Source organism: Myotis daubentonii, chromosome 3 (assembly GCF_963259705.1).
Source record: "Myotis daubentonii chromosome 3, mMyoDau2.1, whole genome shotgun sequence".
Taxonomy (NCBI): domain Eukaryota; kingdom Metazoa; phylum Chordata; class Mammalia; order Chiroptera; family Vespertilionidae; genus Myotis; species Myotis daubentonii.
In genome coordinates, this window is record NC_081842.1 from 170,428,498 (window position 1) to 170,556,779 (window position 128,282).

Sequence of the window (128,282 nt, forward strand, 5' to 3'; positions counted from 1 at the left end):
TATTGGGCAGGGAGAAAAGCGTCTTCTGGGAAAACAGCAACAACCCTGGTGAAGCAGGACTGCCTTCTCAACACACCACCACCCCATTTGACAAGGTGTTAAAGAAATTTATTTCCTCCACTAAACCTGTTTATTGTAAAATTTGCTATTAATAGGAACTGTACTTCTGGGAACGGGGCAACCAAAAATCCTAGATATCAGAATATTTCAGTAAATCCACAATGGTCATGAGGAAAATAGAGAATTTCTTCTGACATGTTAAATCCAAATCTCTCAAAGTACAAAATGTAGCTTGTTATATTCTTTGGTGTTTTGTGTGTGGTGTGTTTTTTTTTAATCTGTGGGACAGATTGTGACTGACTACAGTATGCATCAAACTGCATTTCATAATTTTATCCTATGACTCATTCTCTCAACAAAATGGTTGCCTTCAGACAAATGAAATGGTTTTGAATTTGAGTGAACAGAAGCTTCCCAGCTTCCAGGCAACCATAACAGCAAACCAATTCCTTTTCTAGGGGTCCTGCAATGAATAGCGGCTGCCTTGAAGGACATCCTTAGAGACACTTGAGAAACTGCATGGCCATCTGTTCTGGATGATGCAGAAGAAATTACTGCATGCAAATAGAAGGTCACTCTAGACAATTTCCAAGTTGACGTCTAATTCTAAACGTGCTATAAAAGATTATGTAGAATACAATCAGTATGAGTACCATTTAAAATTTCTCTTCTTGTTGATATATATATATATATATATATATATATATATATATATATCTCAACTTACAAAATAACAAATTATGTTGGTCAATCCAATCAAAAGGGGCAGTAATTTGAAAGACAATGCCTCAAACAAGATTCCCTTATGAAGAGAGATGATGAGAATGTTCCTGATATGCAAAATAAAACTGTTTCCTAAAAAAGAAATGGCACTTCTCCTCAGGAAACACTGGCATTGATGTTTCCTGCTCTTTAAAAATAACATAAGTGTGTAAGAGTCTTTTTTCTTTATGAAACTAATGTTTTATTGTTAGGTCTCCTTGGAGAAATATAATTATTTTACGATTTTAACTGGCATCTGAAATCTATTTTTGTGGCTTAACAAGAGAAGCAACACTACCATCATGTGGCAAAGAGATTAAATTTATTTTTTAAAAAAAGTTCTAGTTAGAAATGAAATTTAAATACACAAATAAAAATTCTATCCAAATGCATCTTCATTCTTACAATATTTACATAAAATTTCTGTCTCTAATTAAATAATTTGCAATTATAATAAAGGCAAAATTTATATGAGTTAATGCCGGGAGCCGGTCCATCCTTGCTGTTTCAAGGGACCTGGCATATATGGCATACAGTTCTTAATATGTTTGCTCACCTTCTTGGCGCTGTGTTTTAACCAAGGTCACCTCTCCGAGAAAGGTTGAATCCCCAGGTAGGGATTTTCCCCTGAAGTTAGGGAGGGAATAAAACCCCTCAACTAAGTGCCAGGCGGGTAATTAATCCCTTTAACTACGAACAATCATGCTTAAACTACATAATCTTTTCTCCCTGGAATGGAGATAAGAAACGCCCTAACCTTTGTAATAGAGATTGATAGGATTGAATCAACTGGTATAAATACAGTTGTAACAAGACAGAAACACTCAGAACTTAGAACAGAATCAAGAAGACAGAGCCTACACGGAGCCTAGAGACAGAAGAACTTCGCTGGAGAGAGCATGCCGGAGGATCCTGGAGAGGGACTGGCCTCGGAGCCTAGAGACAGAGCCTAGCGGGAGAACATGGCAAGGGATCCTGGACTGAACCTGACTACAGAGATTGGCAGGAGAACCTGACTGGAACCTGGACACTGAACCTGACTGGAGAGCCTGGACAGAACCTGGCTGGAGAACCTAGCGAGGGAACATGGCTACAGAACCTCGCTGGAGATCCGAAGCAGAACCTCTCTGGAGATCCGGGCTAGAGATCCTGGCTAGGTTGCTGATCAACTGAACACTGTCCCCGTGTCATTCCTTCTTCGCCGACTCCGTCCACACCTTTGGGGACCCCTGGACCCGCTGGGGCTGGACCTCGGCAAGTTAAGAAACTGTAATTAGTTTTCTCATTTAAGTTACACTGTTAGTAGTGGCTTCCTGTTTCCTTGTGCATCATCAGAAAAACAAAGAAAAAATTGAAAGCCCAGAAAAGTATTGCTGATTTTACTGCAACATAGATGCTAAAACAAACAAGCAAGCAAAGAACTCTATAAACAAGCAAAGCTAGATTTCTTTTTTATATTATGAGGTATGTTCACATGTGTTATCTTAATTGCTCTTGACAACAACCCCTACTATAATTATTAATACCCCATTTTACTTACTTAGAGAAACTAAGATGCAAAGATAATAGTTTACTCCTTCTGGAACAACACCTATAACAGGGTAATGGTGTTCCAACAAAGGCCTCAACACATCTTACAAGGAACTCTGAGCCCTTCAGTGCTGAGATCAGAGACTCTGGATTCCCACATCAACCACTGAATACAGCCAGAGAGGGGTATAACCTTATGCAAGACAATTCCCTTCTGCAAAGGGTAATCCTAGAGAGGGACTGACCTGTGATCCATCAACAGCTGGAGGAAGGAGAGTTTTGGTCCAGTTAGGGGCTCATGTTTGGGATTGCTTTCAATACCTAAAAACTAAAGGAAAAAATGCAGAATTAGAGAAGACTAAACAAAAATTAAGCATTATAATGTTGGTGCTATTTACCCTGCTATGTCTTTTAAATTTGTCTTCATGTTTAGTTACCTCTTTTAAATCATAATTACCGGAGACATAAGAGGTTCATATAGGACATAAGGAATTGTGTCTCTGTAATTAGCAATCCTAGTCAGGACACTTCACTAATTTGTCATTTCAAAATATCATACTGAGCTTTCTTTATAATATTGAGTTTTCAATCCATAAACATGATGTCTTTTTATATATTTAGGTATAATCCTAAATAATAAAAGGCTAATATGCAAATTGACCCCTTGGGAGTTCTACGGACCAGGAGTTTGACTGCTTGCTATGACATTGCTGACCACCAGGGGATGGCGCAGAACAAAGGAAGAGTAGCTGGCAGCTGGGGGAAGGAAGGCCCCTGCTGGCAGCCAGAAGGCCCCAATTAGCCCTGATTGCTGGCCAGGCCTAGGGACCCTACCCGTGCATGATTTTCATGCACTGGGCCTCTAGTTTAATAATATCTTTCAATAAGATGTCTTAAACTTTTATGTTATATTCAAAAAACAGCCCGGCCGGCGTGGATCAGTGATTGAGCATCAACCTATGAACGAGGAGGTCATGGTTCCATTCCCAGTCAGGGTATATGCCCAGGTTGTGGGCTCAATCCCCAGTGTGGGGTTTGCAGGAGGCAGCCAATCAATGATCCTCTCTCATCATTGATGTTTCTATCTCTCTAGCCCTTTTCCTTCCTCTCTGAAATCAATAAAAACATATTAAAAAAAATACATTGTGTGGCTATTGCAAATGATATCTTCTTAAATTACATTTTCTAATTAGTTGTGATAGAATATAAAAATAAATTGATTTAAGTATCAATATTATATATTACTAGAAGCCTGGTACATGAAATTCATGCACCGGGAGGTGGGGGAGGTGTCCCTCAGCCCAGCCTGCACCCTCTCCAATCTGGGACTCCTCGGGGGATGTCCGACTGCCGGTGTAGGCCCAATCCCACAGGATCGGCAGTAGGACATCCCTCTCACAATCTGGGACTGCTGGCTCCCAACAGCTCATCTGCCTGCCTGCCTGATTGTCCCTAACTGCTTCTGCCTGCCAGCCTGATCACCCCCTAACCACTCCCCTGCCAGCTTGATTGACGCCTAACTGTTCCCTTGCCAGCCCGATTGCCCCCAACTGCCCTCCCCTGCTGAGCTGGTCCCTCTCTCCCCGCAACTGCCCTCCCCTGCTGGCCTGTTCGCCCCTAACTGCCCTCCCTTGCTGGCCTGATCACCCACAACACCCTCTCCTGCCAACCATCTTGTGGTAGCCAACTTGTGACTACATGGGGCGGACATCTTTTGCAAGGGCGTGATCATCAATTTGGATATTACCTCTTTAATATATAGGATAGCCTTGAAAAAACTCTCATTACTTTTAATAATTTCTCTGTAAATTCCTCTGAAATTCCTAAATTTCAAGTAGGCAATTATATTGGCTGAAAATAATAATTCAAATTTTTCCTATGTATTCCAAAGGTTGTTTTAATTGACTTATAAAAAAAGGCTGATATGAAAATGTTGAATTAAAGTGGTAATATCAGACACCTGAGTTTTGTTTCAAATTTAAGAAAATTCTCTAGGGAGCGATGTTTGGTGTGAATTTTTGTGGGTATCTTTGTCAGGCTAAGGAAGTTTTCTTCTATAATTTGTTTTCTAAGAGTTTTTATTTTAATACTAGAGGCCCGGTGCACAAAAATTTGTGCACTGGCAGGGGGGGGAGTCCCTCAGCCCAGCTTGCCCCCTATCACATACTGGGAGCCCTAGGGGATGTCCTACTACCTGCTCCCTGCTCCCCTTGGGGAGTGGGTCTAAGCCACAGTCTGGCCTCCCTTTGTGGGAGTCAACCAGGTTGATCAGGGGAAGGCCGCAGCCCCATCACCGCACTGTTGCAGCCACTGCCAGTCATGGCAGCCACCAAGATGTTTTCATCAACATGGACTCCAGTCCCTTTACCATGAAAAAATCCATCCATCCATCCTTCCATCCTTCCATCTTCCTTCCTTCCTTCCTTCCTTCCTTCCTTCCTTCCTTCCTTCCTTCCTTCCTCCCTCCCTTCCTTCCTTCCTTCCTTCCTTCCTTCCTTCCTTCCTTCCTTCCTTCCTTCCTTCCTTCCTTCCTTCCTTCTCCTCACCTGAGGATATGTTTCCATTGATTTTTAGAGAATGTGGAAGGGAAAGGGAAAGACAGAGAGAAACATCAAAGTGAGAGGAACACTTTGATTGGTTGCCTCCTGCATGAGCCCTGACCTGGGCCCGGGCCAGGGAGGAGCCTGCAACCTAGGTACATACCCTTGGTCAGAATTGAACCCAGAATCTGCGTTGGGCAGGCCGAGGCATTATCCACTGAGCCAAACCAGCTAGGGCAGGATATGACATTTCTTAACCCTCCAGCAGCAGACCTTCCTTTTTTTCTCCAGGAGTGTAGTAAAAAAAACCCTAGATCACCTATTTGGACTCTCATTACCCAAGTTACTAAGAATATTACCAGTGACACACAGGGAGCTTAGCCAATCAGCAGTCAGAAAAGGTGTTTCCTCTGTAGTTCACACCAATTGCCAGTATGGCCCCTGCCGGGCCTAAAGCCTCTGGAGAGTTATTAGCCCTGGGCCGGGTCACCCCCAGCTCCCCACCGCTGCCACCATCAACCATTGCTGGCTGGCTCCTCCTTGGCCCAAGCTTAAAGCCTCAGGCTGAGGTGTTAGGCCTGGGCCGCCATCAATGATCGCTGGCTCAATGATCGCTGGCTGGCTCCTCCCCGGCCCAAACCTAAAGCTTCAGGCCGAGGTTTTAGGCCTGGGCTAGGGCACCCCCAGCTCCCCACAGCCGCTGCCACCGCCATCAATGATCCCTGGCTGGCTCCTCCCCAGCCCAAGCCTAAAGCCTCTGGCTGAGGTGTTAGGCTTGGGCCGGGGCCCCTCCCCCCATGCTCCCCACCTTTGCTGCCATCAATGATCGCTGACTGGCTCCGCCCCGGCCTTGGCCTAAAGCCTCAGGCAGAGGGTTTAGGCCTAGGCTGAGGCACCCCAGGCTCCCTGCAGCCGCCTCGGCCATCAACAATGGCTGGCTCATGATCGCTGGCTGGCTCCTCCCCGGCCCAAGCCTAAAGCCTCAGGCCGAGGCTTTAGGCCTGGACCTGGGCACCACCAGCTCCCCGCCGCCAATCGCTGGCTGGCTCTGCCCCAGTCCAAGCCTAAAGCCTCTGGCTGAGGTGTTAGGCCTGGGCTGGACCCTCCCCATGCTCCCCGCCATCAACAATCGCTGGCTGGCTCCTCCCCGGCCCAAGCCTAAAGCCTCTGGCCAAGGCTTTAGGCCTGGAGTGGGGCACCCCCAGCTCCCCGCCCTCACCAATCGCTGGCTGGCTCCGCCCCGGTTCCCCGCCAAAGCCACCATCAATGATCACTGGCTGGCTCCGCCCCAGTCCAAGCCTAAAGCCTCTGGCTGAGGCGTTAGGCTTGGGCCAGACCCGCCCCCCCCCATGCTCCCCACCATCAACAATCTCTGGCTGGCTCCTCCCTGACCCAGGCCTAACGCCTCAGGCTGAGGGTTTAGGCCTGGGCCGGGGCACCCCCAGCTCCCTGCAGCCGCCACCATCAAGGATCGCTGGCTGGCTCCTCCCCGGCCCAAGCCTAAAGCCTCTGGCCAAGGCTTTAGGCCTGGACTGGGGCACCCCCAGGTCCCCGCCGCCACGGATGGCTGGCTGGCTCCACCCTGGTTCCCTGCTGCAACTGCCATCAAGGATCCCTGGCTGGCTGGACAGGCCCAAGCCTAAAGCCTCTGGCGGAGGCTTTAGGCTTGGGCCGGAGCACCCCCAGCTTCCTGCCGCTGCCGCCATCAAGCATAGGTGGCTGGCTCCGCCTGGTTCCCAGCCGCTGCCGCCATCAATGATTGCTGGATGGCTCCGCCCAGGCCCCAGCCTAAAACCTCAGTCTGAGGCTTGGGGCTGACATATGCAAATTAGCCGCCATCTTGGCTGTCGACTAATTTGCATATCTCGCTGATTAGCCAATGAAAAGGGTAGCGGTCGTACACCAATTACCATGTTTCTGTTTTATTAGATAGGATTGAATTAGTATTACATTTTTTCAATTATATTTTATATCTTGAGATGACAGTATTATTCTTGTCCTTGAAATTGTTATTAGAGTGAAAAACATTGATTTTCTAATTCTAAACCGATGTCATATTCCTAGAATAAATCTAATTTCATAATGATGCATTAGCTTTTGATGAATTCTGTTCTCTAATATTTATTTATTTATTTGTGTGTGTTTCTGTGTGAAACAAATCTATCATATTTTTTCTTATTCTTTTCTCATTTGGTTTTGTAGTAAAAGATTAGGTAAATGCAAGTTTACAATTTTATATTTTCATAGTGAACAGAAATTTTTATCAAGGTGTACTGTTTTTCACTAGTAATGCTTTGTATTACATTTAAGTAGCAGGCAGTTTATAGAAAAACCTTTTGGTGTGGTATTAACATACAATAGATATGAAATTCCACACCAAGTCTAAATTTTTCAATGACAGATCTGAGAACTGGTTTCACATATTTAAAAATCATTTGCTCACAAGCAGGATCAAACATATCAAAAGTGATAAATAGGTAGGATTTAATTAAAATAATTCTGATTAAGAGTCAACCCTTCAACTATCACCATAGGCAGAAAAACAATGTTAGAAATAATTCTCTCCATGTATATTTTCAGTTCTGCTCTCCAGTCAAAATAATTATGAGTAATTGGATCTCTTTTAGATCTCTTCCATGCCTATACATGTCTCTCTAGCCTTTTATTATTTTCCTATGGCTACTGTTATAAATTACCACAAACTTGGTTTAAAACAATACACACTTGTTCTCTTACAGTTCTAGAGGTCAAAGTCTGACATGGGTTTCACTGGGCCAAAACCAAGGTATGGGTGGGACTATGCTCCCTCTGGAAGTTCTAGGAGACAATATGTTCCATCTTCAGAGTCAACAACATATTATCTTTAAATCTACCTCTTCTTTGTCGTTACATCACCTTCTCCTTTTCTGTCTTTGTAGTCAAATCTCCCTCTGTCTTCTTTCTATAAGGACACTTTTGACAATCACAAGGATAATCTCCCCACTTCAAGATGCTTAACCACATCTGCAAAGCCACCTTTGCCATATGGGTAACATTCATAGGTTTCAAGGATTAGAATCTAGATCTCTTTGAGGCCATTATTTAGTAGTACAAATCCTCTTTAATTACTTATTCATTTCCGATTCATTTTGGTAGCTTCTCCCACTCTTACTGTGTTTTCAACAACAGTTTCTGTTCTCTGTTATTATTCACATGTGATCATCATTTCAGGGAACATTTTACTTTTCTCGGTGATTTCTTAAGATCTGAGCTCATGATTTTTTTAAAATTGTTATTTAATATTTAAGACCTTCAAAAACCACTATGATGATTTTAAAATATTTGAAAATTCTTTGATCCTATCCCATCAAAAGTTGGAGCCTAACTTCCCTCCCTTTTAATGTGGGTTGGACTGTTGACTCACTTCTAACAAATAGAATATGGCAGAAGAGGTAACATGAGCTTAGGAAGCTAGGTCATAAAAGGCACTGAATCACCAATCATGGAGATAGGAACCACGATGTTGTGAGGATACTCAAGCAGCCTGTGAGGATGCTCACATGGGGAGAAACTGAGGCTTCCCACCGAAAACTAGCACCAATTTTCCAGCCATTTGAGTAGACTACCTTCAGATGACTGTAGCTCTTACTGATCATTTATCTGCAACTTCGTGAGAGACCTCAAACTAACTAAATTGTTTCTGAATTCCTGACTTAGGAACTCTAAGGACAATATTTTTTTAAGTCACTCAGGTTTGGAATAATTTCTTATGCAGCAGTAGAATACTAATACATACATGTAACATATTGTAAGTTAGGAAATATAACAATAAAACAGAGAGCCATGAAGTAACCACCATCTGAAATCCAGAATATTGCCAATATCATTGCACCAGAGGTGTTGATAATACTGTCTCTCACTTTGCCTCATCTACTGTTTTCTTAAAACATCTGTATGATTCCTCTTTCAGCTCATGTGATTCTTCTCTGTGCTAACCTGAACCCAGAAAAGTTTCTTCAATTAGCCCAACAATCCCACTCCTCGTTTAAAGGGAATTATTGGTATATTTACTTTCATTTTCATGGCACCAATTTTGGAAAATGGTACTCTGTTTATTTTCTCTTCTTTTTTATTTCCCTGCTCTTAAAAGACCACGATTTCAGAGATGTTATATAAGAGATATGCTTTAAGGACTACATTAGTTTCTAATTTTTTATAAGATTCCTAAAATGTTATCCATGTATTAGGCAAAGCTTTATTAAAAGTAGCATTACTGAATCACTACATTCTCTAGTTTCATTTTACCCCACCCACTCAACAGCTACTAACCATTTCTGCATATACCTGTGCTTTCTCATTATTTCACTGACTTTCATTGAAGGCCACTATAAAGAAAAAAGTAGAGAAACACCATTGAACTCCCTTTAAAGTTGCTCTCAATTTCACTTTCTATTATGATATTTTTAATAAATTTATCTTAGGATTCACGGCCAAGGAGGGAAAAATGGTTTTATAATGAACTAGTATATAATTCCTTACTATTAAATGGGAGTTACATAGTTCAGAGTTTACAACAATGGGATTCATTTGCTTATATTTAGTGTGAGCATTACATTAATACCAAGTAGAAAGGAATATTTAATGGTCAGTGTAATAAAAGACAGGGGGAAAAAATGATGGAAGAATTGAATCTTACAGAATAGAAATTAGTAAAAGATTCCTCTGTTCAACTTAACACCAGAAAAAAAAAACCACCCAATTAAAAAGTGGACAGAACCCCTGAATAGACACTTCTCTAAGGAGGTCATACAAATGGCTAATAGATATATGAAAAGTTGCTCCACATCACTAATCATCAGAGAAATGCAAGTCAAAACCACAATGAGATATCACCTCACATTTGCTAGAATGACGATCATCAATAAATCAACAAACAAGTGTTGGTGATGATGTAGAGAAAAGGGAACCCTTGTGAACTGTTGGGATTGCAGATTTTGTACAGCCCACTGTGGAAAACAGGAGTTACCTAAAAAAAGTAAAATTTCTTTTAACCCAGTGATTCCATCTCTCAGAACGTATGCAAAGAAAATAAAAACACTAATTTGAAAAAATATATAAACAACTATGTTCATTATTTACAATTAAGCCAAGGTTTGGAAGCAACCCAAATGCCCATCAGTAGATGAGTGGATAAAAAAGCTGTGGGTATGAACCAGCAGGTCACGATTTGATTCCAGGTCAGGGCACACGCCCTCCTACTGCAGACTCAATCCCCAGTAGGAGGGCGTGCAGGAGACAGCTAATCAATGATTCTCTCTCATCACTGATGTTTCTATCTCTCTCTCCCTCTCCCTTCCTCTCTCTGAAATCAATAAAAAAATTTTTTTTTAAATAGTTAAATCATGGGTTGGAAAACTCACCCTGCAGCTTGTTTTTGAATGGCCCATGAGCTAAGAATAGGTTACAAAGAAGAAAGAGGACAAGGAGCAAAAGAAGTAGGAGAAGGGGAAAAAAGGAGGAGAAAGGGGAGGAGAGAGTGAGAAGGAGGAGGAAGAGGTGGAGATGTGACAGATTATATGAAGCCCATATGCCTAAAATATTTACTGTTGGCCCTTAAATGAAAATGTTTGCCAATTTCTAGACTATATCCTGAAGTCTTTATGACTGAAGACCTCTTCTTATATTATGGCATTGGGAATTCAGCATAATTAGCTGTACAGAAATAATAAATAAAAACCTGGACTTGGAAATAACTATGTTTATCAACAACAAAAAACAAAAGAAGATTGAAGGTATAACAAATCTGTGATTAGTTTTAGATATTAGAAAAAATAATTCTTAGTTACCTAGAGTCAAAATTAAATTCATTTGAATTGTTGCTTAAATTATTGGAGGGCTTCAAGTTTTGCAACCAAAAAGGCTCATTGCATCATATATTATTTAAATATTATGGTAGCGAAAGTTAAAGATGCTTAATTAAAATGCCTGAACAGTAATATTATTAGTTATTTATTAAGCTATTTTAGAGCTTTAGAGGAAATACAATTTATATCTTAAGCAGTCAATAAAAACCCCAGCATGAAAGTCAAACTTCCAATGACCTCTAAATCCAACAGAAATTTAAGTTTCTTGCCAAACCCAATTTATTTTCACATATTCAGGCATATAGAAATGAGCCTAGAATTTAATCAAAATACAAAAGAATCAAACTGTGGGCAAGGAATCTAATAAAAATTAGAAAGGTAACCCATGATATTACTGGTCTTCAGTCTATGAGTCCTGATATTCATCGTATAGATAGATATATGAGCCCCTTTTTTGTAAAATAGCAACACACAAGCCTGAGCCCCCTATAGCCCTGCTTGTCCCAAATGATCCTGTCAGTCTGGCCATCCAAAGTTAGATAATCAAATTTTTCTCCTAAAATTAGGCTCCCCAGTCATTAATAAGACTCTGTTAACTAAGTACTTGTAAAGCTAAGAAAGGGTTACTTGACTACTTATAGGGAAGTAGAAAGAAAAATATTTAAACAAGGAAAAATTCAGAAGATTCAGAGCAAGACCAAGACAGACCATGCCATTTACATTTAAAGTGATTAATGATAGAAACACATTTATTGCCATTTTATTCTTTTACCTATGTTCTCTGTTTTTTCTTCTTCTCCTCCTTCTTCTTGTTCAAGCAGGCCCTTTAACATTTTTTGTAATACTAGTTGGTGGTAATGAACTCCTTTAGCTTTTGCTTGTTGGGGAAGCTCTTTATTTCTCCTTCAATTTTAAATTATATCTTTGATGGGTAAAGTAGTCTTGCTCATAGGTCCTTGCTTTCATCACTTTGAATATTTCATGTCAATCCCTTCTGGTCTGAAATGTTTCTGTCGAGACATCAGCTGACAGTCCCATGGGAGCTCCCTTGTGGGTAACTATTTTTCTCTTATGGCTTTTAGGATTATCTCTGACTTTAACCTTTGCCATTTTAATTACGATGTGTCTTGGTGTGGGCCTCTTTGGCTTCATCTTATTTGAGACTGTGTTTCCAACAGTGCGTAAGTTCGGCAGGGGGTCAGCAGGGAGTCCAGAGAGCGGGGCTATTGCTTTCTCCCAGGCTGATGCCACATGGAGGGGAGCGCTCCACCCAAGGAAGATGGCATCTGTAGTGTGACAGAGTGACTTAGCACAGGGATCCTGGCAGCTGACCCTTTAGCTCCTTCCCCAGAGCCACAAACTACAGACTTCTCAGGAAACTCTAGTACACTCTGCCCTCCCTCTGCTGGAGCCCAGGGTGTGTGTCTGTGAGCAAAATTCTGTGTTGGCCCTTTAAGAGGGTGCCTGTGTCTCTACCAGATTTATGTCTCTCCCTGGTGGACAGAAACCCTGCTACTTTTCACAGCCAAAAGTTATGTGGGCACCTCTTCCCAGCTCTGATGATCTGGGCTGGGGAACCCAGCTCCATTGAGACCCCATGCTTCTCAGAGGGAACCCCCACAGTTGAAATAGCCCTCTGGAACCTCAGCATCCAGCCTGTGAGAGTGGGGCCAGCTCTTTTGGCATCAAGGTCTCAATGTGGCTTTTTATGTGAATCCTTGGTTATAAGACTTCACTTCAGCTAGTCTTCTGTTGGTTATTCTGGGTCAGTGGTCAGCAAATCGCGGCTTGCGAGCCACATGCGGCTCTTTGGCCCCTTGAGTGTGGCTCTTCCACAAAATACCATATGCGGGTGCCCGTGTACAGTGAGATTGAAACTTCGTAGCCTATGCGCAGAAGTCGGTTTTCGGCCTGAGTCTATTTTTTTTTAATATATTTTATTGATTTTTTACAGAGAGGAAGGGAGAGAGATAGAGAGTTAGAAACATCGATGAGGGAGAAACATGGATCAGCTGCCTCCTGCACACCTCCCACTGGGGATGTGCCCGCAACCAAGGTACATGCCCTCGGCCGGAATCAAACCCGGGACCCTTGAGTCCGCAGCCGACACTCCAACCACTGAGCAAAACCAGCCAGGGCTGGGTGATTCTATTTTGAAGAAGTGGCGTTAGAAGAAGTGGGGGGTGTCGGTCGGTCGGGCAACAGGAGACTCGGTGCAGGCGGGCTGCGGGATATGCAGCGCGGGGGAGGTGCGTGTGATTCATGCACGAGTTGAGTGAGACTGGCTACAAGACGTGTGTGTGGATGGGAGAGTTGGAAGGGGTCGGCCTCAGCGAACGTACCTCAATCAGATTGAGGACGTTTTTAGCAAAGGCCAGCTTAGGAGTACCCTAATTAAGTTAATAACAATCTACCTACCTATATAGTTTAAGTTTAAAAAATTTGGCTCTCAAAAGAAATTTCAATTGTTGTACTGTTGATATTTGGCTCTGTTGACTAATGAGTTTGCTGACCACTATGCTGGGTGATAATTCTATAATTTAATTGTAATTCCAATTTGGCCCAGGGAGGATGTGACTGTAGCTTCCACATACTCTGCCACCGTCTTGGATCTCCTCTCCTGATGGCTTTTCTGTTTCTGTTTCCTATCCCTCATGAGGCCCAAATGACCTTCCTGTTCCCAACTTATGTGAAATATGACCAATCCACATGCAGTACATATAAATTTGTTCTACAGCACTACTCCCTAGAGTTTCTGATTTGTAGGCCTGATAATTTATATTTCTAAAATGTTTACAGGTGATTCTGATATGTGAGAAGGGGACCACACTTTAAGAATTATTACTACCCTAGGATCATATATACATTGGGTTGGAGTGATGGGATTACATAGTTCAACAAATTAGAGAGTCTTCAATTCTAGATGTGATACGGATTATCCCTGTGATATCAATTGTCCAATCATCCAAGTATCCCTTTATAGTGTTTCTACCCCCTCTGTGATAACTTAGGACTACAGGAACTATTAATGTGTCTCAACCAATGACTTCTAGTGCCACAATCCACTCAGTATTACAGAAAAACCAAGACTTCCAAGAATTATGGGTATGATGAGAACAAGATGCTGGTTCCTATTACTCAACAACCTTCCACCATCAGTGACACCCATACTCAAGGACTCTAACTAACATTGTCTCTTCCAGGATGGATCACTTTCTTGGAATCCTTCTCAGCCCCAAACAATCAATTGCCAATACCCTGATGAGCCTAGATTTTTTAAAAACAAAGGTTTTATTTGATATCCTGTGAAGGCAAGAGGCTAAGTTGCTGGAGGAGGAGGATGAGTTAAAATCTCTGAATGAAGAATGCAGGTTGTTAATTTTTGGCAAGTACTGAAGTAGATATCTAATAAATCTGTACTAAGCACAAGCTTCATAAAGTATAGGGTCTATGTCCAAGCCTTGAAGAAAACAACATACCAACAAGTCCTTAAGGTCAGAATTTCAGAGTATCAAGTCACCTTGGCATCAAAATCGATTCCTGAAGGTATTTATTTATTCAACAAATATTCATTGGGCATTTATATCTCAGTGGTGGATCTCGCTTTATGACATCTTACTCTTATACAATTTTGGAGAAAAGGGTCATCTTTTCTAAAAATCATCTAGGAAAGTATTTATTTTGACTAAGAACATAAATCATTGCAAATTACAAATTTTATACAATACCTAAAACATAAAATCTAAAGATGGAACATTTCTATTAATTAACTTCCTTTACTAAATTAACTTTCAGTTTCACAATTAGTTACTGGTAGAACCTTGCAAAATATGTTGTCATATTTGTGAAAACTTCAGTTTGGAAGAGAAGTGTTTTTTATTAAGTCTTGATAGCATCCATTTTTCTACTTACATTTTACTAAAATTAGTTTCTGGATCTGAACATTTCCAACTTTGTTTCCTCTTTCTACATATTTTTCATACTGAGGCTGTAGAATGAATTCATAGCATAAACTATCTATGATGCACTTTTATGTCTCAACCCTTATAAAGTCAAAAGAGCAGATTACAGTAACATTCCTAGAACAGATTTTTGCAATAACATGGCTAGCAGTAATTTAACTATGCAGGGGAGTGACTGCCAATCACATAAATAAATTTCATTACGTCAAATATATTGCAAATCAATTCCTCTAAGCCAGATCCCAAAACTGCCCACAACTACCTGAATGCCACCTCAATACAAGGGGAAGTAAGAAGTATGCAGTGGAAACACTGATCATAGATGCAAAAAAATTTGCTTTTAAAAAAATATTGCCCAAATTTACAAAAATATATGAACAGTGTTAGGGCCTCTCCCAAGAATTTGGAACAAGCCCATGCAAAGTGAGGGATCCTGAAACTATGTTTTCTTTAATTCATGCTAAACCTACCTCTGCATCTTCTCACAAGCAAGAATAAGAATTATGATTATTTTAGAAAAATGGGTGATGCGTAAAGTGTAAATGCTCTGGAATCAAGGAAGCTGGGAACAACTTATAAGTTCCTACTTAAACCCTGTTGGCGACGGGCCATGTACTTCACTTTAGTTTCCTCATTTCCAATATGAGGGACATGACGATACTGTCTCCCAAAAGACTAACTTAAGTGGGTGCAGTTTTTAACTATAGAATGTTTTATAAATTTTATAATTATTTTTATTAATTGTATCAGTACTACTGTTAGCAATATTATTAGTATGAATACTAAACTTAAGGTTATAAAATTGCTTTTGCTCTTCTGTATTCCTAGCATCCAGTTTCTACAATGTTTGCTCTCTGTGGCTAACCTAGATGAAATGAAAGCATAGCAAGATTATAGCCTTGCTATGCATGGACTCACAGAACACAATTATTCTTTTCCAGTGAGGAAAAGGTTTCCCTGGTAACTTGTCTTACTAAGCCCACTTCTCATAGGTACCTGAAATAGCCAAGCAATTGGTTGAGAATACAAGTTATTTTTTAGCAATCTCTATAAATTCCAAGCCATTTTTTAAACAGATTTCTTCAAAAGATTATATCTTTTTCCCTTTTCTTAAATATTATTAAAATGCACTGGAACAGAACCTTATGATTATTCTTATTTGTATTTTTAATAAAGAAATGTAGGAATTTGCTCATAACAAGTGATCAAACTAATAGATCTCAAGATGACTCATGGCTTATCTCTAAGGAAAATTTACTTGGGAATCCAGTAATATTCTCAAAATTTCTAAGGAATAAAACATATCATTCAGTAATTTTAATCAAATGTCCTGGCACACTAAATTAAATTACAATTTAGATTTAAATTTTCTCTTAAATTCTTTGCTTAGAAATCAATTTTTCAGAAAAGAAAATTTTAAATCTAGGAAAATAATCAGCCATTTTAAACTAAGTATAGAACTCTTACAAAAGCACTTAAGTGCAAAAGGGACTGTTTTAATGTGATTTGAAAAAGCATGAACAAAAATAAAAAATATTTCTTGGACTGTACCTTTTAATAATCCTGAGTAGACCTGAGATCATTTCATGTCATTTTCTTATAGCAGAACTCTCTGCACAAACACAATAAAGATTTAAATTTATTCCTCCAGTTCTCATAAAGTAATTATTTAACCAATTTGTAGAAAGTGAAACCAAAGCACATGAAAATCTACACAATAAACACAATGGTATCAAAGGGACCAATTTAAGAACATTAGGTGTTATAAACTATTAAGATGATGATAGCAATTTCTCTGGGTACCTATTTCCAGGATTGTCTTCTCTATCTATTGTGTGCCATAAAGCTTAAGGTCAGCTTTTCCATGTATTGTAATTTGCTTTTCATTCATTCAACAAACATTTATTGAAAACCTATTCTTTTAAGATCATATATTCGACACTGTAATATAAAGTGAGAACAAAGACTAATGGCCCCATTTCTGTGGTATTGGCAATTTTGGTCAAGTGTAACAGATTCATATGAGATTTTGTCCTGTTTTCCAGGAATAACTGCAGAGGCTCAAAATTATACACAATACATGCAAAGTTCTTGCATTCTAAACTCAGAGATTCACCAGTAGTTGGAGCAACGCACTTTTATCTTCAAGGTCTAATGAGAGGCAAGAATCAAGAATCTTCTCCACCACACCCAATGCCCATCATCTCTGACAATCAAAACACATAGAAGACTGGAAGTAAGAGAGTGAATTGCCTTTTCAGATACATGGTATCCAAAGAGAAAGACTATTTTCTTTCTTTCTCAACACAAGTCTACAGGAATGCTTCTCTTTCTAAAATCAACTAGAAATAGGGAGCTTCATGAAAATCACTTATACAATAGTGGAATTTCTACAGGAAAAGGAGGAAAGCATTTTGTTCCCCAGTTATACACTTGTGTAACCAGCAGAGTCACTAATCTGCTCTCATGGGTCACCATGAGCTGGGAAGAGAGAAGGAAGATGGGGCTAAGAGAGGAAAGCAGTGAGACTACACCTTGACTGTGAGGGCTGGAGCAGTGAACACCTCGGAGGCAGCTGGATTTGAGCTATCTCTCAGGAGCTTCTCACAAAAGGAACCACAGCAGCAGGATGCTGTGAGACAAGCCAGGAGCTAACGGTGCAGGGGGTGGAAAACACAGAGCCAGATCTCCCTTATCTAGGAATCAGTAGGAAATCTGAACAGGGCCTTCCTGAGTCCCATGAAAAAACTAACCAATGTGAGCCAGAGACCGCTCCTCAATTCACAAGTAATTGCTTCTACTCACAGCTCAATAAAGACAGGTTTGCCTTTTTCCTCTCCTTTTCACCATGTTCTGAGATAGAAGCTAGCACCTAGCAGATGGAAAACTTTGCTCTAGCTGCTGAAGACAGATCATCTTAGCTATGCTTTGAAGAGAAAAGGTAGCTTTGAATAGAGTTTGAGACAGCCGTCTCAAAATATACGAGACTTGATGTTAAATGCTGAAATGGTACTGTTCTAACAACTGAAAGTACCTGGAATATTAAACAGACAGTTCACAATTCCATTAAGCAAAGTGAATGGCCTTGCTCTCCCCAGTGTTTGGCCTAAGTCATGAGCAAAGCTATCAGCAACAGAAATGGAGTTAAGTAGATGGGTTCCTGAAAGCTAGATGTGAGGTTTAATTTAAGCAGCCTGAATCCCAGAAAAGATACCTTAACTGAAGATACAAATTTGGAAGCCCTCAGTACTTTAAGATGATAGCACCGCCCAGCTGGTGTGTCTAAGGGGTCGAGCATCGACTTATGAACCAGGAGATCCCAGTTCAACTCCCAGTCAGGGGACGTGCCTAGGGATGCGGGCTTGACCCCCCAGTGTGGGGCATGCAGGAAACAGCTGGTCAATGATTCTCTCTCATCACTGATGCTTCTATCTATCTCTCCCTCTCCCTTCATCTCGGAAATCAATAAAAATATATCTAAAAATAAATAAATAAAATGACAGAACTGACAAATAATATTGACAAAAATATAATATTAACAATAACAATTAACATTTATTGACCTCTATTTTCCAGACACAGTACTAAGAGTTTTATATGGGTTATATAATTTAATACTTAGGACATCTTAATGTCCCAAGGATACCACTTTTTTGTCCATTTTATATAGAAGGAAAAAAGTTAGAGACTTTAATGAACTTGCCCCAGTTTCCCAGCTGGTAAACAATAGAACAGGTATCCAAACTAAAGTAGTTCTGACTCCAGTGGTCACTTGCTTAACTGAATTCATTAAACTGCCTTCTGAACATTTTCAACAGTATAAAAGTTGATGTTATCCTTTAGAGATACATAATGAAGGAGAATTCTGAAAAACACTAAATCTGACAAACCAGAAAAATATATTTAAAAAAGTAAGTGATTAATTTAGATATTTTGTAAGATGAGGACAGTGAGATGATTATAGAAATATAAGAGTTTCTTTTTGTGTTGTTGTTTTTTCTTATCCCCCAACCAGTATTGAAACCCAATTTAGGATGGAGAACATGAATTTATAATAGCACCTACTTTGCTGGTGATTGATATATCCTCACAGGTAAAATGCTTGTTTTCTTTAAGAAATAATACTTCATCTCTCAGTTCCAGTCTCTATTCATTGATAATAGCAGCACAAAATAAAATACATAATAACTTTGTAAACACACACCCCTTTATGGAAAAGATACAACAACTGAATGGGCATATATACCTTTTTAAAAATAAAAGTTTACTGTACAGATCACATTCTTTTAGCCTGATTAATTTCATGGGATACTTACAGCATATTCTAGATTTACAGTACCATGCAGGCAATTGAACAAAGACTGTAGTCCAAAACTATTGCATTCACTATCCCTTTTATTTTATATTGTCATACCTAACTTAACTGACACTGCTCAGGAATGAGGTGTGCAACATAAATCAATTTTCAGGTAGTTGAAGCTTACCCAGTGTTATATCGAACTGATTCTATTTTACTGAATTTAATAGAAACCTAAAATATATTACATACTTCCAGTCCTTCTTATAGAAGATACAAAATGTATCCTTTCCTAGATAGTCTAGAATCATCATTACAAACATCAGTATTTGTGCTATGCTATAAAGTGTCAATGCCCTAAGGAGCTATTCAGGTAGTTTTTCTTTTGACTAAGACCACTTCAGAGCTGGCATAATATTTTGAATAAAACAAAGCACAACAAAGAACACCATGTGCCTTGGATCTGGCCATTTACAGATTAAAATCTTGGCTGTCCCATTTAAGAGTTTGTTAGGTAAGCTTTTAACCACTTATGAGCCTTTGTTTTCCCATTAGCAAAATGGAGGTAAAATACAAGCTAACACTGAGCGTGTACTAAGTGCTGGCTGCAGTGCTATGGTTTTGACTCCAGAATGAGATGGAGTATATCTTGTACAGGTACTAAATACACAGATTCTGGAGCGGAACCATTTCTAGCTCTGCTCTAAGTAGTAAGCAAACTACTTAACCCCTCCATGCCTTAGTTTCCTTATAAGTAAAAATAAGAGCATGAAAAATAGTTTTTATAGAGTTATTGTCAAAGTTAATATATTCGGAATACTTAGAGTACCTGGATCCTAGGAAGCATTGAATAAATGATGATGGTGATGAGAACTCATTTAATCCTCATAGCAATCCTGAGAAGTACTTAATATGATGATTCCTTATTTTGAAAATGATGAAACTAAGGCTGAGAGACCTGCACCGCTCTGTAAAGCAGTCCTGCCACTAAGGCTGCCTCCTATCTCATGCAATATTTTTTGAAGGTTACATGAAAGTATGGAGGCACCCCACACAATTTTTTGCACACAACCTTTCACTAAATGATAACGTCTTGTCACCTCTCCATGCTTCAGTTTCTTTAGCCCTTTTTGGCTGCATCCAATACAGTATACCCTGAGCCTAATGAGAAATGAGACACTTGGTCAATTCAATAATTAATGCTAAGCCGCTTTCTGGCCTAAGTGATATGCTTTTACCTCTTCCTAGGAAAGGTTCATGGCTTGTTGACAGATATTTTAACCTGGGTGTGGCAGGCAGTTTCTAACATGGCCCCCAATGATCCATCCCCACCTCCTGCTATCTATGCCTTTGTACAATCTATTTCCCTTGAGAGGGGTTAATCTAGTGACTTGCTTCTAACAAATAGTGCCGGGGTCCAGCCCCAGCGGGTCCAGGGGTCCCCAAAGGTGTGGACGGAGTCGGCGAAGAAGGAATGACACGGAGATAGTGTTCAGTTGATCAGCAGCCTAGCCAGGATCTCTAGCCCGGATCTCCAGCCAAGTTCTGGTCTGGATCTCCAGAGAGGTTCTGCCTCGGATCTCCAGCGAGGTTCTGTAGCCATGTTCCCTCGCTAGGCTCTCCAGCCAGGCTCTGTCCAGGCTCTCCAGTCAGGTTCAGTGTCCAGGTTCCAGTCAGGTTCTCCTGCCAATCTCTGTAGTCAGGTTCAGTCCAGGATCCCTTGCCATGTTCTCCCGCTAGGCTCTGTCTCTAGGCTCTGAGGCCAGTCCCTCTCCAGGATCCTCCGGCATGCTCTCTCCAGCGAAGTTCTTCTGTCTCCAGGCTCCGTGTAGGTTCTGTCTTCTTGATTCTGTTCTAAGTTCTGAGTGTTTCTGTCTTGTTACAACTGTATTTATACCAGTTGATTCAATCCTATCAATCTCTATTACAAAGGTTAGGGCGTTTCTTATCTCCATTCCAGGGAGAAAAGATTATGTAGTTTAAGCATGATTGTTCGTAGTTAAAGGGATTAATTACCCGCCTGGCACTTAGTTGAGGGGTTTTATTCCCTCCCTAACTTCAGGGGAAAATCCCTACCTGGGGATTCAACCTTTCTCAGAGAGGTGACCTTGGTTAAAACACAGCGCCAAGAAGGTGAGCAAACATATTAAGAACCGTATGCCATATATGCCAGGTCCCTTGAAACAGCAAGGATGGACCGGCTCCCGGCAAATTCCCCCTTTTTTATTTTTTAAAAGCAGGCATTAAAAAGAAAAACCTCAAATGCTCTCTTATATCCATTTTAAGAGTAGGATTGGCGCTTTCTGCTATTACCTGAGTCCTGATCTATCACCCCAGGGAGAGCTTGCCAATCCTGCACTTTCCCGGGGTGGAAAGGCTGCAGTGGGGTTAAGGATAAGGCTCCTTGGGCCTACCTTCTCCCATGCCTCTACATTTACCTTTCCGGCACCTTTCCTTCCTCAGAAAAGCATGGACGTATTTCTTGTATAAAATGTTCTGTCTGACTGGGAGTAACCTTAATTCCTCTGCTAACAAGCATATATGTTAAAAGATCAATACGGAGTCTTTTTTCTTTAGACTCAGTATGGCACATCTTCTTAATCTAAAGATCAATACAGAGTCTTCTTTCTTTGGACTCAGTATGGCACATCTTCTCAATCTAAGAATCAATACAGAGTCTTCTTTCTTTGGACTCAGTATGGCACATCTTCTCAATCTAAGTTCTGTACTATCCACCTTCTTACCCTACTTATCCTCTATAGGGGGGTCTGTAGCACCCTGGTGGAGTCCTATCCGTCCCGAGTGTGGGGTTCTCAATGGGGGGGGCTTACCTAAGGGAATCCTGTTCCAGGGGTTCCCAAAGGTGTGGACGGAGTCGGCGAAGACTATCCACCCTCTTCCTACGGTGGAGTCTGATCCGTCCCGAGTGTGGAGGTTCTCAATGGGGCGGCTTACCTAAGGGAATCCTGTTCCAGGGGTTCCCAAAGGTGTGGACGGAGTCGGCGAAGACTATCCACCCTCTTCCTACGGTGGAGTCTGATCCGTCCCGAGTGTGGAGGTTCTCAATGGGGCGGCTTACCTAAGGGAATCCTGTTCCAGGGGTTCCCAAAGGTGTGGACGGAGTCGGTGAAGACTATCCACCCTCTTCCTATGGTGGAGTCCTATCCGTCCCGAGTGCGGGGCGATTACCTAGGGGTCCCTGTTCGGGCGCCAGATGCCGGGGTCCAACCCCAGCAGGCCCAGGGGCCCCCAAAGGCGTGGACGGAGTCGGCGAAGAAGGAATGACATGGAGACAATGTTCAGTTGATCAGCAACCTAGCCAGGATCTCTAGCCCGGATCTCCAGAGAGGTTCTGCTTCGGATCTCCAGCGAGGTTCTGTAGCCATGTTCCCTTGCTAGGTTCTCCAGCCAGGTTTGGTCCAGGTTTTCCAGTCAGGTTCAGTGTCCAAGTTCCAGTCAGGTTCTCCTGCCAATCTCTGTAGTCAGGTTCAGTCCAGGATCCCTTGCCATGTTCTCCCGCTAGGCTCTGTCTCTAGGCTCTGAGGCCAGTCCCTCTCCAGGATCCTCCGGCATGCTCTCTCCAGCGAAGTTCTTCTGTCTCCAGGCTCCGTGTAGGTTCTGTCTTCTTGATTCTGTTCTAAGTTCTGAGTGTTTCTGTCTTGTTACAACTGTATTTATACCAGTTGATTCAATCCTATCAATCTCTATTACAAAGGTTAGGGCGTTTCTTATCTCCATTCCAGGGAGAAAAGATTATGTAGTTTAAGCATGATTGTTCGTAGTTAAAGGGATTAATTACCCGCCTGGCACTTAGTTGAGGGGTTTTATTCCCTCCCTAACTTCAGGGGAAAATCCCTACCTGGGGATTCAACCTTTCTCAGAGAGGTGACCTTGGTTAAAACACAGCGCCAAGAAGGTGAGCAAACATATTAAGAACCGTATGCCATATATGCCAGGTCCCTTGAAACAGCAAGGATGGACCGGCTCCCGGCAAAATAGGACAGGGCAAAAGTGATGGATATCACTTCTGACATTACATTATAATTTAATGACTCCCATGTTGCTTGCACTCCCCTCTCACCCTCTCACTTGCTCACTTTAATAAAGCCAGTGGACATACTATGGGCTGCCCCATGGAGAGGTCCACCTGGTGAGAAACTGAAGGTGGCCTCCAGGCAATAGCAACAGAGAACTGAGGCCTCCCATGCAATAACTCACCAGGAACTGAATCCTGACAACAACCACAACAGTGTGCCTAACAGGGGTGGGCAAACTATTTGACTCGAGGGCCACAATGGGTTCTTAAACTGGACCGGAGGGCCGGAACAAAAGCATGGATGGAGTGTTTGTGTGAACTAATATAAATTCAAGGTAAACATCATTACATAAAAGGGTACGGTCTTTTTTTTTTTTTTTTTAGTTTTATTCATTTCAAATGGGCCGTAGTTTGCCCACGGCTGGCCTAGAAGCTGATCGACCCCAGACAAACCTGGTGATGACTAGAACTCAACATTGATTGGTTCTGAGTCAGAGAACCCACTAGGCCAGCCCCAGGCTACTGACCCACAGAAACTTCCACATAACAAGTATTTTGTTAAGCCAGTGGTCGGCAAATTGCGGCTCAGCAAACTGCGGCTCACAAACCACATGCGGCTCTTTGGCCCCTTGTGTGTGGCTCTCCAAAAAATACCGACTTCTGCGCATGGGCCACAAAGTTTCAATCGCACAGTACGTGCGCGCCCACATGTGGTATTTTGTGGAAGAGCCACACTCAAGGGGCCAAATTGCCACATGTGGCTCGGGAGCCGCGGTTTGCCGACCACAGTGTTAAGCCATTAGGTTCTGGGATAATTTGTTACATAGCAATAGAAAAGTGATATACTGGGACTTTTTCTATTTTGTCTCAAATCCTTGCTTATAGGAATGTGTTGGACCAAGACACACTACTAAAAATAAGCAATCTCTGACACAACTTTTGCCACATAGTACTCTCCTTATCCGATTCCTTTTTTGTCTTTCATACTAGACTATGAGCACCTTGAGAAATAAAACTGTATCTCTTGCCCTTACTTTTCCAAAAGCAGGGGCCTCATTATTTAATAAGTAAAATATCTGGACAAGGTTAAAAGCCAAATATGAAGTGCAAGTTCAGAAGCAATGATATTAGAGGGAAGAGGAGGCTATGATTAAAGAGAGATTTCAAAATTTTAAATCCTACCAAAAATTTTTTTGAAATGATGACAATGTGTGAAATGGTGGCAGTACTCTATTGGGCACACAATCCATTAATTAGCCCTTGAGTAGTAGCTTATCAAAGGCAACAGCCACATGAGAAAGAATTAGTGGGGAGCCAAGCTCCCTTGATTTTGAGAAAGCAATCTAGAGTTAATGCAGACAGCTCACTGCCTCTCTAATGTTTCTGGGACTCAGGGATGACAGCCCAGGACCAGCACATCACACCTAATTCCATTTCCAGACACAGCATGCCAAGAAGAACCTTGTCATGGGGGGCAAAAACCTTGACATATCACTTAGAACAGACTGATATAAAATAAAACAAAACTTTCTATATGAAGGCTCATGAGCAGAACTTTGAAAGGTTAATATTATGTTGAATTAAGAAAAATAAATTGGTTAGTGCACTTTACCTGCCCAAGTTGACCTGATTTGGGTGAGAACTGATTTTCCATAATTTTGGGGGACTAACTCAGAAATGTCATAATCAGTTTTTAATAACTATTCTACTCTTAATGGCTTAAGTTTCCTTAGTTTGCTGTCCCTGCATTTTTATACTTTTAATTAAAATGAGAAAAATAGCTGAAACCGGTTTGGCTCAGTGGATAGAGCGTCGGCCTGCGGACTGTAAGGTCCCAGGTTCGATTCCTGTCAAGGGCATGTACCTGGGTTGCGAGCACATCCCCAGTAGGGGGTGTGCAGGACGCAGCTAAATCGATGTTTCTCTCTCATCGATGTTTCTAACTCTCTATCTCTCTCCCTTCCTCTCTGTAAAAAATCAATAAAATATATTTTTAAAAAATGAGAAAAATATTAGAATATCCATGATTTTCTATACTATTATTTGTTATTTATATAATGAGGGATGAGATTAGAAAGAGATTATATCCTGTGAAAATAACACAGCTCAGAACTCTAGAGATTTGAGTTCAAGTCTCAGATATTCAGTCAACAAAATTTGCCCTAAGATAATACTTGACTTTGGTCTAGTTTCCTCATTAATTCAACTGGTATTATAAATGCTAATTTCTGTCTGGATAATGTGAGAGGATAAATGTTGAAAGCCTATTATAAGATTAAGTGAGCTGTTCAATACAAAGTAGAAAATAATCTGTATTTATGACCTCCTTTAAGAAACAATTAACTTACCTGCTTTAAGAAACTTTCTCTAACTCCAACTTCATCAGCAATCTCCTTGCCACTAGAGTTCTTGTATGGTTTATGTTATCATGAACTTATTTATAATTATAATAATTTTCACTCAAGTTAAAGATACAAATGTACAAAAAGGTTTTTAAGGTCAATATCAAAGTCAAGTTTATCTTCCCATTAGCTCCAAGCAAAATTAAATGTCTGCTCCCATGTAATTTGTTAATCTCTCCAATAACCTGTTACACATCTAGAATATTCCACCATATCATCTCTCACCACCAGCAACAATTGGTCAACTTTTCAGAATCTTATTTTCCAGGATGTACAATAGCATTATTTCCAGGAAATTGGAGTTTGTTTATGGCGAATTAAAACCTCCAAGTTTCAGGAAAATCCCTGCAAAAGACAAAATCTCATAATGAAGAAATGGAAAGGAATGTCTCCACTCTGGCCTTAAAAAGCCTGGGTTTCTCCATCCAACTTTACCTAATACCTGACTGGAGTTGGGCCATGGCACAAGCTTCCAACACACAAGTCCACCCTGCCTAGAACTCCAGGCCAGCTGTGAACACATCATATTGTATACTTTCGAGTGCCATCCCCAAACATTCCAGTGAGATCAACTCTGCAGGTTAAAGAGCCCAACATCAGCCTGCTTCTTCCTCTGCTACTGCGGCTGCAGCTCCTCTCACTGCTGTTTTCTGCAAAACTCTTTTCCCTTGTATCTAGGGAGTTAATCAGAGGGTATTCTTACTTGCTGCTTTACATTAATAATATACTAGGTGTACCAGTTAATAATGCAGATTTTGTAATCAAAGAAAACACAATAATGTCAAGAGAAACATCAAAAGTGTTTTATTCAAAGTAATATCCATCACTAACTACACATTTTCCCTATCTTTAGATAATTTGTGGATACCGTCCCAATAGAACTTTTCTTGTTTTGAGGCAAACCATTCAGAGACCCAATTTTCCAGTTCTCCGTACGTTTTGAAGTGCTGCTCAGAAAGTGCATGTGCCATCGATTAGAACCAGTAGTAATCTGAAGGAGCAAGTTCTGGTGAATGCAGTGGGTGGGTTAATACTTCCCAGGCAAGATCTTTTAATGTGTCTTTAACTGGTTTTGAAGTGTGTGATGGTGCGTTATCATGAAGCAAAATTACTTTGCTGTGTCTTCTGGAACATTTTGGTCGTTTTACCATCAAAGCATGGTTAAAATTGATTATTTGTTTCGGTAGCGATTAGTAGTAAGGTTTCGCCTGGTTTTAGAAGCTCATAATACACCACACCTTCCTGATCCCACCAAATACAGAGCATTGTCTTCTTTTCAAAGCGATTTGGCCTTGCAGTCCATGTTGATAGTTGACCTGGATCAACCCATGATTTTGTGCATTTGGGATTCTCAAAATAAATCCACTTTTCATCACAGTTCAATGCAAAAAAGACTTTTGTTTTTGGCACGACATTTGACATTTTTATGCGTAAAAATATCCATAATGTTAACACCTTCAGCAAATTTGACATATGAAGTTTTGAAGCTTGCTGTCAATACAACAAAATAGCATACATATCAAATCACATATATATCAACATATGTGTAACTCCATTTTTGAAAAAAATCCACATTATTAACTGGTATACCTAGTAAGTTCTCATAGTAATAAAAACAACATAAATTCAGCTCTATGTAGTGATTCCTGATGGCCCCCTGATTTCAGAGTAGACAAACCTTTTTAGATTATATTACATAAAACTGGCTATGTTCAGAGGGACCAAATGCTAGCCAAGTGTATTTCTCCCTCCAACACTGCTCCAAACTACCCACCCAACCACAAACACACATAAAGAACCTCCAGAGGTACTAATACCATTTTATTTCGCATGAGAGTTCAACCTAGCTCTCTCTATAGAGACAAACAAGGTTGCCTTTTGGGAACTATTGGGGTTTATGCTATGTTGCTTAAATCAGAACACAGGATGTTTTGAATAGCCACAGCATGTCAGCCAACTCCTTCAGAGAATCCAGTCCAATAAGCATATCCCAACATTTGAGCTCCATGCATCCTTCAGACTATGGCCAGTCAAGTACAACCTAAGCAACTTCCGTTATTCTCTAAGCCCATCTACTCATACATGTTGTAATACTCAGGTTCTCCATCCGTTCCTAAGTCTCCATGTGCTGTCACTCTTCTGGAGGTCTAAAGTTCCTCTGGAAATAAATTATCTTGACCTACAAAAGCTCTCTTGTCCATGAAGATAGAAATATTAATTTCCAACATCACCTTTCAGTCACTCTCTCTCCTGAAGGCTTTGGCCTGTATGGATTATTTTCCTCTCCTTTAATTCATGTTGTCCAGCCAAACAAGATTATTTATTTTTGTCTCTCTCTATGATGTGGAATGTATTGAAAAAACTTGAAGGCATAAACTCAGAAATAAAACTCCCAAGGACACGATGCTAAAAGGAATCAAAAGATATCTGAGAACAAGCCAGCAGAGACATAAAGTTATTACACCCTATATTTAAAAGTCATAGTGATTTGTCTGGAAAACTGAAGATAAAATTGGTGATGAATCTAACAAAAATGGAATTGACATTTCAAAGGACATTTTACAGCTGATATTTCTTATCCTCTATTTATAAAGGATAAGATAAATGGAAGCGCTCTGGAAATAACACTGCAAGACAAGCAAATAGATCCATGGATCTGCTACAAGATGAGAAGACAGTAAAGGAAACCTACCAGCAGATGCCATCAAGAATCATTATAATAAACTTGGTTTATTAGGATGTATACACATAAAGTGGTTAGTAATTGGTAATGATGCATTACCTGTAGGGAAACATTTATTCTAATGACTACATCCATCTCCTGGAGGCCAGAAGAAAATGGAACATTTATAAAATGCTGAAAGAAAATAATTATTAACCCAGAATTCCATATCCAGAGAAAGTATATTTTATAAATGAAGTAAAATATAAATATTCTCAGATGAAGGTAAATAAACTAAGAGAATTTCCTGCCAGCAGATTTGTTCCCAAAGAATTATTGAAGGAACTTCTTCAGACAGAGGGTAAATAATACCCAAAAGATGCCAACAGAAATGGTAAATATCTAGATAAATATAATTATTCATATCTTGTATTGTTTTTAAAATATGTTTAATATTTGAAAGCAATTATAACATATCTTATGGGGTTCCCAATGGATGTAGATATAAAACATGAGATAATTATAATATTAGGGGAGATAACAAAGGAAACTATGTAGTGGAAAGGTGACTGGGTACTTTATGAAGGACAAACTATAGGGAGACAATAGGATATGTAAATATCCAATTGCAATGTGACTGTCTTCAGGACAATGAATTTATTGGGGTGATGTTGATTAATAAAAGTATATATGTTTCAAATATACAATTGTATAATACTAATCACTCTTGCTTCTGATTTTAAAAGTTATTGAAGCAAGATTAATCAGGAATAGCTTGAGGAGTGGTGTAATGTGAAATCCTTTCACAGCATACAAGCATCCTCATGATCTGACACACGCTTACCTCTCCAGTTTCATCTCACCCTTCCTTTCCTTGCACCACATACATATACTAATCACATAAAAATTATTTGCAGTTCCCCAAATATTCCATACTCACATACATCCATGACTCTGTATAAGCTACTCCTGCTCAGGAGTGTTCCTTCTTTCAGGCATGCATGGTAGGAGCCAAAATCTATATATGTAAAAGCCTAATATGCTAATAGCCCCTCCAACTGTTCGACCGGTAGCTATGATGCACACTGACCACCAGGGGGCAGACACTCAATGCAGGAGTTTCCCCATGGTGGTCAGTGTGCTCCCACAGTAGGAGCACCACTCAGCTGACCGACAGGCACCAGAGGCAGAGCTCATGGCTTGGGAGCACTGCTGTGACAGCAGCCTCTCCTGTGGACACTCCCCCTGCACGCCCCTTCCCCATCTTGGTGGGGATCTGGACGGCATCCAGACTGACTGGGTGCAAGTGGGCGGCCACATATCAGTCATGGGCACACAGGTATTGCCCTAGGACAGCACACAGAGATGGCAGCAGAGCGGCAGCAGCAGGCACAGAGGGCCTGCAAGCATGACCAGAAGCAGTGCAGTTCCCACCCCAGGCTCAGGCTCCTCCCAGCTGCCTGCCACTTGGTGCACTACTACATCTCTTGGGGGATGTCAGACTGCCAGTTTCAGCCCGATCCCACAGGCCAGGCTGAGGGACCCCACCGGTGCACGTGCACCGGGCCTCTAGTAATAACATAAAGGGGCAGAGTCTAGCCTGGAAAACTTGGAAAAGGGAATCAGATGGGATAAGGGACACAGAACCCTGGGAGGTCCAGGTCTAGGGGCAAGGCCCAGCACAAGCCCTGGAAGGGTTAGGAATGAGACTGGCTAGTTTGAATGAAAGCTTGTTCTTGCCCAAGCCCAAGGTAATGCAATCAAAGGCCTGTCTGAGTAACACGCATTTGTTCCTTCTTTGCCCTTTCCTTTGTGCCCTCTCTCTGTAGCAGCTGCCCATGCCCAAGTATAGCACTGGTGATGGCCCAAGCACAGCTGTGCAGATGGGGAAATGAGACACCAAGAAGTTCTGCATTGCTGGGACCTGATCCTCCTGGGCTTGGGGAGGACAAGTGCAGGATAGCAGCCCCGGAGACTGGACTTACGCCACGGCAGGACAGAGCTGAGGTACGTGGTTGTAAATGAGACACAGGGCACCTAGGGAACAGTCTCTTGTTTTTGCTTCAATAAATCTTACCACTACACCTTATTCTCCTATGTCTGGGCCCCTGAAATGCCTTTCCCAGAACTCCATGGAAGAACCCTATTTCCACTGGCAGCATTTCCCAGAGCAGTGCGCTTTCTAACATACTGCCAAGCCTCTCATAGATAAAAGGAATTCTAAACCGATGAATGGATTTTGTTTGAAAAATATATTTATGAATCACTTGTGGTTAGAACTGGGAATTAATTTTTGCCCTAGAAATAATTTCAAAATTGGGTTGAATTATTAAATATAGGTATTCTGAGGAACGTATAGTCCTTCAATTTAACAGTCTACAAAATTGGGAAGAATAAAAGTTAAAGGAAGCGATATTTTCATGGATAAATCCTTGAATCTTACAGGTTAAGCTCCTGGAACATACCACTAATAATTCTTGTTATTATATTTTGGGATTATTGCCCCTCACTAATGGTATCTGCCAAATGTCTTGTAGTTGTTAGCTATCTCAGCTGTGCTAATTCCAAAACCTTCCTATAGGAGCTGTAAGGACTTTTATAAAATATGGAAGATTCAACATTTTCCTTGGTTTAAATCCAACCACACTAACTGCATCCAGCGCCAATTCATGTGCTTATTACCTTAAGGCAATCAGGTCTACCACCAGATCGGGCAGCAGTGTATTTCCCTAAACTTATGGATCATGCATGAATGAGGTGAAATGCCAAAAAAATTCTGGATGTTATATGGAAAGTGGATAAGGGAAACAATTTATAAATGTCCATACAATAGGAGATAATGTTCCTATGATCTATGAATTTCCTTCAGGGCAGAGTCATTTACAGACTTCATGCAGTCTTTTCTCACCAAAAAATTCAGAAACTGACCCCTCCTCTATAAATCCCCTTCTACTACTGTCATGGTCATACACTGAATTTACCAGATAGTTACAGAGCAGTTCACCAAATGATTTTTTTTCTGATTCGGTAATACATACATGCATATGTTAGGGTGGCGCAACAGTAGGTTTACAGTTGTGAGTACAAACAACAGAATGTATTCTTATATTCTTATTTATTAATTGTATTATTTTCATATGAACAACTGTAAGCCTATTTTGCCACACCCTGTACATACATACAAACATTCTTATGTCTTAGACATGTATAATTATATAGCTAAAATCCAACTGATTTTTAATGAATTATCTTTAATTGAAAAAACAACAACATAAAAATCACATTAAAAAGGGCAAACTCAGACATTCAATGGCACATATTACATTAGCATTTTCAACTTACACTGACTGATATTCATTAATAAACTTCACTCCCTGAGCGGTAGTATAAACCCTGACAAAACAGAGTTAAAAGAGGATAATGAATTGGCATTAAAGTTTAAAGAAAAGTAGAAGTCTATAAAATGGCACATATGATATGATAACTAGAATTTCCTACAACCTCCTCCCTTTCTGCCAGAAGAGTAAAAGATAAAGGGAAAAAGGTAAATACAGTGAAGTAAGACATAAGAGAAAACTATTTCCTGAATGGCTATAAGGAAAAAACTAAAGTTCTACATTAATGGCAAAATATAATTTATAAAACTGTATTAGCTTTATTATCATGCACTAAACACACACATACACACTAGAGTTCTCAGGAGGCCAAACTCACCTCTAAATACAAAAAGTTATAGGTGTCAAAAATAGCTTAGTTGTCAAACATCTGAGAAGCTCCTCGGAAAGGCCAGCACATGATCCTGAGCAATGCTGATACTCTCCCCAGTGTAGTTATAAGGCTTCTTGATTATCTATATGGGACTCCATAACATACTATAATGATAAAAACCTTACCAAGGAGTAAAATAGCATCCTCCCTGAGATATATCATTGTCATTAATAGTCTTAAAAAATCTCTTTTACTGGAGATCTTTGGATGGTAAGTGACAAAAATCTATACAAACTAAAAAATTATATATATAAATGTACATACAAATATATATTAAAATCTAGGGATCCTTAGAAAGACTAAAATTAGTTCTTTCTAACTCACATTTCTGTTTCTCTTAGGCACCAATGCATTTTACCAGCCCAGAAGTCTCCATTCAGCTGTAACTGTAGACACCACTGGCTGTGGTTCATATCCTCTCAATTTAATCACCAGAAAGAGAAGGCTCATTCCTCTTTCCCCAGTTTTGGGGGGCGGTGGGGGGAAGAGAGAGAGAAATCTCAAAGGACTCTGTTTGACACATCTTGGCCATGGGACCACCTCAGTGAGTCAGGGGAGCAGAATGCTATAATTCAGCAGTTGGATACTGTGCTCATTCCCGGGAACAAGGAAGATGGAAGAGTCTATTCAGAATACACGCTATAGTAGGAGAAGCAGTTTTCCAAATGAGGAGGTCTGTATTCCATAAAGAAATAAGCCAAATGCCAGACAAAACAATGAACGTAAACTACACTTCTAACTCTAAACTATAGCAGCCGTCTACATACTTAAGAAGGCAGGATCTGGGAAAAGTAAAAAGTAGTTATTTTAAAATATTTGCATGGACTCAGCCAGTCTTTACTGGGACTCAGTTCAGTTACTCATGGTAAAATTTTTCAGTTTCTTATAAGGATATATAAATTAAAGAAAATCGGTGCACACAATGAAAAAAAATCAGCAGTTCAAAGAAGAGGGTCCTTTTTGAGCACTTTGTAGTGAGTTTCTATAAAACATAAGAAATTAAAGGAAATCGGACCAGTGAGTTTAAAGCTAAGTTGAAATTTGAAAGAAAGAAAGAAAAAAAAAGAAAAGAATAGATAAGAAATAAAATTATAGAAGGACATTAGAAAATAAGATAGATCCAGGAGACCAAATAATCAATAAAGCTTCTAAAGAAGGGAGGAAAACATAAGACTGGAGAATTTAAAAGGAGTAATTTTTCTCAGGCCAAATATTAGTCAAGATTCATGAAATCAGACTTATAAATAGGTACAGCATGGTAGAATGACTGAACTTCAAGGATAAGTAAGTCTTACATACATGCAGAAAGACTATAAAAAGTTTCTGAGGAAGGAAAAATAATTGGATTGTATCATCCATATACAAGCTTTCTTTTAAGTGATTAGAAAAAAACATCAATTCACCAACTATTTATTAAATTCCTACCACATGCTGGTAAGCAGCTAGAGATATAACAGGGGACAAACATAGATACAGTCTCTGCCATGAAACTTACATTCTAGTGCAAATCCATGGGCAGAGAGGTGAAAGCTTCCTGGACAGACAATCTCTATCTAGGTGGAAAAAATTTGTTTCATGATATTTAAGAGTTGATGCATGCATTGCATTGCATTTTGTAACATTCATTCTGTCGATTAGGATTAGGCTCAACTGTAAGAGTAAATTAACAGGCTCATATTTTTCTCTTATAAAAGTCCACAGTAAGCAGTTTGTGGGCATTCTAGAAGCTCTACTCCACAAAGTCTTCAGAGACCCAACCTTCTCCATCCATAATATACTCTGTACACACGCTGCTATGTCCCTCCATACACACACATTCCCCCCAAATTGTTTGCAGAATCCAAGGAATCAACATTTTTAACAAGTATATCAGGTGACTCTAATGCAGGTGGTATATAACCCATCTGAGAAATCCTGATGTAGCAGAATGTGGAAAAAGATGATAAAGCGACTCCTAAAAACTTGCTGAGAGAAAGAAAATTACTTCTAAGAAACTGCTGACAGGATCCAAGGCTTTGGACAAGACTCTTTAACGCTTGGATCTTAGTTTTTTTCATTTGAGAAATGAGATTTACAGCAGATTTCTAAAATCCATAAGTGTATAATCATGATCTAAACATAACCAGGATTCTTTTTTATTATTGTTGTTTGAAATATTACAGATGCCCCCTTTTCCCCACCCACTGACCTACTCCTGCCACTCCCAGGCCTCCACCACACTATTGTCTTTATCCAGGGATTACGCATATATGCATATAAGTTCTTTGGTTGTCTCTTCTAGCCCCCTACCCCTTCCTTCTGAGAATCCTCAGTCTGTTGCATGCTTCCATGTAACTGGATCTATTTTGTTTGTGAGTTTATTTTGTTCATTAGATCCAAATGTGAGTGACATCATATGATACTTGTCTTTCTCTGACTGGCTTATTTCACTTAGCAGAATATTCTCCAGACCCCTCCAGGTTATCTCAAAGGTAAGAGATCCTACTTTTTACAGCTGCATAGTATTCCATTGTGTAAATGTACAACTCTCAGCAAAGTGAGAATAAAAGGGTCACACCTCAACATAATAAAGGCCATATCTGACAAACCAACAGCCAACATCATACTCAACGGTCAGAAACTAAAATCATTTCCCCTAAGAATAGGATAAGACAGGGTGGTCCACTTTCACCACTTTTATTCAACAAAGTACTAGAAGTTCTAGACACAGCCATCAGACATAAAGAAAACATAAAAGGCATCCAAATTCAATAGGAAGAAGTAAAATTGTCATTATTCCCAGATGACATGAAATTGTACATAGAAAACCCTAAAAGCTCCACCAAAAGAACTAGATTTAACAAATGAATTCGGCAATGTAGCAGAATACAAAATTAACACCCAGAAATCAATGGCATTTCCATACACCAATAATGAACTCTCAGAAAGAGAAACTTAAAAAGCAATTCCACTTACCACTGCAACAAAAAAATTAAGATACCTGGCAATAAACTTAACCAAGGAGGTAAAAAAATCTATAGTCAGAAAACTATAGGACATTGAAAAAAGAAATAGAGGAAGACACAAAAAAGTGGAAGTATATACCATGGTCATGGATTGGAAGAATTAATATCATTAAAATGTCCATACTACCCAAAGCAATCTATAGCTTGAGTGCAATCCCTATTAAAATACCAACAGTGTATTTCACAGATCTAGAACAAATACTCCAAATATGAATATGCAAAAAGACCCTGAACAGCCACAGCAATCCTGAGAAAGAAGAACAAACTTGGAGGGATCACAATACCAGATATCAAGCTATACTACAAAGTCGCTGTAATTAAAACAGCTTGGTCCTGGCACAAGAACAGACATATAGGTCAATGGAATAGAACCTAGACCCCAGAAATTAACCCAAGCCATTACGCTAAATTAATATTTGACAAATGAGGCAAGACCATACAATGGAGTCAAGACAGTCTCTTCAATAAATGGTGTTGGGATAATGCACAGGTACATACAAAGAAAATGAAACTAGACCACCAACTTACACCATACGGAAGAATAAGCTCAAAATGGATAAACGACTTAAATTTAAGTTGTGAAATCATAAAAGTCCTAGAAGAAAATGTAGGCAGCAAAATCTCAGACATCTCTTGTAGCAATATCTTTGCTGATACGTCTCCTAGGGCAAGGGAAACAAAAGAGAAAATAAACAAATGGGGCTACATCAAAATAAAAAGCTGCTGCACAGCAAAGAAATCAGCATCAAAATGAAAAGGAAACCCATTTTTTGGGAGAACATATTTGCCAATGATAAATATATAAAGTACTCAAAATATATAAACAAAATATATAAAGTACTCATACCACTCAAGAAAAGGAAGACAGAAATATCCAATTAAAAAATGGGCAGACAGGAACAGACACTTCTCCAAAGAGGACATTTCTCCATACAAATGGCCAAGAGACATATGGAAAAATGCTCAACATCACTAATCATCAGAGAGATGCAAATTAAAATGACAACTAAGTACCTCATACCTGTTAAAATGGCTACCATCAACAAATCACAAATGCTGGCGAGGATGTGGAGAAAAGGGAACCATAGTGCACTGTTGGTGGGAATGCAGACTGGAGCAACCATTATGGAAAACATTGTGGAGTTTCCTCAAAAATTTAAAAATGGAACTGCCACTTGACCCAGGGATCCCACTTCTAGGAATATATCCCAAGAAAGCTAAAATGCCAATCAGAAAGAATATATGTTCATAGCAACATTATTTACAATAGCCAATATCTGGAAACAGCTCAATTGCCCATCAGTAGATGAATGGATAACCTGGATTCTTATAAAGATACTAGTGGCCTGGTGCATGAATTCGTGCACATTGAAAGGAAATTAGAAAAAATATTTTAATATCATTATTCACCCTTTCTCTATAATAGAAGTGTCAACCAAATTCACTATCGACAATGACAGACTGAAACACACATGTGCGATTGGCGCTAGCAAGAGCTTTATATGTATCACACATGCGTGAATCAACTTAGCCTTTTATATATAGAGAAGAAACTTGCTTAATTAGACCTGCTTTCTGATTTAGCTAAACTTTTTCCAGCCCAGTGAAGCACCCCAACTTCTCTTTCAGGTAATTGTCAACAACACAGCAGTAAATATCAACACAAAGCACATTATGATTGTAGATCACACAAGGAGAACAAAGGGTAAAATATATTCTGCACAGTGAGAAAACCTGAAGTCATTTTCAAGGTCTACCATTTCTTACTTCTTTTCAGTCGGGTCAAGTTTCTAAGCTTTCTAAATCTCCATTTTCCAGCTAATGAAAAGAAAATAGGATTCCACCAAGTCTCCTACCTACCTACTCCAGGACTTCGGTGAGGATCAAATGAGATGAGGCATGGGAAAACACTTCACAAACATTTGGTTAAAGTGTAAAATGTTTGCACCTGGCTATAAAGCAAGCTGTGTTCCTGGGCTGAAGAAACTGCAATGAGGCTAGTCGTGGCTAGGGAGAAGAAGCAAGGTGTTGCTACTTGACGTCATTACCTGGTCAGAGGGAAGGACACTTAGCATATTAGCCTTTTATATAGATAGAATAGAGGCCCAATGCACAAAATTAATGCAAGAGTAGGCCTTCCTTCCCTCAGCACCCGGGACCCTGGGCTTTCCTCTGGCACCCGGGACCCAGGCTTTCCTCCAGCCCTGGTTTCATCTGGAAGGTCGTTTGGAAGGGCACCAGGTCTAATTAGCATATTACACTTTTATTTTTATAGACTAGAGGCCTGGTGCATGAAATTCATGCACAGGTGCTGGGGTCCCTTAGCCCAGCCTGCACCCTCTCCAATCTGGGACCCCTTAGGGAAGGTCCGACTGCCAGACATCCCTTTCCCAATCTAGGACTGCTGGCTCCTAACCGTTCACCTTCCTGCCTGATTGCCCCTAACCACTCTGCCTGCCAGCCTGATCACCCCTAACTGCTCTCCCCTGCTGGCCTGATTGCCCCTGACTGCTCTCCCCTGCCCCGCCACTATGGCTTTGTCTGGAAGGATGACAGGAAAGATGTCAGAAGATGTGCAGTCTAATTAGCATATTACGCTTTTATTATTATAGATGAGAGCAGTGGTTCTTAACCTTCCTAATGCCGTGACCCTTTAATACAGTTCCTCATGTTGTAGTGACCCCCAATTTCATTGCTACAAACTGAACATAAAGCATAGTGATTAATCACAAAAACAATATGTAATTATATATGTGTTTTCTGATGGTCTTAGGTGACCCATGTGAAAGGGTCGTTTGACCCCCAAAGGCGTCGTGACCCAGATTGAGAACCACTGGACTAGAGGCTCAGAGCATGAAATTCATGCATGTTTGGAGGGGGTTGCTTAGCCCAGCCTGCACCCTCTTCAATCTGGGACCCCTTGGGGGATGGCCGAACTGCTGGACATCCCTCTCCCAATCCAGGACTGCTGGCTCCTAACCGCTCACCTGCCTGCCTGATCACCCCTAACCACTCTGCCTGCCAGTCTGATTGCCCCTAACTGCCCTCTCCTGCTGGCCTGATCAACCCTGGCTGCTCTCCCCTGCCCACACCATGGTGGCTTTGTCCAGAAGGATGTTCAGAAGGATGTCTGGAAGATGTCAGGTATAAGTAGCATATTACCCTTTTATTATTATAGATGGTAAGTAGATGTTTTTAGGGGAAGCAATTTGGCAAGTTCCACATAACCTTCCCAAAGTCCTTACTGTGTGTACTTATGAAAATCGCCTCATGCACTGAATAAAGGGGGCAAGGGGGTAAACCTACATTTTTGCACTGGGGAGAACGGAATTATGGCACCTGCGTAAAGGTACCCGGCTGACAGTACTGCAACAAATACCACGGAAGATTTTTAGAAGCAAAACCAAGGGGTTTTTCGGGTGAAAGCTATGCCTCTGGGATGCGCTGTTTTGCATGCTAACCACAACTCAAGATCCTTGAATAGCCAAGGTTTGCTTTTTCTTTTCAATTTTCAAATTCCCTTAAACCAAAGGCTGGGCTTCAAACAATCTGGTCTGGGAAGAATCCCGCCTCACCCTTCCTGAGTGTGGGAACTTGACTCCGCCTCGCCCACGACCTGGAGAGGGAGAAAGGAACAGCTCCAAGGAAGGCGGGTGAGGCCGGGAAGCCGTCCCACCAGCCCGGCCCCAGCAGAGCGGTGAGTACCAGGCACCAGGCACCCGCGCCGTTCCTGGGTCCGAAACGCCTCCGCCGCCCACGCCCGCTGCGCCGGGGCGGCGCGTCACGTGACCGGAGGCGTAGCCAATCAGCGCAGCCACTGCGTTATTCAAATCGGCGGCGCGGCCGGCGGAAAGCCTGGCCACACAGTCGGCTGGACCCGGCCGTAGTGTCACCTTCCACCGCCATGCACCGCGCCCCGCGCTGACGGACCTCCGGGCCGGAGGGGGAAGGCATGGAGAATCGGAGTGTGCCCCCGGGTCCTTATCGGGCCACCAAGCTGGTAAGCAGAGCCCGCCGGCGTGATGGCCGCCACCATCTTTACGGGAGAGTGTTGGTAGTTTTACCTGGGCGGAGAGAGGGCGCCCAGAGCCACTGGGTGCGCTGGAAGGAGATGGAAACAGCATTAAGGGGGATCGCGGAACCGCCGCGGGGCAAGTCTGTCCCCCTCGGTTGCTGCGAGCAGCCCGCGAAGGCGCATCCTACTCCCGCCTTGTTAGGGCTCCTGCCCGGGCAGCCGCCCCCCACGCCTGGTTTCCTGTACCCACGGGCTCCGAGAAGAATCCCTAGGAGTTCCGCTGCTTTGCGGGGTCAGACGGGGCGCGGGCCCGAACCTGGCAGGTTCGTTCGTGTAGCGGGCTCTGTAGAATTGAATGCAGACGGACCAGCCGAATGCCAGTAGGTAGCAGCTGACCCTCTCAAAACGAATACGCCCGGCATATTTGAGGTTCCATCCGGAACACTGCGGGGGCATCGCCTGGTTCTGTGACCTTAGGGGAGTCGCCTGACTTCTGGAGCCTCGGTTTCCAGGTAAAATGTGGGGCTGATAATGCATGCCCACCCTATGATGGCTCTGGAGAGGACATGCATGTGAAAGTGTGTTACGATATGTAGAATAAGAAACAACGTATCCAGAGGATCGGTTGCAGCCCGTGATGTTTGCTGAATAAGTAAGTGAAATGTGGAGGTGTGGGAAGCAGGGAATGCGGACCTTGTGTTTTGAGCGGTGGGTGAGATTTTGCGTGGTGCTGTTGGGGCCGCATAGGTTAGATCCGTGATCACACAGCCAGCAGTGGCTAGGTCGGGCTTACAAATAAGATTTCTTGACCTCTGTAAGGTTGTTCAAATAAAAAGTGGGTGTTTAGTCTACCCCTCCCACCACGTTCATGCTCCACAAACCTAAAAGTTTGGGTGATTTGAGGGCCATTTGGAAAATGTGCCTTTTAAAACTGTAGATATATCACAGTGTCATTAAATACACAATGGACTTAAAATTTACTTAATTCACCCCATCTGTTCCATGTTCAATATTGGAATCTTCACATAAGAGTTACTATAATAAATATATAAGCTATTTTAATATTAAAGGTGTTTCACCAGTGAAACTACTGCCTGCCATGAGTTTCGTTTGTGGCCAGCCTAGTAGCTACAAGCTCAGGTGCTAGAGTCCATCAAACCTGGGTTAGAATACCTGGGTTCATCACTGAGTTGTGTGACATTCCTCAAATTATCAAATCTCTCTGTGCTTCTCATCTAAAATTGGGATAATAATGTTCATAGAATTGCAAGAATTAAAGTGAAATGATTAATGTAAAGCGTAGCGTGCTACCACCATATTATTAGTATTAATTGAGGTGTGTTTTTTTTAAAAAACACAGGAATAAATACTTCCTCTTTCTAGAGAACTAAAGGATAGGTTCATTGCAGGTCTTTGTTATTCCTAGGTTTCCTAAATAAGCCAACCAGCCAATGAAGTGTTTTTATTCAAAAAACTTATATGAAAATATTATCACAACAGTAGAATTAAATTTGTATGAGATAACAAATTTTCAGTAATAAGGTGAGTGATTTCTTTATGAAATTTTATGATGTAATCAGATGTAAGTGAAAGAATTTCCTTTGTCTAATTTATTTTAAATCAGTAAGAGATTTCATTTTTGTTGATTTTTTAAAATATTTTACTTCTTTTGCAGTGGAATGAAGTTACGACATCTTTTCGAGCAGGAATGCCTCTAAGAAAACACAGGCAACACTTCAAAAAATATGGCAATTGTTTCACAGCAGGAGAAGCAGTGGATTGGCTTTATGACCTATTAAGAAATAATAATAATTTTGGTCCTGAAGTAACAAGGCAACAGACTATCCAATTATTGAGAAAATTTCTTAAGAATCATGTCATTGAAGATATCAAAGGGAGATGGGGATCAGAAAATCTTTATGACAACGGTCAGCTATTCAGGTACTGAATAAAGAAATAACTGGAAAACTGAATTACTTAAAGTTTAACTCCACTTCTAGTACACTGTTACTAAAACAGCAGCTTCTTTTCTGTAGAGAAACTGCGCTTAGTCTGATTAAAACCATTTAGAGAAGTTAAAGTTAATAGCTGCACAATTCAAACTTTTAAAATGTTGGATAGTATATATAATAAAACAGGGAATTGAGGAAAGTGAGATATTAGCACTTCTGAAAGCTCTATAACATTTTAAGGACAGATCATTATTAATCTCATAGATTAATTTCATAGATTTAAGAATTACAAGACAGATTATCACAGATCCTTGTCTTCAAGTACCATGATCTTATATAATTTAAGAATGCATGTGATAAGATAAATATTAGCAAACTTTATATAATAAATAACAGAAGAAACATACCACTGATGAAAGAGAATAATTAAGTGTTTATTGTGTATCAGAGACCCTGCTTTATGACTTACATGTTTTCTTATTTGTCACTGTAATAGTTAAGAAGGGTAGGTGTTAGCTCCTTTTTATAGATGCGGAAGCTGAGACTGTGCTCTAACAAATCATGTTATCTCTGTCTGAATATGTTCTTCCACCTTGAAACACTGTACCCACTTATCAAACTACTAAATACATTTCTCATGTCAGCTCTATTGTAGCCTTTTCCATGGAGCCTTGCTGAGTCTCTCAGGCACATAATTGCTTTTTCTCTCATGCACCCAGGAGTCTTTGTTATATTTCCATTAAAGTAGGTCTTCGGATTCTAATATCCATGTTTTTTTTCCTCTGCAGAATTGGTACTTTTCAAATGAAATATCTTAGAAATGGATTCTTGCCTATGTTATCAAAGATGACTTATGTCATACAAATGAACTGCAATAAGGGCTATATGAACAGTTCATTTTGTATAACACCCTAGAAATCTTTCATCTCTTAAGGACTCCTTAGTCACCTTGGTGGGCTCCTTGGCTGCTGCTCATCCTTTAGTTGTTACTGGTTTGCAAGGTCCTAGACTTTTCTCCACCTCTCTCCCTAAGTAAACTTATGCTATGCCTTCACCTGCTTTTCTTAAGACTTGCAAAACTCCAGCCAAAATATCTCTCCTGAGTTTTAGCCACTTTTTTTTTTTTTTTTTGCCAATTAGGCACTTCAAATATAGCAAGTAGAAAATCACTATCATCGAAAGAATGGCACTGTCCTCCCTTTAGATACCTTGACTCCCTCCTTCTCCCCTTTAAATATGATTTAATTATAAAACAATTTCTATTGTGCTGCCTCAGTAATTCTCTGTTCTGTCCACTTTTCTCTCCACTAAGAATGTTCTTTTGGTTAGACCATTATTCTCTCTTAACTGGAATTCTACGTAACTCTTCAACTAGACCCTCTGCCTTAGTATTTTACATAGCAACTATATAGTACATAATAAAGTTTTCCAAAAATGTATAAGACCTTCCTGGGGGAAATTATAAAATTGAAGATAATAAATGGAGAAGGATATCCTCTTCATGAATGAGAAGACTTAGTATCACAGTCGCTTTTTCATAAATTGATAAATACAGTGCATTTTTATTCAAGGCCTCTATCTATATAATTGTTTTTGTTGAATTTGACTAGCAGATTCTAAAGTTTACTTAATAATGTAAAGGTCCAAGGCAATTTTGAAGAACAAGGAGGGAAGAATTGCCTTAACCTGGTATCTGGGCCTAAATTGAAACAATTAATGGAGAATACAAACCCATACATATATGAGAAATTGGCATAACATATATGAATTAAATAACTATATATGAAAATACAACTCTTATGAGATAATATAAGAAAATATTTTAGGATGGAGGAATAAGAAAGAACTTTTAAGGTGACTTAAAAACTTATGCATAAATTAAATGTATGATAAAAGATACCACTGAGTGAAAAAAATACCAAACCATATACTGTTTTTGTATGTTTATTAAAAGTATAAAAACATGAACAAGAAAGAAATATGCTAAGTATAGGTTAATGATTTCCCTTAGGAAGAGAAAACTAGAATAAGCAAATATTTCTTTCATTAAAAAAAAAAGATGCCCTGGCCGGTGTTTTCCAATGGTTAGAGCGTGGGCCCATGCACCAAAAGGCTGTGCATTTGATTCCCATCAGGGGCAAGTACCTGGACTTCAGGTTCGCTCCCTGCCCCTGTTAGGGCAGCCAGTCACGTCTCTCTCAGGTCATGTTTCTCTCTTTCCCTCTCCCTCCATCCCTTCTACCTTCTACTCTCTCTGAAAAGCAATGGAAAAAGTATCCCCAAGTGACGATTAAAAAAAAACGCATAATGAGATATTTGGTTAAATGTTAATTGCATTGGTTGATGGTTACATACATAGATGTTTTATATTATTTTCTGTATATATGTTTTTGTATATTTGAAATATTTATATTAAAATAAAAGGAAAAAGCTATATAATAATAAAGTGGCCCGGTTGGTGTGATTGAGCATCAACCCATGAGCCTAAAGGTCCCCAGTTCAATTCCCAGTGGGGGTCACATGCCCAGGTTTTGGGCACAATCCCCAGTAGGGAGTGTGCAGGAGGCAGCCAATCAATGTTTCTTTCTCATTGATGTTTCTATCTCTCCCTCGCTCTCTAAAATCAATAAAAACATTAAAAAAAAAAAAGTAACAGAGACCAACTTCTGGAAATTAGAGCAGAAAATATATACAAATTAGATAACTTGGGGAAAATGTAACATTCTAAACTATTTTATATGTAAATGATACCTCCCCAACATAATTGATTTAATAATAACCTTGAATTACCCAGAAATAAATTTAAAATAGCCAGTGTACTAAAGAAAGCAGGAAACTATTAAAGTAACTTTAAAGGTTTAATGGGAAAAATCTATGTAGACTTTTCATTCCTTGATAATGTAAATCAGATTTTTATGTGATTTTTAAGATAAACAAGCAGTAAGTTTGTTTCTGAACTACATTATTTAATTGCATATTATTCTTAAATCAGATTTCCTGCAAATTCTCCACTTAAAACTCTTCCACGAAGGCATCCAGAATTGAGAAAAAACAGCATAGAGAACTTTTCCAAGGATAAAGACAGTATTTTTAAATTACGAAACTTATCTCGTAGAACTCCTAAAAAGCATGGATTGCAATTCTCTCAGGTAAAACATCTTTTTTACTAATCACTAGTTTAAATATAACTACTATGTGCTTAATAATAGAATCATTAAAAGTAAATTATTTTTTTAATATTTGTAGCCAGTATTTGACACTCTTAACTTTCATTATACTTTAAGAATGTGTGGAACTCATAGAAACAGTAATAAAAAGTGGTAGTGAGACATACTTGAAATAGTAATTATATGATTTAAGCGTGTTTTATTTTAAATTTATTTGAGTGTGATTTGCCCAACTGCAAAACCAAAAGCTTTATGTTACATTATTTCATCAGGTAACACTTACCTCGGAGATCCACATGGAGTGGGGTCAGTTCAAAATATCCTTAATTTGAACATAAGATATTAACCCAAAGTAATTCTCTTTTCAGGAAAATATTGAAAACATGAACTGTGAAAGAATCAATGAAGATCAAGAAAACTCAGTTGATAATAGAGAAATAAGTCAGAAAGATATTGAAGAAGTTTGGAGATACATTATTCTGAACTAGTAAGCTAAAACAAACCAAGTTCCACAGATGTTTAGAATTTTAATTTTTCTTTTTTCATCCATATATGCTAAAGCAAAAGAGCAGTTTAATTCTCAAAGCTTAGAACTTAACCTGTATATGTGTTTCTTAGTGTTTTTGCTGTAATTCTAGGATAGTAGAAATAGAATGTTTTCAGTATGATTTGGTGTGGTGTTGTTTTTTAATTGTAGCTGTATATTAGAATATATATTGGAATCCTTAAAAATTATAAAAATAAATATTTTTAAAATTAGATACTAAATATAAGCCTTCGAAGTCTGGTTTCAGGAAAAACAAAAACAGTATACTCTGAGGGCTTTATTTGTTTGCCATACCCTTTCATATTTATATTCTATTGTACTTATTTTATGGAGGAAAAATGTTTGTGTTCTTTCTTCTCTTTAGCCTTCAAACCATTTTAGGAGTGTCATCCCTAGAAGAAGTCATAAACCCAAAACAAGTGATTCCTCAATATATAATGTACAACATGACCAATACAAGTAAACATGGAGTAGTTGTACTACAAGACAAATCAGGTTTGTATCAATAAAAGAAGTTGGACTCTTTTTAAACTTGCAAAGAAAGGTGATAGCTATTGTAGGGTGCACAGAGACCACAGTGTAGAAGGCAGAATAGTTTAATTGAAAGAGCATCAGGGACACCATTGCTTTATCACAGGTGCTTTAGCAATCACAGTGGAATATTTTTTAAGTCAATATCATATTATTTTAGCTCTTAGGATAGATTCATTATTTTTTTTAATGGCATGGTTAAACATCCAAAAAAGGGTATCTATATATATAAAAGCCTAAGTGACCGAACAACCCGTCAAGCGGTCACTATGATGAGCACTGACCATCGGGGACAGATGCTCAATGCACAGGATTGGGCTCCCTCCTGTCTGGGTCAGGCCTGTGGGGATCAGGCTCCCTCCCTTCTGGATCAGACCTGCGGCGATGGGGCCGAAACTGGCTCTCTGAAATCCCCAAGGGGTCCTGGATTGTGAGAGGGTATAGGCCAGGCGAGGGACCCCACCAGTGCACGAATCAGTGCACCAGGCCTCTAATACAAATATAATTAAAACCATTGATTAGTCACATTTTATTGAAGACCTATAATGTGCCAGGCATTGTCCCCAAGATTTAGTGATAAACAAGAGGGAATGGCCATGCCTTCCTGGAGCTTACATGAGCATATAAACTTAAAGGGGTCAAGACATATGCAAAACTGAAGTAACACAATAAAATAAGCCCAACCTCTCAACACCAGCACTCTAAAGAGCACTGGCTTTGTATTATGTATATGTTTTTTATATTATTATATACATTTATATAATGTATTGATTTCAGATATAAGATAGGAAAATCGGAAATAATTCAAGGCAGATACATTAGAAAATATTACAAACAGTATATCAGTAAATGCTCTCAAAATGTCTTTTTTGTTTTTCATCCTCATGGGAAGATATGTTTATTGATTTTTGAGAGAGAGGAAAGAAGAAGGAGAAACATCAGTCAGTTGCCTCCCACATGCACCCTGATGGGGGATCAAACCCCAAACTTAGGTATGTGCCCTTATCGGGAATCGAACCTGTGACCTTCTGGTGCACAGGATGGCATTCCAATCAACTGAGCCATCCAGCCAGGGCTTGAGTAATTTTTTAATAATCAATTGCTATTTATAGAATTAATTGAAATGTATTACTTTGAGTTTCTTTTTGTATGCAAGAAGTTTGAGGTTTTAATTGTAGGAACAAATAGTAAATGTCAAAACTTAAGAGTTATGTTACATATGCATTTGGCTTTGGACCATTCCAGTGGTCCAAAATAACTGTAAAATAACTGTATATGCTCTCATCCAAGCTTTCTATTCTTTATAACTATAAACGTTTGAAGTCAAGTGTTTGTATGGTTTTTATGTTTGTATCAAAAAACTGCTGGATTTTATGCAGCATATTTCATTTAGTGATAATGAAAAGATTTGAAGCAGGCCTCACTGTGAAAGCACACTAATATTCAAATATATCTTGTTTCAATTATAGGTCTCTCTCCAGTCAGTATTATTAATGTAATATAGCTTTAGTCAGAACAGAAATGAGGATAAAGTAAAGATGGTGGTAATGGGTAGAGATTAATGTTAATTTATTCCTAACCACCTCCCATAAAATAATTAATCCTTGATTTGGGGGTAAGTATTAAGTTTTAAATATACTATCAAAAACGTTGTGAATTACTAAACAATGTTCATAATTTTTTTATGTGTAGATGATCTTCCTCATTGGGTATTATCTGCCATGAAGTGTCTAGCAAATTGTAAGTTAAACAATATGTATATATGTTTTATATTGATAGTGTTTAATAAGAACAGAGAAATATTTTTAAATAATGTATTAAATTTCTGATAAAATTAAAGTATATAATTTATTTTGATGTTTAAATGAAAATCTAGTAGAACTGGTTACATTTCTTTCCATGTGGAGTATGTTATAGAGCCCTTAATTTTTTCTTTGCAGATGGTGATTTTATAATTCAAGCTCATAATTTATAGTTCAAGTTTCATAAATCATAAAATCCTAGGCTAGAAGATCTCAAATGATTTTTTGGTATAATCTACATCAGTTGTCTAAGTAAGAACCAGAGTTCAAATAGCAACTTGTAGGTAAAGCAGCTATAAATGGAAAGTTTCAATCAGAAATGAAGTCTCATTAAATCCACTTCAAACCCCTTGCCATTGTACACAGCTATAACATTCAGATGTTCCATGAACAAGCTTCTACTCTATAGGATATACCGGGGATAGTCAACAGGTGTGCTGCAAGAATTTTTAAAACATGCAATACCTGACTATTTAGTCAGAGGCACTGACCTCTTTTCCCTTAAACTGTCAAATAAAAAAATGATAATAGTCAACACAGGAATAGCTATTTGGCGTGAATGCCCTCTCTTGAACTGTAAATATATAGATCATTTAGTAGTGTTGTATCTTATTGGGCACATCTCATAATGAGGTTGTGTCTGATTGGTTAATTCTTGGTATCAGAAATCCTTATATTCAAGTATAGCCACTTACATTTTTTAAAAGTTACTTTGGAGCAAAAAGATGGGTAATTATTATTATTTTTTTGTAAGTCAATCAAAAGTATACACATATTTTTGTGAGATCGGCAAAAAATATATTTTATGGTATGCCGCAGAATTTTAATGATTAGTTTATGTGTAGATGAAAAGGGTTGAAAATTGCCGAGATATACTAATGAGACTTTTGTGAAAAAAAATCTGTTACTAATCAGCAAATTATTTTTTAACATTGTCATCAAGCTTTTTTCACAGTGATCAGTGATAACTGATTTTTATAATTTAAGATTCCAATCAGGTACAAAAACCTAATTGCTTTCAAAAGCAATTTGAAAAATTTACAGAGGTGTGTGAGTCTAAATCATCAAAAGTTGTTTAATATTTTAATATTTTATTACAAAGGTATTTTTCTAGTCTTTATAAAATTACTATTTTACTAATGTTCAATATAAGTATATATTCCCTTGTTGTCCACTGGGTGTCAATATGACAAAATAACAGAACAATAATGTATATTATAGAAAGATTTTATTTATTAAATCGAGGTAAAGATCTTGGTCATAATCTTAAAATTTTTGAGTTTTTCTTTCTACCTTCCCCCTACCTCACTGCCCTCCACTCTCATACCTTGGCTCATGGTTTGCAAGTCAGATAAGCATACTTCCAGGTATTTCTCTGATGACCCATCTTGAGAGATTTGTGTCTTCCCTTTCTTCACAGTCCATGTTATACCTAAATGATACCAAAAATGTAATTTACTGAATTCCACTTTAATGAGAGTATATGTAGCCAAGTATTAAGACTTTTACTTGTTATTTAATCTCCCACAGTTATCCTGTCACATATAAGAATTAGTGGTCAGTATACTATTACATTTTTTTTTTCTAGAAAGAAAACCTACGCTTAGAAAAGTATTCTAATGCATAGATTCTATAACTATAAATTATATAGTTTTAATTCCAGTAAAATGTTTCATCTTAGAAAATTTCTATTAATTTTTTATTCTACATATTAAGAATATTTCTTATATCCTCCTTAGAAAAAAGCTTATTTGCTCTACATAAAACCCATATCAGCCTCTGCTATTAAATGTGTGTGTAATATATGATTTGTTTTCTTTAATCCTTTTTTTAGTGTGTGTACGCACACATGTGGAGCCATACAAAAGTTTAGAAACAGAAATAATAAATCATTTGGATTTAGGAAGAGAAGGATTTTAACTTGAAAGATAGCACGCTCACTCTCAATTACTAGGCAAGATTTAACCTCTCAGGAATCTTTTTTTTTTTTTTTTTTTTTTTGTAACTATGCCTCCAGATCCCTAAGGCAAGCCCAGATCAGTGTTTAGAAACTACTAGATCAGTAAAGCAGAAACAAACATTTCTAGGTCAGTAGTTCCAAGCTCCCCCTCCATAGATTCTCATCTGTATAGAGGAGTTTTTATTTTTAATAGGCACATTGGATGATTTCCATTATATAGTCCATGGACCACACTTGAAATGTTGGACCTCAAGGTCCTGGGTGCTGCTCTCACTTTACATTGCTCTAAGCTAAGGCAAGCATGGCAAACTCAAAGGCTAACATGGGCCAAATAAACAAGGCTTAAGTTTATGTGGGCCGCAAAAAACCCAGAAGTTTCAATTTTCATAGAAACATAGGTTTATTTCGATAGAGACATGCTGAATACAAAGGGCTGAAATAAATGAATAATCGTTAACGTAAAATAATAGAACATTTTAATGAAAATTAATATTTTTTCTTGAGCATTAACTTACCAGACATTGAATAACTGCATAGATTAATAAGTGTAACACAAATATAATCAGGCAAAATTTATTCATGAAGATGTAAATTTGCAAAGACAATTTGTAGGAATTATTTGTATTATCCAAATATTCTTTGCTTTTTAAAATGAATTGTGGTAAAATTCCATTAAAATAAACGTCCCTAATGCTTTTAATATATATTTCAACTTTTGCTTTATATGCAGTTTTTCGGGCTTATAGATATTTAAAAAATGATAGTAATTGCAGTGACTTCTGCTGAAAAGATGATGAGAAGGAATGAGGTGTGCACAACCCTTTAAATGTTTGAACTGTGACAGAATTTGTTGTTAACATAGTTCCTTCATGAAACACAGGTTTCATATTTTATATTTAAAAATCTGTTTATAAATATCACATATTTTTTTGCCTTTTACTTCTTAGGGCCAAGAAGTAATGATATGAATAATCCAACCTACATTGGATTTGAACGAGATGTATTTAGAACAATTGCAGATTATTTTCTAGATCTCCCTGAACCTCTACTTACCTTTGAATATTATGAATTATTTGTGAACATTTTGGGTATGTATGGATTTTACTTATTGTTTAAATTTATTTCATTAAAGTTTTCAAGTCTCCCATAATTTACAATATCAAAAAATATAGTATAGGTAAATATGAAGGCAGCAAGCTATAACATATTTTTAAATTCAGAAATATTCTGATTGCTGTTGTATTGTTTTCCAATAATTTATATATATCAATCCAACACCAATTCTCCACATCAATCAGGTGTCCTACAATTCAGTTTATTTTTGATACTAGCCAAGACCCCACAAGTTAAAGAAAAAGTCTGATACAGGCTACCCATTGTTAGTGCAGACTCCACAGATTAAGGACTGAGTTCCACAAGGCTGCTCTAACTTCAGGCTCTATCTGAAAATGAGGTCCTCAGGTTCACTCACTCTCCACCCCTCCCCACCTCTGGCTAACTACCAATCCAGGAGTTAGCATGAAACCCCTCAGGCTGAATAATTCACTACAGGGACTCAGAGCTCTGGGAAGGCCTTTACTTAATGATTACCGTGTGTTATAAAGGACGCAAGTCTGAAAGAGCCAAACGGAAGGAGAGACATAGGGTAAGTTATGGGCTGTGCAAAGCTTCCACGCCCTCTCCAAGAGTGCCACCCTCCTAAGCACACCCAAGTGCTCACCAACCCGTAAGCTTCCTTAAACTTATTGTTTCAGAGTTTTAACCGAGGTTTCACTACATAGGCATGATTGATTAATTCATTCATTGGTTGTTGGTGATTACATTACTTCTCCAACCCCTTCAGGGAGGTCTGAGTTAGGGCTGAGGATTCCAACCTTCTAAACAAGGCCAGCCCTAAGTCCCCTCTTTAGCATAAACTCAGATTGCTCTAATAGGCTTATTATGAATAACAGAAGATTCCTTTCACTCCAGAAATTCCAAGGATTTTAGGAGCGCTCTGCCAAGAACCAGAAACAAAGACCAAATACATATTTTATTATACTTTATGTTAGTTATAATTAAGAGCTTTTTAATACTTTTAGACTGTGAGCAGATATTTTAATGTATTTGATTCAATCCATTTAATTCAAGTGTTGAAATAAATTTTAGTTATTGGTATCACAAATTGAAAACTTCTAGTCAGTCTTGCACTTTGTAACTGAATGTTGCATGTGTCCTGTTTAAGTGGCTTCTGAATTCAGCAACTGCTATTTGTATTATACTAACAATATGTACTATAGTGATGCTTTATTTTTTTAACTTTACTGTTGTTTTTGTTTTATTTTTGTCCACTGTCATACAGTTGCATCTTAATTTTTGTTTCATTTCCTGGTAGTTGTTTGTGGCTACATCACAGTTTCAGATAGACCCAGTGGGATACATAAAATCCAAGATGATCTACAGTCTTCAAAAATCCTTCACTTAAACAGTTTGAATTCCTTCAAATCAACTGAGTGTCTTCTTCTCAGTCTGCTTCGCAAAGACAAAAACAAAGAAGAATCAAATACTACTGAGAGACTGCAGATAAGCGATCACGGATTTCAAGAAAAATGTGTTAAGAAAGTGCAGCTAGTTGATTTAAAAAACAGAAGAGCCAGTGCTAATGACATAATAGGAGGAAGCTGTCATAGTTTAATAGGCTTAAGTAGTATGCATGCTTTATCTTCTAATATCAAACCAAGGTGCTATTCTTTAGAAGGAATTATAGATTTGCCAGGGAGTTCATGTAAAGAGGTCTCCAATGTCATCCATCAATCTATTCTGAATATAGAAGGACAAAATAATAAACAGTTTTTAGAGTCTGAGATCAAACAGGAATCCATAATGAATCTTCATTCGGAGGAAAGTATTCAAAAGCCACTCTGTGTTGGTTTTAAGAGAACCTCTACTATGACTGTTCAAGACCAAGAGGAGTTATATAATGGGAAAAGCAAGTCAAGACAGCTTTGTAGATCTCAGAGTTTACTTTTAAGAAGTAGTACGAAGAGGAATAGTTATATCAATATGCCAGTGGCTGAAATTATCATGAAACCAAATCTTGGACAAGACAGCACAAGTGTGCAAACAGCTATGGAAGGTGAACATGGAGAGTTTAGTGCCACAATCAATAAAAGACTCTGCAAAAGTACAGTAGAACTTTCAGGAAATTCTTTACCTTCAGCCTCTTCTATGTTGACTGGCACACAAAGTAAGGTTGATGCTTTCATTGCACGTAATATTAACTGTTAGTGTTTACTAACTATTTTTGCTTGCCTGGCTTTTCTTCTCTAAAATTGCTTTTTTCTCCCTCCAAAAAGAAAGTTTCTTACTGTAAAAGACTTGTCATGATATAACCAAGATTTATTCTACTTACCTAAAGCACTTAAGTTCCTTTTTTTTTCAATTTCACTTATTCTGACTCATTTTAGTTGTAATAACTATAGGATGTTAATACTCAAATAAGTTATGAAGAAATTAATGAGAATCTTAATCATGCTTTTGAGGAATGTGGAAATTTCTAGTTAAAAGAAATGAAATATAGAAATATTATTTTACTTTCTTTAAGTAACTCCATATGCTAATAATATGAAAGCAACTAATGTTATTGATTATTTTTTTCGGGGTTGGGGACTTTGCTTTCTAGGTTTGCTGCAACCTCATTTAGAGAGGGTTGCCATCAATGCACTACAGTTATGTTGCTTGTTACTTCCCCCACCAAATCGTAGAAAGCTTCAACTTCTGATGCGCATGATTTCTCGGATGAGTCAAAATGTTGATATGCCCCAACTTCACGATGCAATGGGTACAAGATCACTGGTAAGTTGATTTCTTAAGGAAACAATAAGCCCTGGTTCATAAACAAAACAAAAAAAGGAAACCAAACCATCTAAAAGTACTACTTGAGTGTTGTCATGGTCTTGACATCCTCGTTTCTTAGGTTAGAAATGCTCTTAAAAGGCTAACATTTCCTAGAAATAAAATGTTGACATATTAATCCTTTGTGCCCAGTCTGTTATACTTTAACATCCTGATCTTTAGTCTGAAAATTTTGCCTCTTCACTCATCCTGTATCACTTCATAGTCGGACCATATTATATGGCATTTCTGTTTGGTGGGAAGGAAGAGGAGATGTAGGTGTTGTTGGAAGCTTAAGGGCACTAACTCTGAAGCAGAAAGTTAATGGAAATGCATGTATAGTAAATCTTAATGTTTCAGAGATTGCGGTAAGCTGTATTTGATGAATTATGTGAATTAGAATGGCACATCACTGTGGTCAAGGAGTTGAAAGGTACTACTATGTAGCCATCTCAGGTTCTATATGAGGATGAGGGCAGAGGTATTTATGTGCAGATATTGATTGCAGTATGAACTCTTAAATGTAGTCTCCTCTCGTCCCTTCCCTTCCCTTCTCTTGTCCTCCCCTCCTCTCCCCTCCTCTCCCCTCCTCTCCCCTCCTCTCCCCTCTCTTCCCCTCTCCTCTCCTCTCCTCCTCTCCAGAGCTAATTCTCCTCACAATGGAGTTTCAATTTACAAGAGGTTTTTGTACCAAGGGATTTGGAGCTAATCTCTATTTTTCCACTCATCAGGGACAGTTCTTTTACAATAATAGACCTCATATAAGGAGGAAGAATTATTCTTGAGTAATTGTAGCACCACCTTTTGAAAAAAGGTATTTTGTGAAAATAATTTGAGAGACATGAGTAGAAAGGAGATAATTTTGTTTTTACACTTTTTGAGTGCGAGGTTATGGGACATCTGAGTGAAATTTATCTAACAGAATGTTGGAAATGTGAGTCTGGTGAAGAAAGTTCAGGGCAGAAGGCAGATTTTTGGAAGCGGTAGTAGTTGAAGCTATGAGAGTAAATGAGCTCTACAAAGCTGAGAAAGAAGAAGAAAACACTGAGTACTAAGCTTTGGAGGGAGCTAGGAAACCTGCCTGATATGCAGGAATAAAACCAAAAGTATTTCAATTCAGTATGCTCATATATTATGTGAAAAATACTTAAAACAGAATTCTGATATTCTAATTATTTTAGAATGAGGTATGCATGTGTGTGACTTATATAAGCTAGTGGATTATATGGATATTGTTATGCCCAGATTTCAAGATCCCCAATTGACCAACAGGGATCCAGCCGAGTCCGATGCAAAAGCAGAGAGTCTTTATTATTATTACAGACCCGGGTCTGGCTCCCAGCCTCTACCGATGCAACGGCGAGATGAGAGTGCCAGCCCCGTGGGAAAAAAGGGGTTTTAATAGGGGGGTGGAGTGAGGGGAGGAGAGAATACTGTGGGCCCTGCCGATTGGCCAGGTGCAAGTCGGGTCTTGTTACACAGAATGTGGTCATATCTATGGCGCGCATGTCCCTTGATTGTCATTGGTTAGTTTAAAGAAGTCCTGGGTGTGGCTAGCAGAGGCTTGGCTTCCGGGAAGAAGCCTTGCCGAGCACATGGCCAAGGTAAGATGGAGGGCGTAGCCCTTACCCTGGGGCAAGATGGAGGGCGTAGCCCTCGCCCTTTCAGATATGAATAAGAGTAAATGAGCTCTGACATATAAAATGTATTCCAGAATTTGAAGACTCTTTGTAACCATTAACATTTATGTTATATTAGAGGCCTGATGCATGAAATTTGTGCAAGAGTAGGCTTTCCTTCCCCCAGATGTTGGCACCGGCTTCCCTCTGGCACCCAGGATCCGGGCACCCCTCCAGGACCCAGGCTTCCCTCACAGTCTGGGCTTCATCTGGGAGGTCATCCGGTCTAATTAGCATATTATACTTTTATTATTATAGATAGTCTCCTGGTTTGTGTTTTTGTGAGGTTAATGTAATAAGTCATTGCTCTCTAATAGTCTTTAAGCAACATATCTATATGGTATTAATGGGACCTATGGTCTTTGCTGACAAAATTGTAACAAACTTAAAAGTTAAGCCTTTCATAATGGAATAATATTAAGGAAATACATAACAAATACTTTAAAAAGAAGAATAGACATTCTCACCTTTCTAATAAAATTATTTTTCTCATTTTTAATCTGAAGCCTGCTTATCATGTGCTACCCAGAAATTACTGTTATTACAGCACATAAGACCTTAGGTTTTAAATTCACATCTCTTAATATGTTTTCAGATGATACACACGTTTTCTCGATGTGTGCTATGCTGTGCCGAAGAAGTGGATCTTGATGAGCTGCTTGCTGCAAGATTAGTTTCTTTCTTAATGGATCATCATCAGGAAATTCTTCAAGTACCCTCTTACTTACAGGCTGCAGTGGAGAAACATCTTGACTACTTAAAAAGGGGCCTTGTATGTATTATATAAGTCAGACTTATCTGCATTAGGTGCGCTCCTGCCCAGGTGCATACCCTGCGCCGCCTCCCCCTTCCTCCAACCCCTCCCTTCTCCCCTAGGTGCCTCACCTTTACCTTCCACACTTCTAAGCGCCAAGGGCCCTTCCTTTGCCTCTGTAACTTGGTTCCTAAGCCCACTTCTTAGACGAATTACTTCTACCTCTGTGGTTTTTCAAAGAAATATTCTCTTATAGTTTGAAACAAACAAAAATATTCTCTGCATTAAGTCAGTTGCAAGTGGCAAACTCATCTCAAACTAGCCTAGTCAGAATGGAACACTTTATCAGCTTACATTAATAACCTCTAAAAGTCAGGACTGTAGACAGAATCTGGGGAGTCACATAGCAATAGGACTCTCTTTTCATCCTTCTGTTTCTTATTTCCATTTTGGTCCTGTATTTGACAAATGGCCCTTCAACATGATGGGAATATGACTGATTAAAGCTCTTGAGTTACAAACTTATATTTGCAATCCAAAGGAAAAAAGAGCAGTCCTCCATCTCCAATTTGAAAAGTTCTTAGTATGGACTCTGGCCCAATCTAGGATATCTAAATGCATAACCTTTGGGTGATTGAGAGTGAGTAGCTTGGAGAGAGGACCTTGTTCTTCAAAAAAGGTCAGGATTGTGAGTGTACAATGGGGAGGAACTGTTTACAAGGAGGAGAGAAGACGTACTGAGCAGCCAAAAACAACAGATGTCTACTACATTCAGTCTTTGGCTACCCAGCACATATATTCATGTTTCTTCCCATACATACCATTCTAACATTGCCCTGCTTACAATTACAACTATCCCCTATATTTTCTTTTTTTTTTTCCAACAGGATGTATGGGCTCAACCCATGTCATTGCACCTCAAAAACAGTAGAAGAGTACTTTTAACTGTTACTGTGTCAAATATTCATGTTTTAAGATGCATTAAAATACCACTTCAGTTAATGTTTTGTAGTTAAAATAATAAAATCCATGATTAATAGTTATAATGATGGTAGCTACTTTTATTTAATACTTCTTGTGCTAAACACTTTTTATATATTATTTCATGGAATCAGGGACACTTCACACACCAAGAAAAGTTAAAATACTTACTGAATCAAAGCTGGTAGGTTATGGAGCTGAAATTTAAACCTTAAAGTGTTGAATGTTTGGTGGCAAAATAATAGGTACTAAAAGCCATCAAAAGAACACTTTATCAAATAGGAACATGACCAGAATTAATAGACTATCATTTTATTCACTACAGATTAAAAATCCTGGAGATGGACTGATTGCTCCTTTGCCAACATATTCATACTGTATGCAGATTAGTGCTCAGGAGTTTGATGAACAAAAAGTTTCTACCTCTCAAGATGCAATTGCAGAACTTTTGGAGAATATTATTAAAAGCAAGAGTTTGCCTTTAAAGGAGAAAAGGAAAAAACTAAAACAGGTAAGAGGATGAGCAAGTTCTCAATCATGTAAATAATTTTTAAAATGCTGTTGCTGATTATTACTTAATAACACTTAGCATTTAATTTCTCGCTTTAATATTTTTTTTAATATTAGATATATAAGCTGCATATGACTACCTGCCTGGTTTTACTCTTTGCTCTTAAATTTTAATAATAATAATAACAGTTACACTCCTTTACTTCTAGTGTTCTGTATGATTATAGTTTGGATTAGGATGGTAAAACAATTACAAAATTTGGATTATATTACATAACTTTTAGTGACTCATCATTACCATTTAGAATTTTTAGCTCTACATCAAGAACCAGTCGCCACATGATTCTGATAAGTTCAATTTCAAGTCCCTGAAATATAATAGACACCTGTAACCTTCATAGGCTTTATCAGTGGGAAGGAAGAAGATCTGGAGATTAGAGGGAGATTTAGCAGAAGAGAATCCTAGAAAGTTAATACTGAAATCTTAAGAAATCTTACAGTGTACCTTTTATATATGAGAAAGCAGAGGGAGAACAAGAATAAGTTGAAAGGTATTCATCTCTCTAATACAGTCAAACCTTATTTCTTGAATGTCTCCCATCTCCAACAGTTGGGTTCTGGACCAAGTTGTACACAGGAAAACCGTCTCAATTGTCAACCAAAACTTCAGTTTTTGCCCTGACAGCCCTTTCATGCTGACAACTCAGCATGACAAAAAGTGTCTCTCAGGCAACAAAGGAGAGAATGCTTTTGTTGCGATGATGATTAGCACAATTTTAAAACAAAGTGGCCATCAAGAGTGCTAATGTTGCTAAGGGTGTGAAAGTGCTCACAAAACAACCACCACAAGCAAATGAATAGGTAGAAAAGCTGTTGTTGATTGGATAAAGGAAAAGCAGTTAGCATTTTAGAGGTATATAACAAATTCCTTTAAGGCTAGTAGGCGTGGTTCCATAAATTTAAGAAAAGAAGTGTTTATTTATAGGTTAACAGTACTTTAGACTTAGACATGTACTGTATATAAGAAAGGTTAAAATAGAATCAATTGGGGGTCTGGGATGGATTAATTCAATTTACATTATTTCTGATGGGAAAAAATGATTCGGTTTTCAAACAAATCACTTCTCAAATAGGCTTCTGAAACCTTGACTGAATTAAGTTCAAGAAATGAGGTTCCACTCTACATCTTTGATGAAAGCACAGAATTAATTTAAAATATATACTTGCTTCAGCTAGAATAATAATGTTAAATAACTCTCTAAGTCTTTATGTCATTTTTAAGTTTCAGAAGGAATATCCACAGATATATCAGAAAAGATTTCCAACCACGGAAAGTGAAGCAGCACTTTTTGGTGACAAACCTACAATCAAGCAACCAATGCTAATTTTAAGAAAACCAAAGTTTCGTAGTATGAGATAATAACTGAGTTACAAATTATATAATACTTATGAAACTTAAGTAAATAAAGCCATATCTAAGAATCCAGCTACTTTTTAAAAAGGAAACCTGTTTATTATGTAGTTTTTTCCTAAACAAAGCACATTGTATAAGGAAGTGCCAAAATAGTTTTTATCAATGTGAAATTGCTAAGAAACTAGTGGATCCCAACTGAGAGAAAATAATAATAGATGATACCAGATATTTTAATAGAAATCAATCTTTGTTTTTTTTATAGAACTATCTGGAAAAGCTATCATCGTGTGTACTAAAATTATATTTACTTGAATTTTAAAACTGACATGTTCAGTAAAATTAAGCTCTAATTCTATTTTCAAAAGAAAACTCAGCATGTGTACATATGGATATTAGCTTAAAGAATTAGTTGTGTAGAGTTACTTTTGTTTTTAAGAATGTGAAGAATATTTGAAAACTCAATGAATTCTCAACTGCTAAATATTGCACTCATTATTTTTACTTTTGATCTATTTATATATGTATGTGTTTTTAAAATGTGTATATATAGACTTTGGTTTGCCTTAAAAATGTATCCTAATTGCTTCAGTCATCATTTCTTTCAGTAAATATGTAAGACAATCATGTATTCATCCATAAGATATTTATTTAGCAACTACTACGAGCCTTTCATTATTTTAGGTATGGAGAGACAATGATGAATAACGTAAAACCTCTTCCCTTAAAGTATTTTCTAATTAAGGGAGATACACCTAACAGATACTTAAAAATAACAATACACCCACCCCCCAAAAATCAAGTCATGGGGAGTCCTTCAGCTGAAGACTGACCTCTTTGATTATGAGACAGTTCTCTAAGCTAGTATTTTGTATTTTTCAAACTGTTACATATTAGAATCACCTGGAGAGCTTTTAGTAATATATTCTTAGGCCCTACCTTATAACAATTAAATCCAAATTTTGAGGGGTGGTATATAGCAGCAATTTTCAACCTTTTTCATCTCATGGCACACATAAATTAATTATAATATTCTTTGGCACACTGAAAAATCTTATTATATTTTTGCCAATCTGACAAAAAGAAGGGTATAATTCTGATTCAGTCACTCTGGACAGCTATTGCTGTGTTGGCTGTTGTTTTTTTATTTGACAACCTAAGGAAAGAGAGGTCAGTGCCCCTGACTAAATAGTCATATAGTGCATGTTTTAAAAGTTCTTACGGCATACCGGTTGAAAATAGGTGGTATATAGTATAGGTATCAGTATTTTTCAAGTTTCTATGTGATTCCAGTATTCAGCCAACTTTGAGAATCAATGCCCAAAACACTTTGTAAAATAAATGTCAGGCTGGGGCACACTGGCTTTTTATTAGAAGAAAATCTATAATAAAAGGGTAATATGCTAATTAGACCAGATGTCCTTCCTTCCAGACAAAGCCACTGTGGTGATGGGCAGGGCCACAGCAGAGACCCCCAGCCTCAGTGCGGTGGTGGGCAGGGGCCAGGGCCAAGGCCCTTGCACGAATTTCGTGCATCAGGCCTCTCGTACCAGTATAAATGCCTCTCATCTTAACACATTTCGTACCGCTCAGGAGTTTTCTCGTGTTTCGCGCGCCATCTGTTAAGGACCGCTCACAAGTGTTCTCGTTTTTCACGCCCATGGAAAAAGGAGCGAATCTAGATACTTATGTAAATTTTGTTTGGTCCCTCTTCATAGAGGAAAATGTTTTACGCAGTACCATACGTTAAAAAAAGTACTAGGAACTTTAATTGTTTAATTGTTTTTGTAAATAAAAATGTTATAATTATTGAAAAACAACACCTAAAGTGCATTATGATGATTTAAATAACGTGCAGTTTGCCCAAAAAACGTGTGGTCCCTGGCGTATGTCTTAGAGATTTCTATGCGGTACGCAATGTGTTAATACAAAATTCTCAAATATAGGTTTGATTTGGCACAAACTCAAAGCAGTTTTCCTTCCCTATTTTATTGCAAGATTGTTTAATATCCATTTCTTAAGTGTAAAGATATACATAAGCCTGGGATGTAGTAAACACTTATTCAATGACTTTTTGATTTCTCAATGTAATGTACTATAAAATGATAATGTTCTATTTGAAGTTACTGTCTTTTTATTAAAAATTTGGACAGAAAATAATAAATATATTTTGCCCAGAATAGTTATGAAAAGTATTGGATCAGATTATAATTCTTTCCAAGGTGTTTGTGTGCTAAAAGTTTTTCTGTTTAAAGGTGTGTAATAATGTGAATTATGTTGCATATTGAGATAAAAATTATGGGTTTTGTAACAATTTTTGCCTTTGTATTTATTGATTGATATTAAATAAATATTCTAAAGACACAGTAAACTTTCATCTGCATTAGTCTTGAGATTACAAAATAAATACGGTGTAACACTTTAATAATGTGAGCTCTGAAGTCAGTTTGGAATCCTATTGTGCAATTACTATGTAACCTCAGACAAGTTACTTTCTAAGTCCCAGTTTTTTCTTACCTGTAACATATTGTATCTTTTAGGATTGTTGTGAGGATTAAATAGAATAATGCATGTGAAGTATTTAGCGTTTAGCAGAGTATCTAGTGTAGAATAAGCACCCTATAAATGTTAGCAGTTATTAAAACCACCCAGAATCAAAGCACTAGGTGAGGTCTTGCAAAAACATAATGCTCTCAGTTGCCTTTGTTATGGGCCAACATTCGCGAGAGTAAGACCACCGACTCCAATTAGGTCTTAAGCAGCAAGCGAGGATTTATTGAGCTGGCCAGCGACTGCCACAGGCGTCTCCACGCAGGGAGCTCTCCTCCTGCAGCAGCCCTGACCTTGGTGCTAGGCAAGCTTTTATTCACAGAAACCACAAACGTCCTTGATCACAGTTACAAGGGTCTAATCAGGGCCTTGATGCACAGATGTCAGGAAGTAGGAAACTTGGTGTTATGCCTGGTTACCCATCCTTGACCCCATCCTTGATCTCTTGTCAGTTTACAGAGAACTCTAACTGAGGCACGGCTGGGGAACAGATTTGAAAATTTTCTACTGACATTCAATACCTGTGTGTGTGTGTGTGTGTGTGTGTGTGCTTGTGTATGTATGTAGTCTTATTGTTGAAATGAAGCATTCCTAGGAGAGAAATGAAGGATTGTTAGTTTAATATTAAACTTAAAATCGAATGAAACAAAATGTCATTTCTCTAAATAAACAGTTCTAAATGTGATAAGGCACACCAACTAAGAATCTTTTCTATTAATTAAAAATTTTGTTTTCTACCCTATCAGCATGTCTCAGTGCTTGAGTGTAGACTATGAACCAGGAGGTTATGGTTTGATTCCCAGTCAGGGCACATGCCAGGGTTGTGGGCTCAATCCCCATTGTGGCAGCCAATGTATGATTCTCTCATCATTGATGTTTCTATTTCTCCCTTTCCCTTCCTCTCTGAAATCAATAAAATACATATATATATAAAAGGCTAATATGCTAAGTGTCCATCCGGGAATGACATCACATACCAATGCCCAGCTTGCTCTCCCTAGCAATGACTAGCCTCCTTGCAGTTTCTTCAGTCCAGGAACTCGGCTTGCTTTATACCCAGGTGAAAACATTTTACACTTTAACCAAATGTCTGTGAAGCATTTTCCCATGCCTCATCTCATTTGATCCTCACAGAAGTCCTGGAGTAGGTAGATAGGATACTCAGTGGAATCCTATTTTCTTTTCATTAGCCAGAAAACGGAGATTTAGAAAGCTTAGAAACTTGACCTGACTGAAAAGAAGTAAGAAATGGTGGACCTTGAAAATGACTTCAGGTTTTCTCACTGCGCAGAATATATTTAAACGCTGCAGTTAAATATTTTACTCTTTGTTCTCCCTGTGTGATCTACAATTATAATGTGCTTCGTGTTGACATTTACTGCTGTGCTGCTGACAATTACCGAAAGAGAAGTTGGGGTGCTTTACTGGGCTGGAAAAAGTTTAGCTAAATCAGAAAGCAGGTCTAATTAAGAAAGTTTGTTCTATAACTATAAAAGACTAGTTGACTTGTGCATGCATGATACATATAAAGCTCTTGCTGGGTCCAATCGCATGCATGTGTTTCGATCTGTCATTGTTGATAGTGAATTTGGTTGACATTTATATTATAGAGAAAGGGCGAATAGTGATATTAAAATATTTTTTCTAATTAATTTCCTTTCAATGTACACAAATTCGTGCACTGGGCCTCTAGTATATACATATTTTTTTAAAAATTTTCATTTTCTAAGACTTGAAAAAAATGTACAAAATAGCTGTTTTTTTTTCTTTCCCTGAAAACCTCACAATGTGTACTGAAGAAACACTGAATGTATAACAGAATTTTAAGTAGTGTTGACTCTTCCTCATTATAAAAACAATTTTTGTATCAAAACCTAGCCTCAAATATATCAGCTGATTTCTGAATTTCCTTTTCGTCCTTAAGCAACTGGAAAACCAGTGTACATGAAACAACTGTTTTTAGACATTAGACTACAATCAAAGTAGTGAGCCTAGTGACTGCCCCGAGATTACTGCCTGGAGGCAATTGCCAGGCCACAGTGCAGGGAAGAAAAACAAAAATAAAGCCCAGGGTCTGACTTCGTTAAAGAGCTCTATAGAGATCAGAGTTCCGAATCACTGAGGGAACTGCAAATCAACAACAAAAAAAGCCCAGTGGTCTGCAGTGTAATCTAGAGATTTCTGTTGAGTACTAATTGGGATAGGGCAAGGTGAAGGAAGTCCGTTGAGTACTAATCAGCAAGGCCAAGGAAAGAATAACTGGAAAGCAGAAAACAAAACAATTGCTGGACCTCACAGAGCTGGAAATAGCTCATGTTTCCACCAGCCAGAACTGAGAGAGCTAATAGCTGAGGCATTGGGTAGCATCTTCAGAAGAGTTGAGTTGTACTCTTGTAGTGGGGCCAAATTAGCCCCACTACAAGTTTACAAACTGCTATGGATTCAGCCTAGTAAATATTAAAAAACAAGCCTCAAAATGTTCCTATTATAACTTCCTGTGTGCCAGAACAAAGTCTAATACTTGAAAGAAATACAAGAGCCAGCATTCAACAATGTAAGAAACAGTGTTCAATATCCAACCAAAAATTACCAGACATGCAAAGAAAAAAAAATATATATATATATATAACCCATAACCAGGATTTTTAATATCTATAATAACAAAAGTGTAATATGCTAATTAGACCAGATGACCTTCCAGACAAAGCCGGGGCTACGAGGGAAGCCCAGGTCCTGGGTGCCAGAGGGAAGCCAGTGCCAGCAGCCGGGGGAAGGAAGGCCTACTCTTGCATGAATTTCATGCATCGGGCCTCTAGTTTATTGTAAATATATTCCAGGATATAAAGAAAATCATGACTATAGTGATAGAAATGGAAGATATAAAAAAAGATGTAAATAGAAATTCTAGAGATTAAAAATATGTGAAATGAAATTTGGAGAACATCAGCCAACAGCAGAAGAAAATATCTGTGAACTTGAAAACAGCAATAGAACTACCTAAAATAAAGTATATAGGAAACAAAAGGGGGAAGAAAACACACACACAAAAACTAGGCCTTCAGTTAACTATGTAAAAATATGAAACTGAGTAATGTGTTCAATAGGAGCCTACAGGTGAGAGAAGAAAAAGGGAAGACAAAAATTATTGGCCAGAAATAATGGCTGAATTTTTTCTAAATGTGATAAAGACCATAAACCCCATAGAAGCTCAAGTAACCTTCCAGCAAAAGAGCTATAAAACCTCACCAAGGCAAATATAATCAAGTTGCTAAAAACAAGTGAAAAAGAAAAAAAAAAAAGCCTTAAATGCATCTGGAGAAAAAACATTTTATACAGAGGAACAAAAGTAAGAATTATTTTTGGACTAGTCTTAGTTCTGTCTTAGGTTATGTTCCTGATAGTATTGAGACAAATACTGTATATGTGTGTTTGAGGTTAGTGGGAAGTACACTTGGGAACAGTACTTACAAGAAAGAGACAAAGTTGGGATGGGGCAAAACAAAAGGTTGACTAGCAATGCAATGTCAGCAAAGGCCACAGCTGATCCCTTAGGGGACGAGAGCTAGATGGCCCCTCAGGATTGTCTCAAATTGAGGGAAGGGCTGGGTCTCAATACTTCACATAAACCATCATTGATCATGGGTTAATTCTAGGGAGGAGGTGTAACCTTGGATGAGGCAACTCCCTTCAGCCAAGCACATTTCCTAAAGAGGAATGCAGCCATTATTAGTGATAGCCGGGACAATGTATTACTCAGCACTGAGTCGGGATCTATGCAGAACACCACCAAAAGAGATCCCTGGTATTAAAATGAACAAACAAAAAGGGGTTTGTGTTAATATAAGAGCGATAGGGCTTATGAGCATGAATGTTTTGTATTATTTTTTACTTTAGCATTTATTGACTTACCTTTATTAAAAGTGAAGTCTATTTATTATAGACTAGAGGCCCGGTGCACAAAAATTTGTGCACTGGCGGGGGTGGGGGTATCCCTCAACCCCACTTGTGCCCTCTCACAGTCTGGGACCCCTCGGGAGATAACGACCTGCTGGTTTAGGCCCACTCCCGGGTGGCAGAGGGCAGGCCCAATCCCTAGGTGCCTGCCCCGCAGCTCCTGGTTGGGCTCAGAGAAGGGCCAATTGGGGAGTTGGGGCACCGCCCCCTGTCATGCACAGAGCAGGGCGGAACAGGAGGTTGCGATGCCACCCTCAGTCACACTCAGGGTAGGGCCGATTGGGGGGTTGCAGCACTGCCCCATCACATTCAAGGCAGGGTCGATGGGGAGATTGGGGCACCGCCCCCTGTCACCCACAGAGCAGGGCCGATCAGGGGGTTGGGGCACTCCCCCTTGTCACACTCAGGGCAGAGCCAATGGGGAGGTTGCAGCTCCACCCCGTCACACACAGAGCAGGGCCCATGGGGGGTTGGGGCACCGCACCTTGTCACACACAGAGCAAGGCCAATCAGGGGCTTGGGGAGCTCCCCCCTATCAGGCACAGAGCAGGGCCAATCAGGGGGTTGGGGCACCTTCCCCTGTCACGAACAGAGCAGGGCAGATAGGGAGGTTGTGGCCCCGCCCCCTGTCACATACAGAGCTGCAGGGCGATCAGGGGGTTCGGGCGCTGCCCCCTGTCACACTGCTCCAGGGGCCAGGAGGCCTCGCGGCTCCACTGATACCAGTGCTAGGAGGCCTCCCGGCTCTGCTGATCCCAGTGCTGGGAGGCCTCGCTGCTCCACTGATCCCGGTGCTGGGAGGCGTATTACCCTTTTACTATATAGCATAGAGGTCTGGTGCACGGGTGGGGGATGGCTGGTTTGCCCTGAAGTGTGTCCTGGATCAGGGTGGGGGTCCCCACTGGGGTGCCTGGCCTGCCTGGATGAGGGGATGATGGCTTTTCCAGCTGGTCACACCCCCTTCAGGGTGGGGGTCCCCACTGGGGTGCCTGGTCAGTCTGGGTGAGGGGCTGAGGGCCGTTTTCAGGCTGGCGGGTGACTGAAGCTCCCAACCTCTCCTTTTTTCCTTTTTTTTTTTAATTCTGGGATTTATTTACATTCTATGGCTGTCACTGGAGCTGAGAGCCAGCTTTAGCTCAGACCTCGGCTGCTGAAAGCAGGTTTCTGTGCTTTGTTTACTTTCTGTATTTGAAACTTTGTTGCGACTCCAACTCTGAGATCCCAGCTGGCTGAAAGCAGGTTTCTGGGGTTTTGTTTAGCTTCTATATTTGTAACAATGTTTCTTAGAGCAGCTCAGACCTGGGCTGTGGCAGGAGTCAGGCGGGGAACGTTGGCTTCCTCAGTCACTGGAGCAAGCAAGCCTCCTGTTCGCGTCAGTAGCCTGGCTGCTGGCCGCCATCTTGGTTGGCAGTTAATTTGCATATCGCCCTGATTAGCCAATGGGAAGGGTAGAGAAGTTACGGCTAATTACCAGGTTTCTCTTTTATTATATAGGATGACTTGGAAGTGAACATTTAAATCACCTATAATCTTATCAATCACATACAATCAAATCATATGAAAATCTTGGCATATTCTGTCTCCAGAACTGTATGCCTCTTAAAGACCCAAGAAAAAGTAGCTCTTGTTTTGTCTTCCAAAGCATGTCTGATTAGCTAGGATTAGAGATTAGCAACAATTTTTTCTTAAAAATGTATAATAAAGCTAAAATACAGTGAAAAGACCTGCATTTTTGTTCATTATGTACAATGTGTCAGACTTCAGTATTTGTGGGTTTTCATCAGCTTTCTGATTTACAACTTGGAAATTCTAAAGACTACTTGGATTTTAGCATCCCCAATCCATCTCCTGACTTAAGTGATCTGATTTGTCAGGCAATACCTTATGCTCGAGGAAAGAGTCCACATCTCTTTCTCTTCCCCAGCTTGATAGTCATGTGTCCTCTCCATCCAGATTTGTGGTCTGCCTGTTGCTAGGCTGGAATGCTATTAAGCATTACAAACTCATTGTTCATTAAGTTGAAAATTACATTTTAATATCACACCATAAATTGGAAGGAATTATTACACAATTCAAAAATCACTCAAATGTTGGTTGAAAATTAACTTTTGGAATCAGTGTTGTATAATTCCTAAAGTGACCCTGTATATTTATTTTGTAAGAAAACTGAAGTTAGATTCCAGTGACTTCTGGGCAGCACTGCCATCTGCAGGCCTCGTTTGATGCAGCTCTTTTTAGTGTCCAGGTTCCTTCTTAAAGGGGATTTGAATAGAAGGAGACTTGACTTTGAGTAATGAACACAGAATACAATATACAGATGACATGTTATAGAATTGCACACCTGAAACCTATATAATTTTATTAACCAATGTCACTCCAATAAATTCAACTTTAAAAAGGGGTTTGGATCTACTGAATATTTATGGCGTTACTAGTATAATGTCAAGTATGCAATACTAGTAAACACAATTTTAAGGGTGAATTCATAGGCACAGATCCCCATAAGGAATTCTTAAACCATTGAGCTAATATCAACTATCATATCCACATTTGTAATCAAAATATTAAACATAATGTATAGGATGCACAATATATATGGAATGAACATGGATACCAGAATCATGCAGAACTGGATTCTAATTGTGTCTTCGTTACTTATTAGCTCTGTGACATTAAAAAAATTTGCTTAACCTCTCTGAGATGCAGTTTTCTTATTTATAAAATGGGGATAATACTTAATTCATGGCAACTTTGAGAGCTCAAATTTGATAACATGTATAAAGTGCCTAAGCACAGAGTCTGCATATAATGTGCCCCAACTAATAATAGTTCACTTTCCCTCGTATATATATATAGCCTGAGATGGTTAATAGGATCTGACTATTTCACACACTTAGAAAATTCCCAAAACGGAAGCTCTGTTTCAAAAAGCAGTTTTGGGAAAGAGCTGAGTCCACATTTCAGGTCACTTTAGAAAGGATGATTTAACTTGGACAGATCCATGACAGATTTTATGCTTCTAAAAATAAACTACACCAATGGGAGTTCCTCTTGGCCTTCCATCCAGAGAGGAGGGGCAGTGTGTTTCTGTGTCTCTTTTTCTCAGTCGTGACCTGTCAACAGTGTTGTCTTTTTCCTAGTGTGAGGATGCGTGAATGTCACTACCTATGTTCCCATGTGTTGTCCAAGAGGCTGACAAAATCCCTCCACATATGGCCTAGTGTCTCATTGCTGCCATTCCCAGTACAGCTCTGCTGACCGCACCCATGGCTGCTGCCTTCCTGCACTTTGTGATTTCTCTTCTCTCTGCTTTTACTTTGCATCCTGCTTTTCTCTCCTGCACACTGCAGTGTCTCTCTCTGCATCCTGTTCTTCTGCCTCCGCTCTGACATGCTGGAGGCACGTTTTACATTTGGGAAATGATTTTATTTTGCCATCAGAAAAGCCAACCTCTTCCCCCAAGTTCTTCTTCTCTAACACCCCTGAATCTTGGGAACAGGAAACAGTAAGTAGTTTTTCTTCATTCCAGAACATCCTGGGCCGCAGCGACACAGCAGGGATCAAAGCAGGCACACATCAAAAGCACCCCAACCAGGAGGAGCAGCCCTGAAGCTTCCAGTGCCTTCGGCTCTTATCATCACTGCCTGTGCATTATGTACATCTCATCTCATCTCTGCCCTGTCTGCTGTTCCTCCTCCAGGCTCAGCAAAGAAATCTGTTCTTTACCAAACTTTCTTAACAACTCAAGATAAAAACTCCTTCAAATTCACTTGCCTCCTTTCTCCCGCCTATAACTAGCTAATCAATAAATAATTTCAGTGATACTCATTCATTTGACATTTTATAGGCCCTTACTGTGTGCTTGGTACTATGCTGGACAAATGCATGGCACACTCCCTATTCTCAAGGACTTTGCAAGACAGCAAACACATAAACACATCATTATAATATAATATACTAGAGGCCCAGTGCATGAAATTCGTGCACAGGTAGTGTCCCTAGCGGCTCTCAGCTGCTGGCCAGGACCTCCCTTCCCCCAGCCGCCTGCCACCATCTGGGGCCTCCCTTCCTGCAGTTGGCTGGCCAGCTCCGCCCCCTGGTCAAACTCCCAATCAAGGGGACAATTTGCATATTAGGCTTTTATTATATAGGACTAGAGGCCTGGTGCATGACATTCGTGCACTGGGGGTGTGGGGTCCCTCAGCCCGACCTGCACCCTCTCCAATCTGGGAGCCCTCAGGGGAGCCCTCTCCAATCCAAGAGTTTCTGTCTGCCTTTGCAATCATATGAGCGAATTGTCTGAGACTCCAAATCAGTTTGGTTTGTTGCTCACAGAATAATAGAAGCTTTTTTTTTCTTTGCTTCATTGGTGGAGATTTCCTGGAGTTTTAGGATATCTTCTCTTTAATTTTTCCTAGACACTCTGATTATACTTATGTCTCTCACCTTTGCTTTGCCTCCATCTCCCACTGCAACAGTAACTTGCTCCAGGCTCACTTTGCTCTAGTGTCTAGGAGATCTGTCTGCCACCAGAACTACAATTCTCAGCATTCCTGGTGCTCCCCATGCTCTGGGCTTCTGCTTCAGGCCTGGGGCTGCCACCAGAACTACTATCCCCAGAACTCCTGGTGCTCCCCGCGCTCTTGGTTTTCCCTTCCTGCTCTGTTTCCATCCCATGGCCTCCCACTCTTCCAAGTCCTCCAAGACACCAGCTCTCCCTCTCTGCTCTCCATCTGGAGGCTTGGGGAGCCAAGTTCCCCAAGCCGCTCCACTCTCCATCAGCTCTCCCACTCTGCTCTCCTCCAGGTGGCTTGAGAGGAGCAATCGAGAGAGCCACATCCCCCCAAGCTGCTGGCTCTCCTGCTCTGTTCTCCGCCAGAGCCTGTGTATGCAAATTAACCCACCATATTTGTTGAGTTAATTTGCATACTCAATCCTGATTGGCTGGTGAGCATAGCAGAGGGATGGTCAATTTACATGTTTCTCTTTTATTATATAGGATAGTCGGTGGTACAGGGAGGCACAGGGTCTTTGGGGAGTAAAAAAGAGGGAGATCATTTCTCAGGTCAGGTAATGTCCCAGCTGAATATTTTGCTAGACAGAGTACAGAGATGTAGGAAAGGACTATGGGAAAGTAATACCCTTGTAGATTGGGGCAGATCACAGGGGTAAGAAACAGCATATGTGTTTTTGAGGGATGGATCATAGTAGCAGATCAAGATTTCTGAACTGCGAACTTGAGCCAAGGAATTACTGGAGATCTGGCTGAGGAAAAAAGATACTATTAAGCAGTCCCCCCAGAATGTTAGGAGCAAGGATGACAGTCCAGGCACAGAAACTCACCAGGACAGAAAGCCATGGATGTCCAACAAGGAGCAAAACAGGGAAAACAATAACCTTGCTCCCAGGGTAATATTTCCTTCCCTAGCATATGGCTGTCCAGGCAGGTTAGATTCCCTGGCCTTTTCCTCCCTAAAGATAACATCTAGGCCTCAATTCTATTTTAGTTCAAGGCCCAGAAAAGCAGCAAAACCAGACAAGTGATGCCATGGCTGCCTCAGGACCAGCTATATTGACCAATGACCCACTGCCCCAGCACTGACCATTCAGTGGAGACCACAACCCTAAAAGAGCACATCTGGAAAGCTGGTGAATATTCTATTAAAATCGTCACCTGAGACCTCCCCCAAGATTTCTAACTGTAAAAGAGTGATAAACACACTCAGGACAAAGGACCCATATGTGTTTTCCCTCCAATGAGCACGCCCCTGCCAATGCCCCACTGGCACGTATACCCCAACCTCTAAGGGACCCAGGGGAGCAATGGGCAGTGGCAGCTTGTTCAGGGCTAACCCTTGAACCTGTCTTCAAGGCCCTCTTTTCTCTGACTTCTCAGTGAGCCAGAGCAGCCCAGCCTAGGCTTTCCAGTTCCTTTTCCTAAGTCCTTCCTTTCACTGTCCCAAGTATATTTTGGCTGCTATCTTTGACCCAATATCCCCTTGGTTCAGTGCTGTGCAGCCCTTCCTTTTGGATATCCCATCCCCCATTCCCTTTCCTTAAATAAATTCAATTCTTTTTAATCCACCATCTGAGATAGCTATTTTGCCTGGCCATGTAGCACCATGTTCACCTTTCATTTACCTGAGTCATATTCAAGAACTTGGACTGTATCTAATAATAAGATAGATCTTTTGACTGTGACAGTTAAAATGTAATTTCAGTCCAGTGAGAACCTTTCTAAATCCAGTTTTTAAAATAAATTACTAATTAAATTAAACATCTCTAATTAAGGAATGCAAAAAATAATCCATTAGGCACTCAAAAAAAAGTCCTCATGCAAAAAATAAAACAAAAATTTGACTCAACAGTAGGTGATTCAGACAAAGAAATTAAAAGTGTTCATTCAAAAGTATGAACATTAGATGGGGAGTTCCAGTCAAAATGGCGGTGTAGGTAAACAACATGGTACTGGTATCCTCCCACAAACAAATCAAAATTACAACTAAACTACAGAACAACCATCATTCAAAACTGCTTGAAATCGAGCTTAACAATAGCTCTACAACTAAGGATAAAAAGAAGAGCCACATTGGAACTGAGAGGAGGCACAGAACAGGCTGGTACCACACCCACATGTGGTGATAAAAATCAGGAGGGATATTTTGGCTGCAGAAGTTCTCCCTAAGGAACAAGGAGTCCCAGCCTCACACCAGGCTCCCCAGCCCAGGGGTGCAGTGTCAGGAAGAGAAGTCACCATACCGCTTCTGGCTGTAAAAACCAGGGGAAATTATGGCTGAGTGAGACCAATTGCTGCATTTATCTTAAAGTGCCTGTGCACGGATTTACTTGTAATCACTCACTGTGAGTTCCAGCCCTGGGGCACCAGGCTCATATGGGGAAGAACTGAGTTGTCTGGCATTGGGGTGAGAGCTAGAGTAGCAGCTTTCTCCCCGACGGAAGTGCTGGCAGAAGCCATTATTCTTTTTCTGAGCCCTCCCCCAGCAGATTGGTGCCAAATCTTAGTGTCCACCAACCAGGCTAACACTGTTCGCCCCACTCTGGTGATTCCCTGAAACTCTGCACCATCCCAGCTATAGGCCCAATCCAAGACATTTCCAGTGGCTTTCCCATACAAACAGCCTATCTTGGCTCATGCTTCAGACTTTCCTAAAATCTCTCAAACAAGCAGCATCTGGCCTCAGCATGCTGCATACCCCTTGCTAAGTGTCCTGGGGAAGCCAGCCTTTGTTCTCAGCTTGGCATCTCCTGGGTACCGCTAAGCCCAGCACAAGAAGCAACCATCTACAAATCACTTTGTAGCTAATGCCAGGTGGCCTCAGGCAGGGCACAGGTGGTGGCTAACCTTGGCCTGTACCTTCCAGGAGGCCCCAGAGATAGTGCACCCAGTCGACAGAATCAGACCATGTTGAAGCACCACCAACCACTCCACAAGAGACACACTCAAGGGGTGAACTCAATGAGTGCCAGAACCCCACTGAAGTAAGTCCTGCTCCATGGGATGGACCCCTGCATAACTGATCCTCCACAGTGGTCACAGCCAATCGGACTGGATGGAAATCCTTCCCACTGACATGCCAACAACAGTCAAGGCTCAACTTCATCAGACTGTGAACTGATTTCTCAACAGAAACTCTGCAGGCTACAAAGGACTGACAAGAAATATTCGAAGTGATGAAAAGCAAGGAACTACAACTAAGATTACTCTACCCAGCAAAGCTATCTTCAGACTGAAAAGACATGTAAAGTGCATTTCTTTTTGGACAAGAAAAAGCTAAAGGAGTTCATCACCATCAAACCAATATTATAAGAAATGTTAAAGGGTCTTCTATAAGAAGAAGGGAAAAAAGGAACTAAAATATGAATAACAAAATGGCAATAAACACATATTTATCAACAATTACTTTAAATGCAAATGGATAAAATGCTCCAACTAAAAGACATATGCAGGCTGGGTAGATAACAAAACAAGACCCTTACATATGCTGACTACATGAGACTCATTTCAGATCAAAAGACACACACAGCCCTAACCAGTTTGGCTCAGTGGATAGAGTGTCGGCCTGCGGACTCAAGGGTCCCAGGTTCGATTCTGGTCAAGGGCATGTACCTTGGTTGTGGGCACATCCCCATTGGGGGTGTGCAGGAGGCAACTGATCGATGTTTCTCTCTCATTGATGTTTCTAACTCTCTATCCCTCTCCCTTCCTCTCTGTAAAAATTCAATAAAATATATTTTTAAAAAAAGACACACACACAGACTGAAAGTAAAGAGACAGAAAAAGATATTTCATGAAAATGTAAACAAACAAACAAAAACAGCTGAACAGCAATACTTATACCAGACAAAACAGCAATACTTATACTAGACAAAATAGACTTTAAAACAAAGGCTATATAACAAGAGACAAAGAAGGACCCAGCAAGTCCACTTCTGGGTATTTATCCAAAGAAACCCAAAATACTAAATTGAAAAAGACATATACATCTATATGTTCATTGTAGCATTATTTACAATAGCCAAGATACGGAAGCAACCTAAGTGTTTGTTAATAGATGAATGGATAATAAAGTGGTGCATGAATAAAAGGGAATATCTATCAGCCTTAACAAAGAATGAAATCTTACCATCTACAACAACATGAATGGACCTAGAGAGTATTGTGCTGAGTGAAATAAGTCAGACAGAGAAAAACAAATGATTTCATTTATATGTGGAATCTAAAAGCCAAAACAAGCAAATCAGCAGAACTGAAACAGACTCATAAATACAGAAAACAATTTGATGTTTTTCAGATGGGAGGGGGGTTGGGAGGATGGGTAAAAAAGGCGAAGATATCAAGAAGTACAAATTGGTAGTTACAGAATAGTCACAGGGGTGTAAAGTACAGTACAGGGAATGTAGTCAATATTGTAATATATACCTGGTATGGTGTCAGCTGGGTACCAGAGTTATCAGAGTGATCACTTTGTCAGTTATATTGTGTCTAATTACTGGGTGTTACACCTGAAACTATATGTAATTGAAACATAAAAAAGTAAAGTAAAAAATGAAATTATAAACATTAGAGATTAAAATTTTTACCAGTAGACCAAGATTCTTCAGATAATTGTTTCAACAACACACAACTGTGGCAGATATGGTTCACTTAGCTAAAGCTAAAGAAAGATTATGAGAGACTTACAGTGGGGGAAAAATCACTAGCAAATCTGACTGTGGATTTCTGCATTTATGATTGATGCCAAGAAAAGACATCATGGCAGCTTCGTGGAATATCTCACAACTCTAATGCATATTTTGTGCCATTATCAGCAGCTGCAAACGGATTGAGAAAGCTTGCAAGAAGAGCTATTAGAATCTAATCATCTGCTTTTTGACTCCCTCAGCTTTTTATTTTTCCCTGTATGCAAGATAAGCAGAGACTGGAAATAAGTAATTCAACAAGTCTTATTTAGGCATCTTTAATGGTTTCTTTTCTGATGTATCTCCTTTTCATAATTATATTTGATGTCTTATCAAATATTTGGCCAAAGGTTTAATTATAAAATATCATTAAAGCATCATAACTTATGCATAACTGTACCACGTTTGCTTTTGTGGGTGGCTTTTCTCCTTCTCTTGCCCTTTGTGCCCTGGTCCTAGTCTGCTGATTACACAGAAGGACCTTCTGAAAAGCAATTTAACTCTGACAGAGATTTTCAATCTGACCTCATTTTACAAACTTGATTGGAATTCAGGGTATTGAACCATGGCTTGAATAGGTTGGCCGGAGCTAAAGCATTGGATTCCACAGATATTCTACAAAACAATCTGATTGCCCATTTGTGCAGAGGCCCAAGTCCATTTGGTTATAAAATATCTACTTTTTTGAATAGACAGTTTTAGAAGAAATCCTTTGGGAAATGAGAATTCTCTTCATAAACCATAATGGAATCCTCATCAGATATAGATATTATTTTTGGAAATGGGTTTATCTTTTCTTTTTTTTTCCAGCTATTATCTCAGAGTCATTTTGCTGATAGTGAATTAAACTTGAGAGGATGAGTTGTTCATCTATTTATTCATTCACTTCTAGGTATTGTTCTAGATACTAGAAACACATACAGGGATTCTTCTTCCATAGACATGGTCCACAAGTAACTACTGCTCTTGTTTTCCCCCTTTACATTGGAAGATCACAAAGCTACCTTTCCCATATTGTGAAGTACTGAGTAATGCTCAAGTGGACGCATAATTAGCATCTCAGTACTCTAAATTTAGAAAGTGCTATTGTTCTCTTTCCTTTTAAATTTAAAAGCAAAAAATTTGAAGTTCTCAATAGAAGATTAGTACTTAAACTTTACAAAACATATACTGAGCACTTAACCTATTATTATTACATACCACTTTCAGTTGGGCTTGAGAATAAATATGGTGGCCATTTTGATTGATATGTGCCAGGGCAGTGATCTAAAAGTAACCAAAAAACCCATTTATCCAAAATAACTCCTTTAACAATCAACCCTAGTACAAAACTTTTATATCACTCATTCATTCATACATCCATTTATTTGTTCACTCAGTAATATTTGCTATGTGCTCTGTATTGTGCTAGATAATGAGGAGAAAGTCTAAATAAGGCACTCTACTCCTGATGCAGAGAAGCTCACAGACTTGTTAGAGAAAGAGATGAATAAATTGTCAATTATAATATACTAGGGGCCCGGTGCACGAAATTCGTGCACTGGGTGTGTGTGTGGGGGAGTGTCCCTCAGCCCAGCCTGCCCCCTCTCACATACTGGGAGCCCTCAGGCGTTGACCCCCATCACCCTCCAATCGTAGGATTGGCCCCTTGCCCAGGCCTGACGCCTCTGGCCTAGGCGTCCAGCCCAGGCAGCGGGGACCCGCAGCTGCAGCGGCCCCGCGATCGTGGGCTCTGCTTTAGGCCCAGGCAAAGGACCCCTAGCTCCCGGGACTGCCAGCTTCGACCGTGCCCAGCTCCCATCGCTGGCTCCACCCCTACTTCCTGCTATCACTGGCCAGGGCAGCAAAGGCGCCTGATTCTCTGATCATGGCTGGGGGGCAGGGCAAAGGCGGCCCCAGGGCCGCCTTTGCCCTGCCCCCCAGCTCTTAGCTCCCCCCTGGGTTTCTGATCACTGTCAGTGGCAGGGGGCTTCTTCCTGCTTTCCCTTTTGCCTCCCTGCATTGTGCCTACATATGCAAATTAGCCGCCATCTTGTTGTCAGTTAACTGCCAATCTTAGTTGTCAGTTAACTGCCAATCTTAGTTGTCAGTTAACTGCCAATCATAGTTGTCAGTTAACTGCCAATCATAGTTGTCAGTTAACTGCCAATCATAGTTGTCAGTTAACTGCCAATCATAGTTGTCAGTTAACTGCCAATCTTAGTTGTCAGTTAACTGCCAATCATAGTTGTCAGTTAACTGCCAATCATAGTTGTCAGTTAACTGCCAATCTTAGTTGTCAGTTAACTGCCAATCATAGTTGTCAGTTAACTGCCAATCATAGTTGTCAGTTAACTGCCAATCATAGTTGTCAGTTAACTGCCAATCTTAGTTGTCAGTTAACTGCCAATCATAGTTGTCAGTGATTGGCAGTTAACTGCCAATCTTAGTTGTCAGTTAACTGCCAATCTTAGTTGGCAGTTAATTTGCATATAGCCCTGATTAGCCAATGAAAAGGGTAGCTCGTACGCCAATTACCATTTTTCTCTTTTATTAGTGTTGAAGGTAACAAGTGCTATGATAGAAGTATAAAGCTATGAAGTAACATATCATATGTTGTGTATTTCAGGGGTTATATAGCCTATCTCTCCATTGGATGAATTTTGCTGAAGAAAGGGACCCTGTCTTTTTATTTACTTCCATTTACATAGTGTATGACACTATTTGCTTCTTCTTCATCTTAACAGTAGTTTTTCTTAAGTTTCCTGCTTCTTGCCTTACCCAACCACCCTATCACACCTAATGCCTTCAGTCATGAAATTCCATAATCTCATGTTTCAACTTCCAAAGACACACAATGCAAGTGCCCTGGGCTGTTCTATATGATGCCCAGGAAGTTCTCTAAAATTTACTTCAAAACAAGTATTTATCAATTGGTGAACTTCAGCTCCCAACCTAAATTAAGCACGCAGGACCAGATTTACCTTCTTGCCTGAAATAATTAAAAAAATAATTAAAAACAATTTTAAAAAGTGTTCAAGATACTGGACATCAGCCATTAAAGAATAATGATCCCTAAATAAGGCAAGCCATCTGATTGCACCAGCTTAATGTTATGAAAAGCTTCTAAGTGTGATGCCCAGGAAATGAACCTAGATAGAGTTGGAAAGACTCCCTGAGTTGAGGATATAGAGCTGAGAATGTGAAGAGAATGAAGTGACTAGCGTTCACACTGAGCCCTATAGAGGGGAAAATCTAGAGCGATAACTCTGAAGTTCTGTAGAGTGTTCCCCTTGATTATTCAGTTGAAACACTTACCAGTTCTTCTGTATGAGGAAATTACCCAAGGCCAAGAGAACCACTTAAATGGATTAGAGGTAACAGTGCCAGGTACCCCCACAGAGCTGAGACTAGTGCCTCTTTCCACAGCCCAAAATATTCTACCAATAGAAAACTTCATGATTCACGAAGAATTTGATAGGACACAGAAGAATCTTGACTCAGTATTGAATAGTAATCCTTGTATAATACAGTGTTGGGAAAAATTGGCCTTACATTGAGCCCTGCTTCAATCCCACCTAACAAATCTTAAAAGCAAAACCCAAAAGGATCAAACTGTTTCTGGTAACACTGAGTTCCAGAACAAAGCTCAAGAATACTTAAAGGAATGCAAATAACCCCAGCAGCCAGTGAGATAAAATTTAAAATTTCTGGCATCCAATCAAAAATTACCAGGCATGTAAAGCAGTAGAAAAGATATAAGCCATAATTAAGACCAATCAATGGACACTAACCCGGAACTAACACATTATAATTATCAGACAGGTACATTAAAACATTCAAGAAGTTAAGTAGAGATATGGGCAATAAAAAAAAAAAAACGCAAATAGAAATTCAAGGTATAAAAACCACAAAGTCTGATTTGAAAAATGTATTAGATAGGATTAACAACAACAAAAAAGTAAGAGTAATCCAAAGAAGGCAGAAAAAAAAGAGGAAAGGAGAGCAAAGTACAGAAGAAATGCACAGAAAACAAATAAGATGATAAACTCAAGTTTAATCACACCAATAATCACATAAAATATAAACGGTCTACATATTCCAATTAAAAACACATATTACGGTACTCGCCTCCTCCCACAACCACATCAAAATTACAACTAAACTACAAAACAACCATCATTCAGAAACACCTGAACCCAAGCTGAATAGAAGTTCTACAGCCAGGGAATTAAAGAAGCCACACTGAGACTGGTGGGAGGAGCAGGGATGCTGAACGGGCTGGTCTCACACCCATGTGTGGTGGGTAAAAATCAGGAGGGATATCTTGGCTCTGGAGGTCCCCTCTGAGGAGTGAGGGGTCCCAGGCTCACACAAGGCCCCCGGTTCAGAGTTCCAGTGCCTGCAAGTGAAGTCCCCATACCGTCAGGCTGTAAAAGCCGGCAGGGAGTATGGCTGAGTGAGACAGAGGCTGCTGGAATACCAGGCTAACATCATGGTGAAAAACTCACTACTAACATAATAGTGAGCAACTCAATACTTTCTACTTAGAGCAGGAACACAAGGTCTTCTTTCATTCAACATTACATTGAAGGCTCTAGCTAGTGCAATAGGCAAGGAAATAAAATATTGGAAAGGAAGAAGTAAACTGTTTATTCACAGACAATATGACCTATGTAGATAGAATATGACGGAAACTATAAAAAGGCTACTAGAACTAATAAATGAGTTTAGAAAGATTGCAGGATAAAAGATCAATATACAACTATCAAATGTATTTATATACACTAGCGCCCAGCAAGCAGAAGTTCACATTTTTAGAAAAGCAATGCAATATACAATAGCCTAGAATATTTAATAACTACTTAATAGGTGTTGGGCTCTATGTTATAGTGACAAACAGGGCCATGGCTTTCACGAAATCAACATAAAAACAGGTAATACACTCTGATAAGTAGAGGAACAGAAGAGGAAATTCAGTCAATTATTATTAACTTTCTCCTGTTAGAAAACCTGTTCTCCCCTTGTCTGCGAAGGAGCCATAAATAATCTAAAAATTCTGTAAACTAAATCAGCACAAGCAGGATTCCTAATGCTATTAGAACAAGCACTTTTCCTGATGTCCCTGTGCCTTGTAGTTAAGAGGATAAGTCATTCCTATTTGTATTTGTCTAATACACCAGTTCTCTGGCCCAGAGAGGGGGTAAAATGTCTGTTCTAAAAGATTTCAGCTGCCCATTCCTCTCTGCATTTTTACCAACTGGCAGAAGCTGAGAACTTAAAAGTATACTGAGTCCCTTAATAGCTGAGGCACCATTAATCCAATAGTGCTGGCCCAGAATCCTCTTTTGTGTTTTTTTTCTTTGGTTGGTTGGTTGGTTTTCTTTTTGAATTAAGAGCTGACTGATTAAAATAAGAGTGTAATCAAGTTTGTAAGTAAAATATTTCAAATTCTTTGAGGCGGGGGGGGGGGGGGGGGCGAGGGTGGGAGGGGCGGGGGAAACAAACCCAAATCTTTAACACACATTTATAAGCGCAATTTTGGAATTATTCTTGTGCTCAGTTAAGGCAGTTTTTCTAAAGGTTTCTACTAACTTGGCTGAACAAATAAGTTTTATTGAGCTTTTTACTGAAACCCTGAGCATAATGATGCATAAGTATTACAGTAAAGTTGCTGCCAGGCTCTACCTTTTAAAGATACCAGATGTCAAAATACATCACACCCAAACCTGAGACCCCACATAATTTAAATGTTTGTTACACACTGGTGTGTACAAAGCAAGCGGGACTCCCTGAGTGAAAGGTAGGACCCACTAGCAAGATGTCACTGATGTCCCCTGGAGGAGAAGAGAGAGAGTATACATGGGCATGAGTGTTTATATATATTTCTTCTTTCCCATGATATTTTTGAATGATGCCCAGCAAACTAAGTTCTGGAGGTGGTGGGAAGACAGAGGGACAGAGGGGCTGGATGTGTTACCTCACATGTAATTATGGGGGTGAGCAGAAGTGAATGTAGAGCTTTTGCTAGTCTGATTTTCACCTTGGGGGGGCTGCTGGGGTGGTTGCCAGTCTCCATCTTGACAGGTGTTGAAAGATTTAGCCAAGCGCCATTGTGCTGGTGTGATTAATTCTGTGTCGCTACAATAAGTAGAGAGAGACATGCTAACAAATCAAACAACATGCTGTGATACAGACAAAAATAGACATATATAAGTTTCAAAAAAATTACAAAGGAAAGCATCCTGTCTGGAGCATAATGGAGAAGTGGTGCTCTATCAGGGTTGTGATGGGAACTGGGCATTTCCCAGATGGGCAAGGGGAAGAAGAAAACAAACGGCCTACACGCTAAGGAAAGGGCAGCATGAAATGGCATGAAATCAATGGGAAGCAGTGAACAGCGTGGTCGTGCTGGCATTCAAATGAAAGGGGGGAGTGGCAGATGATGGCACTGAGAAGTATGCATCTTACAGCTGTGCCAAAGTGCACTTGATCCATAAGGAATGCAGCCCTCTTGAAAGATCCCAAGTGTAGAAGGGACGTGGTCTGATTTGCCTTGAAGAGGATTGACACTGCGGTTGAAGGCACAGAGTAGAGGTAAGTCAGCTGGAAAGCTTCCAGGAGCGCATGTCCACAAGGGGCACTAACAGGGTGAAGATGAGAGCACAGAAGGGGTAGAGGAAGCTGTGTACCAGAGAATGGTGCCAGGTTCCACTGGGGTGACCTGGATCAGCTCTGGCCTGATGCTAGCCACTCCCACGCAGCTCCTTTCTTTCTAATCCACTTCTCATTCTCTTCGGGAAGGATTGAGGTCTCTGGAAAATAGCCCAAAAAACTGTTATGGGAACAGCAAGCCCAAGTAATGCTCACGCATTAGGAGGATCTGAGTGCTGAAAGCCACCTCTGTTTTCCTTCCCTCGGCTACGGGGGGCAGAAAAGGGTTCTCAAAGCCGCAACTCCTTTTAGGAGGATTGAGAAGACATATAAAGGGCCCTGGCTGAGGACTCGCTTCCTCATTCCACAGTTGGTGCCAGAACTCTCAGTCCTCCACTGAGAGAAAATGTCCATCCAGTGAGTATCTCTGGGAGATTTCTTTTAAATGCCTTGGTGGGTTGATGGTAAATAGGCTATTTCACGAGCTCCTGAAGAGGATTGATGTCCTGTTTAGGGAAGGCCTGGGTCTTGTTGAGGGAGTTTGTTCCTATTTATATATTGAAGCAAATATCGAGAATTCAAGTGGAATCTATGTGACTTAGAATGGACCTCAGAAGCAGCTGTGAGCATGAGGATTTCAATAAGGCAGACCTGGGTTCCACGTCTCACTCAACCACTTCCCATCGGTATGATTTGGGGCAAATTACTTAACATTTTAAAGTCTAGGTTTCTCTCTATATAAGATGAATGTAATAATAGTACTTACCCCATTGTGTTGTTGTGAGATTTAAATGTGTTAATAACATACAAAGTTGTTTTTAATGATGCATGGCACATAGTAAGTGCTTAATAAAAGATAACTATCATTAGTTATTAGGGAGCTGGTCAGATCTCCCACTCTAAGAAGTTATACAATGGAGCCAAAGTGAGGAGGCAGACAATAAGCAAAAATATAAAACTGACTATTTATTTAAAAGTACTTGAGTATTTTTTTTAATGTTTTTGGAGATGAGTGAGGATCTGAGATGACAGTAAGAGATGTTGGTATAATACAGGTGAAGAACAAAGGATGAGGTACTGACCCAAAAAGCTGTCTTCTCTAAACTTATAGGAGATAGAGGGATGAGACTGTCTGTAAGGCAGGAGTACCTGATGGAGTAAGCTGAGGGTATCAACTGGTCAGTGTAATTGCATGGGATAGACTCTGTTAGGAAGAGAAGTGACAGCAGCAGGTTTGGTTGATTTATCTTCAGAACTATGGGAAAACTGCAGAGGGCAGGACTAAGTCCACTGTGACATTAAAAAGGTCAATTCTCCTGACATTAAAGAAGGAGTGCTGGCCTGGGCCCCTCTTGCAAACCTGAGCATGTTTTTAACCCCCAAGCACCGTGTGTTCCTTGGCAGAAGCTGGGCTGGTAGGGTGACTTGGCCTTGAGCCAGAAAGCACCGTTTGTCCCTAACCCTGCTACTGCCTCCATGGACTCCTGTGAGTATTCACATGGGCTTCTCCCTTGGGATTCCACATTTCAGAGTTGAGCATCCTGCTGGTGGTTACAAGAAACTGTATGAAACTGTGGAGGAACTCTCTTCGCCAGTCACAGCTCATGTTACAGGTGGGTCTCACTGATCTTGGAGACGTCCTCTCTTTGTCTTCAAGATCTCTGTTCTCTTCCTTCTTATTCATTGGCACCTCTCCTTACGGCTCCCCTCAGGGCTACAGAAGGGAATCTGGAGGTTCAAGAATTCTTTACCCAGAATCCAGTTCTTCTCATTTACCTTTTAGTTATTTCTCTAATGTAGAAAAAAATGCTACCTAACTGGAATTCCTTGAGGATTTGGACTACACCTTTGTCATTTTTAAATCATCAGTGCCTAGCTCAGTGCCTGGCAGATAGTATAGGCCCTGTAAATATCTGCTCTGTCAGTGTCTGGATAAATGAGGACCTGCTGACCAGCATCTGGAAATACTACATTAACAGGTGGTATGTTTTATGTATATTATATCAGAAGAGTCTTGGTTCTGGAGTCAGGCAAATATAGGCACTAATGGCAGCGCTTTCATTTTAGTAGCTGTGGATCCTACAGGTTACTTAAACTTTCTGAGCCTCAATTCTCTCACCGACCAAAGACCAAATTTTACCTCATGGGAATGTTGTAAAGATGAAATGAGCTAGTGTAAATAGAAAGATCCACCCAGTATCTGAGACAGAGTGATCAACAGGTGGTAGGTAGTACTGTTGTTACCACTGTCTAAAGATATTATATAACCCATAGAGCAGACTTGCTTGGACATGGTGTCATGGGAAGGGCCAAAGCTTGGGCAAGTCTCTTTTCTCCCAGTTTCCTCTTCTGTAAATTAGAAGGAATGAGCCAAACACTCTAAACTAGATTCTGATGCTAACAATCTAGGTTCTGGCAATTATATTAATGCTGTGCCTTTTAGTTGAGCCACACCTTCTTAAAAATTTTACCAGAAATATAAATCTTTATCAAATAGGTTGCTAAGACTGAGCTGCAGAAAATAATTTGTTTGCTAAAAAAATAAAAAATAAAAGCATTGGTAAGGATTAAGCAAACATTTCCAAACACTGCACTTTTCAAGGGCTAAAAGGGCACGAGTGTAATTGGTTAAACTGAAAGGCCTTAAGGTCTTTGCTGTGTGCCCCTGGTGTGCAGAGGAGAACACCAAGGCCTGCAGATGTCACCTGGCAAATCCTGAACCGGAATCCAGGTCCCTAACCCCCGCCCTGTGCAGTTTCTGCTACAGCAGTTTGGCCTTCACCTGGACAGTAGCACATACCCTCGAAAGAATATAGCTCTAGGTTTTAAAAGGCCAATATTCTTGTTGTAGCATTTAAATGATTTTTTTCTATAGGCCCATCATTTTTAGTGTTTTGATCTCTGCTCTTAATCCATCCTTCCTACCCCTACTGTATCAAATTATATCAAGAAATTTGAAATTCTTAAAAATAAGATGTTGGAAAAAGGTGAATGTATTGGTATCTGGGGAAGTCTGTTAGGTAGAGATTCCCATTTCCCTCAAGATGCTTTTCCCTGTCTCCTTTCAACCAGTTATCCAAACTCTGAGTCATTGCCACATTCTCTCCTACTTGATCTCCTAGAGAAAAAAGAATTGATCCACAGGCATTTCCTACGTGCTGCCCAGCCGTAGAGCTGGGAATGAAAATCACTGCCAGCTTTATAAACAATCACTGCCCAATGAGGCTGCTAATATAATCCCTGTGCCTGACCAGGGACAATCCAGCCAAGGGCAGGAGAAAGAAGCAATGTTCTGTGTCTCACGTTCGTCACAGGCAGGATCCCCTTCTGGCTCACCGGCAGCCTCCTTCGATGCGGGCCTGGACTCTTTGAAGTTGGATCTGAGCCATTTCACCACCTGTTTGATGGGCAAGCCCTCCTGCACAAGTTTGACTTTAAAGAGGGACATGTCACGTACCACAGAAGGTAAAGAAATGCTAGGCCCCACTCCCCGTACTAAGGGTGGGGCCTAGCTCAGCTCCTCCTCCCTTGGGCTTTTCAACCTCCTAAACCCAAAAGGGGACTTATATACTCACTTTCTCTCAGACTCCACTGGGGCCAATGCATCTGCATGGACACCTGGGAGCTGTGCGTTGGGATAAAGAAGAAACTAAGAACTAGGCCTTTGGGGTTCAACATGTCTGGCTTCAAATCCTATATCTGCCTTTTGCAACCATTGGAAAGATGTTAATATCTAACTCTTGGTTTTGTCATCTCTAAAATGGGAGATCATGGAATTTACTTCAGGGTTCATTACAAGGAGTAAATAAGAACATAGTGCCTAGCACATAGGAATATTCAGTAATAATATTATTATAGTTATTATTATTAGAACATAGGCTCTCTTTACTCCCCCCCTTTTTTATCATCAAAAAGGCCACAGGGAAGGAGAGAGGGGGTTCACAAAGGAGGTAAGGACCAAATATCTGGTGATGATACGAAAAAGAGAAGTTTTCTAAAACAAAAAAAAAAGAGAAGTTTTTCATACCATTGTTGCTTAAAAGGCTTGACGGCCTAAGCCAGGGGTGGGGAACCTTTTTTCTGCCAAGGGCCATTTAGATATTTATAACATCATTTACAGGCTATACAAAATCATCAATTTAAAAATTAGCCTGCAGAGGCAGCTGATCAATAATTCTCTCTCACTGATGTTTCTATCTCTCTCTCCCTCTCCTTTCCTCTCTGAAATCAATTTAAAAAGTATATTTTTAAAAATTAACCTGCTATTTCTGGGCAAACATTTAATTAACTCATCCCTAATGCCTTGGCAGAACCAGACCACATGACTTCATGGAGCTTATATAGCCCATGGGCCAGACGTTCTCGCCCCTGGCCTAAGCCATCACTCCAGGAAGCACCCATTAACACCACAACAAGTAATTTGTCTTATGCTTTAATATTCTCACCCTTAGTGGCTTTGTTGATAATCACAGACATCAGGCATTCTAAAGAGACATCAAAAGGGAGAGTAAATGAAGGTTTTAAGTAGTCAGGATGACTTGGACTATAATAAAAGAGAAACTGATCAGGTCAAGCAAAATTTATCTATGAAAAAGCATGCTTTAGAGGTAGACAAAGCTTTCATGTGCCTTCTAAAGACCTTGGTATTTTTTTCCTCTTCATGACTGTGTTTCTTCATCTATGAAATTCTAAACACTTACTATATGGATTGGAGGAAGGGTAAAATTAGATTTCCATTGGCTCTCCACATGAGAAATCCTAGGCACTGTATGCCATCTAGTCTGGAATATGGTTCAGGTGGTCTGCCTGTGCAAGAGACTGGTTTGAAGAGATCCCAAATTTTAAAAGTAGCAAAATAAACTTTAAAATCGAAGAAAAACACAAGAGGGACAAGAAATAGTTTGAAAGGAATATAATTCAGCATACCATGCCCTGTCTTTCCCACTGAGTGTAGGTTGATGGATTATAGGCTACAGGACATCATAGGTCTTATGTCAACTACCATGGGGGCTGCGTGGTGTGATAAGGAAAATTGCATGTTTTCCAGATCTGGCCAACTTGAATTGTAACCCAGCTCTGCCACAAATGCCAATCACTTAACTTCTCTGAGCTGTGAGTTCTGCATCTGTCACTGTGAAATTTGTAAGACATACATGTAAGCTCATGGCACATTGTCTCTTTCTCCTTTGGTCCCTAGGAGAAAGTGACCTGATAATACTCTTCATTCTTTATGTTGTGGATTTATTATTCTGCCTCCATAAGGACAGTATGACCATTCTAAGATCCACCTGGACCGCACTGATTGTCCCTGTCTATGACCCTTTCCCATGTTTTAATGTCCTTCAGGTTCATCCGCACTGATGCTTACGTACGGGCAATGACTGAGAAAAGGATTGTCATAACAGAATTTGGTACCTGTGCTTTCCCAGATCCCTGCAAGAATATATTTTCCAGGTTAGTGACACCTAACTGCATGTTATTAAAGACATTTTACACTAGCCCATTTTCTCTCATGGTTAAAAGTTACTAGATCAAAAATACCATTTGCTTCTGCAGGTTTTTTTCTTACTTTCGAGGAGTAGAGATTACTGACAATGCCTTGGTTAATATCTACCCAGTGGGGGAAGATTACTATGCCTGCACAGAGACCAACTTCATCACAAAGATTAATCCTGAGACCTTGGAGACAATTAAGCAGGTAGGATACAGTGTTCAGGCGGCACTGCCCAAGAATTTAGAATTGCAGCTTAGAATTAAAATTAAATCAACTGTGCAATTTGGTAGAAAGAACATGAAAGCTTGCCTGGCTGGTGTTGCTCAGTGGTTGGGTGTCGACCTATGAACCAGGAGGTCATGGTTCAATTCCTGGTCAGAGCATATGCCTGGGCTTCGGGCTCAATCCCCAGTAGGGGTGTGCAGGAGGCAGCCAATCAATGATTCTCTCTCATCATTGATGTTTCTATCTCTCTCCCTCTTTCTTCCTCTCTGAAATCAATAAAAAAATATGTTTTAAAGAAAGAAAGCCAGACAAATTTTCAAATTCTTGCTTTATCATCAACGACTAGCTATGTGACATAGGGCAAATTTTTATTTCTTCATCTATGACATTTGAAAAACTTATTATATTGGTTAAAATAAAACTGTATAAAATGCATAACATTCATTCATTCATTTATGGGACACTACTTTTTTTCAGTCCCTGACATGTACCAGAACATATGCTGGGTGCAGATACATCAGTGTGTGAAACAGCATGGTCCCTGCCCTTACTGGCTTTTATAGGTTAGCATGAACCTGGCACATATTGGGTGTTCAAAAAAATTATAGCTATTAATATTGAAAACCCTGCTATTCATGATTCTAGACAAGTATGTTGCACTTATTTGCCCCTTATAGATACTTCTTATTAGAAATGAAGCTATATTTTAAATGAAATAGCATAGAGAAAAATATCGGCAATAGTAGAGACAAATTTTGCTGACAACTTAGACAATCTCAATGCAGCATTCAATGAAATGGATACACATTTTCAACCAATATTTATTAAGATGTAACTATTTAAAGGCATTGTTCTTGTCTTTAGAAAGTTTAACATCTTGTTGGAGAAATCAAATAAATACGCAACTTAACTCTAATAGGACACATAATGTGATGAGTCCTTTAGGAGGAGGAAAATCTTCTATGAAAGCAGGAAGAAGAAAGAGATTACTTCTGGCAATAGTTGGAGGATATAAGGTGGTGCAGATTAAGGAAGATTAAAAAGGCTTGCATTTGAGTTAGAAGTTAAAGGGGAGAAACTTCAGTGAATTTGGAAAAAGAACATTTCAGGTAAAGGGAGTAACATAATCAAAGGCATAGTGGTGGGAAAAGAAAGGATATGTTCATGGAAATGAAAGAATAATTAATTTGACTAAATTGGCAGTATTTCTCAATGGAGAAGCTAGTGGCATTGAGTGGGAGATAATTCATCATTGTGGGGACTGTCCCCACACATGCAAAGGTTTGGCATTCCTGGTCCCATCCACTGAATACCAGTCATGTCCCGAATCAATGGGAAAACCCAAATGTTCCTCAACATTTCCAGTTCTCCCCCTGGGGGCACTATCACTTTCAGTTAAGAACTAGTGAAGAGCATGCAATGTTAAGGGTAGGGTGAAACTAAAAGTTTGAATAATGGACAAAAATATGTAGTAAGTTATGAAGCTACTGAAAGTTTTCGCACAGAAAAGTGATATAAGCAGACCTGTGTTTTGGGATACTTAATCTGCTATGTATAAGCTATATGGGAGGGCAAGAGAGATAAAAGAGTTAGGAGATCAGTAGGTGGAATTCAAGACCAGAAATTTAGTGTAGTAAGAATAGAAAGGAAAAATAGTTCCAACCCTGGATCTCATTGTCACAAGCTGATTAATAACTCCCAACAGACTATTTACAAAGGCTTAACATACTCTCTATGGCTCTTTCTTGTTTTTGATGTATGTTTGTAATCACCTGTGTGTAGATCACTTAGAGAAGAACTGGAGGGGACTCTGATAGTGAATCTGTATTCCAACTGTCATGGTCATTTAACTGGAAATATAAAGTTCATGATATGGCTCCAGAATAGACTTTATTAGAGGTCAGGTTCCACTGTGAATGGTGTTGTATCCTGACTTCATGTAAAAATTTAATTTTTAGGAGTTGAAGTTTTGTTTACTATTACTGAAATAGCCTCCTAATCATTGCCTTTGCTTCCTGCCGATTTCTTATGGTAAATACAACTTCCTTACTTCAGTAGAAGCAATTTTTTTTTTCTAAAATGCAAGTATGAATGTGTTACTCCATCTAGGGCACCCATAGTTCCAAAATAAAATCCAAACAAGGGTCTTTGTGGCTGATTTCCCCTTCTCCATTCATGTCCTTCATGACTGTGTGTTAAACCATTAGTAGTCTCCAAACAGCACATGCTGTTTCAAACTCTGGGCCTGCACATTGGGGTTCCCGCTCCCTGGAACACACTGTCATCCTTGTCCACCTGAATCACTTTTATTCATCTTTCAAGCATTAGTTGGAAGCCCTGCCTAACCTCCTGGTCTGGCTGGGCCAGATGGCCTTTCTCCACAGGTGCCATTTTACACTTACAGCACTGTCTGTATGCCCACTTATTGTCCCAACACAGTGCTGTCAAACAGAACTTTCTACAGTGAAGGCGAATTCTGTGTCTGCACTGTCCAAGTGCTACTGTGCACTTGAAATGTGGCTAATATGACTGAGGAACTGAATTTGAAGTTTTTTCTACTTATAATTAATTTATATTTAAATCATTACATGTGGCTACAATATTGGACAGCAAAAGTCTAGACTAAAGTCCTTGAAAGCATGGACCATATCTGTTTTTTTTTAGATCCTGGCACAGTGCCTGGTCTATAATAGAAGCTCAAAGAGTATTTAATGAATGGTGAATGAATGAATGAATGAATGAATGTCTTGGCTATTATTGAAGTAAAGATGCTAAAAACTCCCTATGTTTTAAAAGATATTCTCCTAATCAAATAGAAAAAAAATGGTTAGATAAATATACACTCCATCAATTATTCATTCAATAAATCTTTACTGAGCAGGTCTCAGGTAGAAATTCTAGTGCTGATTTTGCCAACATGTGGCTCTGTGTCCTTGAACAAGTTGCTTAACCTCTCTGGGACCTCTGTCTCTCCTGTAAATTGAGTTTTGTGCAGGATTTGTGGTTCTGGATTTCTTATGAGACTACAAATTGAATTAAAGTGTAAATCCTCTCTCTAAAAATATTTGCATTTCATTCCAGGAGGTTCATGGTTCCCCTGAAATCTATTTAGGTTAAGACTTTCTATTCTAGATGAATCCTGGGGTTCCTTCCAATTCCAGTTTCATACTCTGTGCTATAACCTGGATTTGAGATTTAGGTTATAACATACAAAATTGCTATTTTTATAAAATTAAAATTATTAGATATCAGCAATTTCATACAATTCATCTAATACAATGAAGGGGACTATAAAGAAATCCCAGGATTCAAATTTATCATTGTTTGAGGACTACCTGCATGTGCAAAAGGAAAATAACTAACTGGAGCAGTGTATGGTATATGTCAATTAAAGAGCACAGCCAGGGAGAACTCCAAGATTTCAGAGGCACATGGGGTCAGCATGGGGATCAGAGGAGAGCTCTGCACTGAAGATGGGAATTCAAGCAGACTTCAGAGAGGGTAGGACCCAGAGAGATAGAAGGAAAGAGGAAGTGCACTTAGGGTGAGGGTGCAAGAAGTAATGATGAGGTCAGAACTAGGGACCAAAGGTATAACATAATCTTTCTCTTAACATGGATGACATTTGCTCTCCCTCCATAGGTTGATCTTTGCAACTATGTCTCCGTCAATGGAGCCACAGCTCACCCCCACATTGAAAGTGATGGCACTGTGTACAACATTGGTAACTGCTTCGGGAAAAATTTTTCAATTGCTTACAATATTGTAAAGATCCCTCCTCTACAAGCAGGTCAGTTTACCAATTTGATTCCTCTTGAAACAAGTATCTATATTGTATGAAAGTTACTGGAAATACTGGATGCCAGATCAAAATGTCAGAATAGCACAATATGCAGTTAAATTACTCTCTGATTTCAGGACAACTGCCCTCACCCCTACCCTACCAATGGTCAAGGGCACAATAGCAGGAAATGACAACTTGAAAATACAGAAAGCAAATGGCCAAGTTCTATTTCTGCCCTGTGTCAAAGATGTAGTGTATATGCAGACTTGGTTACATAAGATTTGGAATCAAGTGTAACAAACATTTATTAGGCATTTATTCATGTGCCAACTGAAATTAAATTTTTATTCAAACGTATTCATCTGCATAATAACATACACCCATTTATGAGAATGTACTATTTTGTGTATGTTTAACTCACAAGACTACAAACAAACCTATTGACTCATATTAATATAATAGCTAAAGAATATTAAAAGAGAAGAGAGAGTACTCTTTAGAATTTTCTATTCATCTTCCATTCATTGTCAGAAATTTGATAACCATCTTGATGACAGAATTATTTGAATATATATGGATTTTTGTTTAGTATTGCTTAGATAGTTCTCAAAGTGTAATCCCACCAGCAGCAGCACCTGGGAACCTGTTAGAAATATGAATCTTGAGTCTCACTCAAACCAACTGAATAATTCTGGGAGTGGGGCCCCAATAACATTTTTAAGAAGTCCTTTATAGGATTTTGATATACAGTAAGGTTTTGAAGACTACTCAGTAGTAAGTGAACTTTAATGTGCATAATAATTACTGTGCCAGGCTATTGACACAATCCAAGATATTCTTCACTCCGTAGGCCAGTGGTTCTCAACCTGTGGGTCGAGACCCCTTTGGGGGTCGAACAACCCTTTCACAGGGGTCGCCTAAGACCATTGGAACACACATATATAATTATATATTGTTTTGTGATTAATTACTATGCTTTAATTATGTTCAATTTGTAAAAATGAAATTGGGGGTCACCACAACGTGAGGAACTGTATTAAAGGGTTGCGGCATTAGGAAGGTTGAGAACCACTGCCGTAGGCAGTATTGTGAAAGGCTGTGACCATGCTCAAGTTGTGGTAAGTCCCCTGACTTAGAACCCACCTCCAGGTGTAAGATGTGACTAGACTGTGCTCTGCCTGCCACACTGTGGAAGTGCACTTTCCCAAATCCGCTGCTATTTGGATTTTCCTGAGCGATTGATTGCAGCTTCACATGAAATTTCTCTAAGAAATGCCAATGACTAAGGAAATGAACATAAGCTCTGAAAAATCAAGATCTTAAAATGTATTTCTTTACTCGCATAAGATGTTCTACGTGCTTTGTATTTTTAAAAAAAGAAAAAAGAAAGGCTGGCTGTTCCAAAGCCTTTTAAAACCACTTTATTTCAGACAAGGAAGATCCAATAAGCAAGTCAGAAGTCGTTGTACAATTCCCCTGCAGTGAACGATTCAAGCCATCTTACGTCCATAGGTAACTTGAAGGGCTGCTCTGGATCTTCAGGAAAACTTAATTTTAAATATCTGCTTTGCCTATCTTTTATACCAATCCTGATTACATTATCTTGAAGAAACCTAAATTTAAACATAATTAATGTCGCATAGCTACTGTCTATTCCAGTAACTGAGCACACTCATGTATACACATTTCTTTGTGGTTCGAGAATATGTCTGTCCCACTCACAAGTCCATTTGTGTTTCTGAACAGTTTTGGCTTGACTCCCAACTACATTGTTTTTGTGGAGACACCAGTCAAAATTAACCTGTTCAAGTTCCTCTCTTCATGGAGTCTTTGGGGAGCCAACTACATGGATTGTTTTGAGTCCAATGAAACCATGGGAGTAAGTCTTACATTTATTTGCCAGGTTTATGATGCTGAAGAAGGTGTGCTTCATAATGCACTCTTTTTTCCTTATTAAATGCATCAAAATATTTTTCTCATGTTCAAGGTTTGGCTTCATGTCGCTGACAAAAAAAGAAGAAAGTATCTCAGTAACAAATACAGGACCTCTCCTTTTAACCTTTTCCACCACATCAATACCTATGAAGACAATGAGTTTCTGATTGTGGATCTCTGCTGCTGGAAAGGGTAAGAAAGGACAGTGGATAAATGTTACATCTCTAGTTGCTCCTGGAAATTAGGGGCCTTTTTTTTTCCTTTTTTTTTTTTTTTTTTTAATCAAAGATGCTTCTCTTAATGGTTAACCTAAATTACATTCTAAAAAGTAAGAAGTATGCTTTAAGTTTCAAGACATCATTGAAAAAAGCTGTAGATAGTTTAGGTAACCAGAAACACAAACTGAACATCAAAACCATGGTTACTGATTTAAAACGCATCAGGTCCATGAACCAGACCTGAAAAGATAAGGCTCTGTGAACTGATATGTGAACTTAAACTCAACTTCACTTAAACTTGACAAGATTCCTTAAACGACCTTGAACTCCGCCTATCCTGGGTTTGGGAGAAAGAGGCACGCTTTCTTCAAATTAGCCAGATCACTAAAGAGAGTAGTGCCTAAAGTCACAGACAGATGGGAATTGAGAAGCAGAACAGAAAGTGTCAAGCTGATGTTATTTAAGTATATCCAGGAGGCAGGTTTCTTTTTTACCCCATCTTGTGTGGGCAGAAAAAAAAAATGGCTTTAATATACCTGGGTCACTAGCAGTATCCAGGTTGGGAAATAAAGAACAGTCAGGCTTTTAAATAGATTGAATGTCTCTCGGAAATTATTTGTAATTATGTGTGCTCATGTTTGACTCCTTATCTTGGCAGGTTTGAATTTGTTTATAATTACTTATACTTAGCCAATTTACGTGAGAACTGGGAAGAGGTGAAGAAAAATGCCAGCAAGGCTCCCCAGCCTGAAGTTAGAAGATATGTACTTCCTTTGAATATTGACAAGGTAACTATCCTCTACATAGATTTCAGATAGAACCAGAATATTACACAAAATCCATTCCTCTATTTGCTCCTCATCTCTCATCCCCTTCCCTATCCTGAAAATCCTCCACCATTTCCTCTTAATTCATAATATATCACCATCCTCTTCTCAAATGTTCCCTCCACCTTCTATCTTTAGAAAAATCTGATTCCCAAAAACCTTGTTCTCATCAGCAGCAATTTCCAGGGGAGGTTGTTTCTCCTACAACCCTTGCACCATGAGGTCTGAAATTGGGGTAAGGGGTCCCCTTTGTTCCACTTTGTTGCTTTCAAACCATTGTTTCTTCCATCTACCCTTAAAATCTCCCAATTTTTTAAAAAATACATTTTTATTGATTTCAGAGAGGAAGAAATAGGGGGAGAGATATAGAAACTATCAATAATGAGAGGGAATAATTGATCATCTGCCTCCTGCATGCCTCCTACCAGGGAATCAAACTGGGACCTCTGGTTCATAGGTCCATGCTCAAACTCTGAGCCACACTGGCCAGGCTAAAATATCCTCTTTTTTAATTTCATTTTAGCTCATTATGTGGCCAAGTGGTATGTGTATTGTGTATATATATGTATTTCTCATTATTGTTGTCATTTACTAACCACTACTCTCTCTCCCTTCTGATTTAATGTCACACTTCCCAGATCTACAGATCTACTCCTGACTCTCAGGAATTTCAAGATACACATCAGAAGTGATTCCTCCAACAATCTAGCCTTTCAGTTCCTTGACCTCTTCCACAGATCCTGTCTTCTATTCTGTCTCAGCCACTTGTTCTTATGGCTTTGACATTGGCATTACCTATGACTTCTGCGTGCTTCATCCATAATCTTAAATTCATGCGTGACACATTCTGACTACCACCTCTTTCAAAATCACCTGCTCTACTGCAATTCTCACCAGGAACCTTCAATCTCCTACCTTCTTATAATCCTTAACTCCCTTGAGGACTTATGCTAAGTGAAGTAAGCCAGTCAGAGAAAGACAAGTATTCTCATTCAATTAAAATTCCATGGTCAATAATTATAAGCATGCTCTTGTATAGATCATTATTTCTTGTGTCTCTTTCTCATTTTATAAAACTCATTTGTCAGAACCACAACCCTAGTTAACATGTTAAATTAAACACCCCACCCACTCCATGCTTATGCCTCTGAGGCTGAAGTTAAGTGTTGAAAACACACAATCGTGTTAATTGGTTCGTTTTTAAATACATGACCACAAATCTTACCACAACATTTCCCAACTTCATTTACTCTCCCACTTTCTTAGTTAAATATTTCACACCCTCTGCACTTCAAACTTCTAACACCTCCCACCTTCACACTCATACTCAGCTGATGGCTCTGCTTCCTGTTTCACTGAAATGAGTGAAGGAAATCAGAAAAGAACGTAGACTTCTGCCACCACATCTACCCACCCACCAGCATCTGTAACTCATACTGAAGTTATCCATCATCTTATCCAGAACTACTTGTTCCCCTCCTCCCTCACCCACTCAAGGATATCACTCCCCCTCTTTCCTATAGCATCACTCTTCTCCCCTCTTCATTGGATCACTCTATCATGCTATTATTTTTCCCTCTTACAAAATCTTTCTCTTGACTTCTCTTGTCCCCACCAGCTAGTCCCTCATTTCTCTTCTTGTAGACCTCTTAATGTTGGAGGGCATCAGAACTCAGCCTTTTGTTCTACCTTTTATTTGTACTTTCACTCCCATTGTAAAGACTCATGCTTTAAAGCAGCCCCAAATTATTTTTTTTAACTTTCCTTTCAACTCAACTTTCCTTTCAACTCATATATGCTACTGCCAATTCCATGTTTCCATTTGAATGTCCAACAGACATAGCAAACTTAACAGGATAAAACCTACATTTCTCCTCTTCCCCACCAAAAAATTCACCCCACCTTCAGAAGCCCAATCCCTTTTGTGACAACCTTTAATTGTTTAGGCCAAATATGTCGGAGTCATGCTTGACTCCTCTATTAATTTCATGCCTCTTCCACCCCATATCCTATATATTAGGAAATCCTCTTGGCTCAACCTTCCATTTCTCACTGACTCCAGTGTTACTAGCCTAGCTTGAACCATTGTTTTCTTTTGACCAGACTACTACAAAACAAACTGGCTTCCCTGAGTCCACTCTTGCAGCCCCCCTCCTCCCAAGTCTCAACAGAACAGCCAGAGCACTGCTAACTTCCTCACCTCCTACCAGTTTTGTCTCAAATGTCACCTTTTCAATGAGGCCCACCCTGACTACCTATTAAAATTACAACTCACCTGCCTTTCACACTTCTGATTCCCCCTTACTCTGCTCTATTTTTTTCTGCCCATATTTATGACATATTATACACTTGTCTATTAATTATATTTATTGTCTATGTCCACAAACTGGAGTGTAAGCTTCATGAGGACAGGGACTTAATTCTCTGAAATATCCTGAATGCCTAGAATAGAGCCTAGCACAATACATGTACTCAAGCATTTGATACAGATATTACTAAATGAATATATTCTTAGGGCTTGTGGTATCCATTCCTTTCATAAATATCACATGCATTGGGGATTGGGGAGTGAAAAAAATCTTAGAAAACATCTGGTCTATTTTCTTCTTTTTAACAACATAAATGCACAATATTTTTCAAACAAAATCAAAATATGCCCTAACTATAAATGAGATGAACACTAAATGGATCCCTAAGAGGTGACGTCTTTGTTGTTCTGCAGAGAAATACTTGCTTATTTTTTTTCCAGAGGCCCTTCCTCAGAGGCCTTTTTCTTTGAGAACAGTCTCATTTCACATTTGAGAAGATTGAAGACCTAAGAGGTCATGTGACTTTTCCATTGACGCAGGCCCAGACAGCTTTCTCAGTCATGTTCCTGGGCTCTGCTTCCAGAGTTTCCACACTGTTCCTCCCTACATGTTAACTTAAGTAAAGAGCTCAGGAGACAAAACTCAGTAAGACTCCTTCCTTGATTTATGGCTCCTTGGTTTTTCTTTCTTTGCTTGCTGAGATTTCTGTTATCTTCTCTCTTAGGCTGACACAGGCAAGAATTTAGTCACACTCCCCAACACCACTGCCACTGCAATTCTGTGCAGTGACGAGACCATCTGGCTGGAACCTGAGGTTCTCTTTGCAGGGCCTCGTCAAGGTGAGATAATGTAGAAGAAAACCTCACATGAGAGGGAACAAATGTTCCATTCAAAGAGATTAACTGGGTTTTCTTAAGTATGTGCTCTATTTTGTAGCGTTTGAGTTTCCTCAAATCAATTACCAGAAGTACGGTGGGAAACCTTATACTTACACATATGGACTTGGCTTGAACCACTTTGTTCCAGACAGGGTAATGAATCCATCTTACTGGTATTAGAGCAGTACTTTAAGTCACATGCTAGTCAAGTAAAGCATACTGATTGACTGATTTTTTCTTTCTTAACGAACAGCTTTGTAAGTTGAATGTCAAAACTAAAGAAACTTGGGTATGGCAAGAGCCTGATTCCTATCCATCAGAACCCATCTTTGTTTCTCACCCAGAGGCCTTGGAGGAAGATGATGGTAATGAAAGAATTGGATGTGTCTGAACATTCTCTTCTTACTGGAGTTCATGTAGTTAGTTCACTAAGAGGGGAGTCATAGTAATTTTTCCCTAATGTTCAGAAATGATCCTTAATACTACTGAATGTAAACTTCTTTGAAAATAAGTGTAATCTTGTGGTCAGTTTGCCTTGATTACTACTGGAAAAAATGCTAAGGCACCGTCTGGTGTCATGATGGACACCAATACTGTTCTAGATGAGGGAGTGGAGGGGAGGAAAGAGCAGCATGAATTCTAGGCTTTTGCCTTTCTTGACCTACTTACATTTATAGGGGGGAAAAAAGAAGTTCTGAGAAAGAAAATTGAGTATTCTAACAGATCAAAGAGAATGAGACTGTGGCTTTGTGGCTCTAGTTTTGTTTATTTCTTTTAGTAAGCTGGGCTAGAAAGAGACCAGATATACAGCCTATAAAACAGCAACTCAACTACAAAGCATCAGTCTTATTTAACTATTAGTTAGCTGGGATGAAATTATGGAAAACCACAGAGAAATGAAAAAATAAAGAGCTGTGGACCCATTTCATGTGAAATGAGTTTACACATACAGTCCATCCAGTCAAAACTGCAAAAGGTTTTCTTTCCTTCTGTTTTAAGGAGATAAGTTTTCCACTAGGTCTTAGAAATTATAGAAATAATATACGTTACTGTTGTCAGTCTTTTAGTACACATTTCTTTTTTGTCGCAACACTTTTTTTGTAGTAGGTAGAACAGATGGTATATCTTATGTTACAGATAAGAATACAGATCAATTCATTCAATAAAAATTTAATGAACACTTCCTATGTTCTAATCATTGTAGCAGGCTATCAGGATATGACAGTAGGCAAGACAGATATGGTTACTCCCTTCCTAGAGTTTATAATCTAGGAAACATGAGGAGTTTAAAAGACCCTTCAGGTTGGACACATAGTGAGGTGGTGGAAGAGTCAAAACAAAATATTGTCATTTTCTTTCTTTTTAAAAAAATATGTTTTTAATGATTTCAGAGAGAGAGGAAGGGAAAGAGAGAGAGAAAGGGATAGAAACATCAATAATGAGAATCATTGATTGGCTGCCTCCTCCACACATTTGCCCTGACTGGGAATTGAACCATGACCTACTACTTCATAGGTTGATGCTCAACCACTGACCCACACCATCCAGTGTGCTCAGCCAGCTCAGCCAAGGGTTTGAAAGCCTGAGTAAGGGAGGTGAAGGGATGAAGAAATGGCAAAGAGAATAAGCTGGGTCTAGGTGGATCTTCCTGTGCCTGGCTGAGGCCACAGAGAGAGATCCAGAGGCAAACTGAGCCTTTATTTTATAGCCACAGGTAAACAAGGTAGTGGTCACCATAGTTACAATGTTCTTGTGAGTTTCACTTGTTTTGGCAGCACTTGCTGCATCTCCCTCAACCCATTAGCTACCCAGATAAGATCTAGGGAGGTCATAAGGTCAAGCTTGATTATGCTAAGAGGACTGTGCCCTCTAAGCTGGGACTTGTTTGTGGCTTTGCCAACAGGTCAGTCCAAGGTTTAACCCTACAGGCCAGGCTGTCATTTTCTTTTTATATGTCAATGTAATACGACCGATATTATTTCAGTTACATTTAATCTATGTCCCTGGGCATTTTTTACAAATTCAGCATTACTTTATTTACTTCTGATTAACAGGTGTAGTTCTGAGTGTGGTGGTGAGCCCTGGAACAGGACAAAAGCCTGCTTATCTCCTGATTCTGAACGCCAAGGACTTGAGTGAAGTTGCCAGGGCTGAAGTGGAGATTAACATCCCTGTCACCTTTCATGGACTGTTCAAAAAATCCTGAACACATTCTACCAAGATATGTTTCTGATGAAAAAAACACGAAAAGTATAGTCAGGTCTGCAATCAAATTCTGTTCAGTTTCAGCCTGCTGTATTATATGGTTTTAACTTGCAGACACACAGTATTTTGCAATGTTTTCCAGAAAGAACAGAGTTGAGCAAGCAATTACTTCTAAAATCAAGTCTATATTTAGAAAATAAGAATTTCTATGTGAGACAGATCATAACTAAAAATCTCTTTATATAGTTAGCAATCAAATATAAAATGAATGTGGATTTATTAACCTGTTTTTTATTCCTATTATAAAAGTGTATTTTATACATCTATCTGCTCCAATATATTTTAACATTTAAAAGCCAAAGTGTTCTACATCTGATTGCAGCTCTGCTGAGTCAAGGTGGTATTGTGCAAAAAGGCTTCATTATTAAATGGCAAACCAAACTCTTTCAAACCAGGGACAATCATTTAAGAGTAATCATTGTAATTGCATATATGTTATTGCTAAAAGATTTTCAAGCTTTATGAACTTTAACATTTCTTCTTAATATAGGCAATTACTGCTATTTCTGTGTGTTTTTTTTAATGAGGAAACCTATCTTTAATCAACAGAGGGCATGCCACAAAATAATATGTTAGAGATTATCTATTAAAAGCTTATATAACAACAAAACAATCATATATAGTATTGATTGTACTAGTAATTTTTTGAAAAACAAAGCATAAAATACAATTTCTACTTAAAATCAAAGTGTGGGATACTGTTGGAGGGTTATATAATTTGTTGTCTCTTCTCCTTAATTATATTTAAGCACTTTGCAATCACCTGACTGAAGAGAAAGAGAGAGAAAATATTAAATGATTAGCATTCAGATAGTAATATATTTCAAGCACTTTTGTTGTTGCTTTTATTATTATTCTCTGTGCTGCATATTGAAAAAAGGAGATTGACAAAAGATTTTATTCTATATCTTTATTAAGGTGTCTATTTGTGCTCAGAAGTATTACATATCATTGTATTAAGATGATCAGCATTGTGTTTGACTAAGTAAAAATAGTTTGAAGAAACCGACTGACCATAGTACTTGATGCATCCATTGATTTCTTTAATTATATAAAATATAACAAACTCATGTTTCGAAATATAAATACTCATTTACTTTTCAAAGATAATCTAAAACTACAGAAAAGTGGAAATTATAAAATAAAGTCATACAGAGCTCATCTAAGTTCAACTACTATTAAGATATGAATATTTGTCTTTTCCATCATTCCTTCCCCACCTGCCCTGTGGATTTTAATGTAATCATTATTTATTTGTGGATAATTCCTAAATAGAACTAGAAATCTCAAGATAGAGAAACAACAATGCTGAGAATAACATGGAATATGTGACTGTACATAAACATTAGTCCATTGTTTTTTATCTCTAGGCATGGAACGTGAACATAATTCCATAAAGAAAGCTAGTTATCTATTTCTTTTAAAAATGCAGAAAATTACTGAACAAGTACTAAGTTTTAGACTTAGTAAAGAGTCCAAATTTAAGAGAATTCCCCAAATATCTACTTCCTACCCTTGCCAATCCCTCATTGCCTACTTTCCATTTATTTTCCATGAGTAAGTCTTGTCATTTGGTGTGCCTCACCTCCTGTTGCAGGATCCCATTCTGAGCACTGAGCTCTGTAGACCAATACAGTGTTAAGAAGAGAGAGAGGCAGATCTTACTAAAATGCCATTCTACCAATACCATTATACCAAGATTGACACACTCCGTACAATCATTGCTAAGATTATACCAGGAAGGCTTAAGAGCTGCTTTTCAAGTTCAAGAATGGAATGTGAGATTAAGAAACTTAAATTAAAACCAGGGAGATTTGAGTCAGGCAAGAAGGAGTAACTCATTTTGAAAAAAATTCTTATTGAAAAAATTAAGGAACCTGTTTTCTAAGAACTAGAGCTACCCAATTGGGGAAGCTACAAAACTGTGCACCATCTATAAACAAATAAATCTGTTTTAAGAAAAGAATTCAATTGTATTAAAACAAATAAAACTGTTAATAAGTACTTATTTTTAAAGTAAGTTGATTGGCCCAGTGAGTGTGGCTCAATGGTTGAGCATCTCATAAAATTCAGTCTCATTGGAAAAACAATCTCTAAAACACAGGAAGAAAGAAAACTCACATTTATCGAGTGTCCTTTACTTTTACAGAAAAGTGGAAATTACATCTAATATTACACCTGTCATGATACTGTTTGCACCACTTTGAAGATGAGGAAAGGGAGACCACATTACTTTTCTAGTGAGTAGTAAAACTCAAACTGAAATCTAAACCTAATAGTTCCTCCACTTAAATTTTGGTTTCTGATAACTTCTGAAATATTCTGAATAACTTAAACTTTTATTTCAAATACAACCACTGTCATGCAACTTAGTTATCAAGTCTGAGTGCAAATAAAATCTTCAACTACTCAGTAACTCTTACTATTAATTAGTAGGCCAAAATGTTTCTTGAATAATACTGACCATGTGCCAAGTTTTTATTATGCAAGTGATTCCACTAATTAGTTCCTACAATATTCTGTGTGTAGAGTTGATTATCCTATTTTGCAGGTGAGGAAAATGATAATGTTAAATGACAGCCAAGTTTACATGAGAATAGGGGTCAGATTCCAAATGCCATTTATATCTGTTGGACACTGTGAACTACTACTTTGAGGTAGTTCACAATTTCAGCATTAGATCACTACATTCCTTTCCATGACATCTTAAAAAGCTAAGTTTTACCAGTTGTTGTTAAAATGCAAGTACCATGCAAAAATTAATGTAGAACACAAAATGATAATGACTGTGTCCAATCCGATTCCAACGTTTAAAAAGTTCTGTAATGTCCTAAGACACTGGGCTGTTAGAACAAAGATATGTATTATGCCATTTGGATTTAACTATGTAATGAGCAGAATGTTAGGTATTTCTTTTGGAGTGCCATAAAAAAGTTACTGAGACACTAAGAGCTTTGTGAAGCCAGAACATTTGAAAACCTCTATGCAAAACTGGGTTTTAACTTAGTAATTAAAGCTAACCTCATAGGACCTAGTCTAGAGCTTTGTGATTTAATAACATCATAAATGTATCTTTAGAGAGCAAATAGTTATATTTCAATTCTTATATTAAAGTTACATGAAAGAGCTTTACTTAAGAAAAAGAAAAAAGATGAAGGAATCATATCGAATATATCAGTGATTAGTCTGTTTATGAATATTTCTTATTTGAATATATTTGTAATATTATACTAGTTGAATAATAAAATATATTTAAGAGGCTAGCAACACAAATCTCAAAATTCACTGTTTCTCAAGTTCCTTTAACATGGATTTAGCCATAGACATATCTCCTTCCAGAAGGTAAACAAATGGGTAATTTTCTTTTATAAGAACAACCTTTTCTGTTGGGCCATAGCAATAAAAATCCAATTTCTGATTGATGGGGGCAACTGAAAAATTCAGCAATGGTAGACTGACTCAGTGATCAGCAAGTGGGGCTGTGCTACAAGAACAATGGGTGACCTATAACTAGGCATTTATGAAAGTCCTAGTTCTAGTCCAGGCTTGTAGAACAAAAGCTTTGGGTTACTTATCAATAGAAATCGAACAGCACAGAGAGAATGTTCATTCCTCAGGCAGTTTCTAAGTCCAAGGAGCAGAGCCATGCTCTGTCAGCTGCCTTGCAGTTCATACTACAAAAAGTATATATTAGACCACAGATCATGATATTAATGTTCTTATAAGTCTTCATGACCTAGTTGGAAAAGGCCATTGAGGAAACTGGCTTTTATTAATGTCTATATCTTCTACTACCTATTGATCTTGTGTCTCCCTTCAAATTAGGCAGCAGAGTGTAAAGAAGTCAGAGTCAGAAGCCCCGTGTTCTAGCACTATTTTCCTGCTTATAAGCTATGTAACTGGAAGTGAGCCACTCACACAAAATACTCTGCTCTGAAGTTTTCCCACGAAGTTGGCAGAATTATATCTGTCCTATTAGCCCTCTGAGAACATTGTAGGGCATGTGAGACAACACAAATAAACATCTATAAACACTGTGGGTAACCTGAGGAGAAGGATTCAAATGTAAGGCACTGATTTAAATAATGTGATTATTAGTTTAGAGACTAATAAGTGAATCAATTAGCAGTGAAGTTTAAAAATAAGAAACACAATATACAAACTAAAGGCAAATACAAAAAAAAAAAAGGAAGAAAAGTGACATTTACTCCTTAAAAGCAGCTTTTTGTCATCCACATAGGTTGCTTGGGAAACCACTGCAAGTGAATTACAAATCTTCTGACTGCCAAATCTGCTCACAACCAACCTATACACACACACACACACACACACACACACACACACACTCACACCTCACATTGTTTCCCTAACACAAACTCATTTCACAAAATGTTCCTAGGTGTAATCCCAAAGGGGTTTTGAATGGGAAATTAAAAGGTTGAGGGGTCTGTTGGAAAAAGAACAAACAGGACCATAGAATTATATAAAGTCACCCTATTTACTATAGTCAAAAAGAAAGGTTTACTTAATTGCAGTAACAGTGGTCATGAGGAAACACAAATTCCTACAACATGACCAACAATAAAAATTCACTGTGCACCCTTAGAACAAACGGCCCTCCACGGAAGTATTTGTTTAGAAGCCATCATGAAAATGGAAGCTCTCCGATATACCCAGATCACTCGCCAACTGAAAAGAGCTTTTGTTCCATCAACTCTCCCAGTCAGCGAATATTTATTGAGCAACCACTGTGTTCCAAGTACTGTCTGGACCAGTAGAACCTTCTGTGATGATGGAATGTTCTACACTGTATTGTCCAATACTGTAAGTACTACCCACACGGGCCTATTAAGTGCTTTAAGTGTGGCTAGTGTGACTGAGGAACTGAGGTTTTCATTGGCTTTTTTATAAGCAAGGCAATCCAGTCTCAACGCACGTATTACCTGCTTTCACCAGTATCTCCTCTCCCTACCCCCACCCTTTCTTCTCAAGGATCAACGCACAGCCCCAACACCACTCTCTTTGCTGGAGACTTAATCCTGTTTTTCTGAGTTGTCCATGTGGATGGCCAGCTTGCTCTAACTAGCTGAGAAAATTCGCCCTTTATTCCTCTAAGTTGGGTCTGACTGGCCCTCTTCCCCCTTTACACAAATACATATACAATTTTTATATTTTCGTTACTCCAAGACTGTCTTGTCTCATCATCTACCAAGCTGAATATTTGCAATATGTTGCTGAACATACTCTGGAGAAATTTATAATATATCTAGACAGGTAAGGCATAAATCTCCAGGAACTAGCAAATCAGATTTCCTTACAAAATACATCCTAAGATGAGGAAAAGGAGAAGCATACAAAACTAAGAAAGGATAATATAGATGTTAAAGATGGGCAAAGAGAAAAATAAAAAGGGACTCCTCATGCAGGTCTTTCTTAATCTCTTTAAGGGTACAGAACAGATAGCAATAATATAAATATTAACAGCTAACACTTATTGAGCACTTATCATGTGCCAGGCTCTATTCTGAGTACATGTATTATATCATCTAATCCTTCCCCAATACCTATTTCATAAATGAGAAACCTGAGGCCCAAAGAGATTATGTGACTTGCCTAAGGCCTCACTTATTGTTAGAATTGGAGCTAGGATTTGAACCAAGGCAGTATGGCTCCAGGGTCTTTACGCTCAACCATCAGCCATACTGCTTCTCAATATTAAGCTGCTGCTACCACTCTACTAATTCTACTGATAATTTATTCTACTAGTAATATTACATCATCCTGGTTAAGAGGATAGTCTCTGAGGGAAGATTGTCCATGTGTATAGTCCAGTATCACTACTTACTAGTACTGATCAGCGGGTTTCTTAACTATTCTGTAAAATGAGGGTGATTATGGTATCTAATCCTCCGTAGGATTATTCTGATTATTATATAAAGTAATATATGTAAATCATTTAAAACAGGTCCTGTCACAATCTAAGAGCTCAATATATGGTATTTCGTTACTATCTCAGCTTTGCTGGGACAATTCATATAGTCAGCTAAAGTTTGTAGTTTATTTTAATGGCTTCTGTTTCAACTATTTCTGCAAACACTTGATTAGGGAGAACCATTAGTTCTTGATCCAACAGGCTCAGGTGTTACTCCAAAATAATAAAACCAATGAAACATTTAATAAGAACACTGGATTTATTAAGCCAGTTGTTCTCACACCTCTCTAGAAACTCAAAAATTCATGAGGTGCCCAGCACATGTAAACATACCCAGCGGATATTCATTAAATATCTGTGATGATACATGATACAGTAAAATTTGCTTCTTAATTACCATGAAAATTTTTAACTCATGCACTAAACAATGAGCCTTCCCTGGAGAAATTAATTTGCCTGGCATAAGCAAAGTATTTTAAAGCAAATAGCATAGCACTCAGTGCAATCTAAACTTCACTTTGAGTTGCTGAAGATTTGGATACTGAAACAAATTTCTCTCTGCAGAACCCTCTTGGCCACTGGGAATGGGACTAATATTCACATCACATCATTCTTTATAGTTGGTACTCAATAATGATTATTTGCTGAATAAATTAGTAAATGAATGAGCAGCTTAAAAACAGATTTTATCCAGACATTCATTCATCTGTTCATTCAATAAATATGTGCTAGTCACTCCAAAAGATACAAATCTTGGTAAAACATTAAGCTAATGGCCAGTCCCTTTGCTTTCTTGCTTTATCAAACAATAGCAATTCTTTGCCTGCCACTAATCATAATAGCAATCATCATGTGCCAGACCATTTACATGAATATTTGGTTAAAATCTTACAATAACCTTATGAAATAGATTGTTATCATTGTACTCATTTTATTGATAAAGAAACAGACATAGAGAGTAAATAACTTGCTGACAGTCACATGGTTATAAGTAGTTGAAAGGGGATCCAAAGTCGGGATCCACTGAATTCCAGAGGTTGTTTTATGATCACCATGGTTTTTTCTGTTTCAAAATAAGTCACCCCTGCTTGACTGTCCTTTCAGAACTTCTATAATCCAAAGATCTCATTCTTGACATTAATTATTTCTCTACTCCCATAAGATTGTGGGGCTTCTCAGTCACAGATCCTCAAACCTTTCTAACATTTTCTTTTGCCTAGGTATTTAAAATGTACTAACAGAGTTTGAAGACAAAAATCACATTTCCACAGGAATCATCAAATCCCATGAAGTTGTAATGAGCTTGAAAATGCATCCGACTTAGGGCACTTGAAACTAAAGAGAAAATGAACAAATGGGACTACATCAAAATAAAAAGCTTCTGCACAGCAAAAGAAACCATCAACAAAACAACGAGAAAACCCACTGCGTGGGAAAACATATTTGCCAATGTCATATCTGATAAGGGCCTAATCTCCAAAATTTATAGGGAACTCATACAACTTAACAAAAGGAAGATAAACAATCCAATCAAAAAATGGGCAAAGGACCTAAATAGACACCTTTCAAAAGAGGACATTCAGAAAGCCAAGAGACATATGAAAACATGCTCAAAGTCACTAATCATCCGAGAGATGCAAATCAAAACAACAATGAGGTATCATCTCACACCTGTCAGACTGGCTATCATCAACAAATCAACAAACGACAAGTGCTGGAGAGGATGTGGAGAAAAAGGAACACTTGTGCACTGCTGGTGGGAATGCAGACTGGTGCAGCCACTATGGAAGACAGTATGGAGTTTCCTTAAAAAACTGAAAATGGAACTCCCATTTGACCCTGTGATCCCACTTCTAGGAATATATCCCAAGAAACCAGAAACACCAATCAGAAAGGATATATGCACCCCTATGTTCATAGCAGCACAATTCACCATAGCTAAGATTTGGAAACAGCCTAAGTGCCCATCAGTAGATGAATGGATTAGAAAACTGTGGTACATCTACACGATGGAATACTATGCTGCTGTAAAAAGGAAGGAACTCGTACCATTTGCAACGTCATGGATGGAACTGGAGAGCATTATGCTAAGTGAAATAAGCCAGTCAATAAAGGAAAAATACCACATGATCTCACTCATTCATGGACAATAGAGACCATTATAAACTTTTGAACAATAATAGATACAGAGGCAGAGCTGCCTCAAACAGATTGTCAAACTGCAGCGGGAAGGCCGGGGAGGGTTGAGGGGCAGGAGGTAGGGGGGTAAGAGATCAACCAAAGGAGTTGTATGCATGCATATAAGCATAACCAATGGACATAAGACACTGGGGGATAGGGGAGGCTAGGGGACTGTCTAGGGCGGGGGGGAAAAAATGGACACATATGTAATACCCTTTGTATTACTTTAAGCAAAAAAAAAAATGGTAAAAAAGAAAATGCACCCGACTTATAACTCAAGTTAGTCTCCAGATGATTAGTCAAGAACAAAAATTATTTATATCATGTATTTATAAAAAGGATATTTATTCTCTATTGCTAAATGCTAACTTCTGTTGCCACATTTTATAATTCATCTAAATACTTGGCATAAGTGCACCACAATTTTTAGTGGAAATGATTGCAATCCATTTAGAAACAAATTTACTTTTTTTCCTCTTATCAACTTAACATCTAGATGAGACTCAAAATCTTGAGGAAATTGTCCACTTAGTTTTTCTGGGCTACATAAAGGATCATCATATTCCACAGGTAGATGTCCATAAATTAATGTGAGACAAATGTTTTTTACCTGGCTGTAGGCTTCTTCTTCAGTAGACGCAAAATAGTCAACACCACCACGACTCTCACTAGAAACAAATTAGGGTATGAGCATGAAAAATTAAAATTCAAAACATCAGATTATAGATAAAAATCTAAGTCCATATACCAGCAAATAATTATATTCTTATATACCTAGTGCATATTTTGTACATATTTTCCATTAAGAAAAAATTCTACCTGGACTAAGCTTTTCTTGAACAATTGGACTATTTTTCTCTGATATAACTTGTAAAATTGATTGAAATTCCTTTTGCTGCTGGTAGTTAGGAAGGTTAGAATCAGGTTTGTGTCCCAGTGATTGGAACTATATCAATCTACTGTGGTATGTGTCTTTTACAGCCTCATTGCTGATTCTATTTTATGCTCCTACCCTAATTCTACTGTCTTACTTTTCATTTACTTTTAATTTTAATTACTCTTTGTACTTCGAAATACTTAAGAATTCCTCTTCTATGCACTTATAAACATTTCACCCTATATTAAAATGATCTGTGTTTCATCTATAAGACTGCATACATTTATTCACTCATTTAAAAATTTTATATCTATTACTAGATAGGCATTCATTCAACATATATTTATGGAGGGCCTACCAGGAACCAGGCACTTGTTCTCAGTGCTCAAGATACAGCTGTGAACAAGACAATAAATTGCCTATCATCATGAAGGTGGCATTGTCATGTAAAATTTCAGGTAATGATTAATTGTTATGAAGTGGAGTAAGGGCAAGTCAGAGACTGGGAATGGGTGAGCTATACTAGATAGGTGGTCAGAAAAGGCTTCTTTGAAAAGATAATGTTTAGGAAGAGATACCAATGAAGCAAAAGAAATGCTAGGTAAACAATCTTACTTGTAGAGACAAAAGAAATTTTCCATCCCCTGAGGCAGGAAGGAGTTGCTATATCCCAGGGACAGCAAGAAGAATGATATAGGTGGAGGGGTGTGAACAAGAAAAGGAAATGGTAAAGATGAGATTATGTAGGCACTAGACAGATTATGTAGGACCTCATAGGAGTTTGGATGTTATTCTAAGTGAGATGGGGAGCCACTGGGGGATTTGGCACAGATAGTAATTTGATCTAATGGTTTTAAAATATTACTGTGGCCTGGCCAGTGTGGCTCAGTTGGTTGCCCCACGCACTGAAGGGTCACAGGTTTGATTTCCAGTTATGACACGTACCAGGTTTCAGGTTGGATCCCCTGTCAGGATGCATACCGGAGATAACCAATCAATATTCCTCTCTCCCTCTCCCTCTCCCTCTCCCTCTCCCTCTCCCTCTCCCTCTCCCTCTCCCTCTCCCTCTCCCTCTCCCTCTCCCTCTCCCTCTCCCTCTCTCCCTCCCTCTCCCTTCCCCCCTCCCTTCCTTTCTCTCTTAAAAAAAAAAAAAAAAGACCAAAGAGAGACAAGCAGGAAAACTGAGTGGCCAGATATGGTGACGCCCAGTACTAGCGTCATTGTCTTTCTTGTGACAGTGTGTAAGAAAAAGACTTAAAGAGAGGCACACAGGAGAGAGATGAACAAAATGGACTCAAGCAATTCTACCTAGCTTTAGACCCTGGGTCACCCATCTTATGCTCTGTGACCTTGGGAAATATTTCATGTCTCTGTGCTTTAGTTTCTTTCTATATAAAAATTGGGTTTCTATAAATACTAAATAAGCTAAGACATTTTTAGTACTTAGACTCAGTACCAGGCACAAAATAAGTTCAGTAACATGTTAGCTATAAACATTATAGGCCAGAAAGGAAGTCACAGATATATCGAATGGCATTGGAATTGATCGTTTATAAGAACTACCATGAGCATTAGTGTAAGGTGCTAGGGAAGCTCACAGGAAGAGCTCCTGGGGCATCAGCACAATGACTGGGCACAGAGTAGGTGCACAAATAAATGCTTATTGTGGTCAAATCATATGGTCTTTCCTTTTCAGATGAATCTTTTGGACACTGATTTTTAATTCTGAACAATGCTATTACTGCTACACAAGAGTCTTTAATCTCTGAGTTTATTTGTTACGGTATAAGTCATCTTCACTTTTTAGTACTTTTTATTATTATTTCCTCTTAGGATCTTATAAATTAATTTAAGCCTAATTATTCTTCTAAGAAAATGAGTTATTCCTTGATAACAAATAGATACTAAGAAAGATGCAATGGTCCCTACAGATTACAGAATTGTGAATCCACACCAAAGATTTACTAAGTGTACCCCCACCCTGGCCTGAGAGCATCATTGCCTTTGCTGATTTATTAGCAATGAGTCATGATAGCACAAGGGCATCTTACAGATTACAGATGGGAATAAAATGGGCTAAAGAAAATGGCCTTATAAGAAAATATAGTGAATGCGCAACTACTAAAATACCACCACAGGAGGGCCCAGCATCTTTCCTTGAGTGCAGTGTGTTCAGAAAAAGACCTCTAAGCCCCGTGACTCCAAGGACATGCATATAAAGATGAATCACTTTCCAGTTTTCATCAGTGAATCATGGTTGAGATCACCACTACTTAATTTGAGCTTTTCAAATGTGTGAGTCACCACACAAGTCTCTGCATTCTAAATTAGAATGAGAACAGATTTCGTGATGTTCAGTCAAATAGTTCTAAGGGATCTTTCTTCCTGGAACCAGAGCAGTTTGCCTGAACTGGAAGAATGGGTACACAGTACACTGGACGCATTCCAAACAGCCAGGTCAGGCCTAAATACCTAGCAGGTCTCTGGCGACTGGCCCAGTAGAGTCACTTGCTGAAGTTAGAGGATAGGGAGAATCTGTCAACAATATACGTAGCGCACAAAATAACTCTGCTGAACCCATGGGATCCAGAGACACTCTGAGGAATGGGAATCCTACCAACAAAGTTCAGGTATTTTATTCTATTATTAAAGATGTTAGCATTTATTCACAATTGTCTCTTCTAATTCAAGCCATGCTGTCATCCTGGGAGAGCTCCATAATCCCACGGATGACTTAATCAATTCCCTAAACTCTGACTTCTTTGACCTCCTTAGTGCTAATGACTGTCATCTCACATCTCCCTTTCCTATCTCTCTTTTCACATCACTCATATGCCTATGTGCATCCTAGGGTGTTATAGTCCTGCCATTACTCAGAACTATTTCCTCTCGTAAAGCTTAAATTCAAATATTTTACTCTCTGCAAGCTTCCTATCACTCCATTATTTCTTCCACCTCATCATAACTTCCATATACCTTCTCTCTCCCCAATGTCTTTACTTCTTTTACAATAATAGCTACTATAGCAGTGGTAAAAGCAATGGCAAGTACTAGGAATTAGCTGCAATAGCAGCTAACATCCTATCTAATAATAAACATGGTAATTAACCATAACTTTGCTACCCTTCTCATTGGCTAATCAGCGAGATATGCAAATTAATCACCAGCCAAGATGGCGGTTAACTGCCAACAAAGATGGTGGCTAATTTGCATACTGCAGGCAGGGCGGGACAGCACCATCCCGCCTGCCCACTGCCATCCGGGCCTGCTATTTGTGACCCGGGTGGCAGGTGGCCCGTATGGGAACAGACCCAGGGCTGGTGGCGGAACCCCGGCAATCTGCCACTGGCCACGCCCACAAACGGCCCTCCAGGGGGATCCCTGGCTGACCAGTGCTAATGCACCGATCTGTCACAGGCCATGCCCACAACGGCCCTCCAGCAGGGATCCCCGCCCTATAGGTGCTAATGCACTGATTTGCCAAAACGCACACCCGGGCAGCCTTTGCCCTGCATGAACTATGCAGCCAGGAGAGGGGAGTGGGGCCGCTGGAAGCAGGGCGGGAACTTCCCAGGGTTGGCGTCAGGCAGCTCAGAGCAGAGTGCGAACTATCCCCGCTGGTAGCTGCTTGCTCATTCACTTACTCCTCATTCATTCACTCATTCACCCACTCATTATTCACTCACTCAGCAAACCCTCTCAGGTCCATGGCACCAGGCCAGGCACTGAAGTTGAAGCAGGATAAGACAGAGCTATGTCCTCAAGATGTCAGTAATTCAGTAGGGCGAAGCAGGCACATGAACGAGGCAGTTGTATGCACAGATGCAGTGTACTGTGTTCTGTGAGGGCTGTAACTAATGCCGACTTTGTTCTCTTGATAAATTGGGGCCTCAGGAGCCAGGCTGCCCAAGCCTGTAGGCCTGTGCCTAGGCCAGGAGTGGCCGGGGTCCCAGAACATGACAGAGGGTGCAGGTTGGGCTGAGGGGTCTGGCCCCACTCCTCACCCTCATCCCCGAGTGCACAAATTTTTGTGCACTGGGCTACTAGTCCTATATAATAAAAAGCTAATATGCAAATTGACCAAACAGTGGAACATCAGTCGCTATGATGCACACTGACCACCAGGGGGCAAACGCTCAATGCATGAGCTGCCCTCTGGTAGTCAGTGCACTCCCACAGGGGGAGTGCTGCTCAGCCAGAAGCCCTGAGCCCCTGAGCCGGGCTCACAGCTGGCGAGCACAGCAGTGGTGGCAGGAGCCTCTCCCAACTCCATGACAGTTCTAAGGATGTCCCACTGATGGCTTAGCCCTACGGGGAGTGGGCCTAAGCCAGCCGTGGGCAAACTACGGCCCGCGGGCCGGATTCGGCCCGTTTGAAATGAATAAAACTAAAAAAAAAAGTCCGTACCCTTTTATGTAATGATGTTTACTTTGAATTTATATTAGTTCACACAAACACTCCATCCATGCTTTTGTTCCGGCCCTCCGGTCCAGTTTAAGAACCCATTGTGGCCCTCGAGTCAAAAAGTTTGCCCACCCCTGGCCTAAGCCATCAGTCAGACATCCCTCGAGGGCTCCCAGACTGCAAGAGGGCCCAGATCAGGCTGAGGGACCCCTCCCCAACCCCAGTGCACGAATGTCATGCACTAGGTCTCTAGTATACTATATTTGTAGTTTATGTCAAGCACTGTATCAAGAATTTTTATGACTTACATCATTTAATTCTTGGGACTACTATGTAAACTAGGTGCTGAGGGTCTTAGTCAAGGCTAAGTCCTTTACAGGTAACTGCATACTCAAGATGCCTAGTCATCATTCTAAAACCTAGGGCAATGTAGCAAGAAGGAACTGGTGGCTTAGTAAGGAGTTGTACCTGGAACTTATACTGATTAGATACAGTATAAGCTGGAGCTGGCTAAAGGAAGTTTTTTATAATTACTTATAAAGTAATTATCCTGGAATTTGGCTATGACATCTTTGGGGATATAAGAGATTTGGTCCGCTTCTACTCAGGGCTTCCTTCAACCTTGCAGGACCTCATCCCTCACAGGTGAAACACCATCACCACCAATATAGCAGTTGTTCTATGAAGAGCTAGGGGAGCCTTAGAATCAGCACTCACCTCACATATCTTAGGTGAGATATCTGGGTGTCCTGTGCTTATAATGTATCCTATGCTCTTACATGTCTACACATTTATGTGTCAAAGTTTTCCAAGCCTCTGGCCATGTTACCTGCATGATTACTCCAGATAAATTATCCCCATTTTACAGATAAATAGCATTTATTTTATCATTTGCCATTATCTTGCCAACAATTTCAACTCCCTTCTTCAATAGTTCATAGCTCTCATCTGTCAAAACCTTTGTCTGGCCCAGATTTATCTTCTGACTTTTAGAACAACCTTCTACTTGACATTTCCCCTTGGCTATCCCACGTACATCTCAAACTAGTATGTTCAAAATTAAGCTCATCTCTTTCCCCCAAACTTTCCCTCCTCTGAGTTTCCATCTTTTGATTGATGCAAACAGTTACCCAGCCTCACAGGCCTGAAACATGGTCATTAACCTTTCTTCTTCCCCTTCTTCAGAGCCCAGGTCAAAGCAAATACATATTGATCTCATCCCTATTATCTCTTAAGTCCATACACTCTTCTCTCCTCTCCATTCCTACCATCACTTAGTCAGCTATCTTTAATCTGGAAGAGTTTGGTTTAATCTCTTTGCCATTTGATCTTGTTCCCTAGAGTTCACCACCAGAAGGCACACAGATTTTTCTAAGGTAAAGCTTGATCATGTTAATCCCTCCTATGCTTAATACTTTTAATGATTTTTCCTATTGTCCTCAGGATAAAGTTCAAATTAGCAAGTAAGACCCTTCATAACTGGTTCCTATTTACCTGTTCATCTTCCTCTGGCCACTTGCCCCTTGCATTCTAGTTCTAGATACATTGAAATACTTATAGATCTATCAAATCCTCTCACAGCTTCAGACATGTTTCATATGTATTTCCTGTGCTCAAAACACTCTTTACACACACACACACTACTCCTGCACATTTGTACATGAATGCACAACATGCTGCCAACTTGGTTGTCACCTCCTTGCTCCTCAAATCTTGGAATTCCCTATCACCACCCCCTCCCAAGTTTGAATCAGGTTATTTTCACAAGTGCTCCTGTAGTAGCTAATTATAGTAGTTAACATACTATACTGCCATTATATATTTACTTGACTCTCATCCAACATAAAGCCACTAGGAAACAAAAAATATTTATAATTCAATCCCCAAGGCTAAGCCCAGTGTTTAGTAGTGCATACAAGGTGCTCAATGATTAGTTGCTAAAGTGATTTGGTTTGAAGGAAATCTCAACTCTCTAAGAGCACATACACAGGTGTGTATACTCCTCACAGAATCCTGAAAAAGGGTAAAGCAATAAGAAGCTTAAACCTAGAGCTAACAGTCTTGATTAAGGGCTTTTAAAAAATTATTAGAATCCTATGTGTACTATAAAATTCATTTCATTACTGACCTACATGATTTTTTTAGACCTCTAACTAGACTGCTTTTATGTGCCGGAAGCCGGTCCATCCTTGCTGCTTGACACAGTCGCTGCAGGGAAGAAACATCTGCACAGCATATGTTTCAAGGGACCTGGCGTATATGGCATACTGTTCTTAACATGTTTGCTCCCTTTCTTGGCACTATGTGTTTTAACCAAGGTCACCTCTCCAAGAAAGGTTGTTTCCCCAGGTAGGGATTTTTCCCTGAAGTTAGGGAGGGAATAAAACCCCTTAACTAAGTGCCAGGTGGGTAGTTAATCACTTTAACTATGAACAATCATGCTTAAGCTACATAATCTTTACTCCCTGGAATGGAGATAAGAAACGCTCTAACCTTTGGAATAGAAATTGATAGGATTAAAATCAACTGGTATAAATACAGATATAACAAGACAATAAAACACAGAACCTGGCTGGAGATCCTGGCTAGAACTTGGCTAGAGAACTTGGCTAGGCTGCTGATCAACTGAATGCTGTCTCCATGTCATTCCTTCTTTGCCAACTCCATCCACACCTTTGGGAACCCCTGGACCTTCTGGGGTTGGACCCCAACATTTATGTGTTTCAGTAAAAATTTGATATCTCTTTTTTTTCCATTTGATTGACAAAAAAATGTGATCTCTTTTGCTTAAGGGGATTTTTTTGAATTATAAACACACAAACATTTTCTATTGCTGCATAAAAAATCAGCACAAACTTACAACTGTAAACAACACAAATTTATTATCTCAATTCCTAAGGGTCCAATACCCTTTACCTATGTCCTGTGTTTAGGGTCTCAATGGTTGAAAATAGCAAGATGTCAATTGAGCTATGTTCTCATCAGGAAGTTCTGGGGAAGAAACTGCTTCCAAGCCCATTAGATTACTGGCAGAAACAGTTCTTACATGGTTGTAGGACTAAGCTCTCCATTTTCTTACTGTGGGTAACTGGCCAAAGGTCATTCTCAATTCAAGGGTCACTCATATTTCTCACCTTGTGGTCCACTGGCTTAGCCTCCCCAGTCACTTGAGCTAGGCACTCTGGGTGTGCCCCTGTGTGGGCTGTTTGCACAGTTTTGTTGTAATTGAGCCTTGGTTGCTGTTGGCATCACTGGGAGGAATTGACCCCCAAGCCAACTGGCTGTGAGGACCAGCTGCAACTACAGTGGAAGAGCTGCTATGCAGGGGACACCCCTATGGAGCAGGACTTGGGGCTTTTGTGCTCACCAAGTCTGCCCCTGACTGTGTCACTCATGGATGCATAGAGTTGTAATCTGGCATGGTCTGAAGCTGTCCACTGGGCACTGGCTCTGGGGCCTCCTGGAAGGTGCAAAGTCACCACTGCTTGTTCTGTGCCTGGGGCCACCTGGAATGAGCAACAGAGCAATCTGAAGATAGCTGCTACTTGCGTTGGGCTTGGAAGTGCCCAGGAGAGGCCAAACTGTGAAGCAAGGCAGGCTGCTGCTAGTGCCAGGCCTGGGGCCTCTTCTAGCAGTCTCCATGTGCTCTCTTCTTTACTTCTCTAGTTGTAGAACTTTCATTCAGCCAGATTTCAGGAGGTTCTGAATGATGGTTGTTCTCTATTTTAGTTGTAATTTTGATGTGGTTGTGGGAGGCAGTGACTGCGGTGTTTACCTATGCTGCCATCTTGGTTCTACTCTTTTACTAGATTTAATCCTGAGATTCCTACAACCTTCTAAATAAATTTTTATTTGCACAAGTTAAGTACACTCTTTTTGCTCTAAGGTTTTGACAAATGCATAGTGTCACATATCCACAATTACATTATTATATAGAATTCTTTCAACCCTTAGAAAATCCTGTGCTTCACCTATTGAATCTTTCCCCACCTATCACCACCTCCTGCCAAAACCTGGAAATCATTGATCCTTTTACCGTCTCTGTACTTTTGCCATTTCCAGATTGTCATCTAATTAGAATCGTAAAGTATTAACCTTTTTAAACTGGCTTATTTCACTTAGCAACATGAATTTAAAATTCATGATGTATTTTTATGACTTCATTTTTTTTAAATCACTGAATAACATTTCATTCTATGGATGTGCCACAGTTCATTTATACAGTCACCTACCACAGGACATTTTAGTTTCTTCCTTTGGCTTATAAATAAAGTTACTATTAATACTCATGTGCAGGTTTTATGTGGACAAAAGTCTTCAAATTAGTGAATACCTAAGAGCACAATTGCTGAATCCATCGTATAACTGTTCAGTTTTGTGAGAAACTACTAAACTGTTTTCCAAAGCATGTATATTATTTTACATTCCCACTAGCAATGAATGCGAGTTCGTGTTCCATCTTTACCAGCAACTGATATTGTCAGTTTTTCTGATTTTGGCCATTCTAATACAAGTTTTTTCTATGTTTTTTACTTTTAACTTATTTGTAACATTCTATTTGGATTAATTATGTACATATTTCATGTCATTTTTGTTTTTCACTTCTTCCTTTACTGCCTTTTTTGTATTACATATTTTCTAGTTCACTAAATACATTTGTAGGATGCTGTTATGGACTGAATATTTATGTCCCCCCAAAGTTCATATGTTGAAGCCGTATCTTTCAATATGGTGGTGTTTGGAGATGGGGTCTTTGTGAGGTAATTACGCTTAGATGAGGTCATGAGGATGGGGCCTCCATAATGGGATTTGTGTCCTTGTAAGAAGAGGAAGAGACACCAGTACTCCCTCTCTCTCTGCCACGTGTGGACACAGTAAGAAGGCTGCCATCTGTTAGCCAGCAAGAGGGTCCTCACTGAAAATTGAATCTGCCAGCACCTTGATTTTGGACTTCTCATTCTCCAAAACTGTGAAGAAGAAATGTCTGTTGTCTAAGCCACTCAGTTTATGGTATTTTTGTTATGATAGGCCAAACAGAACAATGCAGATGCCTTTTACTATATATATTTTAGTTATTTTGGAGCACAATTTCTTGAATATTTTTTCTTCCCCTTCCTTTTTCTCCTCTAATTCTGGAACACTTACATTGGGTTATTTGATGGTGTTCCTCAGGTCTCTGAGACTTTGTTCATTTTTTTTTTTTGGTAATTTCTTATAATTTTTTATCCATCCTTGATTTCACTGACTCATTTTAATCTGCCAGCTGAAATCTGTTTTGAGTCCCGGTAGTGAATTTTTCATTTCAATTATTCTACTTTCAAGCTTCAGAATTTCTATTTGATTTTTTAAAATAATATTTATCTCTATATCCATGTTCTCTATTTGATGAGTTGCTGTTATATTTCCTTTACCTCTTTAAATATTGCGTCCTTTATTTAAACACATTTATAATAAGTGCTTTGAATTATTTCTCTGCCATGTCTAATATATGGCCCCCTCAGAGATAGTTCCTATTGATTGCTTTTGTAGGAGAGGCAAATCCCTTATCTCTACCCTCTTAAAAAATCTAGTTGGGCCTGAGAATTAAATCGACATAAGACACAATAACAAGAAAAGCAAACAAGTTTATTTCATATTAGCTTTATATGACATGGGAGCCTTCATAAGGAAATGAAGATCCAAAAAGTGACAGAACCTAAATACTTATATACTAGGTTGAACAAAGAGTGGCAACTGCAGAAATGTAACTAATTTTCTTGGCTTTGACTCCCATTTCTGGTAATAAGAATGTTCCCTTCCTCTTGGTATAGGGAGGGCAGCTCTCACAAGGGAGTTTTTCAGGAAGAAAAAGGTGTATCAAGTGCCCTTCTTGCACCTGCTGTTATTTAAGTGCCTTTAATCATCAATATGCCAAGGTGACATATTGATGACATGTCCTGAATCCCTTCAATTTTCTTCCTGTGTATGTATGGTCACACTTTCCTAAGTGTTTATTTTTCTATGTAATTTTTTAAATTGGAAATTTTAAATAATATATATTAGCAACTCTGGATTCTTATCCCCTCCAGGGGTAGTTGTTTTTGCTGATTTTTTTTGTTTTAATAACTTGCCTGGATTAACTCTGTAGAGTCTGTCTTCCCAACATTGTGCAGCCGCCATATCTTCACTCAGGTTTTTAAAAATGTATTTGTGGTTTCTTTTTAAGCCTGGCTCCCTAGAGCTCAGCATAGCTTAGTGGTCAGCCAATGATTGATTAGATGTTGTGAATACACATTTTGAACCAGGAAGACTTCCACTCTTTGCCAATGGAGCTGTGGGTTTTTAAGGAATATAATCAAAGTTCAAGCAGTTTACAAGTCTGCCCTACCTTATTCCTTCTGCCTACTCAAGGCTTCCCATTCGTCAGGGAAAAGTAGATAGCCGAGCCCTATCTGATCTTTCCTCTGTGAGTGTATATTTGTAAGCATGCATACCCTCTTCTAAATCACCAGGGCTAAGTGAACACACATGAAGGACTATTACTATCTCAATCTCTGGATTTCCCTTTCAATTTCCTGGCCCATCTATCAGTCTGTTGCTTGCCCAAGTAGTATTGTGACCTCACGCTAGCAGGAATATCAGCTTTCTTAAATTGTTTGCGATTTTTCCTAGATTTCCCCATTATCAGTTTTGAAATGCCCTAGGCTAACTGTGCTCTAAAACAAATCTCTAATAAGAAGGCTTCCAGTGCTCAGAGCTTGCCCTGCCCTAGGAAAATGACTGAACAGCAGAGATGGGGTCAGGAATGGCAGAAGCCTGGGGATAAAAATGCCACAGGCTCCCACTGTGATTACTGATGCTTAGTTTTACTTGAATAAATTCTTCTCTCAGGGCGAACCCATTCCAGGGCTCACAATTCTTCTCAATTAGATGGGTGCCTTTGGTCAATTTCTAAAACCCTGAAGTGGTTGTTTTTGAATTTTGTCTAGTTTTAAAGTTGGTTTTTCAGGAAGAGGATCTGTGTACCTCCTCATTCCAAAAGTCCCACTTCAAGTCAAAATTTTTGTTTGGGCCAGAAATCACTGTAATGTTTCATTATGACATATGAAAAGGAAGATATGCACAATTTATGGACAAAATTATAAATACCAAGATGTATCACATCTTTTTAATAAAAAGATTCAATATAAAAAAGATGGAACCATATAAATCCAATGTAATTCTATTAAAATATCAGTGGTATTCTTCATATAACTTGATTAGACAATGTGGATACTGGCACAGGGATAAACCAATGGTTAGAAAACCCACAAACAGATTGTGATAGGCAAAATTCTACGAATTACTCCCAATGATTCTTGCTGTATATAATATCCTCCCCTTTGATTAAGGTAGAATATGATAAAATATCCTTTCCATGATTATGTTACACTATGTGGAAAAATGAGGATTACCTGGATATAGCTAATATGCTCAAATAAGCTCTTCAAAAACAGATCTTTCTCTGACTGGTGGAAGATGAGGAACTCAGAGATTGGAAGCTTCAAAAGAATTTGACATGTTGCTGGCTTTGAAGATAGGAGAAGCCGCAGCGAATATGGGTGGCCTTGAGTTGCCAAGAGTGGCCCCAGGCTCATAGTCAAGGAATCAGGGACCTCAATCCTATAGCCTCAAGTAACTGAATTCTTCCAACTTCCTGATGGGTTTGAAAGCAGGTTATGCTCCAAAACATGCCAATGAAAGCCTGGCCCAGCCAACACCAGTTTCAACACTTATGAGAACACAGATGAGCCCGTTACAGGAGAGAAGGGAACATCTCCCCAGTTGCTAGTGGGTATGTGATTATTAAGATAACTCTGGAATAGGCATTTCCCCACAGGAGGATGAGATATAGCAGGAAGCCTTATTTCCATGGAATTGCACCCCTGGGTTTCCAAAGTCCCATTTCCCTTAGTCCAGTCATAAAATAAATGTAGCTGGGGCTTCAGTAGAGCTACTAGTAGAATCTAAGCCAGTATCCAGTGTTTCCATTCCATATTGGAACCAGGTTCAGTCCAGCATCAGGTTAGCTTAGCTTCTGTTTCTCACTGCAGTCCATTAGTTCATTGCATGTGGGGTCTATATGGCCATGGGTCATATGGACAAATAAATGCAAGAGAACCAAGAGCCAAAAGTCACATGAACAACAGAAGTAGGGAGCAACAAGAGAACCAAGAGAGCAAATTTCTGTGTTTAGGGGATTATGTATTCCCAAATTTTCATGAGCTTGCAGTGGCTGCACTCATTCTGGCCAAGCATTTCTGTCCCCAAGTGTGACTGACAGACAAGTACCTTCCCTATGTCACCCCAACTTTACTTGGCATGTGTCTACCTACCTTCCCTTTGTTGGGTCCCTTCCCCCAACATTTTGCAGGGAATAGGCCAGTGTTCCCTGGGGAGTGTGAAATTGCAGCTGGCCAAATGACATGCCTATAATATCTGGCCTTCCCTCTTTGCTCCTTTCCTATTATAAATAACTAGCTAATTACAATGGTATAAAGCCTGTCTGGACTTCTGATCTACTGGGTGTAAGTAAATGAGTGTTGTGTTAAAATGCAAATTTGTGGTAATTTGTTATGCAGTAATAGAAAACAAATAGATCCATACTTACATAAATTTTTGGTATACAATACACAATAGAGCTGGCTTTACAGACCATTGGTGAAAAGAAGATCTATTCAATTAATAATTCTAGAACAATTGGTCATACATATAGGGGAGAAAGAGGCTGGGTTTCTACCTCAAAATATGACAAGCAAATAGAAACTTTTAAATGTGAGGAATTCCTTCATCAAAGATGTAAATTACAGAAAAAGATGAAAAATTCAAGTACATAAGAAATGTTAAATTCTATTTACCAAAGGTTAACAATAAAAAACGGGGGGGGGGGGGTAATACTAGTACAAGAGGCTCAAAAGTAGAAATGCATTGCATCAAGAGTCATGAGAGAAACATGTTTGTAGAAAGGAAGCTGTCATTCGTGTTGAATTAGATGGAGAGAAGTAAAGTCAAAGGAAGACAGCAAAGTGTGCACTGGATTCGACCACACAAAGAACACTAGTGACCCGAACAAGAGCAATTTCAAAGGAGTGGGAGGAAACCCAGGTATTGCATAGATAGCTGCTCCTCTTACTCATCACCCTTCCAGAAAATGCCACACCTTCCTAAATGCCCCAAATACCCTGTCACTTGCATATTCATAGCTCTCCTACAATACCTGAACATGGTAGTGATAGGTTTCTATTTTGCTTTTATTCTATAATAGAACAGGTAGACCTGTTTCACAATTTACTTAGCTATTTCCTGTGCTTTTAACAATGCTATCATTTTCTCTGATATTTATTCCTCTCTAGGAAAATGAGAGAGAAACCATAACAAAACTGTGGCAATTCTTACCCTGGCCAGTGTGACTCACTGGTTAAAGAGTCAGCCCACAAACTGAAGAGTTGGGGGTTCAATTCCGAGTCATGGGCACCTACCTGCAGGTATGTGCCAGGGCGCATGTGGAAGGCAATCAATGGATGTGTCCCTCTTACAGCAGTGCTTTTCTCTCTCCCCTCCCCTCCACTCTAAAAATCAATGGGAAAATAGAATTCTCTCTTTCTCTCTCTCTCTCTCTCTCTCTCTCTCTCTCTCTCTCTCTCTCTCTCCCTCCCTCCCTCCCTCCCTTCCACTCTCTCTCTAAAAATCAATGGAAAAAATATCCTTGGGTGAGGATTAAAAGACAATAACAACAGCAACAACAAAAAACTCTGGCAATCCTCATAGTTCAAGTAAGTCTTAATTGTTTTTAGTCAAACTGAGCTTTATGAAGGGTTAAAGGATGGGCATTTGAGGGGCATCCAACTAGTGCTAAAATCCTACACCTCATATATGTGTATTCAGCACACACAAAAAACCCTGAAATAATCTCCCCACCTTTTTCCTCTCATTGTCCCTTGCAAGGGTGACCTAATTGGCTATTTTGACCCCAGTACTTCAATAAAAATAAGTCAGGATAAAGAGGTACAGGGGATAGGGGCAGAGACCTAGTCCCATGCTCCCAAGGAAGAGATTGTACCTCAATCCATGGAATCTTGAAAATATTTTTCTTCCTCAAAATTATTCTCCTCCAACAAAAATAGCTCCCAAACTATAGAAGCTCTGAATGTGCAAAAGGATTTCAAAATTTCACTAATCAAGATTATAATTAAAATATTTAAATGGATTTTTAATTTTCTTTCTGGGCTATGCTATTTCCCAGTCCTCTCCAGGCACTGCTATTGTTCAATCCTGACAGAATTCTCTGTTAGAAATTATAGCCTGCTGCCTTTCAGCATCTTCATTAAAATGCAATGCTGCCAGATATATCTGCATGCATATGAATGAAGCATCTATAGAATAATTAAGTCATGAATAACACATTGCTGAGCATGGTTTTTCCTGAATAGGGAAAGAATGTTATTTATGAATCCAGAGATTTCATATTATATGAAAAAATAATTGGCAACATCAAGCATTACTTGAGGGTTCATTAATTTAAATTATGATTGCCTTGTTGTAGATTCCATTCTTAATAAAATGGCGATTTACATTGAAAAATGGATGTGAATTTATGTGCCATTTTTCTTCATTTTGCTCAAAAGGCCACAGAAAGCTTTTTGGCAATGGGGATTGCATAATTTGAGAACCTTTTTTTAGATGTTTTCTAAATAAAAGGTCATTAGCATCCAGCAACTTCACGGGCCTGGGTCCAGACTTATAGCCATATATCCGTAGAAAAACACAGATACTCTTCTCAAGCAGCACTTAGGCTTGTTCAAGGAACACTATGGCAGCAAAAGCTGAGCTTCCCCTAATTCACCCCTCCCTCCGACGCTGTGTGTTTGGATCGAGAAGCAGCTCTTTTTCAAAGGCCAAGCTTTGCAGTGCCCATATTCTGGAGGTAAGCTGGGCTGTCCTTTCACATTTGGGCTTGTTTCTTCTTTTTCAATAGACAGCACATGCAAGGAAGTCTCCCTGAGCAAGGGGCAGACTTGCTTTGGACACCTGGCCAGTCTCCATGGCAGCCAAAAGAAAGTGTTTCAGATTTTGGAAACCCATTTTCTCCTTTTTATTTTTCCTTCATGGGCCTCAATTCCACTCTCCTCCCTCTTAACCTGGATTACAGCAGTATCTCCTATAGTGGCCCAGTCCCGTCTCCCATTCCCACCTAACACTTTATCCCGCCGTTCTATCTTCCACAACCCCACCTGATTACAAGTCCACTCCCTACACCATCTCTGACTACTTCATTTCTCTGATAAAAGTTTGGCTGTGGCTTCTCATCATACTCAGGATCAATTTCAAACCACTCAACATGGTTCAAACAGCTGTGCAGGACCAGCCCAGACTGCCTCTCCATCTCTCTCTGCTGAGCCCCACTTGGCTCCCTCCCTCCAGTCTGAATTACTCACCACTCCTTAAATTCACCATGTTCCATGTCCTCACACACACTGTTTCCCTAATTCACACATATTTCTTCTTAAATATTCATCCCAAAGGCCCCCCCCCCCCCCCCACTGCAAGTATTGCCTGGCTATCCCTGTTCCCTCTGGTTTTGATGTCCCCCTGGTGCCCTGAGTATCACATCTGTACCTCTAGGAACGCACTTTCTTATGCTGCACTTCAATTTCTGACTTGCATAGTCTCCTTTAAAGCAGAAAAATATTTTGTTCAACTTTGTGTTCCTATCAACTGTCCCAGTGCTCACAAATAAAAGCTCCTTGAATGAAAGAATGAACTACACTAGGACAAGGCAAATGAGGGAAATAGAGTCATCTTCTGCCTGTATGGCAGGGAGTAAAAGAGAAGACTATTGGAGACCAGATGGCTTGGGTTTAAACCGTGGCGCTGCTATTTACTGAGTGACATAACTTATCTTATTTCTCTGAGCCTCAGTTCCCCAATCTGTAGATACATATATTCACATTTCATGGAGTCATTTTGAAAATTGGAGAATTTAATGGGAGAATATACATATTTAATGGGAGACCTGGCATATATTATGCAATCAGTAATGGTACTATTAGTATTATTGTTACTATTTTTATTACATTAAAGCACACCCAATGAAAACTAAAAAGGCCATTTGGGGTAAGGTGGGATGTGTTTACCTTCATTTTAAAGGCTCATTATATTATTAAAATACTAGGGGCCCGGTGCATGAAATTCGTGCACTGGATGTGTGTGTGTGTGTGGGGGGGGGAGTGTCCCTCAGCCCAGCCTGCCCCCTCTCACATACTGGGAGCCCTCAGGCGTTGACCCCCATCACCCTCCAATCGCAGGATCGGCCCCTTGCCCAGGCCTGATGCCTCTGGCCTAGGCGTCCGGCCTGGGCAGCGGGGACCTGCAGTGGCAGCGGGGGGTGCTGCAATCGCGCGGGCTCCGCCCCTGCCCCTGCAGGACGCCTCTGGCTGAGGCATCCGGCTAGGGCAGCGGGGACCCGCAGCTGCAGCGGCCCCACGATCGTGGGCTTCGCTTTAGGCCCAGGCAAGGGACCCCTAGCTCCTGGGACTGCCAGCTTCGACCGTGCCCAGCTCCCATCGCTGGCTCCACCCCTACTTCCTGCTATCACTGGCCAGGGTGGAAAAGGCACCTGATTCTCCGATCATGGCTGGGGGGCAGGGCAAAGGCGGCCCCAGGGCCGCCTTTGCCCTGCCCCCCAGCTCTTAGCTCCCCCCTGGGTTTCCAATCACTGTCAGTGGCAGGGGGCTTCTTCCTGCTTTCCCTTTTGCCTCCCTGCATTGTGCCTACATATGCAAATTAGCCGCCATCTTGTTGGCAGTTAACTGCCAATCTTAGTTGGCAGTTAATTTGCATATAGCCCTGATTAGCCAATGAAAAGGGTAGCTCGTACGCCAATTACCATTTTTCTCTTTTATTAGTGTTGACAATAGTAGATCCCCAGGTAATCCATAATGAAATATCATAATTACAACAGCCTAAACAGACTGGCAGACAGATCTGGTTTTGCTTCTCTACCTAGTTCCTCTGGCCTGGTGCATTGGAGAGAAGGATCCTACTTTAACTGCAATCATTAAATTGTATCGTTTTTGTTTGCTCCCACATTCACCCAGCACACATTTTGCAAAAGGCACTGCACTTAGCACTAAGTGAGGAGTTGAAACAACATAGAATGCCAGAAGCTATCCTGACCTCCAAGTCAGAAGATCTGGCTTATCTATTACATTGACCAGTGGTGTAACCATGGGCAAGCTACACCTATTTGAGCATCTGTTGTCTCCTAATCTATATATATTAGAAAAGTGGGCTATCTGATGTCTGAGGCTCCTCACATTACCAAAATCATAATTACCAAGTAGAAGCAAAATACTGTAATTGTGATGGACTAAATTATTACAGTATTAAGTGACCTGGTTTTGCCCACTTTGTCCCTTCTCCTCCTGCTCTCACAATATTGCCAGACCAGTACTTTGAGTTCATGTATGGAGTCCCCAGAAGGTGGGAGGTAAAGAAAGTACAACAGCTGCTTGGGTTATTATCTGGAGAGAACTGCAAACTGATAGGTGGGTAGAGAGGAAGTCAGGGAGCAAAAAGAATTGAGGGAGGATTTTAGAAGGGAGTGTAGGGATGGAATGGTATAGACTAGAGGCAAGTCATTGGCACTATAGAAAGCAGCCAGGGATTTTATGAGTTGCTATGAAATATACTCTCCAGTCTCATTTATGTCCTTCAAGAGAGGCAAGTAAGACAGATTCAAAAGGACTGGACTTTCCTGAGTGCAGCACCTCCTAAAGGATTGAACTAAATAGGTAAAAAGGTTAGTGGACTTATACCACCAAATGAGAAGACAAGACAGAGGTATCAATTGGTATACCCACCGATACATGTACTCTGAAGATGTATTTAATTTTTCAGGGTAAAGAAGATGAATGAAATATGACTTGAGGTGCCTTCAGAACACTAAAAAAATTTCAAGTTTAACATTTTAGAGACAAGGTAAATAGAAAAGCCATAAACTTCATTACAGTCCAATGATAAAGTGGTAAGGCCTAAGGAAGTCCCTTTCATTGAATAATTGATAAAAGTAAAAACAGTATTTCAGTGTTGTGGATGGAAAATTATTTCACGAACATGCTTGGATTATTCCAAAAGTTTAACTTTTCTCTCTTTTTTACAGATGTTATTAAGGCAAGTAACATAGTCTGCATTTTAAGAAAGGTATGGCTACCTTTCTAGTCAATATGGCTAACCCTTTCAGCTAATTTGTAAGGAAAATAAATGTCAGTTAGTGAAACAACATGATAAGGACATGAAGCCTGATGAATTCAAGGAACCACAAACCATTTAGTTAGACTAACTAAGGGAGTTACTAAGTCAGCATTTTAGAAAGATTATTCTGGTTGCAGAGTGTAGGATGGCATGAAAGGAAGCAAGACCAGGGAGCCTAGTTAGGAAACTGGGTCAATAATTCAGATGAGAAACAATGGGAACCTGAATCAGTGTGATTGAGAATGAACAGGGGATAAAAGATTTGAGTTGGAGCTTTTGCACTAACTATACATATAATCTTGGACAAATTACTTCTCTAAACATTCATTTCATAGTCTAGAAAATGTGAATATGAATACATTGGGTTATTGAAGGATTAAAAAAGGTGAGGCATGCAAAGCATTCAGCATAGTTCCTATAATGAAAAAATATAGACATGGAAGTAATCAGCAAATATGTGGGAGTTAGACTATGCCCAAGTATCAAGTATGGAGTAGAAAAGTAGAGGACCAAGGTTGTCTAGGTCAGCAGAGTGGATCTCTGCTTCCTGAAACTCTAACCCTCCTGCTGCTCTGGAATCCCACCACTTCTTCACAGAAGATAAAACATGCCATATAGGTGACAGCACTACCATTATCAACCAGCTATTTGCTTCTTGGCAGCTTTGCTTATGGTTTATTTTTGGAACCAGCAGCAAAAAAGAAGAAGAAAGAATAAATGAAGGTGGCTGGTCTGCCTTTTTGATAAATCCTACCATACCCCCCACTTGGCCTAATAAAGCCATATGATTTTTCTCAGTTGCTCAGATAGGATGGAAAAATGAGGTCTGCTTTTTATGCTGTTTTGATTTTGAGGTTTAATTAGTGTTGTTTCTGGGGAATTCATTGCTTTAATTAATGATGTGCCCTGAATTTCTTCAGTGAAGAATGACATTGCAAGTATGAATATGTAATGAGTACAACTTTATCCCAGCTGAGGAGGAGGGTGCCTGGTACTTGGCTAACAGCTGTCAATATAAGTAGAAGGAACTCTGGTACTAAAAGGAGATGGGCTATAAGGTTTTATTTGTGCAAGGGGTTGTTGTTGTTTTTTCAGCTCAAGTGCTCTTTTCTTTTATTTAAAAGCTGGGTCCATTAACAGAAAAAAAAAACAGAGAGAAAATACAATCAGCTTGCTTTGGTACACTTTTAGACCTTCTCTTAACTGATCATAAATCAATAAAGCTAAATTCAAATGAGGGTTTCTCAATCTCAGCACATTTTGGACCTAATAATTCTTTGTTTTAGGAAGATTTCTGTGTATTGTATGATGTTTAGCAGTATCTGTGGCCTCTATCCACTAGATGCTAGTAGTATCTCCCATTTGTGACAATAAAAAAAATGTATTTAGAGGGCCAGGGACTAAAATGTGGAAGACTGAGGGAGCGGATTTTGGATATATAAATTGAATGATGTAACGTGAAAATAGAATAGCTGTGAAGGATGAATTTGATTCATTCTATAAAATGAACCATATCCAAGATGTAGAGATAGATATGGCTATCTGATTCTGGATAAAAAAGAACAGGTGCAGATGGAATGGGTAACCATGTGAAATAGTGACTTAATAATAATATCAGCCTTAGTTCATATTCCCTATGATCCAGGCACTTTGCAACCATTATCTCATTTAATCCTCAAATCAGTCCCATTTTACAAATGAGCTAATCATAATTTGTCAGTGATTAAGCCATGCAAAGGCTGGTCTGAGTTCATATTAACGAGACTGTTTACACTAAGTGAGCTAAGGTTAACTTTCTTGTTGTTTTACTATGTTGTTTTACTATTGCTTCAACTAGTAAGCAATGCAAAAAATACACCTAAGAACAAGATGGGAAGGAAATAAGTCTCTCTAGTGCAATCTTTCCAGGAAGCATGCCAAAAGTAGAGTAGTTTCACCTAGCTGGCCTGGCTCAGTGGTTGAGCATCGACCTATGAACCAGGAGGTCATGATTCAATTCCCAGTCAGGGCACATTCCCAGTTTGTGGGCTCAATCTCCAATGTGGGACTTGCAGGAGGCAGCCACTCAATTATTCTCTCATCATTGATGTTTCTCTCTCTCTCTCCCTCTACCTTCCACTCTGAAATCAATAATACATATATATATTAGAGTAATTTCAGCATGTCATGTGTTGTGCAGATCCTCCCCTTTGGAAGAATCTGCAAAACTGTACTTGCCCTTTATTTCTTTTGAGGCTGGGAAGGAATTGCATTGTTTAGGCCCTTGTATGGAGGCTCCAGATTCATAATTTCTGG

At 39.5% G+C, this 128,282-nt stretch overlaps 2 protein-coding genes across 4 annotated transcripts; both read left to right on the forward strand.

The window, feature by feature from the left end:
- The first annotated feature begins 38,674 nt into the window (after nucleotides 1-38,674).
- DEPDC1 (DEP domain containing 1) lies at nucleotides 38,675-59,353 on the forward strand. 2 transcript variants are annotated; one of them, XM_059689217.1, is made up of 12 exons: nucleotides 38,675-38,867; nucleotides 40,558-40,823; nucleotides 43,827-43,983; nucleotides 44,370-44,488; nucleotides 44,913-45,043; nucleotides 46,772-46,819; nucleotides 49,789-49,929; nucleotides 51,216-52,067; nucleotides 52,503-52,675; nucleotides 54,989-55,165; nucleotides 56,454-56,639; nucleotides 57,921-59,353. In XM_059689217.1, exons 1-12 carry the CDS (start codon nucleotides 38,820-38,822, stop codon nucleotides 58,056-58,058), a joined length of 2,436 nt encoding a protein of 811 aa, XP_059545200.1. In that variant the 5' UTR covers nucleotides 38,675-38,819; the 3' UTR covers nucleotides 58,059-59,353. The 2 variants fall into 2 exon arrangements, with proteins under 2 accessions (XP_059545200.1, XP_059545201.1); XM_059689218.1 differs by lacking the exon at nucleotides 51,216-52,067 and having other exon boundaries at nucleotides 38,680-38,867.
- Nucleotides 59,354-80,712: 21,359 nt separating this feature from the next.
- Nucleotides 80,713-99,340, forward strand: RPE65 (retinoid isomerohydrolase RPE65). 2 transcript variants are annotated; one of them, XM_059689219.1, is made up of 14 exons: nucleotides 80,713-80,804; nucleotides 81,918-82,000; nucleotides 83,702-83,852; nucleotides 85,734-85,841; nucleotides 85,944-86,085; nucleotides 89,749-89,896; nucleotides 91,321-91,402; nucleotides 91,637-91,769; nucleotides 91,878-92,017; nucleotides 92,702-92,831; nucleotides 95,904-96,018; nucleotides 96,116-96,210; nucleotides 96,311-96,422; nucleotides 98,112-99,340. In XM_059689219.1, the coding sequence occupies exons 1-14, from the start codon at nucleotides 80,794-80,796 to the stop codon at nucleotides 98,261-98,263; spliced, it is 1,602 nt and encodes a 533-aa protein (XP_059545202.1). In that variant the 5' UTR covers nucleotides 80,713-80,793; the 3' UTR covers nucleotides 98,264-99,340. The 2 variants fall into 2 exon arrangements, with proteins under 2 accessions (XP_059545202.1, XP_059545203.1); XM_059689220.1 differs by lacking the exons at nucleotides 80,713-80,804; nucleotides 81,918-82,000; nucleotides 83,702-83,852 and adding an exon at nucleotides 84,714-84,802.
- The last annotated feature ends 28,942 nt before the right edge of the window (nucleotides 99,341-128,282 follow it).

Coding starts and splice junctions, on each gene's coding strand:
- DEPDC1 (XM_059689217.1), top strand. CDS start 38,820: ATGGAGAATCGGAGTGTGCCCCCGGGTCCTTATCGGGCCACCAAGCTG. Junction 38,868..40,557: donor CTTATCGGGCCACCAAGCTG/GTAAGCAGAGCC, acceptor CTTCTTTTGCAG/TGGAATGAAGTTACGACATC. Junction 43,984..44,369: donor ATGGATTGCAATTCTCTCAG/GTAAAACATCTT, acceptor TTCTCTTTTCAG/GAAAATATTGAAAACATGAA.
- RPE65 (XM_059689219.1), top strand. Junction 83,853..85,733: donor CATGTCACGTACCACAGAAG/GTAAAGAAATGC, acceptor AATGTCCTTCAG/GTTCATCCGCACTGATGCTT. Junction 96,211..96,310: donor ACCACTTTGTTCCAGACAGG/GTAATGAATCCA, acceptor CTTAACGAACAG/CTTTGTAAGTTGAATGTCAA.